The sequence below is a fragment of the Candoia aspera genome, chromosome 2 (genome assembly GCF_035149785.1).
Source record: "Candoia aspera isolate rCanAsp1 chromosome 2, rCanAsp1.hap2, whole genome shotgun sequence".
NCBI lineage: Eukaryota > Metazoa > Chordata > Lepidosauria > Squamata > Boidae > Candoia > Candoia aspera.
Window position 1 is genome coordinate 47,790,403 of NC_086154.1, and position 144,179 is coordinate 47,934,581.

Consider the following 144,179-nt stretch of genomic DNA (forward strand, 5'->3'; position numbering starts at 1 on the left):
CCTCCTCCTTATACTCCATGAATCAGGGAGGCATTTGCCTGAGCTGCTTCTGAATATTATCTTGCTTCCCAGGACTTAAAGAATATTTCAGCCCACCTTGCCTAGGTATTAGTTCCTGCATACAGTATTTCTGTCAAGATCATCTCCCTCCCTTTCTACAAAAACAAGGTGGCATACTTAAAGATTTGACCAACTTGGAATGCTTATAACGCAAAATCCAGATGATTTCATAAGGCTTATATATAAATTATTATTGAAATATGATTCAGAAGCTGAACAAGCCAATGTTTGTATGACTAAATGGATGCAGAATTTAAACAAGACAATTGATATGTAACAATGGGAATTACTAGTGGAAGAAAAGTATTTACTGGTATTGTTTTCCACTGATAGAGTACTCCAGTGTCAATTGTCAAAATGAGTAATACATATGAAAAAACTGCAGGAAAATGTAATAACTAGGTTCAATAATTCATTCTTCATATTTGGTGGCAATGTCCAAAATTCAGCAATTCTGGAAGATGATTCATCATAGGATGAAACAAATTTTAAATAGTGCTTTTCTATTAAATCTAAATTCTATCACCAAGTCCCATAGTATTTTGAACTGACTTTATACACGATGGCCACTGCTAGGCTACTTTATCCTTCCCATTGGAAATCACACTCAATTCCTTCATCAGAGGACTGGCAGATTAACCTTTGAGAACGTGCTTCAGTGTCAAAAATAATTTCATATTTAAAAAATAAATCTGATACCAACTTTAACTTAATTTGGAAACCATTTACGGACTATGTTAAGGATGGACTGCTTTAGATATGTTAGAAATTATTGTAAATTCTTACTGACTTATAATTATTATTCTGGCTGGTTTGTCAATTTCTGATTTGACTAATACTAGTTTTCAAAGTGCCAAACTAACATATGATTATTGGGGTGGTTTGGTTTTGTTTTTGTCCCTTTGAGTCAGTGTTGATTCCTGATGACCACCTGGCCAAGTCCCTGCACTTTTCTTGGCAGCATTTTCAGAAATGTTCGCCACTGCCTTCCTCCTACAGCTGAGGGAGAGTGACTGGCCCAAGGTCACCCAGCTGGCTTTGTGCCTAAAATAGGACAAGAACTCAGTCTCCAGGATTCTGGCTTAGTGCCTTAACCACTACAGGTAGTTCTTGCTTAGTGACAATAGGGACCAGAATTTTGGTCACTAAGTGATGTTATCATTAAACAAGGCACCACATGACCAGACCTGATTTTACACCATTTTTGTGGCAGTCATAGTGAATCAATTGTTTCCAATTGATTTTTCGGGTTGGAAGCTGGCTGAGAAGGTCACAAATTGCAATCATGTGACCACAGGATGCTGCAAATGGTCATAAATGTGAGCTGGTTACCAAGTGCCCATATTGTGATCATGTGACCGCAGGGTGTGTGCATGATAGTCATAACTTTGAGGACAGGTCGTAACTTTTTTTTAGCCCCACTGTATCTCTGAACCGTCATTAAATGAATGGTTAAGTGAGGACCACCTGTACACCAAATGGACTCTCAATCATCATTCTCCCTGTTCCAATTTAATGCTATTTGTAAAAATAATGGAATATTTTCTTTCTTTCAGTATTTTGTAAATTCTTATGTAATTTTTATATTTTGTAAATGTTTAATGTATTTTTCTTTCCTTCTTATTTGTCTTCATTTTTTAAGGTTCTTTGAAATAATTATTTCTTTAAAAATAAAAACAACCCCCCCACTAAGCCATAATGGATATTTCCAGACATTATGTTCAGACTAAAACAACAAACCAGATATAATCCCAAACAAAACCTCTTGATTAATTAACCACTCCACTTCTTTATAATGAAATCAGGCTTTTTATCTTTCTTTCATTCAAAAACCAGCTCTGAGATATACATAGTGTTGGCCGAATAGGTTTTGAATATTGCCATATTTTTGTGACAAATATTTTACAGATTGCAGTCCATGAAAGCTTATGCTTTAAAACTTTCTTATTGCCATAATGATAATTGCGGCACCTAAGAGGATCATCTAAGCATACATGTAGTAAATCCAGAGTGCTGATCTTTTCCTCTGCTGTGTTGCCTAGGCAACTAAAGTACCAACTTTCAATTCTTATTTTCATTAACTTGTAAATCAGAAGTGGGTTTTTTCCCCTGGGGGAACAGAAATGGAAAAGACAGAATTTACTCAGTGGAATAAAGATGTGATGAGTTCTCTGAAACCTAATGAATTCTTTTGAATCAAGAGCTAAATTTTGTGAAATCTTAATCACATTATTTCTTACCAGCCTTATTCGCAGCCGATCCTAGATCCTTCTCTCAATACATTTCCTTCCAACACAAGAATCCCTATTAGTTTAACCAGGTAGTCAATTTTGCAAGTTACTATATAGGAAAACTCATAACAAGTAAAGCTGTGAAGCATCTGTGAAGAACACATATGTAGCACACATGGATGAGCTTTCCATCTTCTCCCATTATTGCACTCAGATTTGTGCAATAATGGGAGTGTTGTGCTTCCTTTTTGTTATTTGCCTTTGGTGTCTCTCTTATTGGTAAAAAAACTGTTCCAGAACCAGCACATATTTATGGTGAATTACTCTGCTATCAAAAAAAGCTTTTCAGAAACAAGAGAAGCTAACCTACTCTTTTGCAGTGTGCACTTTTGTTTTCCTCTCCAATTACTAATTGTGCCATAAGAAATATCTCATTTCATTGTCACTGTAGTGTTCTTTTAACAACTGAAATATAATAGGGATCAGCAGGAATTAAAAAAAAACCCTTTGATGCAGCTACAATGATTTCTGCTTAGTATGCATATTGCTAGTGAAGGAAAAGCTGACCCAAAAAGCTGTGTGCACAACTAGCACTGCCATTTGCTGTTATTTATGGAAAGAGAGAATGGGTTTTATCACATTACCACACCACCCAGAAGCTGAGGTAGATTCAGCCCACCTCATCCAGTTCTAAATCTACTATGGTAATTCATAGGCTGACCATATTTCCTTGAGACAAAAACGGGACATGGGGATGGCAAAATGGGGCAGGGCTGGGTGACAGGCTGGATCGGCAAGCAGGAACTTCTCCAGTTTTCTCGGGCTGGGAATCTTCGGATTCCTTTGTTTGCGAGAGGCAAGGCTGGGCTGGAGAGTCTAGTGAACGGTTGTCCCTGACAAGCCATTCCTCCTCTGGCAGTGCTTTTACGTTCTGTTCTTCCCGCCATTTCAAGGCAGGAGCCAATCGGCCTGCCCTTTGATCACCGCCTATCAGCCGATCCTGTTTTTTTCTTTTTAGGTTTCCCACCGGGTTGAGTTCTGTGGCTTTTTTCCCCCATTTCTGCTGAGCTCCCCCTCCTTCCACTCAAAGTCAGACTGTGTTCTGACAGGTTCACAGGAACTTTCAAATTTTTAAGTAAGGTTTTTTAGAAAACAGGACAAAATGGACATTTATATTAAAATGACAGGATGGTCTGGAAATGTTAAAAAAGGGGACTGTCCAGTTCAAAACGGGACGCATGGTCAGCCTAGTAACTCAGTCATTTTATAGGTGTACAACCTTAAGTCCAAAGCAAATGATGTGTCCCATCTCCAGAACTTATCAGAGTAACTTTTTATACAGAGCACAGCAATTAGATATAAATTTGGAAAATTCATTCACTCAGTTTAATTTTAAATTGAAATGAAGTAATTTTATAATTTTGTCTAATACTTTGGGGAATATTTAGGGGAGTTCATGGCTACCACGGCAGCCATGGGCCTGACTCAGATTATTCAAGACCCGACTCAATACAGTGACCTCACCCCGGACTTAGTTTTCTTGTCAGAGCAGTGGCAATGTGACCTGAGGGGAGAGTTACATCTTTCCCCTTTGTCATGGTCAGATCACGCCCTGGTGACCTTGAGATTCTCCTATGCCGCCCCCTCCGCAGGGAGGTGGGACCTATTCGATCGGTCTGCCCCCAGCAACTGATGGACCTGGTAGGGTTCCAGAGGGAGTTGGGGGTTATACCCAAGGACCTGCTGCTTGCTCCAGCGGCGGCTCTGGCTGCCGCCTGGAATGCAGCAGCGGCCAGGGCCTTGGACAGGATCGCGCCTGTGCAACCTCTCTTGCCTCATCATACTCGATGCTTCCTGTGGTTTACGGAGGAGCTGAGGGTTTTGAAGAGGATTAAGAGATGTCTAGAGCGCCACTGGAAGGAGACAAAGACCGAATCCGACCGAACACTGGATAGAGCCGCTATTAAGGCCTACCTGGTGGCGATAAAAGTGGCAAAGCGTCAATACTTCTCCGCTCTTATCGTGTCTGCAGAATGCTGCCCAATGGCTCTATTTAAAATCACTCAATCCCTTTTGGGGAAGGTGGGTGCAGTGACCCACCTACAGGGCCATGCAAAGGAGTTTTCAGAGCATCTGCAAGACAAAATCGCTCAGATCCGCTCCATGTTAGATTGCAAGCGTGAGGCAGGGTCTGTGGAGATACCAAGGGATCTTACTTACCATGTTATCTGGGAACAGTTTGATCCTGTTGGACCCGAGGAAGTGGACAGGATTCTCCGGACTGTAAATGCCACCACTTGCCAATTAGATCCATGTCCCTCCTGGCTGGTGAAAGCAGCTCGGGAGGTGACATGTGGTTGGGTCCAGGCGATGGTTAATACATCCTTGAGGGAGGGGGTGTTTCCAACTGCCTTTAAGGAGGCGCTGGTACAACCCCTCCTCAAGAAACCATCGCTGGACCCTACTGTACTGGATAATTTTCATCCAGTCTCCCACCTCCTTTTGGGGAAAGTGGTTGAGAAAGTGGTGGCATTACAACTCCAGAGGATTCTGGAGGAAATGGATTATCTAGACCCCTTTCAGTCAGGCCTGGATATGGGACAGAAATAACATTGGTCGCACTTATGGATGATCTCTGGCGGGAGCAGGACGGGGGTAGTGCATCCATCCTCACTCTTCTTGACTTCTCAGCGGCTTTTGATACCATCGACTATGGTATCCTTTTGGGTCGGCTCAGGGAGTTGGGGGTGGGTGGTGTAGTTCTGCGCTGGTTCACCTCCTTCCTTCAGGGCCTGTCCCAACCAGTGGTGATAGGGAATGAGAGATCTGACCCTTGACCCCCTCCTTTGTGGGGTGCCACAGGGTTTGGTTCTCTCTCCTCTCCTATTCAACATCTACATGAAACCGCTGGGCGAGATCATCCGTCACCATGGGATGAGGTATCATCAATATGCTGATGATACTCAATTGTATATCTCCATCCCGGGTGACGTGATGCTGTGACTGCCCTCTCTCAGTGCCTGGGGGCTGTAGGGGTCTGGATGGGGAACAGGCTTCAGCTGAACCCTGGTAAGATGGAGTGGCTGTGGGTTAAGGGTTCCTCTGCATCTCGGACTTTGTCATGTTTAGTTCTGGATGGGGTTGCATTGCCCCAGACAGACCTGGTGCATAAACTGGGGGTCCTCATGGACTCACAGCTCCTGCTCAAAGAGCAGGTGGCAGCCATGGCCAGAAGGGCCTTTGCATAGCTTCGTGTTGTGCACCAGTTATGCCCTTTCCTGGATTGGGAAGCCCTTCGGACAGTCACTCATGCTCGTTATCTCCCATATAGACTACTGCAATGCACTCTACGTGGGGCTACCCTTGAAGAATATCCAGAAGCTTCAGCTGGTCCAGAATGCGGCCGTGCAGGCTATTTTTGGTGCCCCCAGAAGGGCGCACATAACACCTTTGCTACGCAAACTGCATTGGATACCAGTTTGCTTCCAGGTCCAATTCAAGGTGTTGGTTATCATCTTTAAAGCCCTACATGGCATGGGACTGGGTTACCTGATGGACCGCCTCTTCCCCGTATCATCAGCCCGTCCCACCCAATCATGCAGAGAGGGCATGCTACGGACCCCGTCGATAAGAGAATTCCAACTGGTGGGGTCCAGGACGCAGGCCTTCTCTGCAGTAGCGCCCACCCTTTGGAACATCTTGCCCGCGGAGGTGAGATTAGCCCCATCGCTCCTAGCCTTCCGGAAGAAATTGAAGACCTGGCTCTGCCACCGGGCTTGGGGGAGGGAGGAGAATCGCCATACTTGGGGTTGGCTAGTGCCTTGAAGTGCCCCTCCTACATAATGACTGAAGGAGATCACAGCCATCTGGATTTTATTAGATGGGTTAGCTGAGAAATGGTTTTAGAGGGATTTTATTGGAATTTTATTGTATATTTATTGTTTTGTATTGTAAACTGCCCAGAGTCCCTCCGGTCAGAGAAGATGGGCGGTCACAAATTTGAATAAATAAATAAATAATAAATATGGCCAACAGCACACCAAGTGTGGCCCTGAAGCTGTAGAGTCAATTCAATTGCTCAAAAATATTGAGGCACCTGCAAAGTGGAGTATTAATTAGAAATCCAAATAAGCCAAGATGTCCCAGCAATTAAAAAAAGAACTTATTTTATTGAAGTCTGTAACACATACATACTACATACAGATAAGACATTCAAAACGCATGACTATCTGTGGCAATTAACATTATTTCTTTTCAATTGTAAACAGTTTGAAATACAAGTTTCATTTCTCAATTTTTGATCAATTTTCTCATTTCATGAAGTGGCATTGTATATGCTTTCATATATAATGTAAAATTGCATTATACATTATAAAGGTGGAAGCAGCTTCATAGTTCTTTCCCATGCCAAACTGCCCATCTTTCTAAACATTTGATACCAATGCATTATTTTGGGTCAGGAAGCTGGGCTAATAAAAAAACAACTGCAAAGACTAAGTTAAAACATTTTTAAGAACAAAAAACTGATAAGCATAAACTACTTCAATCGCAGCTTGAAAAAAGTAAGCACGAGGGACGAACTTCAACCAAATTGTCCACTGTTAGAACATATATAAGGAAACCTTTCCCTCCTCCTAGTTAAAGACTCAGTTAAATCACCATTTTGCGATCACACTGTGAAAAAAAGACACTATGGCCTAATTTTTTGCATACAACCAGCAAACCCGAACTTCAACGACGACCACACGCTACTTTACCGCCTCCCACGCCCTTCCACGTCCTTTGGGAAAGGGCGAGACCTGCCTCCTCAGATTTATAAGAAGCGCTGAGTGCTGATTGGCTGCGAAAAGAAGTGAGAAGCTCCTCCTCTTTCCTGACGCCCCAGCGCCATGTTATGGTGAAAGCGGGGAGGGAGAGAGCGGGAAGTGGTGGCTGGATAGGTGGAGGGTGGAGGCTCTGGGTTTGCGGACGCCGTGCATGGCGTTGAGGAAGGGGCGTCTCGCTGGGGGTCAATCGCAGGGTAGTGTTTTCCTTGACTGTGTTGGAGAGCTGAATGGCGGATGCCGTAGATATGAGTGGCGGTGAAAAAGCGCCCGAACCCTCTCAACGGGTGGATAGCAGCGGCCTCTTCGGTGGGGAGAACGGAGCTGCAGCAGCCGAAGCGGACGATTGCACACAAAATGGCGGCCGCTCTGAGAGAAGCCGAAATGATGAGGAGTCGCTGCTATGGGCTGCCGCCGTAGAGGACAGGGACTCCCCGCGGAGTGGCCACCGCAAGACTGGGCTCTCCGCGGCCCTCGAGCAGGCACAGCCCCAGCCCCTTAGTGAGGGGCTGGGGGCCTCGCTCCTCAGAGCCCCGGAAGATCTGCCTCTTAAGAAAAACTTTCAGATTCCCAGGAAGAGCAGAGAAAAGAAAGGTTGTTTCCTCGGATCCCCACCCTCACCCCCTTCCTTTTCCTTCCTCCCGCTTTCCCCCTGTCGCTCCGCATACATGGTGGCATCTCTCACCGCTGCATGCAGCTGCTGGCGGGCGTGGAGAAAGCCTCGTCCAGGCAGCCTCGCAGAGGGGCGAGCGAGAGCGATTCGGGCAAATAATTGTACCTCGCAGGCAAGAAAAGAGAGAACGAGAGAGGCTTTTGGAAAACGCAACCCGCTCGGGTTTGAAATGGCTTCGTTAGAACCGGAAGAGTCTGAATGCGATTTGGGGGGCTGGGAAAAGGCTGGATGCCGCCGCTAGTCCGATGCTCGCGGAAGAGATGGCTCTTTAGGAAGCTTGACTTGGTTCCTTCACGCTCTCTGCAATAGAGGGAAGTCCTCCGCTTAGAGGTTAGGCGGGTAACAAAGTTAAACGCGTTCACTTCCGTGAGATGCTCTAGATGAATTTCATTCTCCCTAAAAGGCGCTTTTTCTCCTTGTTTTGCGGGACGGAAGTGGTTCCGCGCCACGTGCCATTCAAAGAAAGCTTAGTTGCTCAATTCTAGCGCTCTTGGTGTCTGATCTTGCCTTGTAAATGTGGCCTTTTGTGGCAACATCTATTTTAAATCTTTTTCTTCAAAAGTGGATTATTTCTTAAATCTCAGTAAAGATAGGGAGGGGAGGGATCATCTGTTCTTAGGAAATTTATAAATACCACTGTCTAATTCTCATTCTTTGAGAAGACTCATCAACTTAAGCAGACTTAGAATAGACTTACTTATATAAGGAGAGAAAGGCAAGGTAGGTTGATTTGACCCCTTCTTGAAGCTGACATCTCTGATTTTACATATCACAGGTGAATCAAATGTTCTATTAGGTTGAGAATCTTCCTTGATTATCATCTTAAAGAATAATGGGCCAAACAGTGCCTTTTTTATTTAGTTTAAAAATCGTGATCTTGGGAATATTAGAGAAAACCAAAAGAGTAATCCAGATTCATACTCTTACACACATCTCAAAGACTTGGTTCTGTTACAAATAATCAGGCTTGAGTTCTGAAATACGGATTGTACTAGTGCCAATCTTTAATCTGTCGCCATTGCGAATTCCTTATGAGGTACAAGGATCTCTGTAGGTTCTGGAAGATACTTTTATCACTGCAACATTTGTTGCTATTTGCATTGGCCAATTCTTGTTAACTAAATGTACTTAACATTGCTTTTTGATTTAATGCTGCAGTTAATTATTTAAACAGCAATTGTCTTTTTTCTCTTAAAGATTATTCTGATTTGATCTGTATTCCAATATTGGGACAATCTTAGCTCTTGAGTTCACATCTTGACTATGGAAAATTACTGTCCCATGGCATAAAGAGATGTGCCAGCCTTCCTTTTAAATGTCTGTACAATTTGTAAATAGCCAAAGATGCTTCATGAAGGATGATCATTCTGTGATGGAATAGTTAGGGAAGATACGAAATTAGATACTTACATTTTTGGATGAAATAGAAAATATAAGCTATGATAATTATTTTTGTTCAAAATTAAGACCCTGAATTTAGAAAAGTCTTTTTAGAAAGTTTCAGATGAAAATTTCATTTCTTTGGCATCACTTACGTGTTTTCGATGGAAAATGATAATCTGGGTCAATTTGCTCTTGGGGATTTTGATGATATTTGAATCCCATATTTCAAGAAAGAAAATTTCTTCATAGATTTACCCTGGTATGGGTTTAGCTTCAGAACTGGAACCATGTAGACTATCTTGGATCTTTTGGAAGCACATTTCTATTGGTGCTACATTTTTTTTAAACACAAGAATACTGTAACATTTACATCTGTTGAACAATGTTATTTAGGATAATTTTAAATTTAGTAAGAAAAATGAACATAAATTGTAGACAAATGCTGGCCATCACCTTACCCTATTTTTTTTTAATAAAGCAATGAAGCCTAATAAACAAGAGGTGGAATATGATATTGTGGGAACCATTCTGTCCTGAGAATTGTAAAAAATGTTTGCCTCAAAAAAGAGCAAAGCAATGAAGAAACTAATAGAGGGATTATGTAATTAGTCTCTTCCCAGAGATTGATTGTGGCAAGTTAGAACTCCTTGGGGATGAATGAGAGGGAAATACAGTTTTTCTTTCAGAGGGATGAACTAGAGAATAATCCGTAAAGAGCTGAAATGTGACTTTGAAAAAAACTTCCAGGGCCAAGAATGTTTGAGACCATTTCATAGAACAGAGTGGTATCAGAAGTATCAGTTCAAACTTTAAGCCACATTAAGCGAAGACCTTCTTTAATTTTGGAGTTTTGCTGATAGTTCTATGCATTCTAATATAAGGAAGACAGTAATTAGTGCATTTTCTAGAAAAATGGTAATATATACAAAGAGCATTCCTATGAACCAGTGTTGCAACTCTGAAATTCTTGTTCTGGATGGAGTAACTTAACTAAATAGAGATTAATAGATACACTTATGAGGAAGCGGTTTGAAGTATCTGTTGAACATGAATGCTTAACATTGATTATATAGAAGGTGGGGAAAAATATTCATCAAGTTTATACCATGGCTCACTTGTTAATAGAATGTAGTATTGTATGCAAAAGCTCTTACATTAAATCTTCATCACCTTGAGATTTCATAGCCGCTTTGCAACATAAAATGCGATATCCATCATTCTGAGATTCTGGCATTCTCAGTCAGATTAGGCAGTGCTGAATTGACAAATAGTTTAGGGGTGTTCATTAGATTTTTTAATGTTCTCAGCATTCAAAAGAAACTGATTATACATAACATTCTTTCATAAAAGCCAAAAAAATAGGAAAGTTCTCATAGAATCTGGAATTTTTAAAATTATTATTCTAATTCTTTAAATTAGGAATCCAGATTACAAATCTGAGCACTCTTGTTCCATTTTGTTCAGATATCTTTTTCATTTTTTTCAGATATCTTTTTCATTTATACTACTTAGGCTGCTTCGTGTTCATTCTTTGATTTAATGAACAAGATCTTATAATTCCCCATCATTAGATTTTGTGAAAGAATTGGCGGCTTTATTGAAGATTGAAAACAATTTAAAAATAATTCTTGATCATGCAAAGACATTCTTTTCTGTGCAGGTTTCTAATATAAATATTACGTATGAAGTAAGTTGAATCAAATTTAATGCTGACCGTTGTTTATTATGCCATTGATAGAATATGTAACGGAGATTCCGTTTTTTTCATAGATACATCTTGTTTTTTCTGCAATAATTAAAACAATTATTACCAAAGACCACATATAACAGTTACAATGATACAATGTATGAATATACAGTATATAGAAAGAGGTGAAGATCTATGAAACAGTGTTTATATGCTGAAGAATAGGCAATCTGCTATCATAGACATTTCCAAACAAATGTTAGTGGCGGCTACATTTGAATCTATACACTTGGGCACAGTAACCTTGGTAGCTGTGTCCGTTGCTACAAAGAATAAATTACTTTGGTTTTTAAAGCTTAAAAGGTTAAATATTATGGAGCTTATCAGGTTTCTTTCTGAAATGCAATTTTTAAACTTGGTCATGGCTCCTTTTTTCCCTCCGCTGTTTCCTGTTCTCTTTCTAAATTGACTTCCATGAATCCCTTGATCTTGAATTTTGTGAATTTTTGAGAACATGGAAAAACAGGGGTGCCTATGCCATTGCACTGAATTGTACTATTCCTGAAAAAGGGTAAACATTCCATTTCACAGCCCACCTGCACTTCACATTGTACATTCTATCTCTTCCATATGCTACCTGTTATATAGAGAGAATTCAGAGAACCGCTGTTTTAAACTTTTAGAAGTAAAAGCCTTGTATAAGGAGATTTCTGTTGCTTCCCTTCCCCACACCTAGTGCACATACCCAGCCCTGCCCTGCCTCAATGTGGTACATGGCAAAAGAGGTGTTTTAGATTACAACTTCATTTCTGATTGTTAACCATGGTGACAGTTGTAATCTAAGATATCTGGAGCTATCACTTTGGGTATGGCTAAGAACATGCTAAGCATTCATATATCTGAAGTTTGAGAAACTGTTTAGCCAAATTACTTCATATAAATCAGTTTGACAGATAAGACAGAAATTAGGAATGAGTATTTTTAAAAATATCATTACTGTTGAGGTGAGCGTAACTCAAAAAACAAGTAATAAAAATAAAAATGGCCAGAGGTTTGAAAATTGCTAATATTTGGACTCCTTTAAGTTAATGTTAAATTTTCCCAGCATACTGAAGTCACATTGTAATTGATTAATGGTTCTAGAATTTTACTATGTAGTTGACCACAGAATGTGAACTACTGATTTTCAGTAAGTAAAATTAAAGATAATGGCTTTAAAACTGGATAAAAAGGAAGGGGGAGGGAATTAGCTAACTCCCCCTTCAATTAGACTGTTTTATAATAATTAGATTTACAATAAATAAAATACAATCAAGTTGGAATTCATACAAGCTAGTCAAATATTAAAATATTTGTTAAGGTGATAGTTAATTTTTATGGTTTGAATATTTATCAGATTTATTACCCACTGCAAGCAAATGAATTAATGGCTTGCAGTATCTTCTAGTTTTTATCTGTTTTGTTTTTATCCATTCAGTTGTGTCTGATTCTGAGAATGCTTGGACAAGTCCCTGCAGTTTTCTTGGCAAGGTTTTTCAGAAGTGGTTTGCCCTTGCCCTCTTCCTAGGGCTGAGAGAAAGTGACTGGCCCAGGGTCACCCAGCTGACTTTGTGCCTAAGGTGGGACTAGAACTCATGGTCTCCTGGTTTCTAGCCTGATGCCTTTACCACTACACCAGACTGGCTCTCATTCTAGTACATTCTAGTACTCTTCTAGTACATCAGATTAAAAAATTATGATATAGTAAAACAAAACTAAAATATATGCATATAACCAAATATGTAACAGGCAAAAACCACTAAAAACAGCAATAAGTAAAACAAATAAATAGATTGTAACAGAAACAAACACTTCTGATAAGTTTATGAAAAGCTATTAAAGTGTAAGCTAATAGTATCTCAAGAGGAAGAGTATTCCACAAAGGAAACACAGCAAGAAGAAAGCAGTGCCTGCAAGCTGCCATTCCTTTCTCATGAAAGTGGGGGAACATTAAAAACGTTTTTCTGGGAAGGATTGAGACTGGTTGGGAATGCATTTGAATATAATATCCAAACCATATTTATTTCTGTGATAAAATGTTTCCTTTTAACTACTCCTGGCTCCTAGAAAACTGCTCAGATATTTATGCAGTATGTATAATAAGCATGATTTGTTTACTTAATTGAGTGTGAGTCAAACATGGTAAATAAAATCACCATTGATTTGAGAGAAGTAGAAAAGTGTTTGGAACATTATCTGGTCCTAGAAAAGTCAATGACATTATTTTGGATTTAATTTTTTTTTTTAAGTTGAATCTGATTAGTTCTTGGATGTAAGAACATCAGAAAATTCAGAGCTATAGAGTAGATGGGGAAGTTGAAAAACATCCTGGAAGAAAGCAATAATGATTGATGCAAGGAATTAAATTTAATCAGCAGGAGTCAAACTCTACTCAAGGGAGTCTCTTTTTTTACAATTTATTCATAGGAATAATTGATTGTATCAGTGTTAATGCTGCAAAATAGTTTTCCAATCCATTTAATAGTTGCTGCATTGGAACTATTCCATACTGCAAAAATATTTGCAATATGTTGGAGTTCTTAACATTAAGAGTTCTTGTTTGTAGCAGTATACCAGGATTGTTGGGTAAGCCTGATTGGTTGGATAGAAGCAGCATGTTTGTGCATTGCTCCACTGTTTTATGAATAAATAACACAATCCAGAAATAGAATGTTTGCTGAACCTAGTATATTGGTTTGATACTCCAAAACAATCCAAAATGTATAAGCCAAGAACAAAGTCTAGTTTTTACTAAGAACTTATTAAGAAGATCCAGAAGGTTCAGTCACACAATGGGAAGAATAAAGGAACAAGTAAACTATTTGCATTAACATGTTATTTTGCAGTAAGCCAGGCTAAACCAACAATTCTGGTTTATTATTTTGAATAATGGTGTAGGAGAAGCAGCTTTTCACCTAAGCACCTCATGCTTTTCTATGCTATTAGGATAATAGATTTCAGATTTACTAACTCACCTTTTAACCCACTCCTTTTATCTTTACCTTAGAGTTTTACAGATAGAATGTTTTATGTTTTAGTTTCTAAAGTTTTATAAGTTTTAATAAGCACCAGGAGTGACCATTTCCTATTGAGGAAATGATAATTTTTCTATCTCTCTAGCTCTTTTTCAGCCCATAACAAAAGAAACTCGTGAATTTGAAGACATTGTGAACATTTTGCATTCATCATACTTAGATATCCTTTCAAAGGACAGATTCACATACAAAAAAGCCAGTTTTGTTCATAGTGAACTGTTGGAAAAGGAGGTGAGTATATATTATCAATGTACATAATTAAGTGCTATGCATGCAGCAACTTCAGATATATCCAGGGAGTACTGGAAAAGCTCCTGCCTGAAACCAGTAGAGCTTAGTTAGATGATTGAAGTTATGATGGTATGCTTTAGTAATGTAAAAGTAAAGCAAACGTTATAAAAATGTATTTCCATTCTGAAACTTTTAGTTTTAGTATTGTATATATTGAAGAGAGCCAGTTTGGTATAGTGGTTAAGGTATCATGCCTTAGGCATGAAGCCATCTGGGTGACTTTGGGCCAGCCACTCTCCCTTAGCCCTAGGAAGGAGGCAATGGCAAACCATTTCTGAAAAAACCTTGCCAAGAAAATTGCAGGGACTAGTCCAGGCAGTTGCCAGGAGTCAACACTGACTCAAAGGCACAAACACATGCATACATATTGAAAGGATACATGAAATGGAAGCTTATTCTTGTCATTGCAATTAAAAAGTAGTCCTAATTTTTTAAAAAATTGTTTTATTATATTGTTACAAGATATACATAATATATTATTTTGATGCAGTGGTATTTATATAGTGTTGACTAGAGGTTATTAACACTCTAATGTTAATAATTTAGACCAATAAAAATTAAAAAAATCAGTATTAACTACAATTTAAAATGTTGATGTTAATAAGCATAGGATTATTTAGCTTTTACATCTGAAGCTGAATATAACATTAATAAGCAGCTGCAGATTATATCGAAATATTTGTTAAACAATAAAAGTTTCAGTTTTAAGTTGATTACTTAATATTAAGGTCTCCACTGTACTGTTACTTAAAAAAATACTCCTAATTTTGTTTTTTGTATATCAATCTTTATTCTTACGGTCACAGACCAGAATTACAAATAAAAAAAATACATTGAAATGCGTTGAAATACATTAAATGAAATGAACAAAGCATGATAATATATGTAATGTATATGTAATATTGTCAAAAATAATAAATTGTAAATTATGTTTATATACATACATGTACATATGTGTGTGTATACTTAAAGTTGATAAGAGCTACATAAATATATATAGGAGCTGGAAATTAAAGTGCTGAAGTTTTATGTGTACAATGCAACTTTTTATATTCTAGTTCTAACATGAATAATACTTTATTCCCCATAGGAGTATGTAAGATGTATATTGTGTAAATATTCAGTTCATACGCACAGTTGTAGATTGTCATTTTAGGTATAGAATTTTGAGTATCGAGTAACAGACTTGCACGTATTTATTTATTTATTTATTTTTCAAATTATTATCACCGCCCATCTCCCCCAAAAGGGGGACTCTGGGCAGTTTACAATAAAATTAACAATTAAAACCATAAAACATAAAATACAGTACAAACAGCCAAATATAAATATAAATAAAATAAGTATAAAATCCAAGTAGCGATGAAATCTGGTTCAGTGGGAAGGGCTCTACAGTGCCAGCCACCCCCAGGGAGAACTATTGCCCTTCCCATGCTGGCGAGGCGGCAGAGCCAGGTCTTCAAATTCTTCCGGAAGACTGGGAGCGAAGGGGCCTGCCTCACCTCTGGGGGCAGAATGTTCCAGAGGGTGGACGCCACTGCAGAGAAGGCCGACCTCCTGGACTCCGCCAAGTGGAATTTCCTTACTGATGGGGTCCTCTCTGCATGACTGGGTGGGATGGGTCGATGTCATGGGGATGAGATGGTCCCTCAGGTAGCCTGGCCCCTGAGTTGCATGAGAATGGCAATTTATTTGCAAAAAAAAGTATTTTGCTTCCCCATGCCTTCCTTTCAGAAGCTTGGAGTACCTCTACATCACAGTTCCACAGCATATGCTGCTTAGGTGAATGTCTGAATGTTACGGGTGGGATGTTGGGGACAGGATGCCCACATTTCGGTAACAAAGAGGACAGATTTTTTTTCATATATTCTGAAATGTTTTCTATCCCACTTTTGCCTCTCAAAAGAGGCTATATATCAAAGAGACTTTATTATAAAGGTAAAACTAGAACATAATAATAGCATATTACAAATGCAAATGATGTACAGCCTTCCATTCAAGCATGCTTTTCAATCTAACTTACCTTCTTTATGTCTGTGTTCATCAGTCCTGAGTTCAGTCTGCTATAGTTAAACAAAGACTCAAATGTTATGTACAATTAAAAAGTAAATTTTGAATAAGCATTTTAGTAACTTTTTCAAGTCCCAAAATATGTGTATCTTTTGTCACTTTCTTTACCTTTCTGCAAGATTTATGGTGGTTTAGTGTAGACTATTAACTTTAAATGTGCTATTTTTTGTTCAATATATTGATATTTTGTCTTTTGAAAGTTCATAGAGAAACGAAAAGAATTGAAACAAGATGGCAGATCAGAAAAAGAGCTTGCTGAGGCGTATGCATTTCTAAAGGTTGATCGTTCATTGGTAAGAATGTGATTTTTGTGAAGTAACTTCAAAAGTATCACTTGTTGGCCTTCTCCCCCAAGTCAACAGAGTTGAATCATAAAAGAAAATAAACGAACTGCGTATCTGGAAGAATGTTGTTAAGCAAATTCTTAATGTTGAGAAGTTAATGTTATATACTTGCCTCTATAAAAGATAAACGTGAGGATGCAGAAGATTGATAGGTAGCAGCCAGGCAAAACCTTATTGCTGCATGATCCTTTCCTTCATTGGAAGGTTTTGTAAGTTTGTGCCTCTGAAATAAAGTATGGAATTAGGCAGAATCTGCTTGTCACTTCAGTTTGGAGCAGGGTGAGAGATTTTTTGAGGCAAAAATGATCCCCTACATCTTTTATCTGTGTGGAGCTTGTGAGGTAGGGGTTAGTATGTTGGCTGTTTGTTTGCTTGTACTTGGAGTGACTACAGAGTACGAGGGCTGTGCAGATTCTTTGAAAGAGATGTTTTAGAGCATGTGGTAATGTAGAATTAAGCCCTTGTTTTTAATTGTTAATGCAGCCACATCTTTCCATGTTCTGGTGGGTGCTCTCTCCATATGCATGTCACTTTACTTCAGCATATAGAAATAGCTGAAGACTGCTTCTGAACAGGTGTGCAAATCTTGAAGAAGATGCTGCTGTTTTCATTATTTGAAAACGAGTGCATTTGTGTGGTCCCACACTTTTTAAAGCACCATTTTGAAGGATTTGCACTGCCTTACTACTAAGCAGGAAGGCAAAGCCAGATATGTCCATCTCCAATATCCAACAAGGAAGATGAAGGGAAGTTTTAATTATCTTGCTTTGCCATTGCAACTACTAAAATACTGGGAGTGCCTAACAAGTGCAAAGACAAGATTTTGTTTCTGTAATATTATGGTGAAAGAGGTTGTCCTCAAACTCTCTTGATCCAAACATTGATGGCTTCTGACATTTTTGTTCTTTGAGCATTTTAAAAGTTATTAAACATTCTGTGCCAATCAGTGCTGGAACTTTAATACAGTAAATCTTGGTTTACCAGACTTGGGATTTAATGGACCGAAATTTGAATTGCAGCTGATGAACAAGAGGAAATGCAAGTCACAGGCATTTGAGTGCCAGTACTTTGATTGAAGGTGACTTTCGCAAACCATAAGAATGATGAATCTTTAGCATTTCGATCTGCTGTGCTTATGGTTGCTGGGGACACCTTCAATTGTGCTGGTGTTTGAATGCCTGCAGCTCTTGCTCCTCAGCCGTGACTTGAATGTCCTACCCCCTTTTTTGGTATGAGTGTGTTTTGGGTCTTAAAAAATCTGCTTCACCATATAATGGACATTAATCTTAAAAGGACAATCCTTTCCCCATTCATCCATTAAATCAAGGGATTACTGTAACTAAAAATGTACTGTGTAAGGTTAACATGCAACTAATTGGAACTGTATGTTTTCTAAAACCATCTGTCCTAATAAAATTATTTCAAAAGATAGTTTGTAGCAAAACAACAACCCCCCCATATTAAAGACTAATATGATTATAGCAATTGGTCAATCATTATGGTTTGACAAAACTGCATGGTTTTGGTACATTAAATAATGTTTAATTTCAGGTGCAAAATATATGTGAAAATGGCTTACTGGTGGGCCATTCCAAGATAACAGTTCTTGGCAGTCCTTCCATGGGTAACTATGTCTTTCTTTGTTGTTAAATATGTGGCAACTAGAAATAATTTCTTTGTTGTTAAATATGTGGCAACTAGAAATAATAAGGCAGATGGCGTATTATTTCTGATTAATACATTTTTAACCATATTTATCTGTCTTTCCATCTTGGATAGTCAACCTTATGGTAAGTTTAGTGTAGGTGCAAAGAACATCAACTTTGTCCAGCTGACCTACCCATAATTTCTGAATTTGTTACCAGCCTGACTTGTTCATTTTCTGCTTTAATCTGAATAACTTCTCTCTTATCATAAAGAGAATTCTTATAGTAATAAAAAAAACTTTGGTGACTCATAATTGGTTTTATCACACATAAATATTAAATGATTTGATTACTTCCAGACTTATTAAGGAAGTGGATGACATATGTATGTGTTTTCTAAATAAGTTTTTTTTTCCTAAATTAAATATGTAACTGTTGCTACTTGTTTGGGTGGAGTTTCAGTAGCTTCGTGGAATGTTTTAGGATAGAATATAGTGTCAGGGTTGTTAATCATCACTTTAGAGTGGATTTTGAAAATGTGTTGAGGAATATGAAGACATTTGTCTGTGCTTTAAGAGGACATCCCCCTTTGTGTCCTCTTAAAACACAGACAGATGTCTTCATATTCTTCAACACACTTTAAAAATCCACTCTAAAGAGATGATTAATAACCCTCCCTCTCCTAGCACACATACTTAGTTTGCTTGGGATGCAGAAAATAGTGCAAATACACCACTATTCTGTCATTGGAAACAGCTTCTGCTATTGGAAACATACGATTGGATTATGTCTGTACTTTATATTGAAAGTACATTATGTGGTAATGGCCATTTTGACATTTCTTATATATTTCAAGAAAATGGTTATGTAAATGTCATTTGTTGACACACTTTTTTTCACATCTTACAGGTGTATATCTTTCCAGGTATGCTGACTTGTTACAGGCTAATCCTCTGGATGCTAGTGCAACTGGTGATATTATTATTTTTAAAGTAATAAAGGTAAGTTTTTGGATTTCACTTAAGTTTGTTAAGGGTTCATCTTATGTCTTAAGGAGAAATAATAACAACTGTTAAAAGCACTGATGATGTTCCCTAGTTGGGTAATTAAACATATGCAAGCAACCAGCTAAGCTCAGAGAGCACCAAGGACTCCACAGTTCAACCCTAAGCTACATTTATCCTCTTCTATTGGAAACATCAGTTATTAAGTGATGTATAACTTAATTCCATACAATTAAAAAGAGCACTGGTGATTTAGACAGTATTAATACCATTTCAGATGAAATCTAGTTGAATCATCTTTGACTTACTGATTAAATGAACTATACTGTTTTATAGTGTTGTGTGTGACTTTATAGGATGGAAAAGATTGTGAGCTTGCATTGTGCCTGGTATAATTTTAATAACCATTTCCTAATATTTTAGGGAAAAATGAAGACGATATATGATAAATATGATAACCAGACAGTAAATGTAATGGACTCAGCTGTTAAAAATGCATTAGATCCTACACCAAAACATGAATGCCATGTTTCAAAAACTGCAAACAAAATTACATCCAGCCGTAATTACAGAGCATATGAACGTACACAGGTAAAAAATAATATTTGAAAATATTTATATGCTTTCTCTAATTTCCTAATTGTTTAATGTAGTAATAGAAAAGTACCTTCTAATTTGTGAGACTTGGGCAACAGTATGTTGGATTGTGTGGTACCCTATAGATTAGAAATCCTGACTTTACAGTATTTATCTTGACTTTATAGCATGTGTTCTTGGAGTAAAACTGGGCTGTGGTTGTACTGGTGGCATATTGGCAAAAATGTGCCACAATAGATTGATACTGTCCTTTCTGTTAGCTGGGACTGTTGCATATATACAGCTAGGTCTCATAATCTAGACTATTTCTCTGTCTTACTAAAAAGTGTTATGTGAAAGCCTCAGTTGACTGAAGAGCCCAACTGATGATGACTATAGCATGTGGAAGGTTGCAGCTTGGAATGCAAGAAGAGTAAAAAGTAAAGTGCAAAAATGAAATGAAAGAAAAATAGATAAGTTATAAATGTGAAACTAAGAAAATGGAAGGATGTAATAGATGTGAAAAAAGTTAGGATGATCTTGTGGGCTGAAGTCGATGAATAAGTGAAGTGAAAGTGGAGGGTTGCTTATGAATGAAAGGGTTGAAATATGTATCAGAAAATATGGATTGGTGTCATATGGTTGTAGATTGTGTGTTATGCTCCAGTGAGGTGATAATGAAAGAGGTGAGTTTGGGGGAAAACTGTTCACCATTCCAAGTAATTGCTGTTCAGGGAAAAATTTGAGACAATTTATTGGGCCATTTGGAGATCTGAGAATGAATGAGGATGGTGACTGGTGAATACCTGCTTAGAAAAGGTTCTGCTTATTCTGAATGCATGATTTAAGCAAGGCTATTCAAGTGTACACATGGAAAAGGAGTAACTCAAAAAGGATGATTTGATTGTTTATTTTAAAAGGTTGAGAGAATCAGTAAAAGATGCAGAGATTGCGAGAGGTTCTAAATGTGCAGCAGACTGTTTTTTGGTAGTATCAAGAGTGGGTTTTGAGAAAATGCAGTCATGAAAGATCAGGAAAGAAGAAAGAAACGAGGCTGATAGAATGACTGGAGGATGAAGAAGTATGAGTCCTGTATGAAAAACTACTAGAAGATAATTTCCCCACAAAATGAATGGAAAATGGATAGATGAAAAGAGATGTGGAAGCTATTTGGGACAGTAATTCCAAGTGAAAAGAATTACGTTACACAAATATGTAGTTACACTTACAGGAACTACTGTATGAAAAAGGATGCTTTGTGCAGCAGTGAAGTGAAAAGGTTGAAAATGAGTAACAGTACATATAAGTGAATGATTGCTACAGAAGATAAAGATGAGAAAAAGAGATCATATATACAGAGAATAAGGAATGGTTAAGAATAAAAGAGGCAGAGAAAATGCTGAGTGATTTTGATGTAAATTTTTAAAATTTGCTTTGGAAATGGGTAAAAGGGGGTAAAAAGGGAGCCTGCAACAGAATGATTGGAATTAAAAATAAATGTGTGAGATTATTAAGATGAAACTGAAGTGCGAAAATGCTGGAAGAAGTATTTTAGACATTTGTATGGGAATGATAGTGATATGTCAAAGAGTGGAATTGAAATTAATTCTGTAAATATTAGTGTCCAAGAAAAGAATGGCGATAGCAGAAGTCAGATGCTGTAATAATGTTGAAAAATGGAAGGCAGCAAGTATAGATAGCGTAACTGAAGAAATGTTGAAATTTGAATGTGGTTGCTTATGGAGCAGCTGTACTACTTGGAATACATTGAACCCTGGGTCTGTGCCTGAGAAATGGAATAAATCCACCTGACATACAACTAATCAATACAGAAAGAAAGGTAAAACGAAAAGAATTTTACGAAAACGGAAAAAAAAATGTGTAAAACCTACAAATTTCACAAATTTTATTTTGTGAAATTGCCTAGGAAGTGTTTGGCAGAGTTATGAAATGGTACAAAGGTGACAGTGGCCAACATTTGGGAAATACACTGTGGCTTTATGCTGGGAAATATGTGTGAAGATCTTTATTCATCAGAAGGTTGTTGAGAAATGTATGAATGTGAGGAAGAAGGAACATGTACAGTGGTGCTTAAAAGTTTGTGAACCCTTTTGAACTTTCTATATTTCTGCATAAATATGATCTAAAACATTATCTGTTCTCCATACATAATAAAACTAAATAAAAAGAACCCAGTTAAACAAATGAGTCAAATAAATATTTATTCATTTAGTTATTGAGGAAAATTATCCAAAGCTACATATTTATGTGTGACAAAAGTATGTGGACCTTTAGAATTATCAATTTATTTGAAGGGGAAATTAGAATCAGGTGTTTCAATCAACACTGCATTCCAGCATAAGAACCTTATCCCACCTATGAAATATGGTGGTGGCAGTATCATGGTTTGGGCCTGCTTTGCTGCCTGGGGACCAGGACAGCTTGCTATCATTGATAGAACTATGAATTCTACCAGCCAATTCTACAGGAAAATGTCAGGCTGTCTGTCCATGAACTGAAGCTCAAGACAAAGTGGGTCATAGAGCAAGACAATGACTCAAAACACAAGTACGACTTCTGTACAATCAAAGAATGGTTAAAGCAGAGGAAAAGTAATGTTTTGGAATGGCCAAGTCAAAGTCCTGACCTTAATCTGTGGAAGGTGGGCAGTTCATGTGAGGGAGCCTACCACCATCCCTGAGTTGAAGTTGTTCTATAAGAAGGAATGGGCTAAAATTCTTCCAAGCCAATGTGCAGGACTGATCAACAGTTATGGGAAACGTTTAGTTGCAGTTATTGCTGCCCAAGTGGGAGGCACACCAGTTACTGAAAGCAAAGGTTCACATACGTTTGCTACACCCAAATATGTAGCTTTGAATAATTTTCCTCAATAAATCAATTGTGTGGAGAACAGATGGTGTTTTAGGTAATATTTATGCAGAAGTATTGAAAATTCAAGAGTTCACAAACATTTAAGTGTATCTTGATTTAAAGAGAGCAGGTAATTAAGTTGAATAGGCTTGAATTATGAAATTGTATGACTATCAAGTTGAAGGTTGGGTGCTGACAGCAGATAGTGGAAGGAAAACATGCTTGAGAATAAATTGAGTGCTCAGTGAATGGTTTTACATTGAACAAGGAATAAAACAATACTCGGTTGTATTTATGGATAAATGCATAAAGAAATCTTACGGTGTCACTAGAATTGTGTTGGTTGGGAATATGAATGTATGTACTTTTTTGTTTGCAAAAACTGCCATGTTACTAGCTGAGAACTCAAATGATTTGGAGCAAATGGATTTTAAGATGCAGTGAGAAGAGTACGGATCTGAAAATTAATGTATCAAAGACCAAAGTGGTTGCATTTAACAGAAAAATGGAATGAAGAATTGCAACTTACATACTAAAAAACTAGCAAGCAGATGAATTGTGTATCTTGGTAAAATGTTTACTAATGATGGGAAAATGGATGAAGAAATTTGATCATATGCAGATGTTGATAGAAAGGTTGTAGAAAGTATGTGGTCTGTTGTGAGGAATAATGTTTGTCTATCAATGAGAAAAATAGTTGTGTATAAGATTGTACTTCTACCCATTTTGTTACTTGGAAATGGGAATTAGGTATGTCAGGAGAAACATAAAAATAAGTTTCATACAATGGAAGTATGTTAATTAAGAGTCTGTGGGAAAATAAGAGACAAGGGCAAGAATTTGAGGTGCTAAATTCAAATACAAAGGTGAATGACCAGTACGAATGAAGAATATTCAGGTGGCTTGGCTGGAAAGAATGAATGATTGAATTGCAAAACAATATATGAAGGAAAAGTTAATTGGTGTAAAGGAATGGAAAAACTAAGAAAGTTATGGTTGGGAATGGACCTGATAGATTCTCAAAAAGAGAAAAATGAGTCGTTCAAAGAACAAAATACAATTTATGAAGTGATATGGTGGAAGCAAGAATCATCTGCATTAATAAAATTATGGAAAGTCTACTAAATGAGTTGGTGCAAATTAGATTTAGGTGTATTTTCTCTTTTCTCATGGCTTTGACTTAACTATTTCCTACTCCTTTTCTGCACTGTGAATAATCTTGCTTACTTTAAAGGTTATAGTGTGATTGCTATGTATGTATATATGATTCCACTGAATTTGTATAATTGAGCATATTTCTAAATTATTTTACAGAGATGTGTTTGGCAAATTGTTTTTTGTTCCCAACATTGCTTTTATTATATCAGCACTGGGGTAAATTTCAGCAAAACTAGAACTATATTTCACCTAATTGCGTTTGAGACCCAGTAAATTTCAGACAAAGTTGTGGATATATGCAAAGTCAAACTTGTTTGTTATGGATTTGTTTCCAGTATTATTTCTATGAATATCACTTTCATGAGATCAGGCAAAGACCAAGACATGTGTGCCCATATGCTGTTGTATCGTTTTTGTACAAGGATGAAAAAATGCAAAAGTACTTGCCTCAAGTAAGGTGAGTGAAGGCTTTACTTATATTTTTAAAAGTATTATTTAATACGATTTATATTTAATCTAACCATTTATATGCTATTCACATCCCTTACACTCTGTTAAAGCAGCAAGTAGTACTTGTGTAAACAAGTAGGTTTTAAATTCTCCCTAAACTGGAGCTTCCTTCGGCTGTAAAAGCAATTTGCTCTACAACATGGAAAGAGCCAAATTCAGGTTTTTGCAGCCATTAGCCTGCAAATCATGCCAATAATATCAGCTGCAACATACATCTGAGAGAGATACTTTTATGCCTAGTACTAAATGAAGACAATGTTGGTCTTTCTATAATTTCTGGGGTATAACATTGTAATAGGCTCAAATATCAGTTTTGGTTTTTTATGGGTAAAATATATGTAAGTTAATTTTTTTTTTTCCCTGAAAAAAATGGTGCTTATTTTCATGTTCCTTAGCTATGCTTAACATCAGCCCACTGGTATTTTAGTGTGTCCCAATCTCTGATCACAGAATACCCTGAAAGGCTCCCTCACAATTCTCAGTTGCTTTCTTTTTCTGCCCCACCCCAGTAATTCAAATCAGTTAAGGTGCTGCTGTTAAATGTATTTCAGGGCTTTGGTTCAGATGGCAATGATCTTCAGATATTGCTTGATTCATATTTACAGTGCCAAAATTAAAACCTTTTGACTACTTGTCATAGAAATTGACGAAGGCATTTTATTTTAAGGGAGAAAGTAATTGTTGGAAACACTGCAAACTTCAAAATCTTCAGCAAAATATTGACAAACTATTTAAGATGTAATAAACAAGTTTATCGGCCAAGAAATAGAAACAGGAGGCCTTCAAAACCCTAACTATAATCCTTAACGTGTCCTGGGAAATGAAGACACTTAAAATTGCAGTAAAATGATAATTTAGCTACCAAATGAGAGATAGCTTCCCATTAATAGAATCCCTGGTGGCCTCAGTTTGGCTTAATGAAGTTCAGGTTATATAAATTTGCTGGATAAGTGGTTGAGATTCTTGGAATATTAGTTTGGAACGTCCCTGTGAAAGAGATAATTCATTTTATTTCATCAACATATTTAATGCTTCATGATTAATTTATTCTGTGTATTAGGGGTGGTACTATCCAGAGGATTTTATGCATGCTCTTGTTGTGTATTCCATAGTTTCCCTTTGGGATTTGTTGCTTTGCTGAAATTCTAAGAAATAATAAGTTGGATATATTTTGATATTAATGAGGGACATTTAGATTTTATTTATTTATTTGCTTAGCCTAGGGGAGGTACTTGTTGCAGCAACCAATTGACCAACAACTGACAAGCCGGATTTAAGAAAAATGAACATTCTTGCTGAGCTTACGAATGGAAGATAAATTATAAATGCAGATGATAACAACAACAACAAGAAGGGAATAAACAAGGGAGAATGAAAGTTTGAGACATCCTCAAGGTTTACAGTTTTGGGGTGGTCTTGTTAATTTGGTTGACCCCTCATTAATCTTTTCTAATAGGCTGGTAGGAAGAAAGCGTTTTGGTTTCAGCTGATGCCTGGCAGAGAAACAAGAAATACTGTCCTTTCCTGCAGGTGACTTGGCTGCGGTGTTAAAAAATGCATAGCTTTAACAAGTAGCTTTAACCAAGAAACCTCCACTACCCCCATATTGTTTTGAAAGATATGGAAGAAGTTGAAGGGCTGTGGATGGTCAGTGAACTATTGAAGTCCTATACAGCTCCGAATATCATTCTTCCTTCCATTCTTCTCTATATGAAAAACTGTTCTATAAATTGCATGCAGTTATGCTGTAAAATCACGATTTTATTACATGCAGTAAAAATGCACTGTCTGCATTTTTAAAATTCTAATTGTATTTATTTTGCTTGTAGATCAAAGACTTCTAATATGGATAAGAATACTGGTAAGAATTGAATTACTAAATAAAGTTGTTGGTATTATCAATTTGTGTATGGGTAGTCCTCTCAGCAACCATTTGAATTTATGACAGCGCTGAAAAAGTAGATTTATGACTGTTCCTTGAACTTAAAGCCATTGCAGTGTCCCCACAGTTACATAAATGTGATTGGTGTGCTTCACAACTGGTGTGCATTTATGATGGTCACAGTGTCCTGTGGTCATGTGATCACCATTTGCGACCTTCACAGCCAGTTTCCAACAGGGAAAGTCAATGGGGAAGCGAGCAGTAAGTAGCAAATTGCGGTCATGTGATATCATGCTTAACCGCAGCAGAACTGATACAAGTCAGGTGCAGTCATGTGATGTTTCACTTAACAACTGCACCGCTTAGCAGTGGAGTTGCTGGTCCCAATTGAGGTTGTTAAGTGAGGACTACCTGTAGGTGTGATGTCCTTTCTACAAAGGAATGGATGCTCTTCTGTTTTATTTTTTTATTTTTATTTTTATTTTTATTTATATATATATATATATATCTTCCATAAAACAATTCTTTTCTAGTTAGAATTAATCTATTAAGAATTTTAAAGATGGGTCTGTATTCTGGGCTACCACAGATAAGGCTTTCTGTTAGAACATTCTTCTGTTGAAAGGTAGGAAAACAGAGTGGGGTTTTGCTGACACATTTCACAGAACTTCTCTGTGTTCACAGAACTGGGGGACTTCAATAAAATAAGGAGTCTTTCATTAATTTGAAAAATACAAATAAAAACAAGTAATAATTACAAGTAGTAATTTGTTATAAGCTGCTCAGAATCGTTTTCGAGATGGTCAGTGGAAAAATATAATAAATAAATACGTACGTACGTACGGAGAGCTGAATTAGGCTTGAAGGCTAAATCTAATTCATTGAACTGACTGAATAAACTGGAGATTGTTGGAGGATAGGGCTTAACAGAGTAACACCAGATTTGTGATGTTATTTATTTTTCTGTGACATCTCTCCTTGCACCTTCTGATTAAGGAAGGTTTCTTTGTTGATACCTTATTCTACCCACAGATGCAGATACAGGTAAAGTAGAGCCTGTTTTTTGCTGGTGCTTTTGCAGAAACAGTAGCAGGTTTGGTTGGTATTCAGCTTCACATGTGCTTTGCTCTTCTTAAGTGAGAAATGTAAAAAGCAGAATTAATCTTATAAATGCCTTGGCAAGGGGATAGTCTGGTTTATTGAACTAGATTAGGTCTGCAGGCCAGAGTTCACTGTGCATGATTTAAATTGTAGAAAGAAATCACTTAATACCAGATAGGAATATTGTATTTCAGAGATACAGTCTCAAACTCCATGGTCACATATGGTCTCCTAAGCCTTTTCCTCTGAGTTCCCTAAAAATTCTCATATGACAGAAGGTGAAAATTATTAAATAGATGACTACACAGTAATATTCACTATATTGTATTTAAGTTTTATTACAATTGATTGCAAATAAAACAATTAGAATGTGAAATTTTGGGAAATGTTAAAACAATGGAAAAGTATTCAATCTTCCCCCATTTACTCTCCCAGAAAAAAAATGGAAAACTTAAGAAAATTTGAAATAAATATTTGAAACCCTCTACAGATATAAAGTCATTTTATTATTTTGAGTTGCATAGTGAGTGGGTGGCCATACAAATTGAAATAAATATTATATATGGTAGGAGTGTATGCAAAACAGAAAAGGTGATTCATTTTGAACACAGTGCAAACTCATTGTGTCCTGGACATTTTACCAAGCGACTCTACTTTGCTTGCAGTTAGCAGAAAGAAAATCCAGAATGTTTTATTCCAGGTTTCTGCTGAAATAAAACCTGCAAGAATCTGGAATGATTTTACAGGGCGATTGCACCAAGGTTGGCACATATCAACTTTGAGATGCTGAACTCTGGAATGTATCATGTTTTATTTTTGCCTGTTTAGGACATAGAGTCAGGCAGAAATGTAAAAAAGTGGAGGAAACTATCAACTTTGTAATAAATTTTAAAAAATATATCAGACAACTATAGAACAGACACATTTTTGGAGAAGAGTTTGGGAACAAGGTTCCAAAATTCTATCTTTTTTTCTTTTAAGAATCATCATATTTCTAAACAGAAACAAATTGAATTATTGCCCTGGCTACAGATTCCTGCTTTTTGGAGTGTGTCTGCTAAGATATAACTTGAAGATTGTGCTTCCTGATTTTACGTCCAGAAGCACTCTTTGGCCATAACTACTTTGAAAGAAACAAAAAATATTTGCATCAAATTTCTTGATTTGCCTGATTATGAAGTTGTTCTTCATTGCAAAATGGCTTAAGGAAAAAAGGCAGGAAAGAGGGTATTTTTACCAAATGGCTTATGTATTAATTGTAACCAACTGAAGAAACTAGCCATCTCTATTATTGCAGTTAGACTTTCCCTATAATTTCTGAGGACCAGGGAGGGAGCCAGAAGCCCCTTGAAATCAAAACACAGCATGCTGCTTCTCTAGGGGCTCAGAAAGAAAAAAAAAGTCAGAAGAGTTCTCTAGAAGGGAACTTCCTCTTTCTGCCCAACCCATTCTTAGATTGGACTTAGTGTTCTAATCAGATCTCTCAAACCTTGACTCTGAGGAAGCAGCAAACTAAAAAGTCTGCTAAAGAGGGGGTAGGAAGTTTTGGCACTTTTTGGTTTCCTCAGAGCTCATGCCTCTCTGTTTGTGTAGGGGAGAGGTCTGTCTCAATTAGCATTTTGATATAAGGAGGCAGAATTGCCAACATTTGCAATAACATCCCCTGTACCAAGGATTTTATGGCCTTTCCTACTGAACATAGAGATGTCCATATTGTCAAGGAACCTAGGTAACATTGAGGCCTTTACAGAATCATCTTCATCACCAAGTTTCCATCAGAGGGAGGCGTAGGAAGCAGGCCCCAAAAACAAGAATTTGGGAGTAGGTTTTGCGTGGGGTTAGTAGCACTCAGTTTTTGATCCTACTGTTCTGGTTTTCTCTAAGAAGAGTAATGAAACTCTGTCCTGCCTTGTCCCTATAAAAATGCCTCTTTGGATTTACTACTATTTTTGCTTTGAAATTCTGTCTTAATCCTGAGATGTAAAGTTGGTGGAATAATTATACATAGGTGGTAGTTTCTCCTTATGTTTTATATGTCCATTGGGAATAAATGCAAGTGAGTCAGAGACTGTGGATCTGTTTCAGTTGACTAGATGTCTTAACACTGTTGAGATGGCTGAGGGTTACTGAGAGAGCTGCCACAACGTGGTGGTTCCTCCAAGGATATCTAAATAGTTGTCTGAGCAATTATCCCATCCATCCCAGAGTTCCTCAGAAGTATCTAGAAAAAGTGCTGAACTTTCCCCTGTTTTCAAAGGTAAAAATAAAATACAGTTCTACCAAACCTTGGGAACTGGAATTAGGTGGGAATGTAAACTGGAAATGGGGTGTTGCTCTTTCCCACTCCAGTGTTCGTTAAAAATCTTTTAATCTTGTTTACTTGAGCAAATGGGAGGAGCAACCCAGTTAATAAATTCTTCATCCACTGTAGACAATGAACCTTCTTTGTAAATTCAGTGTACCAATTGCTCATCTAATTTTGAAGAGTAATATTCTTTATAGAATCAACTGTTTTATATATGATGAAAAGAATGTACAGCTGATGTAAACTTAAATGTAGTTCATGTGTTTGTTCATACTTAGTTTTCAGTAAGTGTTTTCTCAAACAACAATGAAATAGACTCAAGATGGCACTAAGATGTTTTGAATACTTGGCTGGGAAGCCATCCATTTTGAAGTATATTTTGTAATCCATTGTATTCAGTATTTATGCTAATTTATCTAAATTTTTCAATCAGGAAAGAAAGAACATTGTCTGTATTCATTATTTTCTCAGGCATTTTACCAATATATTCTTCAGTGACAAGAAAATAAATGATAGGGCTGCTAATTGGTTTGTGATGAGAAATCGTGCAGTGAATGGTCTGATTCTGAGCCTTGGCTGTATATGTGGTCAAGCAGAATCTGTGGCTGCATTATAAGACATTGAGCATACCATGAATTAGCATTTGGTTTTGTTTTCTTTCAAATCAGAATTATTTGAGCATCTACTGGAAGGCAGATGCATCAGAAACAGGAGCAAAATATCTTACAATACAGATGAATAAGGAATATAAGCAAGAGAAAGAACTGAAGAATGGCATAGCTCTTATGCATGTTACTTTTGTACCTGGAGACATTGAACTGTAGGCCAGGCCTGCACAACTTGTCAAGGGGAAATGGCCACATTGATAAATTAAAAATCCTTGTGCACCGCGACAAAATACCAGAAGCACCGATCACCTGTTCCTTGGCTAGCAGAGCAGCAAAGTGCTGGAGCTGGCAGTGGCAGTGGTGGCTATAAATTTACTACTTTTTAAAAAACATCAGTGTGCTGCACAAGACTGCTTGGTGGGCTGCATGTTGTACAGGCTTGCTCTAAGTATTAGCGTATGCTGAGCACTGTAGCCGTGGAACTAACAAAAACCCTCTCTGGTGGACATACCAGTGCAAGTTCCAAAGTGGATCTGCATAATGGATGCTACTTTGTTTTGTCAGTAATAATTCAGAGACAGTCTAAAAGAAATAAATGTAAAACTAATTGGAGGAGATAATAGTCCAGAATTGTATTCTGGCTGTTTTGTATACTATACTGATAAAAGCCCATAATGTCTAGGTGGTATTGGTGCTTTAATCATTTTGTTCATTCAGGCACCTTGACAGACTAATTATTTTGAATCAGGAATTTGAAGTGTAAAGTAAAAGGGGAGCCGGGGGGATAGTGTTGACAGCCAAACAGTTGTTTGAGTGTGGTTCAGATAGGCCATTTTGACAGCAGCAGTGATAGGCAGCATATGGAGAATACTTTTATGAGATAAGGAAACATCAGTGATGGACACTGTCACTTAACAAAAGCTCTTAAATAGAAGATCCTGTACTGGTTTCTTCCATGGAAAGAGATCCATGTAGGATCTGGATATGACTACCTTCATTCTACTAACACAGAAAGGAAATGTTTACTAAGTGACATTCCATTTACTTAGTGGACAGAGAGTATTGTGTTCATGCCCATCACCATGTTGTCTCATTTTAGATAAAAACCTGGAAGTGGGCAGGGAATGCCCTTGTGTCTACCTATGCTACAGGTTACTGTTAGCAATAATATTAATATCTCATAAAAAGATAAGTTATTTTTCCGCTTAATAGATTGAACACATACAGTAAATATTACTAGTCTTAATTATTTTCATTCAACAGTAAAAGCAAAAATAAGCTTACTGAACAGGTTTCTTCCCTGTCTGTACAAAAACTAAAATTGAGGTTAGGTTTGAAACCTAATGGTAGGTTTGTCTCTCCTATGCTAACTTACCTGTATGTTCCTGGTCATCTGTTATTACCAAGTGAGTTATTTAATTCAAGACTGTCTATTCATACTGTTAGCAGTGATGTTTTAACATTGCATATAATTGCCCTGATAGTTATTAAAATAGTTTTCCTTAGAAATACATCTTAGTATTTTGAATATTTTTGTTCCTTTTTATTGTAGATAAGGCAAGTTACGCTTTATGGAAAGGGCAACTTTTGAACAAAGGAAAGCTTGTCTGCCACGCTGCTTTGATATCTGAAAAACGCCCTACACTTCCCTGCAAACTGTAAGTATTCAAAACCACACCTGAAGTCTGAGTTAGACTAGATTATTTAAAAATTTGAAAGTCTAGAACATTCTAGTTCTGTGCACAACACTAGCAATTTTATTTGCTAGCTTTGCTAGCTTCCCGATGTCTCACTTCTCCTGGGGTTGTATGTAAGATCCAAGAACAGTTTATTAAGACAGGGTTTGCTGAGGAACTTAATACTACAGCAAACATATATACACACTGGTAGATTTCACATCCTGCCCAAAAAATAGCTCCCTGTAGAGAATATACAATACAAGATCAATAAAAATGGAGAAGTTGACACTTAAGTGATGTACACTCAACAATCAGTAATGTACTTGCAAGTCCGGTCAGTGGTGGGCCTGGAAGCTGCACATGTACTGACACAAATCTGATGAGCAACTCCTTCCTTAAGTACAAGTCCCAGTCCTCGTCTATACTGTTCTGTGATGCCTCACCAGGCTGCTTCCCCATAGTCCAGGGGCCACATGTTTGTTTATTTTGTTTTATATCCCACTTCTCCAGGAAAGCAAGGTAGCACCCAGTTTTTCACCACAACAACCCTACGAGATGTATGTAGGGCTGAGAGATTGTGGCTGGCCTGAAGGTCACCCAGTGAGCTTCCATTTCTAAGGGTGGACTTGAAACTGAGTGTTCCCAGTCTAAGTCTCAACACTGTAATCCATTATACCTCACTGGCTACATATGCAGTCTTCTCACTATTCTGGTCTTTGGGGTTGGGGGGACTTCTCAGAATTGTGAATTACTTTCCATGATGCTGGCCTTGCTTACCTTAGACTTTAGTCCAATGATCTATACCAGCCAGTATGCCTTTCCTGAGATCCTGACCTTCCTCTTTGATTCCCAGGCACCCACTGCCAGTTTCCTTGCCTTCTCAGAAAAAGGATTCCCAAATTTACCTGGATCAGTTGGCCTATGTAGTTCTGTCCCCAGTTCATCTGTGGTTATTAGTCTTCTTATCTTGCATGCACAGCCCATAGTCAAGTTGCCTCGTTTTGTCTTGCTGATCACTGATTGTTACTCCCCTCATATTCTCTACCTAAACTTGGCTGTAACTTTTTTCCTAATCTGATCCTTGGTCAACCATTAAGCTTTTTGCACAGTTCCAGGTTTTTAGGATATGAAAGAAAAAAACGCCAAACAGTTTAGAATAAATAAAATAAAAGAGTGATTAAAAGTGTTAAATAAATCTTAATTTTCTTCTTCTTTGACCACTAGTCCTGAAAAACTTGATGTTGAAATGGTAATGAGCTTTGAAAATTTGGCACAGAAATTCTCATCACGAGTATTGGCTAAAGAAACTTATTTGGGAGAAAGGGAAGGTAAGAACTTTTTCTAAGTTAAGGACAGCAATATTTACCCATATAATTATTCTCATTACAAAGATTGGATCAAATGGAGAGTTTAGAGCAGCCTTTCTCAACCTTTTGACCCTGGAGGAACCCTTGAAATATTTTTCAGGCCTCGGGGAATCCCTGCACATTCAGGCTCAAATATAGGCCACAAGTTACAAACTTATATTTGTTTCATGTGTAGGTCTGTATATGTGCGTTAACAGTGTTCTTAAACTAAAAATAAAGAATAAAACGTCTTTAATGTGAAGTTACCCAAATTCGAAATATTTTTTTAAATAAATTGTGATCTCCCAGGGAACCCCTAGTGACCTCTCCCGGAACCCTAGGGTTCCATGGAACCCTGGATGAGAAACCCTGGTTTAGAGTGATTAAGCAGTACAATAATTCTTAGAACACACATGGAGAAAACTCCAATTAAACTTAGAGTATATTGTGCCTTATGTTTTCTTCACAATGTGATTAATGTTGTGTGGTCCAGTAGAATTATTTTAGATAGTGTGGACCCTGCTTGATACAATTTTACAAAAAAACAGAAAATGTGTTACAATGGCCATTGGCTAATATTTGGCCAACCAACAAAATTCTAGTGACACCTTCCCTGGATACAATGTGATGAGCTATAAAAGTAACAGAATGTTACTTTAGTCTGTCTCGTTTTTTGGTAGACAACCTGATTTTTTCTGGATATTTTTACTATAATTTCTTGCTATAATCTGAAACATGAAGAAATTAAGATATTATGATTATTTGATTAAAGATCTCCGTTTTTGGGAAAATAATGGAGGAGTTGGATGTGCAACTAAAACAGTTGTATGATTACTAAGAACCTGTTTAATCTGGATACCCAGATTTGATATTGGTATTGCCTTAAAAATCCAGTGCTCAACTCATTAGACTACCACATGGGAAACCCAGTCTTGCTGGGTTTAGGGGAAAAAACACAATTATTTCATGCTTAATATCTTCATAAAGCTGCTCAGAAAGGTTGGAAAGTTGGCATAAGGTAAAACTGAGCTATATTTTTTCTTGACATCAAATCCAGCAGAATGATAGCAATATTGAACAGGAACCTAGTGCTGTCCATAGCCTGGATGAGAGCTAATAGTAATGAAAATGTTGGAATATAAATTTGAGAAATAAACCAGATTAAATGAATATAATTTTTAAAAGTTCAGTAGATACAGAATATTATCTTGCTCAGTCTGAATTTGTTAGGCTTATTCTTGCAAAGCAAGTTTGCAGCTTGGATGTGCAGTCAGATCTCTGCCTGGAAACCTAAAATGGTATCTGTGCCATGAAACTGTGAAGACTTCAAATATAAAAACGCAGAAAAACAAGGGAAGTTTTCCAAGAGATCTCTGAATTGAGAAGGAGAGTCCAAACTTGAATTGGAAAGCCAGTGGACAGGTAGCAACTGATTCAAAGGAGAACAAAGAAAGATGGGAGGAGTAAACTAAAATTCTGTACAGTAGAGATGTCAAATCCAAAATATCTTAGAAGATACTTCCTATTTACAAGAGCCTCTAGCAGTAGAAGATGAATGCCAGTCGTTGTCAAGTCTACAGGAATTAATGAAATATCCACATAAATTTGGCAAGCAACAGAAGAAAAAGAAATAAAGATATTAGCAAACTTCACCAGCAGATGTAGAGAAGACCCAGTAGCCAGCAGATAGGATGAGGTCAGTCTACATATTAATACCAAAGAAAGACTTAACAGGATGTGCAAACTATTGTACAATATCGTTAATTTCACACACCAGCCAGATAATGCTTAGGATCATCCAATGCAGATCAGAGTCCTACCCTGAAAAGAGAAATGCCAGATGATGAAGGTGGTTTTAGAAAATACCAAGGAATAGCTGAACTATGCTGGATAATTTGAAAAAGCCAAATAATACCCCAAAGAAGTCAGTATATGCTTCAGTGAATATAAAAAGGGCTGTGGAATGTGCTTAAGAATCCCAGAACAACAGCAGTTGTTCTCCTCCTCCTCATGAGAAACCTAGGACAGGAAGTCACAGTCCAGACAGAATATAATGAAACCCACTGGCTCCAGGGCAACAAAGGAGAGGCACAAAGCTGTATGCTCTCTCTCCTTTTTTATTCAGCCTATATGCTGAATAAAGTCTGGGACTTTAAAATTGAGGGAAGAAACATCAATAACTTGCACTTTGTTGATAACACTACTCTGATAGCTGAAAATGCAAATGATTTGGAAACTCCTGGAAATAGTTTGGATAGCCAAGAAGACAAATCAATGGATCATTGAACAAATCAATCCAGAGTTCTCACTCAAGGACAAATGACCAGGCTCAAAATGTATTTTGGACACATGCAAAGATTTAGCTCGCTGGGAAAGGTAAAAGGAAAGAGAAAAAGAGGATGACCAGCAGCAAGGTGGATGGACTTGATTATAGTGCCATTGGGTGCACAGTTGGAAAATCTGAAGGCCAAGTTGGCAGATCGTCCTGGAGAAGGTCTCTCTGTGTGGTCACCAGAAGTTGACACAAACTTGATGCCACATAATTTAAAAAAAATGGCATATAGCATATTTTCACAGTATTAACTGGGATTCCAGCAGCAACGTCTGCAAGAATGTGGAGGTTGCTATATAGCAAGCAATGTTCTCTTAGAACATTTCAGATTATTGATATATGTGGCTGGCTTCTGCTTTGGATTTATATTATGGCAAGTATATATATAAAATTTATTTTATGTTATATGTTATGTTATATATCTATCTATCTTATATAAGATAAATCTTATATATAAGATTTAACTTATGATGGCAAGTATATATATAAAAATAACTGGGACATGAAAGGAGCCCCCTCAGGCATCCCCTGGGCAACGGTGACGTCACTGGCAAATCTTTTCAATACGGAAGCACCTTGGTAGGTGCTTCTGACACGGAAAAAACAAAGATGGCAAGTGGAAGCTAATGACAAATGGGTACTCTGAAAGGCATTGCAAGTTGCAAATGACTACAGAGAGTTAATTACATTTATTAGAATAGTAATACAAACTCAAAAGGCTTTAAAAAGATTAATGCTAGTTATTTATTAAAACATATTAATAGTAATAGTGATATTCTTCTAAATGAAGGAATACATAATGTAGCATTTCAGAATATTAGGAATATCACATACGAATATTTTTCAACATTAAAGAACAGGAACAATGTTTAAAAGGGAAATTACTTGATACATTAAACATTTAGAAAGCATAAAAAGATGCATATATGATAATTTGACATTAATACGAAAAGTCTTTAAAAAAAAGTAATTCAAGAACTTTGAGAAGATGTGAAAAACTTTACTATGGTTCTGCTATTCCTGTAACATGTCAGAAAGAAGTTTTTTTCTGGGACTTGACTGTTATATTAATCAGCGAGAAAAGAGGATTGTGACTGATGAAAACTGAGAAAGCTGAGAGTGGAGAACATATTCATAGTTTGGAAATTAAAGTGTTGTAGAATATAGCTGCCAAATTTACCAAGCATCATGTTAATGTGTTAATTTTGTTCTTTAAAGTTCTAAAGAGCTTGGGACAGTATTTAGTATTTCTACTATTTTATGATGACAGGTCAGCTTTTTGTTCTCTCTTTTTATGGTGTTAATGTATTTATATTGTAACATTTTAATTTTATGTATTTTACGTTGCTTTGTTTTTAAAATACATTAAACAATTAAATAGTTTATAAATAGAGTTAATTTATTGCTGTCTCCCGTTTTTCTGATAAACTTTCTATTTTTGCCTGTTGCTTGTATACGTATAAATGTATACATAGAAATATGTATCAAATAGTGGTTTAAATCGGTCTTTTTGAATTGATAGGCACCTTTGGTATTCTAAAAATATGTTTCTGGACATTTCACAAATAGGCTGCTCTGCAGGGTAGAGCAGTTCTCTATTAAAATGTCTGCCATAGTTGATGTTGTCATTGAAAATGAGTAACAAAAACTGGTAAGGTTGTTCTGTATCATATCACCTAGCCAGTTAAGGTGTTATTTATTTCCTCAGTTTATTTTGTATCTTTTTTCTAGTAAGTGAGCACACTTCAAAACAAAACACTGGCTGAAATACCCTATTATTTGTACTTTCTTAGAATATATTTGGGCCTTTGTGGTGCCTGTATTAAACACTGATACTTGGCACGCAACATCCCAGATTCCTACTTAATATTTTTCATATAAAGATTTAAAAAATCAGTTATTAGGAAGTCTAATAATTTCTGCAAGTGTTTATGAAATAAAAACAACCATATTATTTTAGAATGTCCTAGTTGGAACATACATTTTGAAAGGTTTCCAAGATACTTTTCAGTTACCTCTAGGGCAGGCTACCTGAAGGTTGACCAAGCACAAATAAAGACTTTTGTTTTGCTTTGCTTTGCTTTGCTTTGCTTTGCTTTGCTTTGGTTTTTTTGCAAAATTTCTCTGTTCCTCCTTGCAGATGCCCCTTAGCATCACCTGTCACCTATTTTACTTAGCAGGTTTGATTTTTTCATATTTGGATAGTGGCTGGCTGATAACAACAACAAAAAAAGTGTGCTAATAGTTTCTGCTTGGCTGTTGCTAGAATGAGAACAAAAACAAAAAATAAATTCAGCTTTTCCTCAGCCCTGCCCAGACCCCTCCAGAAAATACAGAGCTCTGCCTGCCTTTATATCTTAAAAAATAAAATTGCTTAGTGCATGCACGTACACAAGCGCAAACATACACAATCTTTAAAAGTTTGATTTCTCAAACTTGTCTTTTAAGCATATGGACCAGGAATTGCCTCAGCAGTTATATAAGAGCATGAACATACAGTACACTGAAGTTCAGCAAACCAGTCCTAAACAACCAGTAGAGTTTTTGTATTTTTAAATGTACTCTGAGGTCTCAACAATCTTCACAAGACTGTACAGAGTGCAGCGTACACCAAAAATTCAGCAAGTCAACCAAACATAACATACTCTGGTTTTTTAAACTGCTCTAGAAAGCTAAAAAGAGCTTCACTTGGTTAGCCAACATAGAAAACTTTCGAAACAAATACTGTATGGACTTAGGTATGAACTGGCACTCTGTGCACATTGCCTGTTGATACTGAGACTCATGAATCTTTGTCTTCAAAGACATTCAGAAGAAACAGAATAAAAAAAGCATTCACGGCATGCATATGAAGTCTTGATCTTAACAAGCCAAACCAACCTTGTACTACTACTATGGATTTACATTTAATGTCAAAAGATGATCAGCATGTGGGAACTGATGCACAGTAGTGTTTTTACATATGTATGCACTTCTGTGATATTTTCAGTGTTTTATCTTCACTCACTTGGTTCCTTTGCAATCTACAGTATATCCAACTACAGTGGTCAGATAAAGTTTGAGAATCTTTAGAACTATTCATAAACCTACAGTATTGTAACCTTCAGTGCCTTCTGTGTTCCCTCTATGTTTAACAGATAAAGAGATACTAGTTAAACAGACAACACACAAAACTGTGTATTGTGTCATGTCTTGAATTCATTGAATGAACATTCAGTCTCTGATGCAAAAAAGTAACTGAAATTTTACATTAGTAAATCGTAGAGTTTCTTTTAGCAGTAGTGACTGCAGCCAAATGTTTTTCTCTTTTGACTAATTTTGCACATTTACTTGGAATGATTTTGACTGATCAGTTGTTTCGTCTCACAGATATTTTTAACTTGTTTTGTATGAACTGTTCACTTCAGGTCATGCCACAACACTTCATTTATGTTAAGATTAGGGCTTTGATTTAGCCATTCCAGAACCTGAAATTTCCTCTGCTTCAGCCATTATGTTGTAGATTTACTTTTATATTTAGGATTGTTGTCATGCTGCCTGACCCATATTTGTTTAAGCTTCAGTTCATGCATAGATACACTGACATTCTCCTGTGCAATTTGCTCCTATAATCTAGAATATATTGCACATACAAAGATGGTGATCCATGCAGGTCCTGAAGCTGCAAAGCAGCCCAAAATTAGGATAATTTGGCCAGTTTGGTCTAGTGGTTAAGGCATCAGGCTAGAAACCAGGAGACTGAGAGTTCTAGTCCTGCCTTAGGCATGAAAGACGGCTGGGTGACCTTGGGCCAGTCACACACTCAGCCCAGCTCACCTCACAGGGTGGTTGTTGTGGGGAAAACAGGAGGAGGAAGGAGTATTAGGTATGTTTGCCACCTTGAGTTATTAATAAAAATAATAAAGGCAGGATAGAAAATAAATAAATATTCTCTCCACCATGCTTCATGTTTGGGATGAGATTCTTTTGTTGGATGCAATCTTTTGTTTTATTGAAACATGGTATTTGTTATTAATGCCAAAAAATTCTACCTTTTCCCTCATCTGTCATGGAGCTTTGTTCCAGTAGCCTGCTGGGTCATGCAGATGGTCTTTTGCAGATCTGAGACAAAAAAGCAATGTGGTTTATGGAGAACAGTGGTTTCTTAGTATCTTTCTATTCATATCACTAAGACTGACATAAGCCAATGCAAGACTGGCTTGCAGATCCTGTGCTGTTACCCTGAAATTCTACACCTTGCTATTGGAGAGATTTTGGATAGATGGCCATACCTGGGAAGAATAACAGTGGTGTTGCATTTTCCCATTTGTACTTTTATTTCCCTGATTGTGGATTGATGGGAGCCACAGTTTTGATCATGGTTTTATAACCATTTCTGGCTTTGTAACAATCTTTTGTATGAGGTCTTCACTCTTGATTGGGACATGATTCTCTTCTACAAATGTTTATTGTGACCATGGCAACTAATGTGATTTTCTTTTATAGAGAGGGCCCCTCAAGCACACATGATTGTCATCTCATTGATTGGAATATCAGACTCAACTTACCTCCTTAAGGGAGCTTATTACCCTGGGGCTTCACTTTTTCTCAAAAGACAGTGAATGTTAGCTCCATATGTTTAATAAAGGCATGATACAATACACTGTTCTGGGTGTTGTTTAACCAGAATCTCTTTATTAATAGGCCATGGATGGACCTCTGATCACACTACTGTATAGGTCAAAGATTCATCACCCTTCCACACTATAAATCCATCCATATGAAATCCAACTTCCCCATAGCAGAGAATCTTAAAACAACATATTATCATGCTATGAGCAGAGCAGGCCTTTTATTCTTCTGTCTGTGTCATAGACTGCAGGATTCAGTATTTCCTTTGTGATGCAATTTGTGTTGTGCTTCATTAGATCTCAGGTATACCCTGTCTGACCCAGTTTGGTCAGTGACTAAGCCTGGAAACATAATTGGCCAGGTGAAAAGTGGTTAGTCTGTCGAAGTCAGACTGATGGAGAGTGGTGGCCCATGAGAAAAATGGTGGATTAATCCCACTGCAACATAGGTTGTGCACAGGTTTAAAAAGTTCCATGTGGAATCTCTGTTGAGTGTGAGCATATTTCAGGTGCTGCTCAGGAACTGGGAAAACATACAAAGCTTGTTGGTGCCTGAGAGATATACTGCTTGGCAACCATTGCCAATTTTGTTCAGAAATTGGCATTGATTGATCAGAATTGGAGAAAATTCATTGACTTGAAGAGTTCTGTATTGCTGGCCAAGCCAACAATTTTTCCTGGCAGTGAAAAGCAGGATGTCTTAAGGATGGGACTGGCATTGTTGGGCCTGCCAAGAAGAATCTCGTGACAGGATTGAGACTCTGGCTGTTGCTGGAGAAAGAAAGTCTTTTGGACCCCCAGGCTACTGCCTCCTGATCACAGCCTAATCTCCATTTTTACCTGGCATTTCCATAACCCAGATACTTCTCTCCAGAAGGGGGGATCACCATAAATGATTTTTCCCTTTTATATTTGAGTCATATAAGCACAAATACTTGGTTTGTTCCCGAAGGCTTTAGTCAGTGTGTGACTCTGGTATAAAGTTGGACTGCTAAGGCTTTACCCAGGATCTTTTCCAAAGAAAAAAGCCAAGCAAAGAATCTGAGCAGATTAAGAAGGTAGTTATAGGAAAAAAAGGCTTTACTACAAAAATTGTGACCCAGTGATGCAGAGAGGGTACTGGCTACCTGCTAAAGAATGTGAATGAGGGGATAATTAGGGGCACCTGGCAAAGGTATGGGATTGGCATCCATCATCATGCCAAAGGAATGATCATCCAAAATCACTAAGGCATCTAAGCTCACTGAGTGACTTTGGGACAGTCTCTCTCTCTTTTTTATCCTGCCTTTATTATTTTTTTTATAAATAACTGAAGGCGAGGAACATACCTAGTACTCCTTCTCCTCCTATTTTCCCCACAACAACCCCGTGAGGTGAGTTGGGCTGAGAGAGAGTGACAGGCCCAAAGCTGGCTTTCATGCCTAAGGTGGGACTAGAACTCAGTCTCCTGGGTTCTAGCCTTAATTACTAGACCAAACTGGCTCTTAACCCAACCGACCTCACACTGTTGCTGTTCTGGGGGGAAAGAGAAGGAGGAAGCCCAGGCTTGTGCTCCCATACAAAGAAAACCGGTTATAAATCAATCACCTCCATGATTGCTCACATGAAGTCTGATGCCTTTCAATTACTGTGCCCTCCTTGCTCCTTGGTCTGCTTAAAAACAGATATCCTGCTGTTGGTTGACAGCACTGGTTGCCCACTTTTGGGAGCACTGAGAAGAATGAATGGATGAATGATACTTGAGCAGGTATTTAAGCATCCTTGAAGTTGAAAGATACTTCCTTCCCCAGATGGTTGCAGATGTGGTGTTTGAAAGTTGAAAATTTGTATCTGTAAACAGATTTTTAGTTTCCTTAGTTAAGAATTTACTTTTTCAGTGTAAAATCATTCTTTGGTGCTAGCAGTAAAATATTAATTACGTAAAAAAAACAAGGAAACTATACAGACCCCAGGTACCTTTGGCATTGTAATTTAGTTTGTTATGACACTGAGGAAGGGAGCAGAAGCCAGGTAATAAAATGTAAAGGTGTTGGGTCATTTTATAATACTCATAATAGTGAAGGAATGTAGATTAGGATTGAAAGTAAGACTTCGGTGCCAGCCTCAAGGTTTGGATTTGGGTGATTATTGCTGACATAGAGTTAGGGGCTTTTCCTGCCTATGCAAATATAATTAATTATTCATGACTGATAATATATTTGACCTATATAATCCTTTGAATCCTCTGTATTCGAAGCTCTTGGTAGTTCAATAATTAAACTTTGTTTTGGATCTCCATTGTTTTGGTTCATGTTACAGTGGATCTTCTTTTTTCCCCACGACATGGGCAAAGTCTTCAAGCTGAAACCTGAAGTGCTCACATTCTATACTCCTTGTGGGCCTGCAGTATGATGGTGATATGTAGTCTGCTGGCTCCTCTGAGCTGCTGTCACCACCACCTGTGGGCTTGGATTAAGGAAGGGGTCGATTTTTCTCCTGATCATTGCCCCCAGTCTCTGAATTGCTAATGGAGGAGAGTGGGCTGATTGGGTGAAGAGTTAGTTGCATCTAATCTATTTGTGCTGGGGGTTTGTGCTTGAGTTTTGAACTCAAACCATTTTTAACGCCATAGTAGTAACTACAGCCCACAACACCAATTACCTAATTCTGACTTAAATTGTAAACAGTTTCAAAAAAAGAGTTTCATGGAAGGGAACTTCCCCATCTCTTGTTCTCTTGTGGGATGTAGAGAAGGGGGAGATTGTTGGAATCATGTGAGGCATCCTGAGCCAATAAAGTAGAACTTGCTCTGGACAGTTCTTTCCAAAAATGGGTAGTTCCCCGTTCCTGAACAGTCCCTTCCAGTCCCATCCTATTCAAGCAAGTCCTCTGTTTGAATAGGATGGGACAGAAAGGCTTATCAAGGGATGAAAGGGGAGGGAAATTCTCTTACCTGATGTTTTTAGGCTCATTGTACTTTGTTCTCTGATGGGGAGGTGGCTTATTGACAGCTCTTTTTTCTTTCTATATTCTCAGTGTTTAAGAATGGAATGTATTGTAGTCTGTATGAAGTTGTGGAAAAGACTAGATCGGGAAGTAATTTGGAAGGTTTACTTCAAAAGCTAGAGACAGACAACCTAGTGAGTATAGATTTCTTCTATAATTTTACTATATGCACATTTGTAGTACAGGAAGTTTCAAGAACAACTTGGCTTGTACTTTTTGAAAGTACAGTATGATCAAAACTTGTTACACTTTAATTCCATTCCTAATTTAAATGTCTTTTTTGTAGGTTATTTTAAAACCACTTGTAGATGGAGGATATCTCTTGCTTCTTTCTCCTTATCAAATGGCTTCCCCATATGGTATGCAAGTGCTATGTCTTTCTTGAACAATTGCTTTTAATGAGTAATTTTGCTACCTTATAACTTTTATTTTCTCTTTTATTCCCCTCCCCCTTTATTTTTTAATTAGATAATCGAACAGGAAGGCCTCGTGTTTTGCAGGCATTGTTTCTATTTCGGAAGCCTAGGAATTTAGTGACTTCAGGTAATTTTTTCAGTATTTAATGTGGAGGTATATCAATTGTTAATTATTGTTGTATTTCTGACACAATAATAGTAATGTGGAGTTGCAGATCCAGCCTTGGGTCATAATGCGGCCAGCCTTAATTTTCATCTTTAAAATAGGCTGGAGTTCTCGGGCCATGGGTGCTAGCCCAGCACTGGGCAGGAAGGAGAAATTTTGGTAGCAGCTGTGTTACCAAAAGGTTACAGCTACAACTGACCTTTCTTGAACCAGTGTGCATTCACAGCATTTGGTACTTTGAACACATGATTGATAAAGCTGATGGTGGTAATGTCTATGGTACTGATAGATTACAGTAAAGAGAGAATATTGATCAAAATATTTTCTTTCTCCTATCCCTATCTGAGACCGGAGAAAAAACAGTTGGTGAAATCTTGAAAGAAACAAACTAACCTAGTTAACTCCTATCTGTGCTTTAAAATGCTATGTTTGCTGTGTTAATTTAGCTGTGTCTAATTAGTTTGCTTATTATAAGCCAATCCCATAATTTCTAAAGCAGTTTTCCTCTTTATAGGATTATGGGTGTAATTTCCTGATTGTGTAATTAAAGTGTTAGTGTGCTTTCCTTAGAATAAATCTGTAGTAAAGTCTTCATCTTGTGAGAAAAGGAAATTACTTCTTAAGGTGGCTAGAATGCAGTGAGTTTTGTGTGGAACACGTGAGGGATCAAATGCTGATGTGTTGTCCTCACAAGCAGGAACCACGCGGAGACAAGGAATAGGTCTCTAGTGTTTTATTACTGCTGCAGTAGACAGAAAATCCTAACCAACTGAAGAAGCGTGAGAAAACCCATACAGATAAACCCCCAAAGTCAAGGCGGGTCTGTTCTGTGTCTTCTTTGAATGACAGCTCAAATTCTCGCTACTCCGCATGTGTTTTCCCCCCTGGATAGGGGCCCCCTCCTGTTCACCATCAGTGCTCATGACATGTGTAAAAAGAAAGGAGAGATCCTGACCCTTTCTCCTAGCTTAGTTAGCAGGGACTGCATGTAATGTACAGTCTTTGTCCTAACAGTTAGGAACCACGCTGAGATGAGGAATAGGTCTCTAGTGTATTATTACTGCTACATTAGACAGAAAATCCTAACAAACTGGAAAACCCAGACAGATAAACCCCAAAAGTCAAGGCGGGTCTGTTCTGTGTCTCTTTGAATGGCTGCTCAACTCCTCACTACTACGCATGCGGTTTCCCCCCTGGATAGGGGCCCCCTCTTGCTCACCATCAGTGCTCATGACAGTCTAGGTTGTCAGTGAAAAGTGAAACAGAATCCAAATGGGTTCAGAAGACTAAAAATGTAAAGAGACTTTTTTGTAGGGGGGTGCCTTTCAGTTATTGTCGACTCCTGGTGACTGCCTGGACTAGTCCCTGCATTTTCCTTGGCAAGATTTGGAAGTGGTTTGCCATTGCCTGCTTCCTAGGGCTGAGAGGGTATGATTGGCCCAAGGTCACCCAGCTGGCTTTGTGCTTACCTAAGGCAGGACTAGAACTCGTGGTCTCCCAGTTTCTAGCCTGGTACCTTAACTGTACCAGTGGCTCTCTGAGTCAAATTTAGTATATTAAAAATGCTTTCTGGAATTAAAGTGATAGGCTAAATAAGGGCTGAGTACTGAGCACACTGTGTATGATAAATTATCATTATAAATAAATAATACCACATTTTCCATACTGCTTTACCATAAATTTGTAAAAAGAAACTTTTGACATACCAGAATTAACTCCCCTAAAATTCTTCATGTATCTAGGACAATCTCTCATAATTGTTACCTCACAATGTATTGAAAAGTAGTCTGTATCTTAGCTTCTGCTTTAGTTAACATAACCACAAATTAAAATGGATGTATTAATTAGTATAAAAGTAATTACATAAAGTCGAAAGCTTCATGAAATAGTGATACATTTCTTTAAGCTAATATTGCTGGCTACACATAATCATAGACTGAATCCAGAGCACCAATGTAGTTAACCTATTAGTAATATCTACTGTATGCAGGGATAATATCACTGAATTTTCAGTATAACCTCCTCCTTGTCAGGTTCATCCATCTGTGGATAGTTTTGTCTGAAGTTTAACTTTTTTTTTTGTATTTGGTATGTTCTGGGCTGACCTACATTGTATTATAGGATACTGCTTAGCTAATTATCTGTGTAACTCAGAAATAGAAAGTGTTTTAGCTGGTAGCTCTTGAGCAGATATTTCTGTATTGATATCTTTAGCGCATCTAGGAATGCTTGTTAAATTATTTTAAGTCTCAGAATAAAATCCATTTAGTTACAGCTATTATACAAGTGATATATTGATTATTTTACTGAAGTGTGTGTGTGTATAAATAAAATAAACATGTATTAATTAGTATGAATTAATACAGGTTGTACATGCATAAGTGAATTGAAAGTACTGAAATTAGAACAGTAAACCAATCAAATTGCATGGTGGTAAATGGTACAACATTTATTAATTAAAAGGTTTTATGTCCCTTCCAAAATTGTTTCCAGAATCAATAAGCAAATTACATTTAATAAAAACTAGAAACAAAACCAGACATTTAAAATTAAGTCTTCCAGTAAAACCAGGAACAAACGCTGGTATAAGGAAATAGCAGTCCACTAAACAATCTATATTGTAAGCAAATTTTTGACATCAAATGAATTTTTAACCTGCTGTCATGCATATAATAAAAGGGTTTGTCAAATTCTTGCTTGAAGTACTAAGTACACCATTGAAAAAGCACTGTCTTCCATGCCTACCACCCTTATTATTATTACTGATGGACATGTGAAAAGTATCTCAGATTTTTATCTTAAAGTACAAGCGGATCAGGAAGAGATGTTTGTTCCAAACAATTACAGTAATCCCAAGATAGATCTGAGTGTGTTATGGTTTCTTCAGCATAATCTTAGTGTGTTACTAAGGTAAAATGATGAGGGAGAAACACATGTGTTGACCCCATTAAGGAAAATTGGACTACGTAAGTTTATTCACGGAAAAGGAGAATGCATTATACTGTTTACTGATCTTTTTTTTTCTCCTTTACTTCTTTTTCTTTCCCGTTCTCAACATAGTGCACAGAAATGATCAGAAAAGTGAGAATACATTGGTATTGGATGAAACCCATGAGGTTATGCCAGAACTTCCAAGATTTATCCAGTCATTGCATTATGCATATGTGCATTCTCGCAAAGATCCCAAATCTGACTTAAATACTTTGGTGGAAAAGTATATAAATGACTATTTTAAACGATACAGTAAATATAAAGAATTTATTTTACATCAATATAAAGGAACCTTGGATGATAAAACATTTCTGTATCCTGGTCCCAAAAATAAATCCCACCTTGAAAGCTGCTTACAGTCCTATATTTTTGGTTCAGAAGCCTACCAGATTCCTATTTCTAAAGTGAAGAAAATAATGGATGGCAATCAAAAACCTCAGCAGTTCAGTCCTGTTTCAGATTATGAAGCCCCAGAAGATGAATCTCATTTTACAAGGAGAAAAGCTGGAAAAAGAAATGGATCAAAATGTGAAACTGCCAAAAGAAAGCCAGTTCACTCTGGAGACCGTGATAGAGGAAATATTGAAGATCTGATTAATTTAATTCATTATACAAAGAAAAACGTAGACAGGGAATCTGACTCAGAAGACAATAGAAATGAAAACAGGCGGAAACGAAAATTGGAAAGTAAGGGAGAGAGTCCACAAAAACAGTTAAAAATGACCAATACTTTAGAAAACTATGAAGGTAAGAACCTCTGTAATAACTGTAGAGTTTAGAAAAATATAGCTAATTTTTTGTAGCACCTTTTTTGCAGTTTGAATCTTGTAATTGCATAATCTTAGTGCAAATAAAAAAACACTCAAGGCTGCATTTTACATTCATAATTCTTATTGCTTCTATATTAATATAGATAGATTTCTGTCTTTTCTGTGTGTATCAAATTCATCAATTGATAATTGAGTAGTAGAAATCTTTTAGCATAATATTTATTTTTCTGTCCATTTCTACCCCTCCCCCAGCTGGATTTCTAGATGACAGAGCACCAGAATCACTTCTTTCGGTAATAGCAGATCTTGGTGGACGTGATACTGATTTGAGACAACAGAATGTTGCTGATCCTGCTATTACTGACCTATCTGGTGTTTTGAAACTACTTTCGGATGTGCTTACTAATGCAGATTTTCAAACGGCAAGATTGATTAAACAGCCTTCACTAGAAAATTATTCAAGGCGAACAGTTGAGTACAATCCCATTCCACCAAAGATCAAGAAAGAACCCGAGCTTCCTAATACTACAAACGAAAATACTCAATTCAAGGATCCCCAAAGTCCAGTCAAGCTAGAAAAGAGTGCACCATGTTTGCCTAATTCTCTTGATGTCTCCACTACTGAAACAGATCCAGATCATATACTACATTTAAAAGTAAGAATGTTTCTGTTTTGAAGAAATTAAATCTGTTGCAATTTAATTGCAAGAGCAATTAAAAACTCTTACACAGGTAACAGAATCGGAGGACAGGTAAGTTTAGTGAAGCTAAAGATAATTGGGTATCATGAAACTTTGCTATACTGAACAATTGTGTTTGTTACACTTGTTATGTCATTTTCAGTAGGAAAATCTAACTTGAATTTGAAGAATAACTTAGTGACATCGCTCTTTTTCTGTATAACTATGTATGTGTATGTGGGCCTTTGAGTCAGTGTTGGCTCCTGGCAACTGCCTGAACGAGTCCCTGCATTTTTCTTGGCAATATTTCAAAAGGGTTTGCCATTGCCTCCTTCCTAGGGCTGAGAGAGAGTGAATGGCCCAAGGTCACCCAGCTGGCTTGGTGAACTAGAACTCATGGTCTCCTGGTTTCTAGCCTGATGCCTTAACCACCACACCAAACTGGCCCTCCATATAATTATATGGCATTGTAGATATTGTACCACTGAATCTCTTGTTACTACTTCAGTCTTGAAACCATAGGTAGATAAAAGACATTTTTGTTCCTTTTAGCGGAGACATCTTTTTCTTTGGCAAAACCAGCTCACCGTAAGTGGCAGTTCCTTATTATTTTTTCTCCCCACCATCCAAGAGGCAGGCAGGAAGGTAAACTAGGAGACTTGACTGCTAAAACAATGTACCTGGAGAATCTTCATTCTGATGGTAAGGGGAGAAGCTGGAGAGTTTCCATTGCAGTTTGGAAAAAGAGCTTTCCAGTGCTCAGAATGGAGGCATTTGTAAGTAAGCTTAGGTAGCCAAGAGAAATCAGACTGATGCAAAAATAGGACAACATTAAGGCAGAATTACTTCCGAGAGAGGAATAGTTAAGTGAATTGAACATAAGTAGGTTTAGGCAGATCTGTGAAAGACTTCTGTCCAAAATCCTGGTGATTCATTGTCAGTCATGTAGATACGTACTAGATGAATCACTAATCTAACTTGGTATAAAGCACTTCCTGTGTTTTTATGACCCTTGGAGCTCCATGTGGCTTGAGTGCTCAGCGTATGAGCATATTTGCATCAGGATTGCCAGGAATAGATTTAAAATAGTAAGCACCTACAGAGAAGGTAACAAAATAGGCACAAGCAAGTTTGACCAGGGCTTGTTCACTATTTTGCTATGTCTGTCATGTAATGGCAGTTTGAGAATTGAAGATGATTTTTTTTTTTACTCTCTTGTACTGTTTGTGGCTAATGTTGATTTGTTGATTGTGCAGTCTGTAATGGGGAGTGGGCATAATCATTGCTTCACTGGAAGAGATCAAGAGATTAAATTGATGTTGGGAGCCTGGGAAGGGCTGCTTTCTGTAGGATACCTTCTTTCCAGCTGAAATAAAGTAATACTTCCAACTGAAATAAACTTTCTTTTACTGCAGCCTTGAAATAACTGTAAAAAAAGTATTGCTGCAACTATCACCAGTCTGCAGTCTAGAGAATTGTTTTTCTTTTCTGTCTGAAAGTGATTTTTGCAATATTGACAAACTGTGAGTAAAGCAGTTACCTCAAGTTGTGGTTATAGTTGTACCTGAATTTCCTGAAAGTAAGAGCCCCAATAAATAGGGTTATTACATTAGTTGTTAATTGGTGATTTAAAATTAATATAGAACAAAAACGTTTAATTTTCTGAATATATTATATTGAAATGATCAAAGTTAACAGTGGTAACATTAATACACACAAGCAGACGTGTGTACATGCACACCAACATACTCTTACTGTATGTTAACATTAATATATATAACACCATATAATTAAAAATTGAAATGCTATGTATTTATTTAGGAAACAAGCACAGGAAGCATAAGCAGCTTTGATGGTTGTGCCAGTCCCTGTCCTAGCACACCTCTTGAACAGAATTATCATAGGCAGCATTCCAATTCAAACAATGCTGAGACAACTGAAATACATTGGAAACTGATTCCCATCACAGGTGAGTAATAGGATAAGTATACAGTTTAAATATTTGTATCTTTCAGATGTCCAGTTGTAAATGCTACAGAGGGATATGGAATGTTTTTAACAGCATATTTTTACCCTCAGGCTATTCAGCTAGTTCATGACAGTTAGAGCAGACTGATCTCCACTTCTGTTAGTGGAGACTGTATTTTGAGTCCTTTGCTTATACTGTTTATATTGTTTTGTACTTTGAGACATATTTTTAAATATACCATTATGCATTTAGCTAGGGTGCTCTGTAATACACAGTTGAGATGGAACATTAGAATCCTATGGCTGAGGAAGAGACTCGGGTTATGAATCTGTCCTTTCATTGTATTAATGCAGCAATAGCTAGCTTCTATGTTGGATGTACTATATTGTCTAGATAGTTTGGGGATTAATAATTGTATTTTGGTGTTTATTTTCTTGCTGTAAGATGATCAGCTGTAGCATAAAGCAGTGTTACATAGTAACAAAAGCCATCCTGAGTGCATGTGCAACTAGGGACATATAGAACTTACAAAAATGAAAAAAAAAGTTTCTAGGGGAGTGGTTGTTTTATTCTGCAGTAAAAAACTGGGTTATGTTGCATGTTAAAGACTAACACAATTAATTATTTAATTAATTATTTTCTTTTCTATCCCGCCTTTATTATTTTTATAAATAACTCAAGGTGGCAAACATACCAAATACTCCTTCCTTCTGTTTTCCCCGCAACAACAACCCTGTGAGGTGGGTTGGGCTGAGAGAGAGTGACCTGCCCAAGGTCACCCAGCCGGCTTTCATGCCTAAGGGGGGGCTAGAACTCCCAGTCTCCTGGTTTCTAGCCCATTGCCTTAAACACTAGACTACTGATGGAACAATTTTTGATAGAATCTTTGAATGTAATAGCTTAATTGGCTGGATTTGGTCTACAGGTTACCAATTAGCCTTTGTGATCTAAATCACTACATATCATACCAGTTGTACTTATTTAAGGTAACAGGAGAGCTTTGCAGAACATTTAGAGAGAAACTCTGTTCCAATAACATTGTAAAGACTATATTGAATTCAGGATTGCCAAAAGAAACTTTTGGCTCTAAAAGTCTTTAAGAATGAGATTTCTCTCATTGACAGTTCGTCTTAAGCTTTATTTTGATTTCCAGACCTATGTAAGATCATGGTTATGCTAGTTCGGTGATGGCGAACTTTTTGGGCTCAGCATGTCAAAAATTTCGGAAAGTGCCTAACTTGACTCCGCTGGCATGTCTCCCCCCCCCCCCCAAACAAAGGAGAAACAGTTCTTTACATATTCATTTATTTTAAAAAAATACAATCCAATTTTGGGCAACCAAAAGGGCAGAGATGGGAGGGAGATAGGATGATGGGGGGAGTTGCAGTGCCTTTTGTTCAGTTTCTTTGGTAACTCAAATAGGGAGAACAATTGTTGTCAGGTGTTGGTGAATGCTAGCGTGTCACCCAAAATATTGTCGCATCTTTGACACGTGTGTCATAGGTTCGCCATCACTGTGCTAGTTTATGGAAAGAAGAGTTATATGAATTCTTCTGAGGCTAATTTCTCAAGGGTTCTTTTTAAAATGCAATTTGTCCAATAGGATGCTTTTTTAAATTTCCGCATCGCATTAACTTATTTGAAGCCCAGTTTTCTTCTAAAATGCTGTATTGCTACTAAGAGATAGAACTTAACAGCATTGTATTATGCTATTTCTGGATCTACTTGCTTTTGGTGGTAATTTCCATATTTACCTTTATGGACTTAATGAAAACATATGATCTCTGTGTCTTTTTCAATGAAGAATGTGAAATTCTTGAAATACAGGTGCGGAAGCAGCAGTAGCATGGTTGGGTAGCTCAAGCCTCTAGTACACCAAAAATGATTAACATGGGAATTTACAGTCTTGCTGGTTCTTGCAGTGTTTATAGATATAATCAATTCTGGAATTAAGAACTTCTCTTGAATGAAAAGACAATTCTGTGAGATCCAAAGATACTCAAAATTAATAACATTATTTTTATATTCTCTAACGTGGGCTAATTATTTAAATTGGTTTATAGAACAAAAAAGTGTGAAAGGATGTACTTTATATATATTGAGAAACTCTAAACTTGCTAACTGCTGCTCTCCCTCAGGAGGGGTAGGAAGAGTTCCTGAGGATCAACTGAGAAAGCATGGAGATAACCAAACAGGTGAGAAGGATGGCCTTTACTGCATATGCCCCTTGCTATCCAGGTAGCTGAAAAAGAAGCCTTTTCTCAGCATTAAATTTTCAGAAGACTGAAAGCCAACTGAACAGTTGTACCCATAACTGGGGAAATTAATCCACTGAAGCAAGTATATTCTGAGCTTGAAACTTGAGAAATGCAGCCCATTTAAAGTTCCCACACTCTTTCTTGCATGTGTGGCATGTCTCTTCACCATAGGAGTTGTAAAGGTCCTGTGTAGAAAAGTATTTGTCACTGCATAGTTTTTGGAGGTCATTTGGGGATTGTAAAGGGTTTTAGTACATAGAGATAGAAATATATTAGGTCTTTTAAATGCTATTCATTATTCTAAAATAAATATTTCATGATTTGTTTTTTTTGTTTTTTTTTAATTTTCCAGAAGAAAATGGGGGAGGCTTTCACATTTCTGTTCTCACCTGTTTAGTTTTGTAGACGTGCTTCTGATGTTTGCATGTTGATAAACTTCTAGAATGGAAACAAATCTGCTTAAGGAAGTACTCTTGCAAGCCCAAGTGGCAGACTGGCCTGTTTCTCACTGCAGTGGTAAATAAATATTTGGCAGTTTGTTGCTGTTGCTTGGAAAACACTTCTATTTGCATAAAATATGTTTTTAGTCATAATATGGGAAGAAATAAAACATAGATATTTCTTGCTTACCTGTTTGCATTTTGAGGAAGAAGCAGTTTTTTATTTCATTTACACAGTGGAAATAACAATACTTTGTCACTGACATTCATAGATTTGTGACATTTGGAAATAACAAGATTACAAATTATTCAGATATGTATACAAAATACTTACATTTTTATTCATCCTCAACACTAGAATTTGGTTATTACTATCTTACACAATTAGGAGGTTATACTAATAATCTAGCATATAATTTAAGAGATCCCTTGAATTAATTCTATTAAAATTTTCAAAACTAGCTGAAGTCTTTCATTTTGCTTTCTATACACTAGATCATACTAATAATAAAATAAAATTGTATAGAAAACATTTTCATGATCTTGGTAAATTATATATATTGTGCTGACAGTTCATGTAAAACTATATATTTAGCAATAACTTTTTTATGGAGTTTTCATATTTCATAGCACATTAGCCTTAAGTCAGTTTGTTTCTATCCAAAGTTAACCCATAAAAGAATGCGATTTGTCTTGGAACTTCAGAAAAAGAAAATCCTCCCTGGATTGGACCAGCGCTTGCTTGCTTGCTTGCTTCTCCCTCCCTCCCTCCCTCCCTTTCTCTTGTCATTCAGTAGCCAGTCAGGTGCATTTAAAAGTCTCACAAGCAAGAAGAGAACAATTGCTTCCTCTCTTGTTCCCCAGCATCTGATATTTAAAGTATGCTGCCAATGCTCCTGGAGATAGCAAGCATCCTTCAAGACTAGTGGCCAATTGATAGCCTTATCCTACATGAGTATGTTCAGTTCCCCTTTACATTGGTGACCATCACCAAATCTGACCGTGAATTGCAGTTCAACTATGGTTTGAATAAAGAAATACTTCCTTTTATCTCTCTGAATTTTGATTTAATGAGTAACAACAAGTTCTAAGTTTATGAGGAAGAGAGAAAATTTTATTTTGTTCCTTATGGATATCTAGGCATATCTTCCTTTTTACTTACTTCTCTATGAAATGCTGTGGTCTTTCTTGTATGAGAACTATTCTCATCTTCAGAACTACCTAATCTTTTTAGTTGACTTTGCACCTTTTTGAGCTCTACAATATCTTTCTTCAGATGTGCTGTTTGAAATTGTACATAATATTCTAAGTATGGTTTCACCATAGACTTACATAGGAGTGTTACTGTATTAAACATTTATTTTCAGTTTGTAATGATTCCAAGCCTGGAGTTGATAGTACCGACACTGTAGAATGACATTTTCTTTAAGTTATCTGCCATTTATGCAACATTACTGCTCAGTCACTGCCAACCCAGATCCATTATGCCATTATTTGTGTATTTGTGAAGTTTGGAATGTTTCTTTGTATGTGTATGCATGTTTGTTTGTGTCAATATACTGTACATCACTTTGCACATGCTTGTCTAACTGCCTTTGTCATGGTGAGGCCTACTTGCTCAGCTTGAAGAGATTCTTTTGGACTTCTTTACATTCCTTTTTAAAATTTTACAATTGATAATGGTTTGGTATCAGCAGATTGACCACTGCTCATTAACTTCAGGTTAATGATGCACAAATTAAAATATATGAGTCCTAACACTTAAACATCTTTGTGATTTGAAAATTGTCTTTTTTTTTTTAAAGTCAGCTACCAATCCATGAGGGCACCTGTCCCTATTCTGTGGCTGCTGAGTTTGCTCAAAGGTTTTTGGTGTGGAACTTGGTTGAAGGCTTTTTTAAAAATGATCCCTGGTTTTGTGCTTGCTGATGCCTTCAGGGAAATCTATGGTTAATACAATTTTGCGTAGTGTTTAAAGGCACCAGCCTAGGAGTGGGAAGACCTGCGTTCTTCCATAGGTACAAAAGCCTTCTCTCCCTCTGCTGTAGTTGGGAAATCAAAACACATTTTAGAAGAAGGTACTGGCACTTCCAAAAATGTTGCCAATAAAACTGCATGGACCTGTCCATACAACAGTAGTATAAGGCTCAGCTGTGCTGAAACCAGGTTGGTTTCTTTTCAGCAGGTTTTTTTAAATCTGTTTTTTACATTTCTCCTTGATCCTTTTTTGACCTCCTTAACTCAATTTATTTTCTTTACTAATCTGCTGACTATTTGTAAGTTTGCCTTTTGAGGTAAAACTTGGTCATGATGCTGGGTGGATAAAAATAAATATTTAAATCATATTTTTAAAATTTAAACCAGATTTAAAATTTTCCTTGAAGTGTTTTGTAAAAAAACAAAAACGATCACAGCTCAAAAACATAATTGTGAACTAATTTCTAATAATATATTACTACGCTTGCTAACATGGAAGTGAGAGATAAATTTATGGTTCTGGTAATTTGATTACTCCAAAAATACAAAGAACTCATAATTATGTTAAAAGAAGATAAGTGGTTAGAGAATTGAGATGATAGGGGAGAACCATTTAAATGCTGGTGATTGTCCTAGAACATCATGCAAAAAGATACATAAATGTCCATAATAATTAATCGAATTGGAGTTGGCTCAACTCCTTTTAAGTTCTTCATAGCTGTGCAGTCTGCATTGTATACAGACTTGGTATACTAAAACCATCATTCCTTTTTGATTGGGAGAGTGATAGTATATTTCCAGTACTAAATTGCTTTGGTTTTAGTATGGACACCACAGTAATTCTGTGGAACTGTTTGTTCCATCCGTGAATTCGAATATGCGAGACAATGCTCTTGTTGACCTCAAGAGCAGCATTGTCTTAAGTATGCCTTGCCCTGTGCTTTGTATAAAGATTGTGTCTTGAGATATCTGCATGCCATTAGTTGTTTCCATTCCATTAGATTTCTGTAAGGTTTGTTATTAGCACTAAACATCCAAACACCTGTTTTTGCTCAAAGCTCCTGGCATTTGCATTCAAGCACTTTCACAGTCTTCCCCTTTGATTTTTCTGTCATATGCTTTTACACTTGTGGCCCTGTGGTATTCTTGATTTAGAAATGGATCTCCATCTATTTCTAGATCCATACTTTCTCCTTTTAAACAATTAGAATAATTGTCACCCTTCTGTTATAAAAATGGTACTTTCTATTGGCTTCTCATCCTGCCAGAATTAATTTAAGTACTTCTTTGCCATCATTTTGATATCAAACATCATCAGTTTGATTCTTTCCTGGTTCAACATTTTGTTGAACTGACTTACCCCAAAAGTATTTCAGTGCCTCATAAATCTTAAGCCCTTCCTTATGACACAGTTTTCTTACCCATATACTGAGATAGTTCATCTCCGCATGTCTAACTGGCTTCACGCATGGAACTGAGAGCATTTTGGAAACTACTTCGGTATCCTATCCTGAGTTTGGCTCCTCAGATGGCATAACAATTTTGCTTCACATAATTGATACCCTTTGCACCATGTCTACTGGCTCCTCTGTGACAATAAGTATTGTACTTGACAATCCAGGTCTATATTAGCAACCCTCATACCAGGTAGGCAAATTCCAATTTGGTCAGCAAATTGTCATTGCGTAGTATTTGTGCCTCTATGAAATCATACTGTACAGGAGCAGCTCACTAGGAGCTAAAGGTACTGTTTGCTGCCCAGAGTCACTTGTTTGAGAAGGGTGGCCATATAAATCAAATAAATAAATGTTTTCCCTTCAAGAATCGGATGTGTTCTAAGAGAAGTTTTCCTCCTTGTAAAGTGACATTGTCCTATACTGAGAGTTAATCCTTTGTTACTGTTAAAGATCCATTACACTTGTAGTGGGATGGCACTGTTTCATCCCCGAAGCCCTCTTTTAGTCCTCCAAGGTGGTTTCCAGAGTTGCTTCATCATTAAAATAAAAATTCCATATAAACCTCCTAAACATCTTTCTCCCCTCCAAAAGATAACACATATTTAATTACTCCTTTCCTACCACTATTCTATACATTTCTGTCTACTAAAATAAACAAATTTAAAAGCACGTAGATTGTCTGCTATTACACTTGATAATACAACAGTTTTAATTATCTTAATAAACCCAAAAAACAAAGACAACTCAAAACAGTAACCTTAAATCAGACCCTTAAAACCATCCAAATAAATGCATTTTTAACCTTAGTAATCTTAATCCAAATCTTTAAAAGCAAATGGCATCAATCAAACCCTTAAAGCAAACCAGATAGACATTCTTTAACCCATATCCCACTTCAAAATAAACCAGAGCATTTACATATCCCCACAACATGCACAGAGCTTTTCTCTTAAAAGAACCAAACAGCCTGACTGCCCCCCTCAAAAATTCCAACTTCTTTTCATGGCATTCCACCAGAAGTCAATTTCACTGTGGCTTGCAGATCTCTCTCTCCCTTAAATTTCTCCAAGTCCGCTATCTGATCTTCATCCAGCATCTCAATAGAAATCCAATCTCACTCTTAGAAGAAACATTTATATCGCTGTTGAATTCCCAAGTTTCATCCACCACATCCCCAACCTGATGGCACATTCTAAATCTCGTATTTGTCATGATGACCTGAATATCTTGCATAAAAGCTTGGTAAAAGTCAGAAAAAATCTGTTTAAAATCCTCCATGTCTCACACAGTAGATTATGGCGCTCCCTAGGAGCTTAACCAGCAAAAGTCAAGGATATGAAAAAGTTCTGAAATGTATTTACGCAAGTGAAAGTGAGATAAGCAGACAGTTTCCAAGGGAAAGTGAAAACAGAAAGCTGAAGGTTCAAATCAGCCGATTCAACGTGTAGGAAAATGTTAATATCTTCAAATTTAATACAAAAATACTAACAGGAAGACAATTGTTTACTCTCAGTCCTCTTTTATATTTGGAAAGAGAACAAAATCCAAAACTTAAAAGAAGTTTTTTTTAAGGAAGTAATCCCAAAAGTAATAATAAGCACTAAGAGAGCCAGTTTCTCCTTGCTGTAGAAAAAGCCTCTGTTGGGGTACCTATACTTTAAAAAAAATACAAATTTGGTGATCTAGAAATGGGATGGCCGGTCTTAGTGTCCCTTTAAGGCTACAGTGCGGCTTGGAAAATGATACCGTCACCACCTCCCAGCTAGCTTACCAGTAGAACGTGAAATGCTGTTTGTGATCTGGCTGCAAGCAGCCGTCCAGAGGACAGATGGGTTGATTCCAGGTGTTTTCCTTTATCTGGAAAACATTTCTGGGCTTCAAGAGAACCTGCCTGAGCCTGAAAAAAGTTACCACGTTGTCAGCTCCACCCGCTAAGCCCGCAGACACAGCCGCTCAGTCCGCCATTCCCCACCAGAAGCACATCTGGATCCCTTTCAGTCTGGATTCAGGCCTGGATATGGGACCAAGGTGGCATTGATCGCACTCTTGGATGACCTCTGGTGGCAGCAGGATAGGGGTAGTGCATCCATCCTTGCTTTTAACCTCTCAGAAACCTTCAGTACTATTGATCATGGAATCCTCCTGGGCTGCTCTGGGAGTTGTGGGTGGGTGGCACTGTGTCATGCTGGTGATTCTCCTTCCTCTGGGATCAGTTCTAGTTGGTATTGATGGGCAGGGAGAAGTCTAGCCCATGGCCCCTATTCTGTGCTGTGCCTCAGTGCTCCCCCCTGTCCCTTCATTCACATGAAGCTGCTGGGTGAGGACGTCTGATGATTTGGGGTGAAATATCATTAATAAACTGATGATACTCAGCTTTATATCTCTACCCATGGCATCTGAGTGATGCTTTGGAAGCTCTGCCCCAGAGCCTGGAGGCTGTGAGGGCCTGGATGGGGTGCAACAGGCTTCAGCTCAATCCGAGCAAGACTGAGTGGCTTTGGGTTTTTGGACCTCATGGTTCTGAGGATATTCCATCTTTGGTTCTAGATGGGGTGGCACTGCCTCACGCAGACCGCGTGTGTAATCTGGGGGTCCTCTTGGAATCAGCTCCTGATCAAAGAGTAGGTAGCAGGGGGGGGGGTTTGCACAGCTTCGGGTTGTGCATCAGTTGTACCTGTTCCTGGACTGGGAGGCCCTGTTCACTGTCACTCATGCCCTTGTGACCTACTGCCTGGATTATTGCAACGCGCTCTGTGTGGGGCTGCCCTTGAAGTGCATTTGGAAGCTCCAGCCGGTGCAGAATTACGGCATGGGCAGTAAATGGCATTGTTTTTTCAATGCATTTGACACCAGTGCTCCATGAGCTGCATTGGCTATCAGTATGTTTTCAGGTGCAATTCAAGATGCTGGTAGTCACCTGGGTGGGTTATTTAAGGGACTGTTTCTCCCTGGTTATTCCTACCCATCTTCTCCAATCCAGCAGGAGGGGCATGCTCTGGGTCCTTTTTGGCTAGAGAGTGTTGATTGCTGGGCCCAGAAGGAGACCTTTTTTGGCTGTGGTGCCTGCCTTCTAGAACATCATCCCTACAGATTTTACATGCCCCCCCCACACCCCCTGGCCTTGTGTAAGGCTTTAGAGACCTGGTTCTGTTTTTGAGCCCTGGGCCCTGGGTATGTAAAGGAGCCTGGTTATGTTAGCTGTTCATGATTTTTCTCAGCAGCTGTGTGTTTCGATTTTTGTATATATATTTGTTTTTATTTAATTTTGATGTTAGCTGCCCAGAGTCATTTATTTGAGTTGGGCGGCCATAGAAATTGATTGAAGAAAGAAAAAAGAAAGAAAGAAATGTGGAAGCTGTAGTTTCTCAGTGTATCAGGAAAGAAGAGGCTCAACAGCCCTGGCTACCTCGGTCCCCAGACCAACCTCCAAGGATGCACTGTTCACTAATACACTTAATTTCTATTCAGGCTTCCATAAGTTTGAAGAGTTCTACACAGTTGCTCCCTTTTCATATCTCTGACTGACTGCTCCAAACCTTGGATGTAGCCAGTTAAATAGCCATGGCTGCTACCTACTCTTTGATCAGGAGCTGTGAGTTTAAAAGTATGAATATGTAAAGTTTAAAACATGTCCAAGAAGGTTAGTGGTATGGTGATTAGAAGTAATTGCAGAAGTAATAGGAACCTGTTGTGTTCCTCTGGAATGTAAGGCTCTGACTTCCTTCAGGCATTCCTTGGAGGATGAGGTTGGTGCCTTTGAGTCAGTCTGACTCCTGGCAACTGCCTGGGCTAGTCCCTGCAGTTTTCTTGGCAAGATTTTTTGGAATAGGTTTGTTGTTGCCTCCTTCCTAGGGCCAAAAGAGAGTGACTGGCCCAAGGTCACTCAGGTGGGACTAGAACTGACAGTCTCCCAGCTTCCAGCCCAGTGCCCTAATCAATACACCAAACTGGCTCTCTTCCCCAGTTTACCTATTTTAAAGCTGCTTTTTCTAAAATTTGAAACTTAAAAGCTGGGTTTTACAAACTAAAACAAGCCTGCTCATAAAGTTAGGCTAGGCTTTATTTAAAATCTTAAGTAGGTTTGAAATCCAAATGTACATTGCTTGTTTTATAAGTAACACTGATCACTGGATAAGTCTGCTTGGTGACTTTTATTCAAAATATATGGATTCTTACCCACTTTCCAAGTTTTGTTCAGAATTAAGTTCTTCCTGCAGTGATTCAAGCTAGAGCAAAGCAGCAAGAGCTGTATATTTCTGCAGGATGTCCTTCCTTCAACTAATCTCCTGAGTTAGGAGTTCCAGGGAGTTATCCTTCTTGGCTTCAGTTAATTTTACTGGTTTAATAAAGAAATATACAAAATGGCATTTGCCTTTTCTTTTGCTTCTGGAGCTGTAATGCTTCCCTGCTGGGCCCTCTCATGTTCTTATCTCTAGATTAGGAAATGTCTGAGTTAGTTGAATGTGTTTTCCTTGCTTCACAGCTATTGTATGATCTGGAAGGAGTTTGAACAGTTGAGATGAGCAAGCAATATGCACATCTTAAGCACATATCCCTAGTCTAATTTTCCTTTTGGGATTACTGCAGAACAGTAAAATGTGAAAGTCCTAGAGTGTTTTGCATTGTATGGAGCTTCTAATAACAATTGAGTCATGTAACATATATCCAACAAAACAGAAGAGAAATGGAGTCCTTGGTGCTCTCTGAGCCTTGTTGTTTCATTGCCAGACTAGGCAGTATCTTCAGTGGTTCGCACTGAAGATGTTGCCTAGTCTGGCATGAAACATCTGCAAGAAAACAACAAGGCTCAGAGAACACCAAGGACTCCACAGTTCAACCCTGAGCTATGAATATTTGCTTCGTGAGAAGAGATAATTTTATTTGCTCTCGTTATTAGTTTTGCTGCCAGTTTACTGATTATAGTAGAGTATTAAAATGTGTTTCCATTTGTCCTTATAAAATAAACACATACTGATTAATGCTAGCTTGAGTAACTTAGTCTGCTTAGGCTGCTGGAAATACATTATGCAGAAGTTTGTCACTGATAATTAAGAACATTTGGATTTGAAATAGATTCTTTTCATGAGCTGTTAAAACTATAAAGTTGAAGGGAAATTTGTTGAAATATGAACAAAATATTTAAATTATGTGGAATCATGGCAAAATTAACTTGATGAAAGCAGCTGGAAGTGTCTTAATGGAAAATTCCATTTGAATGCTTATACAGTATGTATGTCTGTATACTGTATTGTATCAGATTTCATGAAGTTTAATAGTATTTATTTTTCCATGTAAATATATTGCTTATTGCTATTAAGTGCTACTATTGGGATAGGCCACATGCAGTATCCTGAAGTTCAACCTCTGAGAGTTATTGAAAATTGATAATTTTACCCCTGCAGCTCCCAAAGTGCTCTTTGTGGGGAGAGCTACAGAAGCTTCCATTGATGAGTTACTTTTGGGCAGCTTTTGAAGGTCTGATAGTACTTTCTATGGGAAATAATGAGTATGTCTATCTCCTCTTTCCATTCTTGCAAATTAACAGAAAGCTACCCAGAAAGCTACGTAATCAGCTGCTCATATCATTCAAACTCAATTTGTAGACTTGCCTTCTTTTTTTATTCCTCTGTAAAAAAATTTGTTGTTTATTCATTCAGTCGCTTCCGACTCTTCGTGACTTCATGGACCAGCCCACGCCAGAGCTTTCTGTCGGTTGTCAACACCCCCAGCTCCCCCAGGGACGAGTCCATCACCTCTAGAATATCATCCATCCACCTTGCTCTTGGTCGGCCCCTCTTCCTTTTGCCTTCCACTCTCCCTAGCATTAGCATCTTCTCCAGGGTGTCCTGTCTTCTCATTATGTGGCCAAAGTATTTCAGTTTTGCCTTTAATATCATTCCCTCAAGTGAGCAGTCTGGCTTTATTTCCTGGAGGATGGACTGGTTTGATCTCCTTGCAGCCCAAGGCACTCTCAGAATTTTCCTCCAACACCACAGTTCCAAAGCATCGATCTTCCTTCTCTCAGCCTTCCTTATGGTCCAGCTCTCGCAGCCATATGTTACTACGGGGAGCACCATTGCTTTAACAATGCGGACCTTTGTTGTCAGTGTGATATCTCTGCTCTTAACTATTTTATCGAGATTTGTCATTGCTCTTCTCCCAAGGATTAAGCGTCTTCTGATTTCCTGACTGCAGTTAGCATCTGCAGTAATCTTTGCACCTAGAAATACAAAGTCTTTCACTACCTCTACGTTTTCTCCCTCTGTTTGCCAGTTATCAATCAAGCTGGTTGCCATAATCTTGGTTTTTTTGAGGTTTAGCTGCAAGCCAGCGTTTGCACTTCCTTTCACCTTCATCATAAGGCTCCTCAGTTCCTCCTTGCTTTCAGCCATCAAAGTGGTATCATTTGCATATCTGAGATTGTTAATGTTTCTTCCAGAGATTTTAACTCCAGCCTTGGATTCCTCAAGCCCAGCATGTCGCATGATGTGTTCTGCCTACAAGCTGAATAGGTAGGGTGAGAGTATACAGTCCTGCCGTACTCCTCTTCCAATCTTAAACCAGTCGTTGTTCCGTGGTCTGTTCTTACTGTTGCTACTTGGTCGTTATATAGATTCTTCAGGAGGCAGACAAGATGACTTGGTATCCCCATACCACTAAGAACTTGCCACAATTCGTTATGGTCCACCCAGTCAAAGGCTTTAGAATAGTCAATAAAACAGAAATAGATGTTTTTCTGAAACTCCCTGGCTTTTTCCATTATCCAGCGGATATTGGCAATTTGGTCCCTAGTTTCTCTGCCTTTTCTAAACCCAGCTTGTACATCTGGCAATACTTGCTCCATGAATTGCTGGAGTCTGTCTTGCAGGATCTTGAGCATTACCTTACTGGCATGTGAAATGAGTGCCACTGTTCGATAGTTTGAATATTCTTTAGTGTTTCCCTTTTTTGGTATGGGGATGTAAGTTGATTTTTTCCAATCTGATAGCCATTCTTTTGTATTCCAAATTTGCTGGCATATAGCATGCATTACCTTGACAGCATCATCTTGCAAGATTTTGAACAGTTCAGCTGGGATGCCGTCGTCTCTTGCTGCCTTGTTCTTAGCAATGCTTCTTAAGGCCCATTCAACCTCACTCTTCAGGATGTCTGGCTCTAGCTCACTGACCACACTGTCAAAGCTATCCCTGATATTGTTATCCTTCCTATACAGATCTTCCGTATATTCTTGCCACCTTTTCTTGATCTCTTCTTCTTCTGTTAGGTCCTTGCCATCTTTGTTTTTGATCATACCCATTTTGGCCTGGAATTTACCTCCAATGTTTCTGATTTTCTGGAAGAGGTCTCTTGTCCTTCCTATTCTATTGTCTTCTTCCATTTCCGTGCATTGCTTGTTTAAAAATAATTCCTTATCTCTTCTGGCGAACCTCTGGAATTTTGCATTTAATTGGGCATATCTCCCCCTATCACTGTTGCCTTTTGCTTTCCTCCTTTCTTGGGCTACTTCAAGTGTCTCAGAGAGAGCCATTTTGCCTTCTTGGTTTTCTCTTTCTTTGGGATGCATTTTGTTGCCACCTCCTGAACAATGTTGTGAAGTTCTGTCCATAGTTCTTCCGGGACCCTATCTACTAAGTCCAGTCCCTTAAATCTATTGTTCACCTCCACTGCATATTCCTTAGGAATATTAGTGAGCTCATTTCTAGCTGATTTGCGGGTCTTCCCTAATCTCTTTAGTCTGATCCTAAATTGTGCAATAAGAAGTTCGTGATCTGAACTACAGTCAGCCCCAGGTCTTGTTTTTACCGACTGTATAGATGTCTGCCACCTTTGGTTACAAAGGATGTAGTCAATCTGATTCTGGTGTTGTCCATCTGGTGAAGTCCATGTATAAAGCCATCTCTTAGGTTGTTGGAAGAGAGTGTTTGTTATGCAGAGTGAGTTGTCTTGGCAAAATTCTATCAGCCTATGTCCTGCTTCATTTTGTTCTCCCAGGCCATGCTTACCTGTAATTCCAGGTGTCGTTTGACTGCCCACCTTAGCATTCCAGTCTCCCATGATGAAAATAACATCTCTTTTAGGCGTGTTGTCCAGTAGGTGCTGCAGATCCTCATAGAACCGCTCTACTTCAGCTTCTTCAGCATCTGCGGTTGGGGCGTATATTTGGATCACTGTGATATTAGATGGCTTGCCCTGAATTTGAATTGAGATCATTCTATCGTTTTTTGGATTGTTTCCAAGCACTGCTTTAGCCACTTTACTATTAATTATGAAGGCGGCTCCATTTCTTCTGTGGTCCTCTTGTCCACAGTAGTAGATCTGGTGGTCCTTTGATGTGAAGTGGCCCATTCCAGTCCATTTCAGTTCACTGATGCCCAAAATGTCGATCTTTAATCTTGACATCTCACCAATAACCACATCCAATTTGCCCTGGCTCATAGATCTGACATTCCAGGTTCCAATGGCGTGTTGATCCTTAGAACATCGGATTCGCCGTTCACCTCCAGCACCGTCGGCCGCTAGCCGTCCTTTCGGCTCTGAGCTAGCTGCGTCATCAAGTCTGGGGCTAGTTGAACTCATCCTCTGTTCCTCCCCAGTAGCATTTTGACCATCTTCCGACCTGGGGGTCTCATCTTCCGATGGTATACCGACACATCTCTGGTTGTTCTGATCCATTTAGTTTTCACAGCAAGAATACTGGGGTGGGTTGCCATTACCTTCCCCAGGGATCGCATTTAGTCTGACCTCTCTGTCATGACCTTCCCGTCTTGGGTGGCCCTTCACAGTTTAGCTCATGGCATCATTGAGGTGCTCAAGCTCCAGCACCACGACAAGGTAACGACCCTTTGCTGAAGCCCCTGTAAAATAGGTGAAGTAAAATAAATCCTTCATCTCTTTCTCCTCCATGGTGCTGAGAGAATGCAGAGAATCTGGTTGCTTCATTTCTTTAGTGCGTATTTTAAAGAGAATGCAACTATGATCGCCTTGCTATTTGTTTTCTCTTGAAAGTTAGGAATGGAGTCCAGTTTTCCAGTTTCATTCCTTCAGGTTCTAATTTTCTATATATCTCCATTTTTAAAGCCTTTTAGCTTCAAGCCACTATTAGCTTATATTGGAAAAATAGTGTGGACTAATACTAGCTGCTGTTATCTTACGACTGTGTATGTATATATAGGAATTAAAAATAAGAAATGTTTAGCTTCATCTTAGGTTCTGGAGATGAATATTTTCCCTTGTTATTGTCATCTAATAAAGAATGTTGCTTATTAAGTTTTAATTCTTTGATTAAATATATAAAATTACATACAAAATGCAGTATTTCTAAAAATATCTATAATTCAAAATTTATGTTTTAAACATGTATTATATTACAATTGAATTATTTTGATGTAAACCACTTTACAATAGGTTAGATCTGAAACAATGAAAAGCATTTTTGATGTAAATAATTTCTTATATGATGCATATCAATTGTAGCAGAAACCTTATTAAAAATGGCACATTCTGCATGTGAGAAATAGCCTTGTTAAAATGGTACTTGTCCCAGTATGTTGCAAAGGTTAATAATTAAAAACTTTTCTTTTATAATTTGCTGCCCATGCAGTTTAGGGAGTCTTCTGTAATAAAATACATTGCCCAAAAATTACAGATCTCTGTAAAAAAAATATGAAGTGTTACTATGTTACTTTTAATTTAACAGAAATAGAATTCTTTGATTCTCACCCTCCCCTATCCTGAAAACTATTGTAATGATTTTATAACAATTGTTTGAAACTCATTTTCCTTTGATTTGAAGACTCTCTAATCAGAGTGGAGTCTGCTCAGTGACAACTGTGTCTCTATTGTTAAATTCTGTCAAAAATTGTGACAAATAATATAATGTACTCTCCCTTACAGAACCAACCATGCATGACTGAAGAGGTTCTTATCAGTCTGATTTATATTCTTCTTATATATTTGGAAGCTTTTAGCAGTTTCTGTTTTTGTCTAACTTCCTTTTCCAAAAGTCTGTATTCTGCTTCAGTGGTTTCAGCCTTTCATTTATTAACCACTCTATCAAAGAATCTGAATCCAACATGATAGAAAGAAAAAGCTTCTCAAGACCAACATTTATATGCTTTCAGGTTATTTACAATAACTTTTAAAGACTTAAAGTCACACCTAAACTTTAATTATATCCCACTTGTGCTACAGATATCACCGGTTAATACTTCCTGCTCTGTGCTATCTTTAATGATATGTTTGCACATGTCCCATATGGACTAAAAAGATTGGTGGATGGGTGCTTAGGAAATACGTATAATGTGATTATCCAGTAGAGTGGGTCTTAGAACAGCAGGGAGCTCAGCCAACCTTTCTCTTTGCCAGTGGATCAGCATGATCTGCTTGCCAGGAGGTAATAAATGGTTGGTTTCCTGCTGCCATTAGTGACAAGAGACTCAAGCAATCAGGCTGTTACTAGCCAATTGGACAGGGACCAGATTGCTGTTTGCTACTGTTAGTGGCTGTAGGAAACCAGTATTTTATTGTGCCTTGCTGGAAAGGAGAGGGAAGTATGAGAGTGAAGGGGTGCAAGTAGCCTTAAGCAGCAGTTGTGCAAGCACAACTGTTAACTAAACTCTGAATTCCTTATGTTTAAAAATGCAGCAGGAAATATTTTTCAAAAATTTATAAAAGATGACTGCTGTTAACAGGTATGAGTAGCACAGTGTTTGTTCCGCTGGAATCAATAGTCGTAAATAGAAATGCTTGCATAGCTGGGATAACTGGCTAGCATCAAGAAAAATTAATATTTTGAGACTAGGCTAAAGCTGCCATTACCTAAAGATGGACCAGGTATGGAAGCAGAGAGGACAGAAGCCAGGAAACTTATCTGAAAGATCCCTTCAGGGAGGTAGAGGAGTTGGAAGCAAGTCATTAAGGACACAAAGGAAAAATGTCACCTGAACCAGACAAAGGAAGTTGGGCCTGAGCACGTGGAACCCCCCCCCCATCCCATCAACAGCTACCAAACTTGTAAATTGACAAGGCCAGAGTAGCTGCCAGTCTTGTGAATCAACAAAGCAAAGACTTTTGGGGATAAAAGGGGTCCCAAAGCCTGCCCACTCCTTGAGTCATTTTGGATCCAGACTTGGCGGTTTCCGTCCCTCTAGCTAGTGCCTGGCAACCTAGTTGAGATGGACGTCGGTAAGTTGGATGAGCGTGTGTGTGTATTTGTGTGTGTGTGTGTGTGTGTGTGTGTGTGTGTGTGAGAGAGAGAGAGAGAGAGAGAGCAATGTACCTTGTAACCAGTAAAATTTTGCTGTTACTTTAAATTTACTGGGTCTCCATGTATTTCAAAGAACCTGTTGTGCCTTGGTGTTCGGTTGGAAGTTATTTGTGTGTGTCCCTAATTATTTCCTGGCTGTTGACCAGGGCTGTGTGTCTTGTCTGCTCAAGCCGCACCTATCTGAAAAACCAGGTAGAAAGCAAGGGGGACTGACAAGGTCCCTGTGCCTCGACAAGCTGTGAGTGTGTGAGTGATTGACCATAAACCGAACATGGGAACTTGCTTGTATGTGTAACAATATTAAGTTTAAATGCACCATTTTTTATAAAATCGGCAAGCTAATCCAAATGGTATGATTTTGTGCATTGAGAGCTTTGTGTTTTTCATGTATCTTTTTCTTGGTTTTTTTTTTCATGTTTGGGTTTTTAAAAGTAATTTGTGCTAACCTAGCTGATGAATGATAAAAATCAAATGGCTACAATGATTCTGTCTTGGGCCATAGAACTAGCACTCCCTGCCTAATATAAAAGCCTTGCTAATAAAATCATAGGTGTAAGTAAGGTTGGCTACTTGATCATTAGCCATTAGAAGGAATTGCATTGGGTTAGTACATACTTTTCACTGTTGAAACTACTATGGCAGCAGGAACTATGAAATTGTAGTGGCACTAAGATGTTGACTAAGCAGTTATGTTAGGGCATGAGATGTGTCCTAAATTAGCTAGGACACATCTGTTAGGACTAATTTATTGTTATTAATGTGCAGGTTTGTAAGACAAGACTATAATACTGAAAGAGTAGCTGCTATCTAGCTTGAGAAAAAATTAATGCTGAGTACATTTGCTGAGTAAGCAAATATGCAAAGCTCAGAAAAGGAGTATGAAATAGCTGAAGAAATTAAAGGCATGATATAATAAAAAGAAAAGGAAAGTAGCTAAAACACCAACACCATTCACTCACCTATGTCTTTCTTTCCTTGCAAACCATTCTTGCTTCCACCCTGTCTGTACATTTTACTTGTCTGTTTAATTTAGAGGTCACCTGACTCTAAATGATTCTGGATGGCTTACATTTTAAAAGAAATAAAAGTAGAGGAATAGATCAAGCACTTCCAGAAGAGAAAAGCAGATATAACAGCAAAAGAAAAAACTATAGGGGCTCAACAGCCAGGCTATCCTTAAGGCCAGGGAGATCAGCTATGTATTTAGGGACTTTCAGAACATCAGCACTGGAGCCATACAGATTTTTTTGGGGGGGGGATGCTATTCTAGAGGGTAGGTGCCATCACAGAGAAGACACATTTCTAGTTCCTGATAGATGACATTGTTTCATCAAGGGGACCTGGAGTGCAGGTCTATATATTGTCTTTTGTTCCCTAGAAACTTAAAAACCTTATCTTTCTGTTTCTAAATCAACTTTTTCAGACATGATTATTTTTCCCTTCCTCTTCACTCACTCACTCCATCATACTTTGTTTTGCAATTTGATCCTCTTGCTTTCTTTTTTTAAGAGTAAATCTCAACATACTTTTTTCAAACTGGTCACTTACCAGTTTGAAAAACACTTACGTATTCAACACTTACGTATTCAATCCACATTTATTCAGCCTTCATTCATATACCTTCGCTGCCCTGTATGCATTCATCAGCTTTGCTCTGCAAGATCAGACTATATTCATTCAGACCTATTGCATCCTTCTTTTTAAGTTTCACAGGCACACAGCAGCATTATTTTTCTTTATTTTATTTGTTCATTCTTCACCATTTCCTCTTTGTGTTCCAATTTGCAATCTTCTGTATATGCCATTATTGTTGCCATATAGGCTTCTAGATACTGACCTTTGCTGCCCGTCATGCCTTTCATCAATAAAGGCTTTCATGTAACACTTTTTAGTAGAGAGAGCATAGACTGGGATACCAGTCTTGGATGTACCTATGCCGCATGCAGAGTCCTTAGTGGCACCAATAGCACTTAACAGTTTTGCTGATTTGGCCGGTGAGCCAAAAGCATAAATAAATCCAGTTTTATCTCAAGCATGTGTGCTCTATTCTATGCAAGGTAGGATCTGTAATCCAGAGACTACTTTGCAAGCCAACATGCTGTTGCCTACATCCCACCAACAAAGTTATGTATAGTATATTGACATATGCTCATAATGCTGGATGGTTTTTTAATAATATCAGTTGAAGTGACAATCAGAATACATTATTGTTGACAATGTACCTATGTAATGCATATTTCAGTATCTTTAGAGGTAATTTACCAACTTTTCTTGTTTAGGCTTGAAATCTCAAGATGAATTGTTGGCTTATTCAGCACCAAAGGATGCTTCTGAACATGACCCCCGCGTTATAAACAGGCAAAGATGTTCTGATTATCAATTTGCATACTCTGCCTTTTCAGACATACAGAAAAGAAGAATAGAAGATAAAATACATGCAGGTCAAGAGGTGAAACCTGAAGAACAGTGTGAACATGAAACAAATAATTCTGTGTCAAGTAAACATTCAATAAGTGGAATAATAGAAACAGCTATATTAGAAGAGTATAATATCTTTACCAACAAGATTCAGGAAATTTTGCAGCAGAAGAATATTATGTATGTCAGTGGAATATCAAGACCTGTCTTTTCAGCCCAGGAAAGGGTTATGAGACTTTCTGAGTTCATATGTTTACAAGCATCAGATATTGCTGTCCATGAATATGTAGAAAGACTAAGTGAAAAGCTCAACAGTGTTGCTTCGTCATCTTCATATGGTGTGCAGAATGTGTCCTTTACTGGAAGCACTGGACCAGCAGATAACTCTGTTACAAGCAGTGGACTGAATTTGCCCCCGGAGGAGCCTGTGTCTTCCTCAGATGATTTTGAAGAACAGTTTCCAGAGCTACCATGCAGCAACGTAGAGGGAGATGCAATCATTAATGAACAGAATCACTTAGTGGTTTTGGATATAGAAAAAGAACAGAAGCTGGTAAATACCAACATAGAGGGAAAGTTAACAGCTGAGCCAAATGGGTCTCCTGCTGATTGTTTGCCACAATCAGAGAAGACACCAAAGCCTATAGACAAGTCAGATGTTACAACCCAGCCTGCTCTGGCTGGTTTTATTAGCCAATTAAGACCTGAAGTGTTTGACAGCATTTTCAAAATTATTGAAGATGTACGAAAAAACACTCTGAAATTCTACATTCATGAAGAACAAGAGAGTACGCTTTGCAAAGAAATAAAGGTAAGCTTTCTACATGAGTGTAAGTCAGTTACGTGCATCTTTTCAGAAAATGGCAGGAATTGTGGTAAGTGGGTAAGCCAGATCTGTGTTTGTATGTGTGTGTGTTGTTTTGGTGAGGTGATTCTTGTAACTGATCATAGCTATTTTTTTTCTTTCTATATATTCTACAAATTGACAGGAAATCACACCAGCGAATTGATGGTTTGCTGGGGTGAGGGGAGCACAAGGGAAACAAAAATAGCATTGGCCACATAAACTTTACAGTTCCCATTCTTTCAGTAAAATAGGTACAGTTGCTTAAAACAAAAGAAAGTTTAAAGAATCTTTCTTTCTGTACAGATGTTTTAAAGAATGGAAGGGGTTTTGTTGTTGATGCACTATATATCTGGCATATTTTAAAAATTTATTTGTTAGATTTTTATTCCACCTTTCTTCAAGAGCTCAAGGTTCTCCTTTTTATTCTCACAGTAGCAACCCTGTGAGGTAGGGTGAGCTAAGAGTGAGTAATTGGCCTAAACTCACTCAGTGAGTTTCCATGACTGAGGGTAGAATTATAAAACTGGCCTCCCCAGTCTTAGTCTAACATTTGAACTGCTTCACAGCAGTAGCTTTCATGCTACAAAGCATGTAGTAGGCTGGAAAATTAATTAGTTTAAAATATGCTGTTGGAGAGAGGGTAGTGTAATTAAAGCAGGCTTTTCAAAAAGTGTGGAAGTAAGCAAGACCAGTGAAAAAATACTGTATTTCTACTTACCTATTTGTGTAGTTTCCTTTCTGTATGTTTATCTCCTTTTGTAATTGTTCAGTTTAGGTTTAATATTAATTGTATTATTTTAACATTTTCTGCACTTGGTTTAGGAATATCTTACTAAATTAGGTAACACAGAGTGCCATCCTGAGCAATTCTTAAGAAGAAGAGCCGAGCTGGATAAATTGCTTGTAATTATTCAAAATGAAGATATTGCTAATCTAATTCATACGGTAAATGAAATGTATTTATGCACACTACAGTGGCTTTTATAATGTGCAAAACATATCATGCTTGAATGTTCTATGTATGGAACAGCTGGTTTTAGGAGATTTGTGCCCAAACTGAAACATGTGATTTGGACATGTTGATCTACATATGGACTGAAACTGTGTGTTTTTCCCCAGACACAGAACAAAATGTAATTGTTCTGTGACAAGAGCAGGATATGGCACATGTGGTTGAATCAGCAGCATCTGAGTGGGTAGGGAAGATACTGGGATTATTAGGCAGGCAAGCTGACCAAGGAACATGCCACAATAAATATCAATGGTGATGGCTGAGAGGAGGGAGGGAAGGAGAGGGGCTGGGAGGAATATACAGGTCATGCAGAAGAAAAGTGGGGAGAGAGGCTGATGTATAACATCCTTACTATACTTCCCTCATAAAATCACTCTGATGCATTCCGCGTTTTGTTTCGGCTGACCCTTGGAACAACCAAAATGTTAAGGGTTTGAGGTTTTAATTTTTTTTCTGTTTTATGCATACTCTATTTGTTATTTTCTGTATCTCCCTATGTTTTTGAGCCATAAACTTATCAATGCAAAATATTAATACCAATAGGGAATGCCATTGTCAATAGAGTGTCTAATTTTAACTAATTTATTTTACTGTACTTGTATCTAATTCTGTGTACTTTCTTTAAACAGATTCCATGTTTAGTATCTTTGAAGAGACTCTCATGCGTCAGTTTTGCTGGTGTTGAGAGTTTGGATGATGTGAAAAATCGCACTTACAATGACTTGTTTGTTTCTGGTGGCTTCATTGTATCTGATGAATCTGTTCTCAACCCAGAATCTGTCACTGTTGGTAAGGCTTATGTTGACTAAAGCTTAGGGCAGAGTCTACAAATTATTTTACATTTCTAATAGATCATTAATTTCTAATGGCTTATATAGTCAAACATGAGTTTGTGATTGGGGTTCTATTTTTTGCTTCATTTGAATCCTTCAAGAATTTTATTATAAAATAATGCTGTAAAATTCTGTTCTTTAGGGCAAATATTCCTTGAATTATTTTTAAAAAAACCCTGACTAGTAGAGAAAATATGGTACTGTTCAGCCATTAAAGTTTCTGTAAAACAATTCATATAGAAGTGCTGTCCAGAAGTAAAGAAGAAAACTGCCTCAATCCACAGGCATAGCTTTCCACTTTTATTTTTTTATTGCTGCTCAGGTGAAATGTCCGATTCCTTGAGCCCACCATTTTACTTATTCCTATGACTTTAATTAACTGCATTGTCTTGTTCTTAAATGTAGATCAGTAATAACTGTATAACATTGACTAGATTTTCACATGCCCAGATTAATCCATTCATCACATACTGATTGATATTAATCATGGTTTTGCATTAGTGCGAACATTGGTAATACTACATCATTATTAAAATTTAACATGGTAGGTGAATACTTTGCAGGGGAAAGAAGAAATCAAATAATCTGGGAATGTTATTAATCATTTTATTTACACTACAGTATCTATAGTATCTTCTAGAAAGCAGTAAAATGTTAACATAGAACTGCCATTTCAAAAGACTGACTAGTTTTTAAATGATTGCTATTATTCTAATAAAATATTTTTACAGGAGAAATGTAGTATGCATACAAATCCAATAAAAAATTTGGTTATAAATTTTAATAGTTACTTCATTTGCTTTTGAAAATTTTCTGTAAAATTAGCTTACTGACACAGTAAACTACTGTGACACAACTAAAATTAACATAATAATGGGAAGTATCATAAATTTAATTGATTTTTAAAGCTTAAGATTAACCTTTCCAAATGAAAGCTAGCCATCTTTCCTAGCATGATTCTTATTTGAAGTCAGTAATTTTCTCCTGGAATTGTTCCCAGCAACATGCTACTAATGAAAGCTGTGCTCAAGCATTGTGCTATAGCTTGTACAAATTTATCTAATTCCTGTTTTAAATAATATAAGTGAGGGTTTATGTTCTCTTTTCAAAATTAGATAAACTTAATGAGTTTCTGAAGTTCCTTGGAGAGTTGAGTACTCCAGGTGGAAAGTGGCAATGGAAAATTCATTGTAAAATACAGAAAAAATTGAAAGAACTTGTAAGGTATGTATTAGGTATGCAAGCATTAGTATATTTCAAAAAAGATAACTTGAAATAGCTCTGGTAGTAGCTGCATCATTTATTCTTTATCTTTTTTTTACCTACCATTTTCCAATTATTGTGAGTATATTGGTTTCTATTTTCATTTTTAAAATCCTTAAGGTAAAAATGCAAAACCCTTTTTATTGTTAATATAATTCAAAACCATGCTAAAAATCATTTAAAGGCCTCCATTTTTTTATTATATAACTGCAGATCCTATATTGTCTTTCTTCCAATAGAACAAATAAAAATGCCATGAACTTGCTAGCACTTCTGAGTGCTTATCAAAAGAAAGACATGGTTGAGATTATGGCATACCATAGCTGTGATTCTCAAACACGAAGTCCTCCAGAATTAGAGTGTCTCATAAGACTTCAAGCTCAGAATATGCAGCAGAGGCATGTGGTCTTTCTGACAGGTAGAAAATAATTATCATTTTGATAAATTTTTATATTTATCTACAAAAATATGTTACTTTTCATACTGAACATTTTTTGTTCCCTCCTTGCTTAGAAAAGAATGTGTCAACATTTGCAAGTTATGCTGATAATGGAATAGTGGTTACTACTGTCGGTTACTTTATGCACAACTTCAAAAGTCTAGTTGGCTACCATAACTCAGTCACTGAAGAAAGCTGCCTCCATCCTCCTGCTGATTATGAAAAACAAACAGGTAATAATATACTTGTTTAATTTCTTTCACTTATAGCTAGCTAGATATTTGAAGCGGGGAATCTAGTGTGTATATGCTTCAGTATAACTAAAGAATTTAATATTTCTAAACTGAGAACACAGCATAAAAATAGAAAAGAGAGATGTAGTGTTGTACATCATCTTAATATAAAATTGGTCTGATAGGGTGTTCAAGAAACTCCACGAAATGTAGAGGGGCTAGGAAAAGGATGGCAGAGCTGAGGTGTGGCAAACAAGCAGTGAGTGAGGGTGTCAGTAATTGTGATGGGTAATTTTCATATCAAATTCTGACCTACTGTATAACTTTAGATGCTGTTTTGACATTAAATCCTTTGGAGCTGGAAGTTGGGGTTTCCCAACAGTAAGCATGAACACATTTCGCAGAAGCTTTTAGCATCGGAATATCCGGACGTTCACACAGAGGGTTATATGTGTGTTGAGTAAGTGAACAAAAATGACAGAAGACCAGCCTTAAATGATATGCGACTTTGAGACCTGAAGCCTAAAACTGTGTGAGTAGTGCATAGTATTTTTAGATAAACTTTCTATTTCAATAGAGTAGGATTTTTCTCTTCTTAATGTAGTTCTTATAGAAAACGATGAAAAGGATGAGGAGGACATGTCTCTGGATTCAGGGGATGAAGCATCACAAATAGAAGTTTGCAATGATGCCTCAAAATATGATTCCCATTTGGAAGATTTTCAGACAGAGACCAAAGGACCACATGGAACAGACTCTAAGCAAAACTCTCAAAATGATGCACTGCTGTCTTCTGAAGAACAACACTTCTCTCTGACAGAAAAGACTTCTAAAATTGTCATGCAAGATATACAGCCAGTTACTCCTGTTTCAACTACACGCTCTGCTGAAGGGGAGAGAACTAATTCAGCTGAACAAGTTCCTCTCAGTTTTCAGATGTTCAATAGACAGTTAAGTGTGCCCCATCAGTTCAGTCATTTTAACGTTCTCACTCATCAGACGTTTTTGGGAACAACATACCCTATGTCTACCAGTCAAAAACAGGAAAGTGGAAATTACTTTCTGACAGCCTATAGTCAGAACATGGATATGGACCAGTCTTCATCTTCATCAAATAATTGGGATATCAGTTGTGATTCTTCGAGGCCATTTCCCAAACAGAATTAATCAAAGCAGAAATGTTTTTTTTTTAATATTTGTTGCGGACTTTAAAAAAAGTGAATTAACCATTTCTATTCTCTGATCTAAACATTTCTTGTCTCTTATCTCAGATGTTTTCATGTTTATTTAAATCATGAATGGTCTGTACCAGGTGAAGCACCTGAAGTTTGAAATAAATATATATATTTTTAACATATATTGTACTTGAATGAACTTGTTTGTTGGCACTTCTAAGTTTTACATTTTGTAGTTCATGTGTAATTAAGACTCCAACTTGAAGTCTAGCTTAATGTAATTTGAATGTTTGCCTGAAACATATGTGAAAGGGGAAGGGTTCATTTTTAATGCAAAATGTAAAAGGACATTCAAACCACTTTTTCTTTATAATAGCTGTTATGTACATATGTGAATGTTTTGTATAAAATCTTTCTATAGCTTTAAAGCCAACTCTAGTTACTTCGTCAAATATCCTGGATTTTTGGTTACATACCTTAGTTAGAATAAACAATAGGTACAGTTCATTTTGAAATGAATAAAAGAAGTTGTCCAGAGAGGACTTAGTAGCAAGTTGCATTCTGTTGTGTCATCTGTTTCCATGAAATAGATGCAGCCAAGAGGGTTATTTATCATTATCGCTATAAATCAAGTTACCTTCTCTTATCATCAAGTTCTGCAATTACCAAAAGTACATAATACTCTGATTAGTATTCCAAGTTCAAAGCTCTTTTTTATCAGCATAGTAATACTAAATCGGGGTATTTCTGATAGAAAACTTAAAATTCTATATAAACATAGGTGCACTGGCTTCATTGACATCAAGGAAGTTAAGAATAGCTTTGCACTGAGTTACTGTCATACATACTGTTGTATCCCTGAATTTGGAATTCTTTATTAAAACATTTCATAATGGAATAGAATGCTGCCATTGTATTTTACAGACTTTATGAATATGAACTGTAAGGGCTTTGCACTGTTAACTACATATAAAATCCCTCAAGGAATCGGCAGCATTCTGTGATCTGTTATAATGTAGAACCATGCAATTAATGCATAACATGGAAGAATTTGTTCAGTGTTGATTATACTGTCTGCCATAAGTGGCACCTAAAAGTCATGTATAATAGAAAATAAAAGGGGCTAAAATATTATATATTTCTGTTATAAATTTGATTGGAAAGCAGGAATAGATGCAGAGAGCATAAATAATGTAAAGCTTTAAAGTAGGCGTTCCCAAACGTTTTAAATGGTGAGCACGTTTGAAATTTTTTAGAGTGTATTGTATTCAATCACAAAATGATTACCACGATGGGGTTTGCTTATTCATGAAAAGTTGCAGTGATGGACATGACTGGTCATCACACACATCCTTTAGCAGGAGGCAAACTGGTTAGGGTATACTTGCCCTATTCCCCAAATTACCTTTCTTTTGTTTGGCAAGTAAGAACACTTCCAAGCAAAAAGCTCTTGAGTTGCAGCCTTTAACCATTTTCTTTTTCTAAAAATGCTTATTTCGGTTATATAGTATACAGAGCATTTGGGCCATAAAGATAACGCTGTAACTAATGGTGTTCTGCAGCATGTAAACTATTATTTCTATTTTATTTTAGGGTGGGGCTTATTTGCCAGGGGACTCAAGCCTTAAAGGGAGGAGCAAACCAACAATAATAGTGGTTGAAAATGTGGTTTGGATACAAGATAAGGAAGTAAGGAAGTTGAATTATCTGTAAAGGAATACTGGAAAAAGTAGTGGGCAAGCTAAAGTGACTAGCAGCCTGAATTTTTAACAACGGAAATAAGAAATTTAAGGAGAAGAACAAAGAATGTGCTAATGTTGGACATGTAAGCTGTAATATGTATTTAGAGGAACAGGGACAGGGTTTTAAATTGACATACCTAGTGAGGGGCTGGTTGCAGAAGAGAATGTCTAGAGAATACTTATGTAAGTCTGTGGTAGAAGTCATAAAATGACCAGAGATGTCAACAAGATATATAGAATCTGCTTTTTTTGAAGAATCAAAATACAGGTAGTCCTTATTTAACAACCACAATTGGGACCAACAATTCAGTTGTTAAGCAAAGCAGTTGCTAAATGAAACTGTCGCTGTGCTTATGACCTTACTTCAGCTTTCCTTTGCTTTACAGACCTGTGAAGGTCGTAAATGTGAGCATTGGTCAGAAAGTTACTTTTTCATCATTGTAACTGCAACAGCTGTCCAAGGCAGTTGCTAAACAAGGACTATTTGTGTAACAGAATCTGCGCTGTGTGAACAAGAGAAGTTACAAATGTATGATTTCATTGTATTATTGTAAACAGCTAACTACAGCAGTGAAGCGAAGTTTGTGACTCCTTTAAAAATCTCCAAATCCTGCAGGACCTGACCAATAATTAGACTTGTCTAATTAATAGATATGAAGATACTGATTACACAGCACCACAGTAAGACTGTGTTATGGCTTTATGGAACACGCTAAGTAACCATTCACTTTCTTTGCTGGAAAAGGTGTGTGAAGCTTTCAGTTTAGTAAGTGGCAGCACATCTGTTAGCACTAAAGAGTTACTGTATGGTTAGGATCATTGTGCTTCATGACTCGCATTCATTTAAGTTTCAGTAAATAGATGGATACCCTGATATTACCATTTGGTGGTACAATGCAGGATCTGTTGTATCACTCAGTGATTGTAAGTTGTCTGGGCCCTGAGGCTGCAAAGCAGCCCCAAACAATGATATTCTCACCACCATGCTTCGTGCTTGGGATGAATCGTTGGATGCAGTGTTTCATTTTCTCCCAAAGTAACATTTCTTACAAATACCAGGAAGTTTGTCTCATCTGTCCTTAGAACATTGATCCAGTAGCCTGCTGGGTCATCCAAGTAGTCTTTGCTTAGGCAGCAGTGTCAAGAGTGCCCTGCAGCTTATGTTCCATTTCTTTGTGGCGCTTCATGACTTCTTGGAGTATTGTATGCATTTCTTTGGGACTGATTTTTGTGAGATGAACATTTCTTGGGAGGGTGCAGTGATGTTGCTTTTTTTTTTTTTTTTTGCCATTTGTACACTATCTCTGACTGAATTGATGGAGGCCAAGGCTTTGGCAATGCTTTTACAGCCTTTTCCAACTTCATGAGCATTGACAACCCTTTTTCTGAGGTCCACAGAGATCTCTTGATTGGGACATGATTCCATTACACCAGCCTGTGTCACCAAGAGCAAACTCTGGTGATGCCAACTAATGTGTGTGTTGTTTTATAGAAAAGGGCCTCTCAAACTCACAGCAGATTATTATCTAATTGATTGGAATGTCTGGCTGAACCTACCTCAAGATAATTAATTATCCTGGGGTTTCACATTTTCCAACAAATATGGTGAATGCTGGCTCCAAGTGTTCAATAATGGCATAACAATAAGATTTAAAAAAATAATGATGTAACAATAACGTAACAATGACTTCCGTGTGTTAAGAATCTATTCATCTGTTAGCAGGACTTAGGTGAAGCTCTTACCATGTTGTAAGTCACAGAACAGAGTGATTCTGGATAATCAATGGGTTCACAATTTTTGTAATTGCTGCATACAGATGTAGCCTCTTGGAGCATATAAGAATCTGTCTCAAACAGGGACAGAAAGTTTTTAAACAGGATAAAATCAGTGTGATAGTGATTAGAAAATTGGACTGGGATTAGGAAACCTAATAAAGTTTTTTGATTTTATGTTTTATGATTTTATAGTTGTTGGATTTTATTATTGTGAGCCACCCAGAATTGTGTTTAAGATGAGTGGCCATACAAATTGTTTAAATAAAATAAAAGAAACCCAGTTTTAAATCATGCTGAATATGTAACTCACAGATGACCTCATAAATACAATGTTAAAAGACTTGTCAGAGAGGGAGAAGACAAACTATATGCCACTTCGATCTCTTTAGAGGAAGCATGTTTAGTATTAGGCTGTAAATGACTACAATATACAGGTATAGGTAACCAGACTGTTGCAAATAAACATCTGCAATATTGGTTTACAAGGATGTACAAAATCATTTTAAAAATTGCAGATCTGAGGAGACCCTTGGTCATATTCCCTCATGAATACTAGTGGATAGTTGCTACCATAAATATTTAAGTACTTTTATTGATTTTCCTTATTACTCCTTAGCCTGATTCAATTGTTTAAATTATATGTATACCTTCAGTATATATTGCAGAAAACTTGGCGTCAATTTTGTTTCCCTCTTTTTAGCCACTGTTAACAAGTCCATGCTAAGATGAGTTAAATGTATATTTGTGGTTGCTAGGAGTCAATGCTGACTTGATGGCACGTGATCAATCAAAGATGGGCTGGGTAAAATCTGGTTTCTAAAGAAGGAACATATACATGCAATAGTGTTTGGAAACATGCTGAAATACCAGTAGCTTCTGAACATCAGATTTTTCATCATCTGTCTATTGGCTATAGTTAAACTGAAGTATTCTCTATTAAAACTCCATCCAAATCACTGATTTGTAAATTTGTATTTAGCATCTGAGTCCCAACCTGGATATATGTAGTCCCACCTGAAAATGCAAGTTTGTAAAGTATAATAGACCAGTTCTATGGAATCCTTGAACATAAGCTGCAAGTTCATTAAATAGCCATCTGAAGAAAATCTTGTCGAAAACCTGTTTTCTCAGTTTCCGAACCAAGAGTGTGTTGCAGGCAGTCCTAAGGCCTTGTCAGTGTACTCCATTATGTCCTATTTTTTTCCCCCAATCCCTCTTGTTGCTTGCTTGGTCTTTTTGGTTTTTTTTTAGCTGTTTGGGGATGATGGAAGGTCAGTGAAAACTTAGGACCCCATGGATCTTCAGTGCTGCCTAACCTACCCCTCTTGTGACTTTCCAAGGTTGTAAAAGACTGTTTGAGGTCGGTAAGATGAAAGCAGTGTTGGCTTTCTCCTTCCATGTAAGATGCTGCCTTGGAGAGGGAAATCTGACATGTATCTTGAGAGATTAAGAGGCTATAGAATTGAGCTTTTAGGTTTTCATGTGTGTGCTGTTTACTGTAAACTTAATTAGTGTGTCAGACAGTATTACTTTGAGGTTTGATTCAGGTTAAATTCTAAGCCATGATTTTGATTGGGGATTAGTGCTTAAAATAATAAATGATTGGAAGCAACTTGCTATGAATTTTACTCTTCTACAAGAAATATTCAGTGCAAAAAAGAGAGAATACACATTATTTGTGCTCAGGTAAAGAAGCTACTAATTGGTTGAACGCTATTGCATTGTTACATTCTCCTTAAATTATCTAACTTTATTGCCAGGTGGGAAGGGAACCATGTTAAAATGAGGGATATTCTCCAACTCATTAGATGTAACTATATTAATTTCCAATTAGAAATATCTAAACCTTTCCAGACATAATACTCACTATAAGAACCTGTCTCTTCGGATCAAGATGGAAGACCCAAATAAATTAGTATGTATAATTCAGGAAAAGGGAGATAACTGCGTAATATATTTTGGAAGAGCTAACTATAATTGTTCTGAATTTTAGCAGGTTCAGTTTAACCATAACGGCTATTAATGTTTCAGCTGTGTACCATATTCACTCATTGGTGCATTCTTTTTATGCAGAGGGCTAACAAGTGCCTTAATAAGGAAAATAATTTTTGTCCCTTTTTAAAATGAGGCAGTTCCATCACAATTAAAATGAATGCTGTTTGGCAAATAGCTGAAATAACCAAATTAGAAAATCTCATCTTTTCAGTGCCTCAAAAAATGAAATTAAATATCTAGTATTACAGTGGAAGATAGAATTATCTTCTAAATCTTGCAAATACTCAGCTGCATGTTCTAATACTTTGCATTATTGGACATGTTTTCTAACTTCTGAGACTACTTTGGTACAGCCTGTTTCAGTTAAAAGTTCTGACTCTTCAGTTCTGTTTGTGGAATCAAACTGATGATTCATAACTTACTTTAAAAATGTGTAAAGCATGGATACATTATCCAATGTTTTTATAAAGCAGTCTTTAACATTTTAATATAAAATGATTACTTCACCAACATTCATCATTATGGTTCTGTACATATAGGTCGCAATGTGGAGTTCTTTATGCTCCTGCTCATTATCTCCATAGAGATACAAAACTGCTGTATGTTTGAAATGATTTAATTAAGATTTTTCTGGGAACAGCTTTTAAACATGGGTTGATGTATCTGAACCATTGCTTATATGACAAAATGCAACACTAGTAGCCAGGGATATTCAAAATTCAAGTATTTTATTTCTCATGCTAAATACTCACATAGAATTTAAATTAGTTATACAAATATTGTGTAAACAAAGTCACATCATACAGTATTATGTGAAATAAAATTCTTCCTCCATTACTGGAAGTTTACCCTAAATACACCAAAGTCCATATTCTACAAACTTGGTTCATAATTACAGTAGTATAAAGTGCCAACACAGCAAAACATCCATTCATCATAGCTGAAATTCTTAAAGCGGTAAAATAAAGTTTTCTTCTTGACTCAAAACACTCGGAATAAGGCATGTCTCCAGTTCTTTCTGCTTCTGAAGGAGGCCCTGGAACGATAAATGAAAATGCTTTTACAAAACACAGAACAGTTTTAAACAGCAATCATCAATCTACACAGGACTGTAGATAACTATAATGGTGCCCTAGAAAACAGTTATTAATTATATTGTTTCTGCTATAACAGACTTTTAAAATATTTGCTTTGTAATTCTTCAGTCATGGAGACAGTGGTGTGAAGGCAAGCCTAATGGCAATGAAATGTAAAGATCAGATGCTTTTACTGGAAGATACAATTACACCTATATTTAGTTACCTCTTGATATCCTTAAAATATTTGATTCAAAGTAGATTGCATAAGCAGAAAACCATATTTCTACACAAAGTTTAATGTAACAAAGCAACAACATTTGATCAATATGCCTTCTCATGGCAAGTTTAATTACAGAGCCTGAATGAAAGGAAGGGAATTGCCCTCTCCGAGATGTGATCATTTGGATTTCAGGTGGAATAGCTATTGTCATTCAGGGTACTGATAGCATCTAGGGCACTGTCCTGCAGATAACTTGTTAAGTTGGGCTCTAGACACAAGTTGGGACTGCTGCACTACAACAGCCTCTCTACCTGGTCTGCTCAAGCTTATTGCTTGACTTCATCACTGGGCTGGTGGTAGAATTCCTCAGACTTAAAGTGCTGGAGGATTTCAATTTGCCTGCCTTGGTGGAAAGGGGTCAGAGGCTGCTCAAGAGGTCATGGCCACCATGACAACCATGGACATGCATCATATCATTGTGGGCTTGACACATGGAGGGCCAGACACCTGACATTTTTCATTTGAGGGCAGATGTGACATGATCTAAGACTGGAGGGTATTAACATCTGTCCTCATAGCTGGATCATGCTCTGATTACTTTGAAACTGACTGGTGCTACCAACTTCCACAAGGAGAACCCAGCTGATCAGTGACCTCAAGACATTTGAAGGAATCACTTGATTTCCAAGGAGTGATTGAGGATCTTCCCAAAGCTCTAATGGGCAGTTCTTCTAAGAATTCAGTTGCCCAATGGAAAAAAGGGGGGCATCTGTGGCCTTTGACAAGACTGCACTATGTGGCCTCTACTAGCTCTCCAATACAAGGGAACTCCTTGATGAACTGAGCAGCTCTGGGAGATGAAGCAGCTGAGGAGACACCCCAAATGATGCTGGCAGAAAAATGAGTCACACCAAACCCAAGGGAGAGCTCAGGGTTGAACTATCTGTATTGGTGAACTATCTGTATTTAGTTACTATATCTGCAGAATCCTACCCAGTGGCCCTTTTAGAATGACCCAGATCCTGTTGGGGGAAGATAGCTAGGAAGAACAGGAAGCTATGAGAAATTTTCTAGGCATCTGGAAGATAAAATCACTTAGATCTACCCAGAATTTGATCCCAGCTGGCAAATCCTATAGACAGGTGCCTGGGACATATCTTCCAAGGTTATCTGGGAAGAGTTTGAGCAGGTGACTTCTAAGGAAATGGACAGGATTCTATGCAAAATTAGTATGACTATGTACAGTCTGGATTCCCATCTTCTCTGGTTGGTAAGATCTTCCAATAAGATGACACAAATATAAGTCTAGAAATTGGTCACCAACCTTTTTTTCTCCAAGACTAATTGCATTGTTCCATCTTTTCCTGACACAGTTTTTGCCATGGATATGATCTAGGAACTTCAACAATGATGTGGTTAATTATACAATCAGAGACTAGGATGGGACCATGGCTTGATGTGTTGTGTGAATACAGGTGTTACAAATTTAGATGTTTCAAAGTCAGACTATTGCTAAGCTTTAAAACACATAAACTAGACATTTCCAAAGAAGCAGGAAATATGACACTGGATCCAATAATAAAGCTTAGTTAGGCAGAATGATACGGTCACTTCAAGTGGCAGGTGGTGGATAACAGTGGCAGTGATGACTGGGTACAACTGGTGCAACAGTGTTCTTTACTCTGCTTTCCTCAGATGCAATGGAGGTGACTGTCCTATTATCCACGTTGAAGTAAAATTTAACTCTTAATTTGGTCAGCTTTCCTAAGTTGAATAGGAATATAGGAAAAATGTCTTGGCTTAATTGGTTAATTTCATGCTCAGTCAGCATGAACACCTTTCTTAGTTTGGCGACTTATCACCATCTTACAAAAATGTCTGTAGAACTGGCTGCACTGGAATCTTGTACTGACCTATACTGAAAGGATTGTAATGTCAGAGTAAGGTTTTCTTTCCAAAATAGCAAAACAAATGCTGATATGGACAGATCTGCTTCAGCATAGATGTGTGTCTAAGCTATTTACTGAATTGAGGTATTCCTGATTCTCTTACAAGGTATCCAGCCTTTATAAAATAATAAACCTGAATAGTGTGATAACCAAAAGCAATGTAAGAGAACTTCTCTGGCTGTTTCATCCATATTCTTTTAGAACCAATATCTCACCCATTCTATTTTTCTGTATAAAAGCCTAGGCAAGTTTAGTATGATGAAGGAAAAGTATCCATTAAAAGTTTCTATATGTACTCAGAAATCCAAGTACTATATATACTCATGGATATAAGCACAGATAAGCCGACCATTGATACTTTTGTATGATTACTATGGAGGAGTCGAACACAAGTTTTTGGTGTATTTTGGAGCCTAAAATCCTCAGCTTATCCACAAGTATATACGGTAAATGGATTTGAAGTTGGCAATGCACTAGAGAGCATCTGGGTTTAAGAAAAGGAGAAGAGTCCCCCTCTTGGGGGGAGATGGGTGGTAGTAGAAATGCGAAAAATAAATAAATAAAAATAAAAGCGATATTTGATGATAATGTCTATTGCCTGCCCAAAGAAAAGTTAATAGACAATACCTAAAAGCAAATGCTAGATATTTCCAAAAGGAATAACAATAGGGGACATAATTACTCCAATGTCTGATATACAACAACCTGTCTCCAGAATTTTTTGACTAGTCCAGGAAAATTGCAGGAATGCTGGATGAAAGTGGCCATTTAATGGCAAAGTTCTTGATTTTAAGAGAAAATAAAGCAAAGTAACATAAATTGTGTATTTTGAATTTCAAGAAAGTAGATTTTAATAAACTCAGACCGATGATAAATAGGATCCTGTAGAAGCTTTTGGGAAAAGTGTTCAAGATTGGTATGAGTTCTTAAAAAAGATTCTAAAAACCCAAGTACGAGTAAATCCAATGAAGAAAAAAATGCAGGCCAAACTAGGTTAACAAAAAGGTTTGTGAAGATCTGAAAACAAAAAAGGGCACATGTAGACAGTGGAAAGAGAATGGGGGTCACCAAAGAAGAAGCTCATCACTCAGAATTATAGAGATGGTATAAGACTAAGGCTAATGAGTTCAGGTTGGCAAATGCTAAGTACAACAAAAAGAGATTCTTCAGATATGTTCAAAACAAAAGGAAGAGAAAGATATCAGGGTATTAGTTGCTCCATGAAAACACAGCCAGATTGAAAATATCACATGCTCAAAGAATGTGCAGCTTACTCAAAAATCACTCAGAGTAATAATCAGTGGTTTGTCATCAACTCAGAGAAGGGGTTGAATAGAGCACAATATTAAGCCCTCAGTCATGTTCTAGTCAACATTTTTATTTAATGAATTGCATGAAGAGGTAGAGGGAATACTTATCCAATTTCCAGATGTGTAAAAAGAGTGGGGAGGGGAGAATGAAATTATAGAAATCTCTGAAAAACTATTTACTTTGGAAATGTGAATAACTTTGCCAAGTTATAAAAACCTGGAATTTTCCTGCCTTGGCACTAGGATTTCTGCAAACGAACTTAGAATCGTTAACTGATTCCAAACTGAATGAGAATCATTAGTGTAATATGGTTGCAACAAAGGCAAATGTCATTTTAGTTGGGGCCAACAAAAACACAACTTCCAAATTGCAGACTGGTTCAGAGGAGGACATTGAAGATAATCATTGTTGAAACTAAATCCTATGATTGAAAGAGCTGGGTATGTTAAACCTTGAGGTGGGATATGGTAGCACTCTTCAGAAACCTGAAAGGATGCCACCCAGAAGAAGGTCAAGCCTGGTCTCCATCATCCCACACGCAGCACAGAATTATGGATTAAAGTTCCCAGTGAATGTTAGAAAAAAAAACTAATGGCCAACTACAGTAGGGGAACCAACTACAAGGTGGTACATTCCTCTTTTACCGGATGTGCTCAAGCAGAGACTGGACCATCATCTGTCAGGAATGCTTTATTTTCCTGCACTGAGAAAAGGGATAGACTCAATGGATACTATTATCTTTTACAGCTGCAGAACATTTCTGTTAGACACATTTGGAACTTGTCTTTCTCAGATGCACTTTTGCTTTCTGGATGAACAATTGTAACGCAAATTACTGAAGACAGAATCATAAGTCTATTTACTGATAAGAAATAACTAGAATTTTTATGCTGCTAAATAGTATGGACAAAAATATCACAGGATTAGGAGTATTAAAAAGGATATGAAGGTAACTCCATTGATCGATACATACATACACACATATTCATCACCATACTCCCTTTTGAGGTAAGCAATGCGAAATACAGAAGGGCATATAAAAACAGTTAACGCAAATTAAAGACATTAGATAAGAAAAAGTGGATATAGCTAAATTTAGTTCATACCAACTCTATTTGCTATACCTCTCCGTATCTTGCAAAGCATCCTTGTTTCCACATCTGTACACGCTTCATGTTAACTTCTGCTCTTAATTTTAAAAACAAATTTTTTTTTTGGAGAATCTCATCAACTCAATCCACCTGTGCCTTTTTTTGTTCTCCCCTCTCCATTCGCTCTCTTGTATTTCTTTTACAGTTCAATCCTCATCCATTCTCCCTGAATGGCCACATCACTTCAATGTTCTCTTGTACTGATCATTTTAATCAACATACAATCCACTCATCATTCATTCATTCATTCACCCCATCTCTTCTTGTTTTACCACACACATTTCTTAAGTAGCCAATTCCCAATGCATTGAGTCTACTTTTATGCATCCTGGGTCTATGTATATCAGTGCACTATAGCAGTACACTCTTAAGTTTGTGGGGTGTAGGCAATGGAAGGTTAAGTTGCAAAGCAGTCTCTACATTAGAGATCCCAGGTTGCACAGAAGAGCGTAAGCATGCTTTGGGTAAAACCTGGCTTTGGTTGTAGGTATGGCACACTGGCCTAAATGTGGGCAGACTGACCAATGCATGTGGCATTGATATAACTAAGGCAGGTAACCTCATCTATACTTTTCTACACTGCATGGAAGTAAGGTCATTTACTAATATGGGGCAGAAACAATAGAAATATGAATAGATGATGGAAACTTGGACATAAATCTGTGGTTTGTTTCTTCAAACTTCTTTTCAGCATGAAAGCCTGAGCAGCTTTAATGAATGGATGCCATCAAAACAGCTAGAACAGAACAGCTAGATGGTATAGTCTCTGTAACATCACCTAAGCCTATTTCTGCCATACTTCATAGTCAATCTACTGTGTACAGAAAACTAAAGTGGGAACACATGAAATAATAAATGATCCACACAATTTCTGGAAAGTCTGTGCAGCAAAAGCAGCTTCAGATGTATTTAGCTCTGGAATTATCTTATGATGGCAAGTGGAAGCTAATGACAAATGGGTACTTTGAAAGGTATTGCAAGTTGCAGATGACTACAGAGAGTCACTTAAATTTATTGGAAGGGTAATGCAAACTAATTTTAAAAGGTTTTTAAAATAGATTAATGCTAGTTGTTTATTAAAACATATTAATAATAGTAACAGTGATATTCTCCTAAATGAAGGAATACATAATGTAGCATTTCAGAATATTAGGAATATCACATTATTATGCAAATATTTTTCAACATTAAAGAGTAGAAACAATGTTTAAAAGGGGAATTACTTGATATATTAAACATTTAGAAAGCATAAAAAGATACATACAGTATATATTGGTATATTGATATTGATAATTTGACATTAATATGAAGACTCTTAAAAAAAGTAATACAAGAATTTTCAGAAGACGTGGAAGACTCTACTATGGTTCTGCTATTCCTGCAACATGTCAGAAAGACAATTTTTTTTCTGGGACTTGACTATTATATTAATCAGCGAGAAAAGCAAGAGGATTGTGACTGATGAAAACTGGGAGAGCTAAAAGTGGAGAACATATTTATAGTTTCTTTTTTATTCAAGAAGAGTAACTCATAACAAGTATAAGATGGAAAGAAAATTTGTGACACAAATTTCTACCAGTTTTTTGGATAAGGAGACTGTGCAGTTTTAGCATCATATAAAATCACTCTTTATAAGTAAAACAGAAGCGTTTTGTTCAACAAATGGGAGATTCAACTCTTAAATATTCAACTCTATTAATCCTATAAGAATTGTTGTAAACATAGTGTCTATGGCTGTATGATCACTATCTCCTCGTAAATATGCTATGGAATTCAGAGTCTCCTCTCAGCTATGAATAATTTCTCCAATCTAAGACGTAGAAACATAATTATAAATAAAAAACAGAACATAGTTTTGTTATGTCCATAGTTTGAAGCAATCTTCCCCTTAATTTGCATGGCTCTAATTGTTTCATAAATTGTTTATTTTATGAAAGCTTTGGAAAAGTTCATCAGAAGCAGAATATATGAGAATTATGTAGAAGTACATCACTCATGTAAATAACACTCTAACAGTTAAATAGCCCACTTATCCTATGCTGAATTGAGAAAGAAATATATTTATTTTTCCTTTCACTATTAGATCTTACAACCATTTAATCAAACTTTTTCTTACAGAATGGAAGCAGACTGCAAACAGAATGTGATATTAGAATGAAACAATTCCCAAGTAAACAATGCAGTATCAGTGGGCTTCATGAAAATTTAGTATCAAATGACTGTGGTGTACTGTGAAGTCAACTAATAGTACCTGTCGCAGCTCTGAAAGTCCTTTGAGTATGGCTTGCTGCCTGTCTCTCACCATGTTAGGATTAAAAAGAGGATCCCTTATGTGATCGGAGCTAAAAATCTGCCGTGGTTTATGGTAAGCATCTAAAGGTAAATATACAGTAGATACAATTAATTGTACTGTAAACAATCAGTGTTATTTTTAATATTGTGCAAGAGTGAATTATGATTTGTCTTAACTTGAAATGTGTGTGGAAGGAAGACAGTGCATATACAGCATTCTGAAGAGTTTAGTTTACCTTCAGCAAATCCAAAAATATAATTTCATAGAAGTGGTATTCTAAATTCACTGATACAACATGAGATCTATGTGGTTACTCTTAGCAACCCCATGGATAGATTTTCTCCATGAAACATCAGATTACAACTAGAATATATTTATGTTTAGGCTGATAGGTTTAAAATTAATGATTTTTTGTTAAACCAATATTTCATTTTGTTTAGTCCTGCATTAAAACAGCACTTTAGAACAAGCAGTAAATAATGCAGGATAATAGTAGAATATTCATTAACCACAAGTATTTCTTGAATGCTCTACTGCAGTACCATTCAGCTGCTGGTATTGTGGCTCATGCGTGGAGGGCCTAGTCAAGGGTGCATCTGGATCAAGGTAATAGACTTCATTTGTTCGCACATAAGGAACAAAGTGAGATGAAGGAGGCCTTTCAGCTTCAGCACTTGGAAGAGGCCTTTCACTCCGATGCTGATCTGTAGAAATACTCTTCTGGCTTCCATTTTTGCTATTATGAACTGGGGAATCAGAAGTCTTTATTTGCTGATGTAATCTGTTTTTAACTGCTGGAACAGGTGGGGAGTCAGATCTGTTTAAAACAAACAATTCAGCTGCAGAAACTAATCTTAAGCAGAGAGCTTTCTTCATTTTATCTATCTACCATTAATTTCTGTCTATATTTAAATGCAATCTTGAAAATGCAGATCTCCTTCCACATGAACAGTCTTTATTCTGTTGATGGGTAATTCACTGGGAGTTATATAGAAAGTGAAGTTGAAGTAGATGGGGCCAAGGCAAAAATGGGCGGTGACATATTCTGTACCTCTGACTCTTTTTTGGGGGGGTTCATTTTTGCTGTCACTTTCTGGCACCCTCTTTCCAAAAGAACTGGCTGCAGAGAAGACTAGATAGCTTGACAGTTGCATGAAATTAGTTTGAGAGCTAGAGAGTGCGATTCCTGCATTATAGCATGTGTGGTTCTGGAACTACAATCTGCACATATCCCTACATACACTCTAGTCACCATCCCATCATCACCTACATGCAAACTCTAATGCCTACTACAACCTCAATCCCCCCATATATCCCAAGGCTGATTCCCTCCCTCTGCTAGAAAATTTGGTCACTGAGAAGCAGCCCTTAATGTTTGTACTCCCTCTCATAACCACTGCTTCAGGTTGCCCAAAAGAACAGAGAAAATCATTAATCTTCCTTTCTCCTCCAAAATATCACTCTAAAAAGAATGAACTTTCTTCATCCCTGGCTTTTCAATGTGAAAGCAGGCCTATTAGAAGAAGGGTTCCCAGCAATGCGGTTTGCCCATCACTGGGGGAAGCTGAGGGAAGCTGGTGGTTTTTGCTATTTCACCTCCTCCAACAATCCTGAGGTCCCAACAGTCCACAGCAACCCAACAGTGGGTTTTGGCTGCCAAGAGGCCAGTAGACCAGCTGTCTGGTAAAAGCATCCTTGTTACAGCTAAGCCCATAGATTCTTCATTTACATACTAGAAGAAGAATTTTGCTGGAGGCAGGATCAAGAAGTGATAATAATTATCTTGTGTTGCAATGATGCCCACATAAATAGTTCATTTCTTGTGATATGATCCAGAATGTTCTGTAAAAAACTAGTGCAACAGAGCTATGGACCAAAATGGATGAATCTTGGAAACCAATTCACGTTCAGTTCACACTGATATCAACAGGTTCAGAAAACTACTTGATACTTGACTCTCTCTCTTTGTGTGTGTGTGTGTGTGGTTTTGAGTCAGTCTTGACTCCTAACAATTGCCTGGACTGGCCCCTTCAGTTTTCTTGGCAAGATTTTTCAGAAGTCATTTGTCAACTCCTTCTTCCTAGGGCTGAGAGAAAGTGACTTGCCTAAAATCACCCCGCTGGCTTCATGTCTAAGGCGGGACTAGAACTCACAGTCTCCCAGTTTCTAGCCCAGTGCCTTAACCACTACACCAAACTGACTTTTTGACGCTTGACTACTTGATAAAATTAAAAACTCAACTCCATCACAGTATTGTTAAAACTCAGTAACACAGGTTAAATCAGATCCATGGTATCTGCTAGCAACTTGGCTCAAAATCTTCTTTGCTCTTATTCCAACTGAAATGAAGCTTAGATTGTATAACTGTGTTCACCCTGTTCATGCTGCTTCCCCATCTATTTCTAAAATAAAATTGCGCACTCTTTAAGGAATTGTCTTTTGTTCACATCCAAAACTGCAGGGGCAAGTGCATAAAGCTAACACTGTTTATTTAAATATTAAGAACAACTATACAAATTAGTAATATTACTTAATAATAACAAATATTAAGAACAAGATTTAAATATTAAGGGTATCCTATAGCCACTATCTTAGAAGGAAATCCCATCAACTTACCTTTTACAGCCTGTGCTGTAGGATGTTGTTTGATATTTGCTATAATAACAAACTCATACAAATGTACATTTGATTTCTCAGTACAATTTTTTTCTCTAACAGGAATCATTAAAGCATTAGAATTTACAGTAATTCTATTTTTAAATATAATTCATAAAATCTGAGAGCTCTATACATGTACACACACAGACAAAATCACTGAATACAATAGAGAAAGAAATACTAATACCTACCTTTGTTCAAATAAATTATTTTTTGGAGATTGTTCTCCCTAAAATAAGACCAAAATAAATAAACAAGTTATTTTCACCACACTGTATTCTGTAATGAGCTCTTTCTTATTTTACCCTCTGAAATTCAGTGTTCTTGACCTAGCTGTTGTATCTGTATCTTATCCTTATTTTTTAGTTACCCAAAAAAGCGGCTGTGCTGGAGGGGTTAGGATGGATAAATTTACATTTATTTATTTATTTAAAATGTACTCCTGGGAGCCTGGGAGAATAGCCAGGTCAGAATAGAGTAGATTTTATTTGAATGGATATAAATCAATGGTTGGAATTATCATTTGAGTCTTTGGGGCAAGATTAATGTAATTAAAATGAATATTACAGTACCTCTAGACTGATGCAGAGTTTTAGAGGGATTCCACTATTAATTCAATTTATACAAATAAATTAGGAAGAAAATTCTAATGGCAAATCAAGGCTCTCAAATTTCTTTAGCTAAATTGTCCTATAATGCTGATTCTTTTAATTGCCAGACTTTCCACTTTACTGCTAGACTTTTAGTTTAAAATCTATATTGCTATGAAATGATAACTTTTTTTTCAGTATTACCCACTCTGGGCTTGATTAGAAGGAAATGTGTCACCCCTTTGAAATCCCAAGTTTTAGGACAACTTAAACAGAGATTGTCTTTTCCAGCTTTGAAAGCTGCCAGATATATTTGGTCATTAATAGGTAAGTGGCTAAGTTTTAATCCAGAATCACATGAGAAACTGGTGCAGAATAATCCTAATTTTAAGATAGAAGGTAAACTATTTTATTGGAAGTCCTGGGCCAAGCAAGAGATAAATACCTTAAATCAATTAATGGATAGTGCTCATTTTAAGGATTTTGAGAGACTGCTGAGTATGACTTAACTAAATCATCTGTTTGGCAGGATATATAATGAAAACATGTATTGACCAAACAATATAGTCTAGATGTTTCAGCAGTTTCAGAGATACCTGGAATTCTAGAATCAGTAAAAGATACTATTTGTCATGAGTAAGGATGGCGAGCAGGGGGCTCCCATCCAGGCTGTAAAGCGCATGCGTAGCACTGAGGAATTAGGTAGCCATTCCAAGAGACACAGATCAGGCCCGCCTTGACCTTTGGGGTTCATATGTCTGGGTTTTTCCCACGCTTCTTCAGTTTGTTAGGATTTTCCTGTTATGTAGCAGCAATAAAATACTAGAGACCTGTTCCTTATCTCAGTGTGGCTCCTGGCTGTTAGGACACTATTTGAAGTGAAATCAATAATATAATTTTATTTAAAACTAAAAAATAAGATGAAAATAAATAAGATGAAAGTAAACATTGGTAATATATATGAAATGAGGAATGAGGAACTGGAATATCCAATTTTGGAAAATCAATGGGCCCAAATTTTAAGACATGTAAAATATATATCTTATGACTTAATGAATTAAATTCATCAGAAAATATTGTGTTTATTAAAAACCCTGGCTCTACTGATCACAGATGTGGGGAAAAAATTCTATTCCCGATATTAAAGAATACTTCAAGATGTATCCCTTATCAATTTTTGAAATGTATATTGTAAAAATAAGAAGACACAACAAATGTTTCTATATGGTTTGGATTTAATAAATTTAAGGACTGAATTAATTTTATATTACTATTCTTTTTTTTCTTCTTTTATTTGAGGAGGAGGAGGAGGGGCAGCAGCAGTAGTAGTAATAGTTAGCACTGCACAACAGCCTACATCATTCTCAGAAATACTTTTGAGGCTGATTTGGAGGAATTTGCATTTATTTTTCCTCCTCAGTCTGTTCTGAAAAGTGTAATTCAAATATTTAAAGATGATTCTGTGCTATTTTCAGTTACAGCCCATTTCTCTGTGTGTGATGTTCAATTCACCACTATTGCAAGCACTTAGACAGTGCTTTATGACTAGGTCATCGTCACGTTTTGAAGGCACTTACCTTACTTTGGACCTCATCTTCTTCCTGGCGAGGTGAGAGGGTTCTATCTGGAGAAACACCTTTTTTCTTGCAAAGATTGCCAGGGCTGTTTCTTTCAACCAAGTGAAGCAGTGCCATTTGTCGCTGTGCTTTCTTTTCTTCCCGTTGCTTTTGCTGGAGTCTAGGATATTTCTCGGAGGCTGGAATATATCTTTTGCAAGGTTTGTTTATGTTCCAGTCCAGCCTTTTCCCATTTTTCCCCACTGCCTTGGGATGTTTCTGTTTTTGGGAGCATTGTTCATAGCAACTGCAACAGCTGATAATATTCTCTTTTTCTGAAATCTTTTTATCTAGATATTGTGCTTCTTTCTTACTTCTTTTATTGCTGATGTCCATTTTATATTCTACAGCAACATCTGGAGATGCACAGTCCATTTGTCCTTCCCAAACTGGCGTAGGAGAAACTTCAGAATCAGTGTGGAAATCAGTGACTGCAACCTCTAGCAAATAATACACAGACACAGACACAGACACTCACACATTTAAATAGTTCCGTCAATAGATCTGTTTATTCAAACATCACTTATAATTATAACAACTAACACTACTCTAAACATTTTACTTTGAATACCAACCAAGATGAGGGAAAAAAAAACATTCAGCATTAATGAACAAATTTAAAACTGCAGGGATAACGTTTACCTCAAACTCTTCTTAAAGTGATCTGTTCCAAGGTGAGTGAGTATATGACCATTAAATCCAATGGAAATCATCTCCAGTATATGATATTGCAATGCAAGTTACATTATTACGGTAATTAAAATAATGTATTTCAACAAAGTTTATTTTATTGAACTGGCAAAGCAACATTCATTTCCTTCTAGGAAAAACAATCTATATACTTCTAAACCTCTCGTGTCTGTTTGTAACCTTCAATTGGGTGAAACGGTGCATCACAGGGCAACAATTTTTGAAGCAAGGTACCTTAAACAGACTAACTTAAAGAATGGGTCCAAAATCCAGGACCCATTACTTCCATGTGATTGAAATTTGGCAAAGTTGTGGCCGCTTCAGGGCTGCTGCGCCTTCTGACTATACTTCCCAGAAATCCATAGGTTGCCATAGAAGATGGGAGGGGCATATCTCTGACCTCTTTCCTGCCTCCCTCTGCCCCCTGCACCCAATCGGCTTGTGGCAAGGCTGGATGGGGGAATGGTGATTGGCTGCTTTGGAACTGAGGCTGAAATTTGAAATCTCTTAACGGCGGTGGGCAGCGAGGGAAGGATGAGGAAGTGACTCAGATGCCTGCTGGCACAGTAGGGCTGGCTGGGGGCCCTGGTGGTTGACAGGTGAGCCCTCTTCCTCCCTGGAGGGAGGGGGCCCTTGGGGACACACCAGGATGGGGAGTGGGGGTGCAGTTTTCCTCGTGGTCTGCAGCTCCCTTTGTTCCCCCTCCCCCCAGCAAAGTGGCAAGTTGTTAGGCAGGTCAGCCAACAAGGAGGAGGCTGATTTCCAATGCTCTCTGCCAGCTTCCCATAAGCCAAGTCAGTGGGGAAGCCAGCAGGAAGTCGGAAGTTGCTCATGCACCAGTTTTTTGCCCACCTATGGTCATTCTGTTTCTCTGTTTAGGTAAGGAAATATCTCTGAATGGATGACTCAGCAGGTCACGGGTTGTCTAGTTTGCATTTGCTATGTGGTTGGTTTTTATGTTGTATTTTGTGATGTATTTTTAATTTTCTGTACATCACTCTGGGTCATTCTATTGTGACGGTTTATAAATTGAAATAAATAAATAAAGACTGATCTGGCTAATGCCTAGGTATGAATTCAGGCTGAAAAGGGTACAGGTTTTCTCTAGGAGCTATTGTCATTGAAGAGAAGGATGGGAAGAAGATTGAGTGGAAGTTCTCCAATGCGGCTGGCTTGAGAGATGGCTCCTTCAGGAGGGGATCCACCACTGCTTCTTGCAAGGCAGGTAGCACTGCCCCCACTTAAAAAGGCATTTATCACAAGCCAATTTCAGCCACCATCCCTTGTCCAGCTGCCCAGAGGAGACAGATGGCATGAATCCAATCCACAGGAAGCAGAGCTTATGCCCAGGGTATCCTATCTATTTCCTCAGTTTCTACAAACTCAGAGGTATTCCATATGATCTCTCAAGACACTGCTCAAGTCATCTCAACAGACTGTCCAACTTGTGTCTAACTCTGAACAAATGCAAATTTTGTTCAGAGTTGGACATATTTTGTTCAGAAATTTTGTCAGCTACAAAATCTGCAAAAGTGTCACAGTAGCCTGTGGGAAGGTCTGCTACCACTTAGCAAAAGGGTATGGGTAACCCCAAAGAGGATTGCTGGACACAAGTCTGCCAACATAATATAGTGTGGAGAAATACGTAAAGTGGAAGTTGTCTAATGAGCTAGTGTACCTGTCTGCACAGCTGTGTCTTTCCGAGGAGAGAAATTAGTTTTGTCTCTCTCGTTTACTTCGCTGCTATTCTCTGCAGAACAGTGCTTGTGATGATCATGGGTCTCTAAAACCCCATTCAAGTCGGTGTAATTATTCTCTTTTGGCACATCACCTAAACAGAAGGAAAGTCATTCATTCAAAGAATGCTCCAACTCTGTGCTTATCATCAGTTTAATGCTGAATTCAAACCTCTGCTTTTGTCAATAATTTTAGCATAAACACCAGTGAGAAAGGTGGGGGGGAGTAGGGAGAAGGAAGTTACATATACAGTATGCATGTGCATTAACTAACATGCATACATGTGAAAATATCACCCCAATGTCTGCCAATAAATGGGTCTCTTCAAACTAAGAAGATGGCCCCACCCAGGTGCACGAAGTATCAGCATTTTCCTCTTTTACTTTTAAAAACAGTGTATGTGTAAAATAAAAGAACTCCACAAAAATATACAGAAATACATTCTAAAGGGGAAAAAAAATTGAGGAGGAAAGGTGAGGTAGTGGTAGATTGAAAAAAGGTTAATATTCTAGTTACATGTCCTCAGGTTTAGTTACAGTACAGCATAGCTAACTAATTAACTGGACTCAAAATGGTTTCCAAAACATTTTCCAAAAACTGCTGTTTGGAAATATTTTAGCATCAGGTGTTTTAAAGGAACACAGAAACGTATTTTAATTCAGCTCTGTATTATTCTTATTAAGCGTGATACTTACCGCCACCAAGATTCTTCTGCAGTTTTGATGTATCATGTCCTTTCTGAGCCAACTCTTTAATTCGCTGCTCCTGCTTTAACCTTTGAGCTAATTCTTGAGCTCTCTGCATTGTTTGATACAACTCATTTGTTTTAAGGGTCATGATTTCCTAATAGGATTAAAAAAAGTATAGATACTCAGCAAAAGAGTACTGTAAAAATAAATACTGAATCTGTTTAAAACACTACCTGTTTCTGTTTGCATATTATAGGATTTTCAAAGGAGAAAAGTGTATGAGTACGTGCTAGAGATAAAGTATTTTTCAAGACTCTTCTAATGTGATACTGCCAAGGGAGGGAGGGGGTAAATAGCAACTAGAAGTGAAAAAGGGGCAAGCAGACAGAACTGAGGAACTAACTGAGAGAAAGATGTCAGAACGTCATCCCAGGCATGGCAATAAATCTCTATGGATGTACATACACATCATGTACTTAACAACAGAAGACTCAACAGAAAGGCTCAGACAGGTAAGTGTTTTTTTAATTACAGATGCAAAAGATGATTTTATAACACAAAGATCACCTACTGCAGAATCTAGAAATCTAGTCATATTTATCAGTCAGTTTCAGGGTTTAAATCCTGCATCTCTTTCTAAGCCTTGAATGGTGAGAGCATCTGCATAGTGTCTTGTTTGGCTTCAGCCCTCATTGAAGAAACAGATGAGGACAAAAGCATAAATCAAGAATTCAGGAATATCTTGTTGCTTGAGCAAGGCTTAAGTGGAAGAAAATCCTGACATCCAGTCCAGGATGATCCAGTAGATAGCTTTGGATTGGTCAGTCCAAGACTTAGGGAAACTACCTGCTACCCAAACTGCAGAAAATGTGGTTGAGGTTATGATTTTTAAAACATTTTTGAAGCTTTAAAATAAATTCCCTTAAGAAAAACTTGGGCACTGCTATCACCTAATTAAAGATCTATTCAGATTAGATTTTAAACAGCTGATGGAAACTGAGGCCAGGGAAGCCACAGTCCTGCTTTGGCTAGTACCTTTGGCTGCCTCACCGGGACCAAGATGCCCTGGTGCTGGCAACTCATATCTTGATTACCAGCCAGCCGGACTACTGCAATGGGCGTACACGGGGCTGCTTTTGGAGACAGCATGGAAGCTACAGCTTCAGCTACAGGTCCACCCCATCAAATGGGAGTAACACCTATTCTGAACTCACAATGTTGGTTGCCAAAAGGTTTCCAGGCCCAATTCCAGGCCAAAAGGTTTCCAGGCCCAATTCAAAGTGCTGTAATCGCCCTTAAAGCTTTGTGCAGTGCAGCCATACAAAAGATTGGGCAAAGCCTTGCCAAAACAAAATCTGCCCATCCAATCCAGTAATTTAGAGAGGGCCTGTTGCAGGTCCCCTTCCTTGCAAGGTTCATGAAGCATGGGCCAGGCAACAAGCCTTCACAGTGGTGACTCCCACTTGATGGAGTGCTCTGCCCCTGGAAGTACAGATGGACCGTACTCTATGGGTATGTCAAAGAGAGACCAAAGCAGCACTGTTTGAGCACATATTTGGCCCTCAAGTTAAGTGGATGGCTTCTTTTGTCCATTTTCTTAAAACTGTTGATTTTTATTATTTACATCTGTTTTTAATGTATTTTTGGACTCTGCTGTATCCCACCTAGAGTCTATTAGGATTGAGCAGGCTATTAACAGTGTAAAACAGACAAAGAAGTAAATTGTTGTCAGGAAGACCACCCTACCACCTCCACTGAGAGAACACCGATCTTTTCAATTTCAGCTAATCTTTAAAATATTTCTTTCAACTAGCACATCTCCCAACCAGAGAGTAAACAAGTCCAGCTTAAATAGAAACCTGGCAGACAGGCACAAATAATATTTCATCCCATTGCTATGAGGATTTCTTAAGATTTTTTTTTAAAAAAACTCTCCTTGGCCAATTTTCTGTGAATTTTGACATTCCTTTTCCTCCAGGCCCAAGTGCAACAAAGCAACTATGTTATTCTGAACTGCTATCTCTTAACTGCATAACAACATAAGAACGGCAAAAGCATGTACAGAATGCACATACCAACCAAAGTTCAGCAAACCAGCCCGAACCAACATAGAATCTTTGCACAAAGCTCAACATCAACAAAACACGAGAATGAGTGTACCTACCCCAAAGGTTAGCAAACCAACAATGTACAAGTACTATTTACATTTACCCAACTGCAGCAGTATTAACAAAAGCTGTGCAAACACACATTCCTTTGCATTAGCTGTATGTTACAAAGTGCAACACACATTCAACCCACTGAACTAGTCATGTGAACTCTTAACTTTTCCAAAGCAAAGAGTTCTAAAAGAAAAAATCCATAGCAACAACTTATCTGGCAAACATGCAGTTGTGAGCAGACAGTTTCAGTCCGGCCATCTGCTGAGTTCCTATTTTCCTTGTCACCTTCCACTCCCGTATCACCCCAGCCAGTCTATGCCAGCAGCAACAGAGACATGATGGACCCTTCCTGCTTACTAACTAGGCCAGGAAATTTTTGAAAAAAAAAGCCAGCCAGTGCTCAGAAAAGTCAGAAATTATGCAACTTGGGGTGGGGATGGGGATTGTTATGTTCTGAACAGCACATTTTATTTTAAGTTCAAAGCAGAACTCTTAATGCACCTGTTTTATTTCATGCTCAGAACACTCAAACTGACCAAGTCTAAGTTTAAACTTTAAAAGAGCAAAATGTTTTTTGTTCATCTCTACATCTGAGTTTTGTGAAAAGAGCCAAAAAGGGCAGTGTGATTGTGGCTTGTGCCGAGGAGTAAAACTTAGCCACGGTGGCTGTTAAGCCTGGTATCCTTGTATGGTACTCCGTTCAAAGAGCAGGGCTTCCCCACATTCAGCACTTGCACCTAAGGAATTCATGCACAACCTGAGGGCATCCTGATATCTCGGAACAAAAATAGCAAAGATTTGAGGCATCTATAGCCATGTGTCCTAACTTTCACGGTTATATACAGCAAGAGCCTATTTGTTTGTTCTAATTTGTTGCAAACTTTATTTAAACTCTTTTGAAAACTGATGCTTGCTAGTAGGGAAGATGAGCTATACCAAGCTTGAAAGATCTTTCCAAAACACTGATACTCTTACTTACTTACTTACTTACTTATTTGATTTCTATAGCCACCCATCTCAGCGAGTGACTCTGGGCAGCTTACAACAATAAAACCATAAAACAATTAAAACAGTTAAAATATAAAATAAATACAGAATAAATATACATGGCTGCCAAGCGAGCAATGCATGAACGTTAATACAGCTAAGAGACGGGACCATCCACATGTTTGAGGGCCCGGGCACAAAGCCAGGCCTTCACGGCCTTACAAAGGTCCAGCAGGGTCGGGGACATCCTAATTTCTGGAGGGAGGATGTTCCAGAGGGCAGGCGCAGCAGAAGAGAAGGCACGCCTTCTAGTTCCCACCAACTGACACTCCCTGGCTGACGGGACCCACAACATACCCATCCTACTAGATCAAATTGGGCGGGCAGAAACAACTGGGAGAAGGCGGTCCCTCAGGTAACCTGGCCCTAAGCCATGAAGGGCTTTAAAGGTGACAACCAGCACCTTGAATCGCACCCGGAAGCACACCGGCAACCAATGCAGCTCCCGTAGCAGTGGTGTTACATGTGTTGAATACCTGACACCATTTACTATCCATGCAGCTGCATTCTGCACCAGTTGAAGCTTCCGAATGCTCTTCAAGGGCAGCCCCATGTAGAGCGCATTACATTAGTCCAGACGGGAGGTTACGAGGGCATGAGTGACTGTGAGCAAAGCCTCTCGGTCTAGGAATGGGCGCAGCTGGTGCATAACCCGAAGGTGTGCAAAGGCCCTCCTAGCCACAGTTGCCACCTGCTCTTCGAGCAGGAGCCGTGAGTCTACGAGGACCCCAGATTGCACACTGGGTCTGTCTGGGGCAGTGCAACCCCATCCAAGACCAAAGGTGGAAAAACCTTAGCACCGAGAGGCCCACAAACCCAAAGCCAGTCAGTCTTGCTTGGGATGAGTCAAAGCCCATTGCACCCCATCCAGGCCCTTACAGCCTCCAGGCACTGGGTCAGGACATCCACGGCATCACTCAGACGGTCTGGGGTAGAGATATAAAGCTGAGTATCATCAGCATATTGATGGTATCTTACCCCAAACCGTCGGATCACCTCCCCCAACAGTCTCATATAGATGTTAAATAGGAGAGGGGAGAGAACCGAGCTCTGATGCACCCCACAGAGTAGGGGACGTGGGCTGGACCCTTCCCCCCCTATCAACACTGACTGGAACCGACCCCGGAGGGAGGAGGAGAACCAGCACAACACTGTGCTGCCCACCCCCAACTCCTGAAGCTGGTCCAGAAGGATACCATGATCGATGGTATTGAAGGCCACTGAGAGGTCAAGAAGAGCAAGGATGGTCGCACTGCCCCCATCCTGCTCCCGCCAGAGGTCATCTAAGAGTGCAATCGATGCTGTCTCAGTCCCATAACCTGGCCTGAACCCTGACTGAAAAGGGTCCAGATAATCCACTTCATCCAGGGTCCTCTGCAGCTGCCACACGACCACTCTCTCCACAACCTTCCCCAAAAAGGGGAGGTTGGAGACTGGACAAAAACTGTTCAGGCTGGTTGGGTCGAGTGATGGCCCCTTGAGGAGAGGACGCACCACCACCTCCTCAAGAGCCGGCGAGAGCACCCCCCTCTCAAAGAGGAATTACCCACCGCCCAGACCCAATCACGTGCCTCCTCCGGGGCACCCTTGACAACCAAGAAGGGCACGGATCTAATACAGAAGTGGCCGAACTAGTAGCTGACTTATGTGAAGAAGACTTACGTGGTCTTCCATCTCTCTGGTCTCCGCAATTTCACCAGGCTTTATTGAACAGTATCTTCACAGCTACAGAGTAGTTGAAACAGAACCCTTCCCCTCACTATGCTTCTTAATAAACAGAAATTCTCAGCTGCATCAAATACCACTATCTGGGGCTGACACAGATTGGTAGTTTATTGCCATGGACTACTGTGAATGTTTACCTCTTTTTGTTTCTGCTTCAGCAGATCTTCTTCAAACTGTTTCTTCATCAATTCCTGTTCTCTAGCAAGCCGGCACTCTTCTTCTTGTTCTTCCAGTCTTCTTTGTTCCTCTTCCACCTGTTTCTTTTTTTGCTTTTCTTCTACTTGCGCCATTATGGCTTTCTAGAAAACCCAAATTTATAACAACGTTTTCACCTTATGCTAAAAGCTTCCAAATTCATACCTTCTAATTTTGTTTTGTTTGGGTTTTTTCCCTCCCAACCATTAAAACTTTATCTAGGTCTTAAGTATAATTGTTTTAAAATATACGAAGAGGAAGATTTCTCAGAGAGGAAGTCAAAAGCAGTAGCTAGGAGATTATGCTTTCTGCTACTGACAAAATTTACCATAGGTTTGTTTAGGACAATTTCTGCCTAAATGGATGTATGAGAAAGGGGTCATGTGGCAAATAAAATGTAAGTGAACAAAGGTGGTTCACAAACGAACAACAAAAGGGCTGAGTGATGAAGCCAGAGGTTTCAAAATGTACCTCCATTCTAAAATGATAAAACTCTGATACCATCTGGCTCACTTAAAACTTCGAAGAAGGAAAAATAATACAGATAAGCCTCTATTACTGAGAGGTAGGAAGTATATGTCATAAATAAACTTATTTAAAAATAATTAGGTTTAAGTTGAGAGAAGCTGTGTCATGGTCCTAATCACATTCTAAGCTTCATTCTATTGCCATAGTTCATTTTACTTGCTCCATTTGTTTTTTTTCAATCCAGTGCTAATGCTTTCTCCACTTATGGAAGAACATAAATCAGTAAACCAGAAAGGCAACATTACAGTGATTTTACCTGATGCTCTAATTGTTTTTGTCGTCGCCTCCCTCGTTCCTCGATCTGAGCAGGATCCAGAAGAGCAGTCATTGAACGAAGGAAACTATCAGCAGAGGAGAATTTGGAAAGATATGTAATTAAACAGACTGTAGCTCTTTGTCACAAAAGACCACATATTTTCCTAGAATCTCCATCTTCCCACCCCCTCACCGTTTTCCAGGGTCACTTGTCCACCTTTAACTAGGCCAGCAGCCTTCACACCTGAGTCCGAAGATGTCTGGGTGTAGCTGCTGTCCCAGGTCCACTGCCATCTAGCTTCTGTGGAAGCTGGGTGATGCAGAACAGGTGCTTACCCTTCTGCTTGGCTAGGCCTTTAAGCTTATTGCTCCAGTTGCTAAACAGGGTGATTAGTCCCAAGCAATTTTGGATTACGTAATGCTACTACAAACCTGACATTGGAGTAACCATGTCATTTTAATAAATCCAACAAACAAAGTGGGTACTTGGGGAATAAGAGAGCTGAACTGAGTTATAGGACGCCTAGATCTACACAGAAGAGTTAGGAATTAACAGACAAACAAACAGAGACAAAGAAAATGTGAGCAAAAATAAAACCACCTTAAGTAAAACAGTGCTGAAAAAAACTGGAGCTTCTGCCTATAACTTTCTCTGACAAATTTACCCTTCCGTTTCCAGGTTTCCTAGGGCTTTTGGGCAGAGGACTACATATCTATCCCAATCAAGAAATTCAACAGTCCTTGTTACCCTAATGCATTGCAGCCAGCTCTGAGTGGGGAAAAATAAACTTCTGGCTTCCTCTCCCAGTCTGAATGCTCCCCTACCCTTAATGGAGAAGCAAAATACAGTAAATACTTGGATTCATCAGCTACCTGCAGCCCACTTAATCCACTTCACAAACATATAAAAGTGTTGTAAAAAGGCCCTCTGACATTTCAGGAGACCAGACACTATATTCAAAATAATTTTGCACAAGTAGCTTTATTCCCCAAGAAGTATTTTTAGTTAAATGAGATAAATCTTAAGAAAAAAATATTCTGTAGGAATGAACATAAATACAGAATACAAACTGCAACTAAAACTAATGTATTGAAATAAGAGTTTTATAAATTATGCTGGTTAAAGCTTGGCTGCAACTGGGAAGGAAAACGTTGGGCAACCACCTGGCTTTTTGACTTGGCTCTGAAATATGGGTTCCAATGGCTTTTCCTGGAATTTCCATCTCTAGAGGTGTGTGATGAGACAAAGCTGCAGATGTACAAGCTGCCTGGTCAGGGGAGTCCTGGGAGGGCTGTGCAGTCTCAGGAGTCTTTTGATATGTGGTATTTAAAGGATATTGTACAAATGAATTCATATGATTCTTAAAAGAATCAAAATGTATTGTCCACCTGTCATGCTCTTCACCCTAAAGAAATACCAAGAAAAAGATATTTAAGTAAATGTCCAAATTTTCTGTTCTAAAGCTCCAAACAAAAGAGTTAGCTACACAACAGAAGCATAGAACAGGGTGCTTAGCTGTTTTTAGACTGAATTGCTTCTAGAGGGTTTGTGGCTTTATAAGAACAAAGCTTTCCCCCATACAGGTAGTCCTTGACCTACGACCATTCATTTGGTGACCATTCAGAGTTACGACGGCGCTGAACAAATGTGGTTACAACTGGTCCTCGGAGTGATGGCTGTCCCAGCAGCCCCGTGGTCACATGATCTCGATCTGGGTGCCTGGCAACCCGTTCACACTTACAACCAGCTGTCAAGCACCCTGTGATCACGTGATCGCCATTTGCAACCTTCCTTGCCAGTTTCTCCAGAAAGTCAATGGGGAAGCCAGCAGGGAAGGTCGCAAGTTGCTGGGGTTAGTCTCCTCCACCCGCGCACCCTCCCCAGCTGTATGGTAACTGGAATCTTTATTTCACTAGGACATTTGAACAGGCAACTTTGTAGCTTCAGTTAGAATAAATGGAATGGAATGGAATGGAATAGCTGTAATTCTATTTTCTAAGGAAACAACTGGATAAACATTTTTATTAGACATTCTACTTTTTAAATTGCTTCCTTATTTTAAGTGGCCTTTATAACCATGGCTACCTTGGAAAAATTACATTTTTCTTCCATTTTTCGCAGCTTGTCAGCTTCCTTTTGCTTATCAAGCTCTTCAAGCCATTTTTTCTGTTGTTCACGTTTCACAGCACTAAAAGGGTGCTCTACTGGTGTTGCTTCCTAAAAGAAGAACACTGGTTATTTTCATTACCCCTTTACTTTTGTCAGTAGGTAGACATACATATATATGTACATAATAAAAAGACTGAAGCTGAATAAATTCAGTTTATCCAGCTTGATTTTAATCTTTAGCCTTTGCACTACAACATGGAAACTCATATTGTGGGTACTATGTCGGTCACAATATATTTCTGACTGCAATTTAAGGTATTGATTCTGATGCCTCTTGTCTTTGAACTTGCTACCTCCTCAAGATGGTTCCTTTAAAATCCTTGCTGATCCATCATATATTTGGAGCTTGAGGTATCTGTTGTATCGGGGCATTTTAATTTTAAACTTTAGTTTTAATCATATAGCTTTTGACGCACATTCCTAGGTATCCGAATAATCTTCACAAATACAGGAACTTTGCTGTTTATGATGTAAAATAAAGAGTCCAAAACACTGTACAAATCAGGTCACTGTGGAGCAGCTATTCGATGAACATCATATATGGTTTGAAAAGTTGCATTCATTTTGTAAATTACATTTTCATCATTCATAATGAAAGCAAGTTAAAAATTGTTTTCAGCAAGCATAGTGCCTTGGATTTCAATGAATGAAATCAACCTGAAACAAGTAAAAGTTTGCTTATCTAATAGGACTTTTTCTTCTTTTTCTTATAGTCTGTACCACTCCCAAAGCTGTCTCTCAATCCCCTGAAACAGAATTGGAAGATGCAGTTTGGATGTACAAGGAATTGGCCCATCACCTTCCACTGGTAGGAGCAGTTTTGGGAGCAGTTAAGTGCATTTTTCATTTTCTGCATTTCCTTTAACTACAACTAAATTAGAACCTATGAGCCTCACGTGGCGCAGAGTTGTTGGTGGCAGCATTGCAACCGAAACTCTCCCCGCGACCCGGGTTCGATCCCAGTGGAAGCTGGGTGGCCGGCTCAGGTCGACTCAGCCTTCCCTCCTTCCAAGGTCGATAAAATGAGCACCCAGCTTGCTGGGGAAGGTAACGACTGGGGAAGGCAACGGCAAACCACCCCGCTATAGTCTGCCAAGAAAACATCATGAAAGTGGCATCCCCCCAAAGGGTCAGACTCGGTGCTTGCACAGGGGACCTTTCACCTTTCACAAATTAAAACTTATGCAAAGTGTGGTCCTAAGTGGATTCATTCTATTTGCCTTAAAAGTATACCAAGGCAACTCCAAATGATGTTCCATAAGCCAATCTCTTAGAAACTGCCAGAGAAGGGCACTCCATGAGTAGGAAGTCTTATAATAGAGAACATTGCATAGAAATCCATTCTTACCCCTAACACAAATGCTGTTCGAATAGCAGCTGGCAAATCAGGAGAACTGAAACTAGAGAACTGTTCAGTTCGACCACTGGACACACTAGGAGAAGTTTCACTAGACTCAGTGGCTGAAGATCTCTGAATATGGGCATCTTCTGCTGCCGCAAAATCATCTGAAAGTGTTATCTATAAACAAAGCATCTTGGTGAATTCAAGCATTACACTTTAAGAGGAATGTAAAAAACGAAGGCTACATTACAAGCAATCATACATTATGTAATTAATTTTATCCACAAAATAATACCAACCACCTCCTGTATTATGCATCGTAACGAATTCTAGGAGTGTTTGGGAGACAACTTCCCCAAGCTGTGATAATGTCTTGTGGTCCAACAGCAAAAAATAAATGTAAATTAAATTACAACATCCAGGAGTTGCCTGGAGGTTCAGAGCAGGAGTGGACAGTTTGGAGATGTTTAAACAGACTGCGCACTAGTTTGGCCAGAACTAAAGATTATATGGAAAAATGGGGGGTTCTCCCCGAGGGCGAGGATATTTGCTGCGAATGCGGCAATATCCAAACAACTACCCATCTTTTACAGTGCCCTTTGGGACCGACACGCACACAAAGTGACTTATTGATCGGAAACACCACTGCCATCAATGTGGCCCAGCGTTGGGCCAGAGTTATATAAATTTTATATTTTTATTAAATGTTTTTAACTTTTGAAATTTTAATTAATACTTTCCCCCTTTCTATTTCGTGCACTTCTGACACAAAACGAGACAAGCAAAAAATAAATAAATGCAAGTTAAATGGAAGCACCTATTTTATTCAACAGCATAGGTGGAGGCAGAAGTAAAATTATATGTAAGCATTTTTCTTACAAGCAATGGATACAGTAAACATGTTCTATTTTTTACCTTTACTTGATGAGCGTTTTGTCCTTTTTCTAAGCAGCTCTTCACTGTATCAATTGCCTGCCGCTGGTGGAATCTGGACTCTGTTTCCAAAGTTTCTTTTAGTTTCTTCTTCAAAGCTACTTGTTCATCTTTAAAGACAGAAATAATCACTGCAATCACTCATCAACTACATTCATACATCACAATAAATAATGGTTGATCACGATGGAAATGAGACTAGATGTGTCCTTGGCCGTGCACATTATCCTTCTTCCATGTCTTTTCCAGCATCAGCACAAAAGGACTCGGAGCTGCCTCTTAACATTTGTTTATTAAGATCACATCCAATTCAGGCCACACTCAAATCCTAAACTCTAATTACGTTAGCTATCATTTGTTGTGAAATAAGTCTGTTTCTTATGCCACAATTTTAAATGGCTTATTTCATCCAACAGTAGCTAGAAGTAACACATTTGATGATAGGAGTTTCAGTTAATAATAAATGGAAACATTTTTTGCAGGTGCACTAGGGATGGAGAGGGACATACCTATCAGATAAACTGAAGTTTATTATGATTCAAACATGAAATATAATATTAAATGCCTCATGCAACAGAAAAACCATCATGTAATTTAAGGATACATTTTAATCTGAATTTTATTTTATTTTTTGTTTTTGTTCGTAAATTCACTGGGAAGATCTTTACTTTCTCTCCCAGTTTTACAGATGGAGCATTTTTAATTCGCCGACAGAGATCACTCAATTAAGTTAAAGTCTAAACAAAGGCACTGTCATTCTTTCTTCTAGTTATGTGAATACATAACAATCACACTACTCTCTTTCAGGGTAAGCCACCACATGCAAAACATAAAACAGGAGCAAGGAATAGTAAGCCAAATGAATTAAAGCAGGAGATAAGGAAATACAGCTAAAGCTAGTATTCACTATCACCATTCACTATCTCTCTCCATTCCTTTCTATCCTTGCATATCATCTTTGCTTCTCTCACATCCATACACCACTTCCTTCAATCCTGAGTGTGGGTCAGTTTACTGCATGTAGCTCCTAGTTAGTGGATGAGGGGAAAGTAACCTCTATATTACAGATTTTTAATAACTTTTTTTACTATTTCAGTCAAAACTGATTATAAGAACGGCATAGCCAACAATATACTTTAATAATAATAATAGAAATTACAATAATCTCAACCAACAGTAGCATTCATGGTGCTGCATCTCATTCAGACAACACTACTTACAGAAGGTCTTCTGGAATAACCACGTTTTAACAAGTGTCTTTCTGCCATGCTTCGCTGGTCATCTTACCCCAAAGCTTTAACTGTTTTCCATCTCTCTGACTTCTCAGTGAAAAAAACACTGGTATCTAGTTTATCAATCTGCTGCCATTTTTCTTTCACCTCTTGCTGCCTTACAAGCTGGGGTCCAAAAGGTAGTATTTATTTATTTATTTTCTATCCCACCTTTATTATTTTTATAAATAACTCAAGGCAGGAAGCATACCTAATACTCCTTCCTCCTATTTTCCCCACAACAGCAACCCTGTGAGGTGAGTTGGGCTGAGTGACTGGCCCAAGGTCACCCAGCCGGCTTTCATGCCTAAGGCGGGACTAGAACTCATAGCCTCCTGGTTTCTAGCCTGGTGCTTTAACCACTAGACCATACTGGCTCTCCATTAATAGTATCCATTGATACAAGCACCATCAAGGGCACCACTGGTCAATTCAGCTCCTACGGTGTTTCAGCTCCACAGACACTCCTCACTATTCCTTTAGTCCTCTACAGTACCGTTGGGGCAGCAAAACAGGGCTCATGGCCAGCACTTCCTTATCTTCCAGTTTGCCTTCATTCTTTTCATTCCAATAGTCCTTCAGCACACAGCTCAAAGCCTCACAAACCTTAAGCTCTGGCAACCAGCAATACTCAACACCAGTACTAGTACGCAAACCCTTTCTAAAATCTAAGGATTCTCTGGCAATAAAATCTGCAAACAATTCTGAACTAATAAACCTAGCTGGCACTCTTCCTTCTAATCTAGAAACACACGCACTAGTGCCATTTTGTTTCTCTCATTGGCACAGAATAGGGTGGGCATGCTTGGGGTTTGGTCACACTTGCAACACACTGAGCAAAATGTGCCAGAACTGACTGGTACCATCTTTACCATTAGCAAGGGATGCCACATGCAGCATGGATATAAATAAGGCCAGAAACTAGTCTACATCTTTTCTATCTTATTAAAAAGCAGTATATGAAAAAGACTTGTAAATGAAGCACGTATTTTAGATAACTGTTATTTGAAAAGTAATGAAACATATTTAAATATCAAAGCATTTAAATACTGATCAACGAAATTCGTACTACTGTAAAAAAAGAATACAAATGCGATCAAAACCAGAACTACCCACCTGTTCCTTCAGAAACAAAATATGTCAGGTTAGATGCTAATTAATGATCAATTGCACAATACAGAAATACAGCAAATTACACAGTACCTAGTTCTTTCTTCCACTGAGATTTCTTAGCATCTAACAGGGTTTTATCCCACTCTCGTTCTCCCAGAGTACTAAACATGTCAGCTGGTTTCCATGAATTCCTGGTGAAGAAAATTAAAGACTTTTACAATTCAACCATTAGTGTTAAAATAAGCATTACTTAGAAATCCAAACATTATATTATAGTATTAGGACCAGAAGGAAATCCAATTTTACCAAACTACCTTCCCATTTTGTGCAAGGAAGAAAAGTCCTCTTCACTATTTTTGCATTCTACAGGTTTTCCCTAAATAAATAAATAAATTGAACTTTGATTGAAAAATTAAAATTGACAAATTAAAGCAATGTTTTTGTTTGCACTGGATAATCTGAGCATATGAAGTAGTCTGGGGTTCACTGCATACTAAGCATATTTATGCATTATAATTTAGTACAACATACACACACAGAAACCCATCCAGCTTCCTCCTGAGACTCTGCATGTTCTCCGTCTCTTTTCCTTTTCCTTTGGAAGGATATGGAAGCTTTTGCACTTACTTAGCTATGCTTGAATGAAACAGTAATTATCACTATTGATAGTGTCTCAAACAAGCCATTTACACATTGTGAATCCTGAACCTGGCTTATTGCAACTAAGCAGATGGGACACTCTAGTTGGTTAGAAGAAGAAAGAAGTATTTAACTAAAGCTGATATGAGAGGATGGGGATAGTGCAAGCTGCCCCCTTCCCTGCAAAGGCTAGACTTGTTCCTAGATTGCTGAATTGAAACTGATCTTACTGTGATATATAAACACAGCTGCAGCGGTCTGGCTAACACACAGTGGTCACAATATGCTTATTTGTTTATGGCGTAGTGTTTTGCTTGAACCATTATGTACACATTAGACTAGGCTGGCTTGTTCAAACTATGGTCAACTCCTGGCTCAGCATTATGTGTGAATCAGGCCAGTCTCTGATTTTTCATGCACATGTCCTGTGTAATTCTGTAAAGATGTATACTATATAGTTTAAAAAAAAAAAATTGGTGCCTTTGAGTCAGTCTTGACTTCTGGCGACTGCCTGTCTGGACAAGTCCCTGCAGTTTTCTTGGCAAGGTTTTCAGAAGTGGCTTGCCATTGCCACCTGCTTCCTAGGACTGGCCCAAGGTCACTCAGCTGGCTTTGTGCCCAAGGTGGGACTAGAACTCATGGTCTCCCAGTTTCTAGCCTGGCACCTTAACCACTACATCAAACTAGCTCTCTATACTATATAGTGCAGATAGGCAAAGTGAAGCCCACAATATCAAGGGGCACATGTATCTTTCCTTTGGTGCCTATCAAGTTTCTCATTTTATTTACCTTTAAAATGTTCTTATGATGAAAAATAAACAAAAAGTTGTCGTGCTATGAAATAAAATGCTACCCACTAGTATCATCTTTATTTCCAACAAAATTCCTGGGGACCTCCCAGGCATTCTTAAAAAAATTACCTCAGGAAGAAATTGCAACTTGGTGTCCTGTCTGAAATGTGACTGTCTGCCCAGGAAAAGAGAGAGAGAAAAAATCTCATGATGTCCCACATGGCAGCCATTTTCTGAGAGCACCCACAATGTGCTTTCAAAATGTCCAATGTACCCACTGGATAGAAGAGAAAGGTACCTACTCTGATACACAATGCACAGGGGCCTCTCTTCCATTTATCATGATACTAATGAAATTCTTTCAAGAGCATCCCAAATAACTAATCTGAATTTTTGACTGATAAGATCTACGTACGTAATTATTTTCTGTTCAGCATGTCTAGAGATTCCTTGTTTTTTGTTTGAATAAAAACTACTTTCACTTGGAACAGATGGAACATCACCAACTTTCTGAAGTAATCCCATTACATTTTCTTCTGAAGTCTGATCAGCAGAAGTTTTAGTGTCTGAATAGTTTGGCACTAGAAAACAAAAAGGATTTAATATTAGTTCAGCAGCAGCAGTAGACTCTTCCTTGTTTTTGCTGCAATAAAGTAATAACAGAAGCTTTTAAAATTACACCATTTTTTGTTTTAGTTTTCCTAACAGATTATATGTTTAAAATCAAAACTGTCACCAATTTGTGAACGAAATGTGAATAAACATTTCCAAAATACTCAGAAGGGCTATGCAGCACTTCAGATTGGAAGAAATCAAGATGCTTCAGAGCGCCCAGGAATGCAAATGCAGTCCCCGTCTGCCATTCCTTAAACCAAACCCAGATTTTCCCAGGATAGTACAGCAACTGTGGAGGGCACCCTTGGCTGCTTTAATTAACTGCAGCATTCACAACCCCACAAACTCTAAAATGCTTCTCACATTTGTGTTCAAGGTGTTGCATAGCCCTCTTATTCTACCTACCAATAACTGTGGATTATTTCACACATTTTAAAATCTAAATGACACAATTTATGTATATTAATTCTACATTAATTTACACATTTGTCAAAATATTAATGCAAACCTAGTTTCTCCTACTGCTAATTCATTCATTTATAGTGTAGGGGAGTGTGTGTGTGTGTATCATGAGTGTATGTGTGCATGCACACATAAAACCATTTATAATTCTATAAAGTATGGATCTATGCTTCAGAACAGAAATCTGGTATAATTTTCATCACAATTATAGGTAGTCCTCACATAACAATCATTCGTTCAGCAACTGTTTGAAGTTATGACTGGTCCTTGAAGTTATAGCCAATGCAGTGTGCCCACTGTTACATGATCAAAATTTGGGTGCTTAGCAATCATCCTGCATTTTTGACTACAGCATGGGCTTCAACTCCCCCACCTGCCTATCTTCCCCCATTTCTGCCTTCTTGGTTGCCCAAAGGGTGGCGGTGCAGGTGCTAGCTCCCCAGGTGAAGGTGGCGGCTGTTGGTGCTAACAACTCCCACAGCCACTCAGGGAGCTGCCACCCGCACCCGCTGCCCTGCCTCCTCCACCAGCTCCATCCCACTGCCTCCTCCCTGGCCAGGCCTGGTGAGCTCCCTTCAGCAGATGAGGCTCTGCCGCCCTGCCACACTTGTCCCACAACAGTGCCCTTGCCCAGTGCCTGGATTCCAGGTCAGTAGTGGAAGAAGATGGCGGTCAGCTGGGGGCAGCAGGGGTTGGTGATGGCAGAGCGCAGGGCAAAGATGGGGCAAAGATGGGGGGAGATAGGCTGGTGGAGGGAGTTGAAGTGGAGGCAAGCATGGCAGGGTGGCAGAGCCTCGTCTGCCAAAGGGACCTCACTATGGCTAGCCGGAGAGGAGGCAGCGGGATGGAGCCGGCAGGGCAGGAGAAGCAGGAGATCCTTGCCTAACAATGGCTCACTCATTGCCTAATGACTGCAACCGGGACTACTGGAACTGCCATTGCGAAGCAGCATGGTCATGTGATGTTTCGCCTAAAGACCACTTCGCTTAGCGATAGAAATTCCAGTCCCAATTAGGGTCATTAAGTTTGGGCTACCTATATACAGTATCCTGCATATGAAACAGGCTAAACCTTCGGGTGACTCTTTTTATTTTGATATCATTTTACCTATTTTTCATTATGAAGTCACCCAGAGTTCTGGAGTCAGACAGTCTAGTTATTTGATTAATGAATTTAATCCTGCTTCCAGGATACAGTGGCCTGCAAATCACTAGCTGTAGCAATTATTGATCAGTAAAACTGGGGGCAGCACCTACTTGGCTGATCTCAAAAAACTAAGGATTAGTCCAGATTAGTGTTTAAACAGGAGATCACCAAGAGATACCAGGAAGATAAGCTAGACTGGAAAGTTGAAATAAACATTCTAAAAAGTCACAAGTCAAATCCATGTAACTGCCAAGAAAATAATGTAGATGTACCCATGTTGTCACCAGGAGCTGAACTTGGCTTGAAGACTTTACTTCTACAAACAATTCCACTTAGTTTATCATGGTTTTGCAACTGACGTAATGTCTGAATTAAGCTAGACGCAGCTGAATTGTAATTGTCCTTTTCCCCTAAACTGGAATAGAGACCCTAGCCATTGTTGAACACTCTTTTCCAAAAACATATTTGAATATTATGATTTCCTTCCGTATACACAAAGTTATTTTAATTTTTATTGTGTAATATTTAGTCTACTTATAAAAAAGCATCTTGAATCAGTTGACAAAATGCACACATTAAATACAATATAAAAAGCATATAGAATAAAATGTTACAGCTGTTTGGCGACTGGAACTTTCTTGTTAAACTAGAGGACAACTGTACTGGGCCTTCTGCCCTGACACCTTTGTGTGGTGCCTATCGCCTCCAGGGACTGTACTGCTAACATTCAGCAGCAAAACGGCAATTTGGGGCAGTGCAATTTAATGATTTCAGCCTTACAATAGGCATATCAAGCCTCTAGTTTCGTGAACCTGCACAATCTACTTTTGGGCGCCCCAACCCAAAATTCACCAAAATGAAAAAAAAGCCAAAATGCTTCACAGTCATGCGACATAATTATTTTTTAAAATGTGGGTCCTTGCAGAGAAATAGTGCCTAACCCGTGATAAACAAAAGAACAAGGAGGAACTAATTATAGCTATGTAAAAACTGTATCACTGGCAAAAACATGCTGGCAATTTGATCTTCCAGCTCAACAGAACTTGCCCTAATTAATTAATTCAGCAAGTGTCACTAGAAGATATTTGAAAGAAATTAATTTACCATGCAAATTTATAAGCAACTCTTTCTTTCTCTGTGTCTCTCCTGACTTCTGCTAGCAGTGCTAAGGTGTAGGCATGAATGTGCCTTCCCAGTTTTCCTCTCCCCAGGGAGAAAGCCTGTGTACTGGGTGAAGAAAAAAAATACCTTACTTGTTCCTGCCTTCTTTTCATCCAGAAGCTGCGGGGCTCCGTGGGTTCCTTCTTTTACTGCCATTAAAATCTGCTCCAGCTGCTGTTGTGTTAAGCATACCAAATTGTCCCTTAGATCCTCAACAGAAACAGAATGCTTCTTAAATTTCTTGTTGGATGCCAAAGGCTTCTTAGCTGAGATTTTGATATTATTTGGCTTTGCAGTTGTATTGTCTTTTTGAATTATAAAAGCATCATCTTTATTACAGGGTTCTTTTGATGAATCCTTGGTAAACATCACAGTTTCAGGATGTTTACTACCTTTGGTCACTGAAAGTCTTGATCCAGTCTTCTGTTTTGTTAAACATTCATTCTTCTCACAGGATGTTTGCACTGATTTCAGAATATGCCCATTTGGTTTTGATCTTGATGTGTATTTTAAGATCTTGTTTTTATTACATATCTGTGGAATAGAGACAGTTTGCTTACCGCATAGCCCTTAAAACTGTAATATTACTTTTATTACTATTATTATTTCCTCCAAAAATTGATTTCTTAAGCTGTACAAATGCTTTAGTTTCCCGGCTAAAGAAATAGGACATTGTTTGCAGAATATATTGAATGCAAATAGTAGTTCCCTACTTCAACCTCTACAAAAAAATTCTACAACAAAATAATGCATATTGGACATCAGATTTCATTCCAATCTTGTTTAGATTCAATTTAAACCAATTCAGAGGATAACTACTTTGCTTAAACTCGGGGTTTTACATTCTCTCATTAAATGCCATTGGAAAACAGCTTGTGGGAGAGGGAAAACTACCTTGCCCTGAGCAGTCCCAGAGGAGCAACAGAGTTCTTGATGGTTGCATGCTTAATCCTCTCTGTACCCTGTGCAATTTTCTGGGAATTACCACATCTTTATGCTTTGCCTAGGGCAGAGGAAAAAGTACACAGTATGCCCTCCCCAGAGAGCTACCTTACTGATTTGCAGAAGGAGAAGATAAAGCTAGCATACCCCTGAAAACAGAATGATCAGAGGATATACTGAGGCAGTTGCCAAAACCACAACACACTAGGGCAGTGTTTCTCAACCTTGACAACTTGAAGATGTGTGGACTTCAACTCCCAGAATTCCCCAGCCAGCCTTCCTCAAATAAAAAACACATCATGATGCATATTTCTTTACCCCCCTGCCCTACCCCCCACCCCCTGTGGATGTTTAATATACATTTCAAAAGCAAAAGCTGAATATGTAAGGTATTTATACTCTGTTCTTCAGGGCGTAACCTCATAAACTTTTTTTTTTTTTTTTTTTACAAAAATCTTACACCTTTAAATGAAAGGAAATGAAAAAGAAATTGTTGGGCAGAAGGTTCCTAGAGCCATCACTATGTCCTACAGCTTTCCTGGAAGATCCAAAGAATCAAGGAAGATAGCAGCCAGTTGCATTTTTATAAGAAAATACAGACCTTAAGAAAGCATGGGCTTTTAGGGCTTTAAGGGCAAAAATGAGATTTAACATATTGCTGATCACTTTTTCCTAAATTAGAGAAGTTCCTAGTAAACTGAAATATCAACAAAAGTAGGTAAAATTATTTTGTAACCAAAGCATTAAAATGAAATATCACACCTTTAATATAGTGAGCAGGATTTAAGACTTACCCTTATGCCTGGTTTCGACTTACTTACTATGAAAGGGGAAAAAAAAAACATTAGAATAAAGTCTAGGACAATTTTAACTTTCATTCTCAACTTGGCTGGCAAAATCCCAGTGGCACTAAGAAGGCTAGAAATTTAACACTCAGTGAATATGGAGCATATTATGTATCCATCCATTTATGAATACACTGCATCTATCAAATATCCTATTACTCTACTACTGGTTACCCTATCAGTTTATTCTTAAAACAATTTCACTAAATTGGAAACATGCTCAAGTTAACAGCTACTTAAAATCAAAGGGGGGAGGGAGACCCAAATTTTTTAAAATAAAAGGATTTACATCTTAACCCCAATCATACATGAGTAGATTTGAATATGGAGTGACTATTAAGTTTCTATCCCTAAATTTCTGTAAATCAGACAGTTCTTAAAGCTATAGGAGATAAAACAATTTGAAAAGCTAATATTCCTAGTTCTGTATTGCTTACAGAGCAATTCAGAGACATTTCTAGTAATAGAATAGAACTATTCATAATTTAATTCAAAATCAAACCACATTTGAGGCTTAAAAGCATATCAACACATGCATCAGAACATATGTATGTACACGCATATACACACACTCTTTTCTCTACAACCATATCCCCAGCACACACATTCAGAGAGACAGATAAAACAACCCACTCCAGGTGCCCACATACAGACATAGTGAGTACATATGGAAGGATTACAGTTTTAATGTCTTTGGGCTATTCTTGTAATCCAGATTTATATATCAGTTACATCATCCCTTCTATCCAAAAGTTCTCATATCATCATCAATACCTTATAATTGGAAAACTAGCCACAATCCAACACTGAGAGAAATCAATGATATTATTCTTGCTTAATTCAATATTGTACACAGGAAGCTGTCTTATAACAGGGAAGCCTTTCTGTCCATCTAAGCCAGAGATGAATAATTTGGGGCTGACCAAGCACCTAACATGTTGGAGGGTAAGGGCTATAAGTGGACCCTATTGTACATCTGGAGCAGAGTTGGTTTTTTGAGGATTCATAATTTGTTAAAATATTCCTATTTTAGGGGCTTATATTACAGTTTTCCCATATATTCTATGTCTGAACTATACTGTCAATTTTCAGCAAAGCTATGAGTTGGGGGGTGTTGGGAACCAAAGGCTGAAAACACTGTTTCAGGGTCATGGTTTGCCTACCTTTGATACAAGTAATTATTATTTATTAAATGATAGTTTAATTCTACTAAATCTACAAACAGATATTTACAGATGATGGTGACTGAAGCTTGTCATGTTTCATAGAAAGTTTATGTTTTATTATATCTGTTGGGTCATGGCCACTCTCTTCAACATAGCCCCGTATCAGTCTTTTCCAACCTAGATATATTCCAAGTTCATGGACTTCAGCTCTCAGAATTCATAGCCAGTACGGCGATTGTTAGGAATTTTGGGAGTTGAAGTCCACATATCTGTAGAGGAACTAGATTGGGGAAAATTGCTGTTATCTGATGTAATCAGAGTAAAATAATCCAAACAACTAGAACATATCTCACTAAGGTGTTTAAAAATTGAAGGTTTACTGGTGGTAATCATTAATACAGACTGATTTTATATATAAGAGTAATCATACCACAAGGAGCCACTATCAATCTAGGTTTTCCATCCAGTATTTCAGTTTCAAGCTTTAAACCATCCCTGTAATAAAAAACAGTGAACTGTTTCTATAATTGAAATCTGGAACATAATTTTTTAAAAAAACAATAAAGCCTACTTCTATGTTTTTACAAAATAATGAAGATCTAAATGAAACAGCGATTACAGTGTGGCATCTGACATATTCTAGCTTTCTTTTCTCCTTTCCACTTTCAGAGTTTCCTCTCCTCCCTTAAAATCATACAAAACAATAATAGATTATATGGAATAGGAAATAATCCAGCTTTGTGGAAAAACCAGCTATCACTATATGCAAGTCAAGCTGCCTGGAGTAAGATTTCACCATTTTTAAAAAGTTAGAGATAACAGGAGTAAAATGTCATTTTGGGGACAATATAAATAAATAAACCTTAAACTCAATCCCTAAAAGAGAAAGATAAGCTGTTTATTACTCTCAGATGCTTACAGAGAAATGGTGATTTCTTTTTTAATGCAGAACACAACACTGACTCATTAAATTTCTTTGCATTGTCCCACAAACCTAAGTTTGCAAGCTTTAACTTGTTTTTGAAATCTAATGCTGTTGCCTTACTGGGGGAAAGGCTTTGAGCATATATATGGTAAAGGGCATGCATACACACAGAGATCACTGTAACAGAGGAAGGCACAAGCGCTCCCATATTCCTGAAAATGTATACATTCATAATCTCAAATGAAGCAGCAATCTTTATGAAATGCTGGGTCAGATCAAGATTTAGCATGTATAACTTGACTAGCAGGAATTGACTTCCCTAGCTGTGATACAGAAAGAATCTTTTAAAATTAGGTGGAAATATCTTCTTCTGCTTTTGGTGATTGCATATATTTAAAACTGGATCTAAACTTCAATATGCATAATGCAGTATATAAATTATTATAACCAAAATGTCTACAAGACAGGTTACTAAAATAACCAAGAGTGAACCTTGATTATCAAATAAAAGTTGTTACAAAATTTCTGCTATCAGAAAACATGTAGACCACTAACTGCAGAATACTGCACTGGAGACCACACAGTTGATGATTTAGTCTTAAAAGCTCATGGAAGCTATAAAAGAACCAGGCTTTCCAAAGATCACTTCACTGAGGTGAGTGAAAATGGCATGAACATCTAATCCCTAAGCTTAGGTGTTTCTAGCCCTCATGAGAACTAGAAGTATTGTCACTCATGCTGTATGTACATGTCTACTTCTGGAATGCACCACCGGGCCTGTTTTTTTCCCCATTCTTCCACCTAGGGCTTGGGGAAGGAAAGAGATCATAAGTTCTGAAATGCCTCTATTTAGCACTGATTTCAGAGCTTTAAAGCTGATTGACTGGTTTAGAAAAGCAGCAACCATTAAGCTCTCATTAAGATATCTAATCACATTTAGTCTCTATGGCACACTGTGGAATTTGTAGCTAGGTTCACACATTGTACTAAAACATAGTTTTGTTTAACAAAGCATAGCTAAAACTTCCTAGCTTAGCATGATGTGTAAACAAAGCCTTTTCTTATCTTTCCTTTCCCAGAATAAAACCTCTGGATGTAATTCTAAATCTGAACAGTAGGAGAAAGAAGGTGTCTGTCATCATTATTGCAGAACCCCATAGCTATTTCAGCTCTCTCATGCAGAGAAGCACATAGAGAAATTAATTGCTAATAGTGGCTATGAATAATAGATTGGGCAACAACAGTCCATTTTTACACATTTTATTTGATGAGGCCCAAAAGGATCACAGTTAAACATGACCTGAACTGTGCCTGGAAATCTAAAGCAATCTACAGCCAAACACTACCTGCCCCCCGGCCCCCGTTTCCTCTTTCTTTCTACCAATGTACTATCATCATCATCATCATCATCATCATCATCATCATCATCATCATCATAATTCATTCCAATTTGATTGTTGTATTTTAGTAGTTTTTATTTTGTAATCCAGTTAAAGATGATTACATGGTAAGCAATATAAAAACATATCAAATACACAATCCCAAGTTCATATCATAGGTTAGATAAGCAGAGTTTTGGGGATGTTTTTTAGAATACAGCAATTATTTTCCATGGAATGTGATTTGCCTTTGAGTGTTTTTTTAATAAAAAGAATGACAACATAAATTTATCTGGCTGATAATAAAATGAAATTCATGAATTCTAGCTTTTATGACTCTTGTCAGTAGGCAGTAAGATTTACTTCCAAATATCTGGGGTAGTCAAAAATGCTGTGCTCCACTCTTGTGGCTTGAATGCAACAAACAGAAGCCAGCAGATGAAGCTGTCCGGCCACTAGCGCGGGTTGGACAGCCGGCACTGCTACCTAGTACAGCCTCAGCCTAGCATCAACAGGACCAGCAAGGTCTTGTTTGCAAGGTATGATCCAGACTGTACAATAAACCGAGAAGAGCATCTGCCACGAGGGATGGACGGGCCCCCAGGCGCGCACAGCTGGCTTGCAACGGGCAGGCAGGAGCAGCTCTCGCAACCCTTGGAGAAGCCACATCCAGGCTTCAGCGGGGATGGTTTCGCCTCCTGCCAGCTTTCACTCGGAAAGGAAACCTCTGGCGAAAACTAGAGGGAGCCCCGAGGACCACCCAAGTACAACTAGCCGCCCCGGGCAAGACAGACTGCCGTTCCGCAGGACTCCGCTTCCTTACCCCAGATTCATGGCTGCTTCTCTGCTCCGCGGACGAGCGCAGGAGCCCGTCAGGCAGGTCGGGCGGGTGGGCAGCGACGGCGGCAAGAGGTGCACGAACAGCCCCCTGGGCGGCTCTCGACTTAATGTGTGTACGTCGGTTGCTGCCACCGCACAATGAAAGACAAGCTAATAGGCCTGCGGCTGACCCGGTCCTTTCACCAATGAGCTCCGCTCTCACTTACCGGGTAGCGCTCCCTGCCTGCGAAGCTTTGTGGGAGTTGGAGTCCAGACTAATCTCACTTTTCCCGCCCCGCCCCTAGGAGGAGGGGCCGGCGAGATGGGGGAGGGGCGAGCGGAACAGCCGTTAGAAGCGCTTTCCAGGCTTTTCCGAAGTGGCGGCAGAGAAGCGCTGAACTTTTCTGTTCTAATTTTCTAAGGGTCCTTTATGCAGCAGGATTGCTTTAGAACCATGTTTCTGAATCCCATCAACTTTAAGATGTGTAGACTTCAACTCCCAGAATTCCACATGGTTGGCTGGGGAATTCCGGGAGTTGAAGTCCACACGTCTTAAAGTTGATGAGATTGAGAAACACTGCTTTAGAAGGCTACTGCCACTCTCTCTCAGCCATATCACACGCCGTATCTTTATTTAAATCAGGGAGTCTGCACGTGGACAACTTCCAGATGTGTGTTTCTGAACACCTAGAATTCAGTGACTTTGCTGGCTGGGGAATTCTGGAATTGAAGAAGAGCACCCAGGTTGGGAAAGGCTAATTTGGACAATCTGGAGCAATTTAATTTCTTTTGATTTGGCTTTGGGGCATGGAGGAACTACAACATGAGTAAAAACAAACAAACAAAAAAGCCAGGCCTGACTGATAGTTGTTGAAACGGGTACAGAAAGGATGCACAGCACAGATTCTGGAATTCTTTCCGATCTCTCAATGATAGTTCTATGCTTGGTCATGTGACTGGGAAGGAGGCAGTGCAGCCTTAGAATGAAGAAACCAGCAACATTCCAAGCTGTTGGCCAAGTGCCTTTCCAGTAGGAGCATTGGGGGTATTGTTTTAGGAATGTTTTTTCTTTGCTGGCTCTGACTGGATTGGGCCCATTTTCCCACCTGAACTTTATTTTGCTGGCTTCTCCCCAACACCAATTTTGGTCCCGTTCTGTTCAGTTTTCCAAGAGTTATGCTTCCTAAAGACAGACATACAGAATCCCAAGCCCCTTTATCTAAGTTCTTCCCCTCACTCCAGTGGGTGGGAAAGAATGAAAACAGCAAACCTTGAAGAATTAATATGTTTCCATGTTTAAATTGTAAATTGATTAAAGCAGTTTATCTGATAAAAACGGCATCTTAACCAATGTTTGGGTTTTGTTCCTCACTTTAAAATGCTCTATGATTGAAAATGTGGTTTAACTAGTGTGACTGTGCTGCTTATGACTGATCTTAGCTGACCTGAAAAAACCTACGCTGGATAGACTATGGTTAGGGCTTGGATGGGAGACAAGCAGGAAATGGCAAGAAAACTACATGGAAGTCTCCATGTAGTCTCTAACAGTTGAGCTCAATTCCAAGGATGCTTTATGAAAGGTATTCTGCTTCTAGCCCACATTACAAAAATAAAATGTAAAATCCACAGACACTGATTGATTGACTTAGTTACTTATTAGATTTATCTTCCACATTTCTTCCAGGGACTCAGGCTCAGTGTGACTTATATAGGAATCCCCCATAATTTTTATTCCCACAACAACTACCTGTGAGATTAATTGAACTAGGGTCAGCCAGTGAGTTTCCATGTACAAATTTATGGCTCTCCCATTCTAGTCCAGCACCTTGATTACAGCACCCCACTAGTTCTCTTTATAAAGAAGAGAATATTAATATCTAAAATATACTTGAAAATAATGTTAGTTCAAGAACGAACTTTATTTTTATTTGCATAATAGTAGGATACTGGTTTCTTATAAACTTGATTTCAATCAGCAGGTGGCAGAATATTCAAGCTATAGCCCCTGATAACCAGCCAGCAAATAAGGGGAAATTCTTAAAATATAGAAAGTAATACTATCCTAAAATATACTGTATCTATATGAGTGATTGTGTGTGTGTGTGTGTGAAGTGGCATTTGTGAAAGAAGTGAGTTTGTGTCCTTCCTCTCCAGCCAAAGGGAAGATATATACTGTATTCCATTTGGGGGCTGGCATACTTCCCAGCTCTGTGTCACCTAAGAGCAGTGAGAAGATGTAGCATATTATAGATTTCCAGTGGTTGTGACACATCTTCACGGCCCAGCCTTTAGCCCCTCTGCCACTAAAGTACTACCAGTAGGGCAGGCATAGTGGTGGAGACTCTGCCATTGATTTGGAAGAATCTCAAAAGGCAGCCCGTAACCTCTATTTCCCTCGAGCAGCCTTAAGAATATGCGATTGTTTCCTAAAGAAACACTTTTATGATTCCAGAGGTAGAGAATAACCATCAAGATCAGTTGTCATTTATAGCTCAATCATCCATGGATGTGGCCAGTTCCTTTTTCAATCCATCGAACTATGGCAGATTCCACAGTTTAGCTATATATACCATGGAAAGGAATACTTCCTCGTACTGATCCTAAATTTCCCTCCATTTACTTTGGATAGATGTCCTGAGGGCTCGTGAAAAAGGAGAAAAACTATCCACATTTCTCATACTATGCATGATAGGCCTGTGCGTAGTTATGTTGATTCACTAATAAAACAATCCGGAGTGTAGGGTTAACATGATTCATTCTGCCAAAGAAAAGAGGCCACTGAATTTGACTTCAATTAGTTTATTGATTAGTTGTTTGACAATATCAAACAACTATAAAAACAATACAAAGAAAAAAGACATATTCATAATACAGGTAGTCCTCACTTACCGACTGCCTTATTTAGTGACCATTCGAAATTATGACGGCGCTGAAAAAGTAGATTTATGACTGATCCTTGAACTTGTAGCTGTCTCAGCGCCCCTGTAGTCACGTGATCGCCATTTGTGACCTTCACAGCTGGCTCCAACAAGCAAAGTCAATGTGGAAGCCAGCACGAAGTTGCAAGTCATGGTCACATGATGTCATGCTTAACAGCCTGCGGTGAATCTCTTAACAACCACAGCAGAACTGATATTGTAAGTCTGGCATGGTCATGTGACATTTCACTTAACAACCGTGTCACTTAGTGATGGATTTGCCAGTCCCAATTATGATTGGTAAATGAGGAGTACCTGTATACTGTCACCCCTGCAGTCAACTTCAGTCTGTTCTAAGTGGTCCATCCTCTTCTGGATGGTCTTTGATATCAAGGATATGGTCCTCCTAATAATATGCAAGTCTGTCTCTGCAAAAAGTAGGGGTAGTCCTTGCTTATTGACCATTCATTCAGCACTATTTGAAGTTAGGACGGTGCTGAAAAAATAACTTTATGGCCCACTTACAACCATCGCAGTGTCCCTCAGTCACATGCTTGCCATTATAGTCAGTACGTGTTGTCCTGTGGTTGACCTGTGGTTTTTTGTTTTTCCCCCCCTTGCAGAGAAGAGAGATTGTGTCCTGCTCAGACTATGAGGTGGCCAGACAGAAGTATTAAATTTATTTATTTACAGTAATAAAGTCCTGGTGAATAATAAGGCAAAGCAATTCCAATCAAGACCACCCAGGCAATGGTGGATGAACAGGCAAGGCTGCAGGATTAGGCTGTGGCAGAACAGCAGGGCAGAATTCAGCAAACTGTCCTGAAGCTGTCAGGCTTGGTGAAGCTAGAGTGCGAGGCAAGGCAGAAGCTGGAGGCAACGAACTGTGAGCTGGCACACAGATAGAACCGGACTGACACGTGGAGGCTAGGCGAGACTGGACTGGAACCTCTGGGCAAGGCTTGGCTCTGGAGGTTAAGCTGGGCTGAACTGGATATTCTAGGCAAGGCTGAGAACTGGAAGCAAGGCTGAACTGGACTGGAGACTCGAGGTAAGGCTGCGGGCTTGAAGCAAGACTGGACTGGACTGGAAACCCTAGGCAAGGCTGAGAGCTTGAAGCACGACTGGACTGGAGTTCCTAGGCAAGGCTGAGGGCTTGAGGCACGACTAGACTAGACTGGAGATCCTGGACAAGGCTGAGAGCTTGAAGCATGACTGGATTGGACTAGAGATTCTAGGCAAGGTTGTGGGCTTGGAGCAAGACTGGACTGGACTGAAGATCCTAGGCAAGGCTGCGGCTTGGAAGCAAGACTGGACTGGTTTGGAAATCCTAGGCAAGGCTGGGAGCTAGGAGCAAGGCAGGGTGCACACTGGGATTGTGCTGGAACACGGTGATGAAGTCCAGAGCTAGAAGCGAGGCTGTGCTCGGCAGGGACGGCAAGAGGAGGATCCTCTGGAGCAGCTTGTGCAGAAGGTAATTCTACGGAGATAGAAGACACTGGTGCTGATTCCACTCTGGCTACAGTCAAGGCATCCGATGCAGGTAAGGACTCTTCCGCGATGGCCGTGAGCTCGAAGGATCGGTTGTCTCTGGCAACTTGTTCTTTGTGCGTCTGCCTTTTATGCCGATCCCTTCTGTGCCTTTTCTCTCCAGCAGTCAATTGGGCTGCTTTCTGATTCGCTCGCTTCTCAGCTCTCCTGTCTCGTGCACTGGAGAGTTCAAATCCCCCACTGGAGCTTGTCCAATCCCCATTTGCCATTTCTCCCGCTCTGCTGAGTCACTTCCTGGTTCTGCTTTTTCAAACCTCTCCTGATCAGTTTCAGTTTCCCCTTCTGACTCCAGATAAATTTCGTTTTTGGAGTCAGACGCAGGCTGAAACCTCACAGACTGGAGAGAAAGGGATTGTAAGAAAGAAAGCTGTTTGCTTTTCTACACATCAAAGGCAATGCAATCTCACCGGCAGCCTGGGGCTGGGAGCTGCGGGTGTGCTACACAAATAGCTTACAGTACTCTCTTGAAATCCCTTCTCCAATCATTCTGCTCTGCAAGCTGCGGGGAAGGGTCTGGCAAAGGAGAGATTGCCTACAGAAATCGCTTGCTTTTTTTTCTTCCCCCCCCCCCCCCCGGCAGAGCAGAAAGATTGGAGATGGATTTCAACAGAACAAGCTGTTTGCTCTTCTACGCACTGAAAACAATGTGATTGAGCCAGCAGCCCAGGGCTGGGAACCGCAGGCATGCTGTGCAAACAGCTTACTGTACTCTCTTCCTCTCCAATCTCTCTGCAAGAGGGGGCAAATGTTCCCTGTTAGAGAGCCTTGCATGCCTATACATATCCTTAAACAAGAGTTTAATTATAAAACCCTGGTTAGATAGAGAAGTGTAGGTTCCATGTTTAGGGCCACAAAGTGGTCCTGTAAGCGAGGACTACCTGTACTTTTTGCGGAGAAAAGACTTGCATATTATTAGGAGAACCTAATAATACTTGCTTTCAGAGTATGTCTCTGTTTATTGAATCAAAGGCTATGCTAAGGTCTATGAAAGTTGTAAACAATTGACTCCCTTAGCTGTATTTTTCTATACGATAACATAAAATTAAACAGTTATCAATAGTAGAGTGGTGAGGTCTAAAACAGGATTGCTCTTCTGGTAACAAACCCTTTCCAATTGCCTAGTCCTCAATCTTATACAAAAGGTATATGACGTCAGTTAGGCTAATTGGTCTGTAATTAGATGGATCACCCTTATTGTCTTTTTTTGTAAATATGGACCCCAACAGAGAGCTCCTAACCTGCAGAATGTGGCAGGAGTTATTTATACGAGTAAATAAACCTGCCAATAAAGGGACCCACCAACCAGCATGGCATTTGAATAGTTCAGGAGACAGAAGATCTTCACCAGGAGCCTTATTAACCTTCAGTGTCTGAATAAGCCCTTTAATCTCCCATTCACAGGGAGGCAAAACTGGGCAGCTGCTACAAGCCAGCCATAATTCAATATGAAAATCTTCCTAACCCGTATAGCTGGAGTCTGTGAAAAGCTGTCTATAGAAGTTGTCTCATTAAGAGGTAGGTATAGGGATTATCAAAGGAGAACCAACATTCCCTTAATATTCCAGCAACTGAATGCCAAAAAAATGTCTGGGTTCGGATTTTTTTTGTTGCTAAATCTAGGTCCAACCTAAGAGAAGATAAATGGCAAGATGTCTTGCATGTGATTAGTTTATTAGCCTGATGGCACAGTTGTTATCTGATGACTGATTGCTTGCAGGGGCATAACAGACTTTAGTCTCTTACTCAAGAAACGATAAATATTCTGTGTCAAACCAATGAAGTCCTACTAACTGCAACCTATTGGGGGGCACCTTTTCAGTTCAAATGTTCTTATCAAATCTTGCTCCCAAATTTTCATAGACTGTAAGAACAGAATTAACATCTTTCTCAGGTGCAGTAGCTGTGTCTACCAACTGTGCCTCCTGTATTCATGTATTTAAATAGGGCCTTGGTGACCACTCTGGCCCATTTAATCCTTCTGTCCTGGTATCCTTTTGAATGAAGTAAAACCCACCAATCATTTGAGTTATGGGATCTAAGGTCTGACTCCCATAAAAAGTTACAGCAACCGGTTGATGGTCACTATCCTCTCTTACATAGACATAGATATCAGAGAAAAGAAAGGCTTTGTTATCAAGACACAAATACTTGTTTGTTTGTTTATTTAATTTTTATCCCACCTTTATTATTTTTATAAATAACTCAAGGCGGTGAACATATCCGATACTCCTTCCTCCTCCAATTTTCCCCACAACAACCACCCTGTGAGGTGAGGTGAGCTGAGAGAGAGTGACTGGCCCAAAGTCACCCAGCTGGCTTTTGTGCCTAAGGTGGGACTAGAACTCACAGCCTCCTGATTTCTAGCCCAGCACCTTAACCACTAGAGCAATATAATGTAGGTATGTTTGTTTTACCCTTCTGATAGGTAAAACAAGCATACCTTACATTACTTTGGTCCTAGCCTCCTGATTTCTAGCCCAGCACCTTAACCACTAGAGCAATATAATGTAGGTATGTTTGTTTTACCCTTCTGATAGGTAAAACAAGCATACCTTACATTACTTTGGTCCTAGCCCCCTTAAATTTGCAAATTTTCTTTTTGGTCCCTAAACAACCATGAAGGTAATACAGCAAAGAGTTACTCTGGTATATTGGTGGTATTAATATGATCTTGTATGGATGGTCCCATCCTAGCGTTAAAATCACCTGAGATGATAATTGCCTTAGGAATTGTCAGAATGTTCTCAGTCAGGATTTTTCACCCATATATCAGGAGAGTAATCAATAGACATTTTTGTAGGGATGTAAATATTCAACATCACGATCTCAGAGGTTTTTTACTGAAATTTAACAGCTAAGAAAACAGGTGAGCAAACATTTAGATTCAATTCTGTGCCCTTCTGGCCTAGTTCTTCCTTGATCGATATGCCCATTGTCTAGCCTTTCTCTTTTCTTTTCCGTGCTGCGGTAGCCCAAGACCAGAAACCAGGTACCAAAACCTATTCTTCTCCGGTTACAAGCCAAGGCTCCTATAATGGAATTAATCCAGAGTTGGACAGAAATCCAAGCAGGTCTTTGTCACATAATTTGTTTTTCTGGCTGGTAGAGAGAGTAAGAGAAATGACTTTGACAGAAATACACAAGAACCGTCACACAGCCTAAGAGTTCTGAAACATTCTTTAAGTCCAGTGAAGCAAGATAATATTCAGAAGCAGCTCAGGCAAACACCTCCCTGATTCACTGGGGTATAAGAAGAAGGGGAAGCAAAGGACAATCAGACGTGCAAGATCCTGTGATCATAACCCATCTCAATAGAGTGTAGTTCAAGCCTTCTTGTGGAGTTGATTTTTCTGGTCTGGTCTAGTGAATGGTGGGGCTGACAGCTGTCTAGATTCCATATTAATGTAGGAATAGCTCTAAGTTTAGTCATACCAATAGGAAGATAAGAGCGGAAACTGGGCAAAGGTGGATTGTGTCATACCCCATTCAGTTACCCATCTACAGATATGAGTTCTAGGGATCCTGAGGTATTAAAATATATACACTGATTGGCTGTTTGAACTTTCCTTAAATTCGCCCCCTCCTTACATCTTCCTCTAGTGTGCTAAGCACGTGCTGATCATTAATAGCTGGTTGCTCCTCGAATTCCAAGGCCGAATTGTTGGTGGGAGAGACATGAGGTTCTTCTAGATTAACGTCCATCAGATTTAGAGTCCATCAGACTCTAAATAAAGATTCAGGAGATTCCATCAAATATGATGTTGCCTCTTCCAGCTCTTCTGCCAATGATTTTGCTGGCTTGACTGCATGCTGAGGTAAGGCTGACATATGTAAATCAATCGAAGAGAATATGTAAATCAGTTTTACAGTGGATTCAAGACAGTGTTGGAACTGAGTACTGTCTCTTGGACATTATTTCTGGTAGAAAGTTCTTGGTGGGCAAAGCATCTGATTTATTACCTACCTTCGCTGTATGTCTCATATCAGTTAGAGTGTGTCGTTACTTACAATTACCGGTATGACAGAGGATGAATTGCATAATGCCTGTCTCATAGCAGGTTTGTCTCTTGCATATGGTGAATCATGCACTTGCAAGGAGGTCACTTCCTTTATTCCTTTATTCCAAGTTAAACTACTGTTCCTTCAAGGGAACAGCTTTAACCCCCAGCTACTCCAATATCCTTCCTCCAGTGTGGTGACCAGAATAGTATGTTGGTATGTGGTGTTTTCTGCCAGGAAACTTGGCTGCAGAGGAATTAAGTTACTATGGTAACAAATCACTTTGGCAGGGTGAGAAGGTCAGATTTAATTGTCCTCAAGTTGGGGTGTGGAAAAGGATGACCAAATAAGCAAAAGCTGCTGATTGCCTGTGGGAACTTGCCTGGAGTTGCCACCAGAGGGTTTCAGTTTCTGTTTTGTAGCCTCTCTTCCAGCAGAGCAGCTCATTCTGCTCAGAGCACGTGTGCGTATGAGCTTGCAAAACATGTTTATGTAAGAAGCTTTTGTGCCTATCCAGGGCTCTGGATATGGAAACTGTTTATGTTTTATGCTTTCTTTAAATACATTTATTTTTATATAAATGCCTGGTATGTTTTTTCTGATCTCTCAGGCCAAACACTTTCCAGCACTCTGCAACATAGTATTCAACTGCCGACTCATCATAAATTAACTTTATGAATCTTTGTGCATTCTGCCTTTTTGACAGCATCCTCACCCTGGATCAATTTTTTTATTGAACTAATAAACTAATGACTAATGGCTTCTCTAATAGATCTGATAGGTGAGAGAACTAATAGATTTCTCACCTAATCAGTCATTGCCAGTGCACATTCCATTAATGTATATGGCATTTTTGTGTTAATGTACATCGGTTTAGAGAGCCAGTCTGGTGTAGTGGTTAAGGCACCAGGCTAGAGTCTGGGAGACCATGACTTGGCATGAAGCCAGCTGGGTGACCTTGGGCCTGTTACTTTCTCTCAGCCCTAGGAAGAAGGCAATGGCAAGCCACTTCTGAAAAAACTTGACCACTACACCACACTGTCTCTTGCGCTGTCATTTACTTCCTTATAATGGTTCTCGCATTTCTCCATCAAAGTTATCTTCTTACTCTTCTTCGACAATATATCATGTCTTCTTCACCAGAGATAGGCCTTACCTTACTTTCCATGGTTTCAAATTGGAAACAGTTTTCATTTATTTGAAATGCAACAAAATTGGAACCCATGTATATTCATGCATAAATCAAAATCAATGGAGGTACTCACTATATGAGTTCAGATCCACATTGTACATTTTATCCTGCAACATCTGTTTCCTTTATACTGATTGCAAATTGGTTGCAAGTATTTAGCTAAATTGCAAATATCTCATTAAAAGAGGAAGTTTTGTTGTTGTTGTTTTTGCTTCCCAAAAGTGCTCATTATTTGCAAAACCAGGCAGACTGAACATTTCCCACATTTAGCGCTTTTCCTGCTCCTAACGACTAACTTTTTAAATGGCCATGTATTTTCGTTATATATTATATAAGAAGGAAGAAACAACTATTTCTTCTAGAATGTATATTGAGCATTTTTGTTATTTTTAATAAGTGACATAGCACCACAGAGCCAATCTGGAACGAATTAGAAAAGTTCTCAATATGATTTGTTTAATTTTTAAATTGGCTTTTGAGGAGGAATTGCCCTCTCAAAAATGGTTGTTTGCAAGATGCAGAGTAATAACCAGCCAAAATACTTTCTAAATTTATGAGCGGTCTCACACGTGTTAGAATTTTTGGGGAAAAGATCTCTCACACTTGCAGCACCTGCCCTGTGGAACAGCCTCTCCGCAGAGATCCAGATAGCCCCCCCTTTTCGGGGGGAGAAATCTCTAAAAACCAAGTTTTTGAGTCTGTGATTGAAAATCATGTGTGAAAATCATGGTAACTCAGGTTTTATTATTTTACATTTCTTATACTTGTTTGCACTTATATTTTATCATTCTATATTGTGAGCCACCCCGAGTTATCTGCTGAAGTAGGAGGCCATTAATTTTCTTAAATAAATAAATAGTCTGCTAAGCCACTGATTTAATGACATTTTAAGGTCCAAAGTGCAAACCCCTGACTGTTCAGGGACAGCAGAATCAGAGAACTGGAAAGAGCCGTTTAGGCTATTGAGTCTAATCCCTGTTCTGTACACAAAAAATAAAGCATCCAATACAGATGGCCATCTGTCTTCTGCTAGTGAAGGGGAGCTTACCAGCTCCCTGAATAAATGGTTCCACTGCCAAACTGTGCTTACCATTACAAGTTCTTCCTTCAGGTCAGTGGAAATCTTTCTTCCTTCAACCTGAATTCAGTATTCCAAGACTTGCTACCTGAGATTATGGAAAATAGATCAGAGCTTTCTTTTGTGTGGTACCATTTCAGATATTTGAAGAGTGCTATAAAAATCCCACTCAGTCACCTCCTCTCAAGGCTAAACTAAACAATCTCTTACTATAGGACTTAATTTCATCCCTGCTTTCCTTTTTATGAGAATCCTTCCGAAACTGCAGGCCTAGAAGTGGACATAGTTCTTGTGTGGGGTCTCTGACCAGTGCAGAATAAAATGGAGCTTTGACTTCTTGTGATTTAGAAATTATACTCGCCTTTTTTGTCATCACGTTATATTGCTGACTGGAAAAACATGGCCTTGAGTATATGTCCTTTTGTTGTCAGCGTGATGCTTCTGCACTTTAATATTTTCATCTAGGTTTGTCATAGTCTGTCTCCCACGTAGCAAACATCCCGTTAGTTCATGACCATAGTCACCATCCCTGTGAACCTTTGAGCCTAGGAAGGTAAAGTCTGTTATTATTTTATTAGTCACAACACAATATAATAAAAAAAAAATCAGCAGAAAAATTCAATACCTTTGGAAACAATATGTTTGTCATTGCATAAAAAAAATGGCAATGTACTTCATTTCTGCAAATGTGTCCACCATGCTGTCGATGTTAAGTCTTCTCGCGCACCTGCTTTCAGTATTCAGTGCAGCACATTCGGATAGCTATTCTTGTGATAACGTGTTCCTTACATGTTGGTTTGTTGTTATGTTTTGAGAAATTCTTGTCCATACTTGATATTGTCACTGGAATAGATAAAGCAGCAGCACGGGTATGCACATAACCAAGAGAGTAGTTGATTGAGCATTATTTTCTAATAACAGGAAGCAGGCAAAGTCCTTCACCATTGTTGATGTACATATTTTCTCATGAAGTACAGAACAGAAGCTTAGCAGTTGCCTAAGAAAATACCAATAATAGGTGTTCCTGGTACTTTTGCTGCGGGTCTGATTCAGCCTTGAATCAACGGTCATTGGGTGCAGAGGAAAACATTGTAGGTTAATGTACGGAAAACTACTGAATAAGAGTATTAATTCCACTAAACATATGAGGAAGCTGACCTGTAACAGTGCCCAAACATATGCAAAACACAGTGACTTCGAAGCTGTTTTCAAGGTTCCCCAGTTCTTCATCTGTGCAGAGTTCATCAAAATGATGTTTGACTTTTCAACATTTTATATTAAATTACATTTAATGTCACCCTGCTGTTTGTTTTGTTTTCCCCAAATGGTGCTGATAACTGAAAAGGGCCTGTACAACATTTCCTATTAGCTGTGATGTCTTAGACAGGTCCAAAGTTGCCGATTGCAGCATCTTTGAAATGGTATTGATATTCTCCAGGATTTTTGTTTAAAGAATCCCAGAAGAACAAACTGGAAAGATTTAACTTTTTTATAGGCCATCTTGCCTACTCTTTTTCTTGGATTTTGAGGAAGGTAGAATTATATTAGATAACATTTTCATAATGAGGGCAAAATGCAAATGCCAAGCAATCAAGAAGTCATAGTGGGATGCCCAGTGTGTAGCGCTTGGTTGTTTAAGTGGGAGGGAAAAATAAATGAAAATGATGACAGAAAAGACCTTCAGCAAATGCTTCCATTAAAAAAGGTGAACGTGTCTGTACCACTTCAAAATACAAAACAAGACAAAAACAAAACTGGAAAGTTCTGGTCTATCAGCTATCCTATCCTACAGCCCCATGTATGTACAAGGAACATACAGAGCTCTCTCCTTTTTGCTTGAGATTTGGCCTGCATTTCAGAATATACTCTGTTCCAGTGTTTCTCAACCCTTGGCAACTTCAACTGCCAGCATGCTAGCTGGGGAATTTTGGGAGTTGAAGTCCACACAGCTTAAAGTGATCAAGGTTGAGAATCACTGCTCTGTTCATTGCTGCAGCACCATCATACCCCTGACCATGACATTGAGTTACCTCCAGGCCTTTGTTCTCAGTGCAGGCAAAAATATCATTCTCCAGTGCTGTCATCATCAACAATTGCACAAAAACCTAGGAATTTTTATCCCAGTTTTATCTTTTATCACATCTTCACATTAGTTGCCCCCTTCTTTTGGTCCTTTATCTTGGCAACAGATCTAAAGATCTGACTACTCTTTGGATATGTCCTGCATGGAGTGCACTATCTCAGTGTAAAGCTGTGCTTTCTTAATTTCCACAGCAAATTCTTTCTGGACTTGTTTGGCAAGGATGGCAATTGTTTTATTTTGGATTCCTTGGATAAAGTATTTGATAGAACCCTAAGGAGACTGAGAGTTCTAGTCCCGCCTTAGGCATGAAAGCCAGCTGGGTGACCTTGGGCTGGTCACTCTCTCTCAGCCCAACTCACCTCACAGGGTGGTTGTTGTGGGGAAAAGAGGAGGAGGAAGGAGTATTAGATATGTTCGCCGCCTTGAGTTATTTATAAAAATAATACAGGCAGGATATAAAATAAATTAAATAAAAAAAATAAAAATAAGGTAACGGGAGCAGTCCTTTCAGAACAGGCTTATAAAAAGTTGACATCTTCCAAATGCACTGGTGAGCTAGAAAAGATAAATCAACCACTGCCGTAGTAAAGATTACATTAACCGTTTTTAACTTGCCTAATTCGTTTTTCACTGACTTCATCAATTCCACTGGTCATAGACGACGCATGATTCAGTATGACCCTGTCAGCATTCACATGCCTGCACTTTTACTGTCATGCTTTTTCCATTTCTGAATCTCTTTAACCTAAGCAGTCTTAGATCTTTGTTTCTTAGGGTTCCCAAATAACCAGCACAGCTTACACTATGCTACAAACAGTTTAGAAAATAATAAATAATAGAACCATTGAATTGGCAACTGCAGTCCATTTTTTGCTACCCATTAGTAATGTAACACCAAGAAACACCTTCTTTGATAGCCTTGATGTCTAGGAAAGGAACCTGGTGCTCTCCATGGGCCATAGGCAAATGTACATCTTTTCACATTGACATCTGTTTATACTGACAAGGTTATTAGGCCTATCACTTACATCTGTTCCAGCAAGGATGCTCCTGTCTGTGGTCCAGCTGATAACTTTGCTGCTTCCTGATCCATCAACAGCTTCTGTTTCCATTTAGCAAGGACACCAGCAGCAGTTTCTGATTCCTTTTATACCCCAGCAATGGCTTCTGTTTCAGCTGCACTGGCTGCTGTGCTGTCCCTGTAACCAACATGTGTTTCCACTTCCCTGGCTCTAGCATGAACATCAGCAATAGCGTCTGCTTTAGCTTCAGTGGCTATCTTCTTTCCCTTTTCCTTTTAGGTTTCTGAGTACCCGTCCAATGATGGTAGTGTGACACAGGGATGTAATGCTTTCAACACACCTACCTGACTAATGTTTGGCATAAGTGGTATAATTGTAGAAGCCATAGGCATCCAAGGGGGTGAGGCCAGTAGTGAAATATTAGTTGTAGTTGGGATGCAAACTGCACCACTTATGCAATTGTCACAATGTCCTGATGTCAGCACAGAACGGTGGAGCTTCTCTTGTGATGTTACAATGTACGGCATTACCATGGGTAGCTGCAGACGTTTGTGGCAGGAGCAGACCTACCAATGTGCCAAGATCAGGGCTTGGTTTATGCAAGGCATCACTTTTATTTTTTAAAAAATCTGTAAACTGTTAGCTGACTATTAAAAATGCCTCCACAGGGGTTTTGGCTAGCCATTCCCCTTCCCCTTTATTGTCTGTTTCTTCCTTCTTTTCCTTATTAATATGGAGAAATGTTTCCTCTTTTGAAGACACAGTGGCTTTGTTTGTCCAATATATAGTACAGAACAGTAAAAGCCCAGTTACACCTTTGATTGCACTTAGTTTAATTTGCCTTAAAATTCAGAACTCCAGTATTTTATGATCATTTCCCCCCAATATTCCTGCTATCTCTACTTCCATACTCTATAATATCTAATCAAGGATGACTTATCCTCTAGTGTCTTCTTCCATTCTTTGAAGAAGAAAGTTGTCAGCAAGACAAGTTATGAATTCCCTGTAAGGACCATGCTTGGCAGAGTTTGTTTTCAAGCAGATGTCTGGGTAATTAAAATCTCCCATCTCTATGACCTCATGCCTCTTTGAAAGATCTGCAGTTTGCTTTTCAAAGGCATCAGCCCCATTGTCTCCTTGAATTGGCAGGCAATAACAAACACCAACAGCATCGTAATTGCTTTTAGTTTTTCTACTTTGGATTTTTTTAAAATCACAAATGGATTGTTTTAACATACAGTGCAATTCCTCCCTCATTTTTATTACTTCAGTTCCTTCTGAACATACTGTGATTGTCAACTGCTATTTTGCAGTTATAGGACACATCCCACCTATTACACCTATTAAATCTTACTGTATTTGCCTTCCTGTGCTAAGAGTTCAAGCTGATTGTTTTTCCATAAAATAATATCTCTTTCAGTCAAGCTTGCCAGTTGATGACTTCCTGGATATGTCCATTTAGTTTTATTGGTGGCAATGTGAACGTGGTTTGCTGTGGCCTTATTCCAGGATGTTTTTCAACAGTGTATAGACAATGAAAGCCATAAACTTTATGAGCCAGTGTATATTCTGTTTTTTCATCATTGCAGCAACAGGCCTACTTTGTTCTATAGTCCACATCTTTAGCTGAGGTCTTTACTTCTGAGCATTCATCACCAAACCCCAGAGGATTCATCTTAAAGCCCTCCTGATAAAATTCAGCAGGGTATGGCCAAAACATTTTTACCAATCCTGTGAGGTAGAATGAAACTCACCCCAACAATTCAGGCCACGATTCTAGGAACCACGTCTCTCCCACCAACACCATTTCCAGAAGCCAACTAAGATATAGGTAGAACCATGAGACACAGTCCCCAGAGTCAGCACAATTCTGCTATTATTGAAATTATTTCTAACTTTGTTTGAATATTCTGCTCTCAGCTCACATTAAAAGTCCAGGATTATAAATGCCCATTTCTAATCTGACTCCATTACTGCACAGCTAGATTGCATGTCTCTCACGTAGCCTCAGGGCATGACTTGTATTTCCCTATTCTCTTTGTACTCACTCCCCCGCCCTGATAGAACTGCTGAATAAAAGGAGGTGGGGGCGTGGCACCAGGAGGCAGTACCAGCAACCTCCTGAGATGTAGCGTCACTCACCACCACAAAAGAATCCTGTGCCTACCGTTGTTTTTTCGACCTCACCCTTGCGAGGGAATCGTTGGCTCATTCCCCCCCAGGGAATCCCATAGACCGAAGGGCGAAGGACTGGTCGCGTGACGCGACAACTGGGGGCTCGTCCGGGATCCCTTCGGTCTCACGGTGTGATCTCTGTCTAGAGGTGCACTGCCTTCACTCTCGTTACTACGCACCTGGAAAAGGCTCTGCAATCGTAAGTAATGGGCTCCCCACTCTCCAAAGTTTCGTCAGTTCATAGGGACGAACTTTATGATTTAGTGAAGAAGGCTAACTCTTGTCAAAAGGCTAACGGTACGACCATCTTTCCCATTTCAAAAAAATCGGTGACTCAACTCCTACTGTACATGGACAGACACTGCCCTGTCTATCCTTCAGAGGGGTCGCTCAAAGCATCCACTTGGGAAAGGATAGGAAAATATTTTCATGATACCCCACGAGCACCCGTGCCTATTCTGACTGCCTGGAAGGCTGTTATGGCGGCCATCAACACTCTTTACCCTCCCCCGTCTTCCCCGGAAACTTGCCCTTCTCCTCCCGGCCCAAAAACCCCACCCCCTCTTGCCGCCCATCTCGATGCTGCCTCACCACCACCCCCTCCATACCCAGCCGTTCCTCCTCCCCCTTCAGCTCCAACCCCCGGATCCCCTCAACACCACCCCCTAGGAGGCGCCATCACTGAACTCCTCTCCTCCCCCCTCTCATTGGAAATGGAGAGTCCCTCTGCCTTTCCCATGACCATCGGCCTAGGGGCGGCGGGAGGAAATTTGTATAACAATATTGAACTTAAGGTTTTGAAACAAATCAAAGATGCTGTAACCACCTACGGCTTGCACTCTCCTTTTACTAGGGGAGTTTTAGACTCTTTAGTTACTGCTAACACTGTTATGTTATTGTATGATTGGAAAATGCTTTTTTCTATGCTTATGACCCCGGCGCAATACGTTGTGTGGCAATCTGAATACGACAAAGGGGTGGAAGTAGAAATTAGAAGAGGTCTTCCCGCAGGGGTGACCGCAAATCAATTATTAGGAAAGGGACAATTCGCAACCTTAGTCCAGCAACAGAACTCCCCCCGTCGTTGTTTTGCTATTATTCACATGTGCGCCATGAATGCTCTCAAAAGAGTGGATGATTCCGACTCTCAATCCACCCAAACGTTTTTGAAAATAATGCAAGAACCAAATGAACCATATGCTTCCTTCATAAGTCGCCTTCAGATTGCTTTAGACCGACAAATTGATAATGCCACGGCTAAACATGAGCTGCTAATGAAACTTGCTTTCTCTAACGCTAATCATGACTGCCAGACCATTCTGCAACCCGCAGTCAATCAACCGGGTGTAAAGCTTGCAGACTTCCTGCAACTCTGCAGAATCGTTGGTACCACCTCTCACAAAGTGAGCGCTCTCGCTGCCGCCATTACCACCTCGCTGCCTTCTACTAACCCCTCCCCTCAGCTCCATTCCCCGGAAGCCCTCGCAATCACTCGTCATGGAAATTGCTTCAATTGTGGGAAGCCGGGCCACTTTAAGAATCAATGCCGTGCACCCGGGGGAGGTGGGGCTCCCCCTTCCACTCAAAGGGGGCCGCCCCCCCCCTCCAAACCTAAAACTCCTTGTCCCAGGTGCCGCAAAGGCTTTCATTGGGCCTCGCAATGTCGCAATAACTCCTCCCCTCACCAGCCTTCGGAAAACTAGATCGGGGGTTGTCAGCTAACCCCGCCCCAAAGGCTGAATTACCCATCACCAGCTTCCCTGTGGAGTTGGCAGAGGATCTTTTGTATGACGATCCGGGGGCTGTCCTTTCCCTTCCTCTTGTTGTCACGCTGCATAAACCCCTCCCTCCTCTTACCCCTGCTTTGCTTATTCCCAACTCCTCGCTTACGCTTGAGGGGATGGTTGCTGCTCCCTATTTGTATGATTCGTCAGATTTGACACAAATTGCTCTGGCAGGAGTGGGAGATAGGTGCTTTTCCTTAAATAAAGGAACAATTGTCGCCACGCTCATACTTCTCCCTTCTCCTGATATGCCATCATTGTTTGCCTTGCAGCAACCAGTCCAAACCTCTAAACCCACCCTCCTTGTCACACTAAATGGTCGCTCTTTCGAAGGCTTGATTGACACCGGCGCCGACGTCTCTGTCATTCGTTCCGCTGAATGGCCCTCCTCCTGGCCTATCGCTGAAGCCTCCTCGGTGCAAGGAGTAGGCGGAGCACAGGCCGCTAAGGTCAGCTCTCATTGGCTTTCTGCTGTGACTGCTCATTCTCATATTACAGCGTATCTAAAGCCTTATATCTTGCCTTTGCACTGTAACCTATGGGGCCGTGACTTGCTTTCACAGTTCCACGCTTTTATTCAACTTCCCTAATGGCTTTACAGGACCCTTCAGGGTCTCTCTCTCTCTCTCTCAAAACCTCTGTGCCGGTATGGGTTGATCAATGGCCACTCACCAAAGAGAAACTGGACGCCTTACATATCTTGGTCCAACAGCAGTTAATTGAAGGCCATATCGAAACCTCCACCAGCCCATACAATACTCCGGTATTTGTCATCAAAAAGAAGTCTGGCAAATGGCGCCTCCTACAGGATCTTAGGGCTATCAACACCATCCTTCAGCCCATGGGACCTTTGCAGTGTGGACTTCCCAACCCCAACTTGGTTCCGGAAGGGTACGACCTCATTATAATAGACCTTAAGGATTGTTTTTTTTCCATACCTTTGGCACAAAAGGACAGAATTATTTTTGCATTTACGGTACCGGAGCTCAACAATTCAAAGCCTACTGCTCGGTACCAGTGGAAGGTCCTCCCACAAGGCATGTTGAACTCACCCACAATGTGCCAATTTTTTGTCGATAAAGCATTGCAACCCTATAGATCCCAATTTCCGCATTTTCTTGTGTATCATTATATGGATGACATTTTAGTCGCTGCTGAGGGCCCGAAAGGGACAGTTCAAAAAACTTTTCCTATTCTTTTAGCCACCCTAGCAACGGCAGGGTTGCACGTTGCACCAGAAAAGGTCCAGTCTCGTTATCCAATGCAATATCTAGGCCACAAAGTTTTAGCCTCCACTGCTGCCCCACTTCTACCTATGCTCACGCTTCCCCAGCCGACCACCTTGGTCCAATTACAACAATGTCTGGGGGTCATTAACTGGGCCCGCGCATACCTTGCTTTAACTACACCCATGTTATCACCTTTATTCCAAGCGCTAGTGGGTTTGACAAACCCAGCTGACAAGGTATACCTTACAGAACAACAATTGCACGCCCTACAACAGGTCAATGCCGTCCTTACGACCCAATGGGTGGACCGTGCGCTCACTGACAAACCACCCTCTCTTGCCATTCTTTCAACACATCAATTATTAACTGCCATCATCGTCCAAACGTCTGATAACAAACATCTACATATTTTAGAATGGCTACACTTGCCACACACACCTAAGACATCCATCATCACCAGAGCAGCACAAATGGCCTCTCTTGTTGAGAAAGGCCGGAAGAGGATTAGAGCCCTAATGGGACTGGATGTTTCCACCCTGTACATTCCCCTTAAGGTTACTCAATGGGAACCCCTCCTACAAAACTCCACTGCACTGCAGGATGCCTTGGAGGACTGGTGTGGCCAGGTGTCATGCCATCTTCCCCCTGATCCTCGATTGCAACTGTTGCGAACAGTACCCTTCACACTAACCTCGCCGTTCGTTCAGCAGCCACTCAAGGAAGCCCTCACTGTTTTTACAGACGGCTCCAAAACCATAGGGGCTTGTACATGGCAAAATAATTGCAAATGGCATAAACGCCTAACAGGCCCACAAGCATCTGCCCAACAGGCTGAGTTAGCCGCCTTTTTGCTAGCCTTGTCTCTTTTCCCAGAACAGCCTTTGAATGTTATATTAGATAGTATGTATGTCACTCAAATGGCTGTGGCCATGTTTGATGCATATATTTCCCCTGTTACCCCCCCCTCTCTCATGACGCTTTTTTTGCAGCTTCAAACTCTCCTGAAGGACAGAACATCCCCTTTGTTTGTAGCGCATATTAGAAGCCACCAACAGCTACCCGGTTTCCTGTCCGAAGGCAACCACATGGCAGATGAGGCTTGCAAAATTATGGCCTCTTCCCCTCTTCCTCCGCCGCTTTCAGCAGGGGACAGCCATGCTTATTTCCATCAAAATAAAAAAGCCTTGGTGCGCCAATTTGGCATTACATATCAAGAAGCTACCGCCATTCTTCAACAATGTCCAACCTGCAGTTTGCAGGCAAAGTGCATCCCTGAGGGAGTTAATCCCAGGGGTGTCCATGCTTGTGACACATGGCAGATGGATGTCACTCATTATCCCTCTTTTGCACCTTGGAAGTATATCCATGTATCTGTGGATACCTATTCGGGATTCATCCTGGCAACTTTGCAAAGAGGAGAAGCCACGAAAAACGTAATCAATCATTGTATTCGCACTTTCGTCACATCGGGATGTCCCAAAACTTTGAAAACTGACAATGGCCCCGCTTACGTCAGCACTCCCTTTGCTGAGTTTTGCCGTAAGTGGTCCATTACCCACAGATTCGGTATACCATTCAACAGCCAAGGTCAGGCTATTGTGGAAAGGGCTAACCAGACCCTAAAGAATGCCCTTGATCGGCAAACGGGGAAAAAGGCCTTAGGCCCCCCAAGCCTCCCGATGTTACAAAACATCCTTAATCTCACCTTGTTTACCTTGAATTTCCTTAATCTTACCGGTACCCCCCCTGCTACGGCTGCATCTCGACACTCTTCCAAGCCAGTAGTTCCCTCTTCCCGTCCCCTTGTTTATTTTAGGCAACTGCCCAGCCCTGAGTGGAAAGGCCCTGCGCAACTCGTCACCTGGGGAAAAGGCTACGCTGCTGTGCAACTTCCTGATCGAGTGCTCTGGGTTCCTGCTCGCTGCATCCGGCCATATCATGGGCAGTCTCCTGACAAGCACCTTCTTGACCCTCCTTCTCTGTTATCTCTCTTCCATCTCTGCTCCCCTCACAACGAACCCTAAAACAACCTCTCTCATTCGAACCCATCGTTTACGCTACCCTGCCACCATTGGCCGCAGCTCAGCATCCAACGCCATGGAATGTCTTCAACGCTCTCCCATCAAAAGAAAAGGCACCTTCTGGCGCTGGTTTCGCAACAACACTCTTCTCCAAGATGGCGATTCCTACTCCATCACTTATCACTTTCGCCAAACTACCCTTGCTATCACCAACGTACAGTTGACCGATCTAGGACAATATCACTGTGAAATAACAAAATTAATTAAGGGGTTCGCCACCTCATCTCGCCTTACGCTCACCTTATTTTTACTCTCCCTTCCTGAGCCCGCCCGTTGGCAGGGACGACGCCTACTGGCATTTGACGCCCAGGGATCGCATCGCCCTTACAATATCACCTGGACAATCCGCGATGCCTTGGGACAGATCCTGAATACCTCCTTTTGTTATAGCCCAATTATATCTTGTTTCCCTAACCTGTATTTTGACTTTTCAGAAATGCTCTTAGGAGTGACAGCCTACAGGAGGCTGGACGGCTTCCCAGAGCCCAGCCACTCCACCGTTAAAAGGTATCCCCTGTATGTGTGCCCAGGACATGACACCAGCCCTGATCACGTGCACGACTGCGGAGGCATAGCAGATTACTTTTGCAAATCTTGGTCCTGCGTTTCCACTGGCTACATCTACTGGACCCCTCCATATAAGACTGATTACATCACCCTCACTCGGTTGAGAAAGGACATTAGATGCACCGCAACCAAAAAGAATGCGGCAGGACAGGGGGGTTGGAATAGATGTAATCCGGTTATTGTACAATTCACTGCTGCAGGAAAAGCTCAGGGGAATGCCTGGGACTCAGGTGTAAAATGGGGAGGTCGTATGTATGCCAGATGGCCCGGGTTTCATTATGGCAACATGTTCTACATTCAACGACAGGTCACTCTCCCTCAGTCCCCACCTGTTGGGCCCAATGCCGACGACATTCACTCCACCTTTCTTAAACCCCTCACCAAACAAAAAAACCCCCTTGTCTCTCTTCTTAACTCCTCCTTTTCCCTTGTTCACACCGCTTCTAACACATCTCGATGTTGGCTTTGTTTGTCTTCCTCTCCACCATTCTATGAAGCAGTCGGTTCTCCTGACCCTATCCGAAACTCTACCTCAGCCTCCTCCTGCCGCTGGCAAAACACCACGTTGACTATCACCTCTATAATAGGGCAGGGCTGCTGCCTTGGCCGTGTTCCTGCTAACTATATTCAATATTGCCTTAATTCTTCTCATGATCACTGTGCCCTCTATCTTCCAAAAAATCGCTTGAACATCAACGGTCACACCGGCCATGGTGGCTACGGTGTACTCTACACTACCTCTGGTAATATCTCTGCCCGATTGACAGGGCAATACTTTATCCCTGGGAACAACTCTGTTTGGGCATGTTCTTCTGGCCTCACCGCATGTGTATATGGTGATACCTTGTTACAAACTAACGCCTTTTGTATTCAGGTGCTCCTACTCCCCAAGATTTCTATCTATTCCCCTGACGAACTTCTCTCCATTTTAGAGCCCCCTCATTATCCCCTCAAGGCTAAGCGCGAAGTAGTGACTGCTGTAACTTTATCAGTCCTACTGGGCTTAGGTGCGGCTGGAGCCGCCACTGGTGTGTCAGCCCTTGTTGTCAATGATCAGAACCTGCGTCACCTTAGCGTTATCATTGACACTGACCTTCGCGCCATCGAACAATCTATTGTGGCGCTACAAGATTCCCTTACCTCTCTATCCGAAGTGGTTTTGCAAAATCGTAGGGGTCTCGACCTTCTGTTCCTCAAACAAGGGGGTCTGTGTGTTGCTCTAAAGGAAGACTGCTGTTTTTATGCCGACAACTCAGGAGTAGTATTGGACTCTATGAAAGAGCTCAATTCCCGTTTAAAAACAAGGGAATTGGAGCGCCAACAATCCATGTCATGGTATCAAAATATGTTTAGCATTTCTCCATGGCTAACCACACTGTTGTCCGCTCTGTTGGGGCCCCTCCTGTTATTGATTCTCGTATGCACCATAGGCCCCTGTGTGCTGGGTCGCGTTCTCCGCTTCTTAAAGCAGAGACTTCATACATTGGACTCAGAGGTATCCGAGACAAAGCTTG

The 144,179-nt window shown here is 38.9% G+C and overlaps 2 protein-coding genes across 8 annotated transcripts; one reads left to right on the forward strand and one right to left on the reverse strand.

Annotated features, from left to right (window-relative positions):
* The first annotated feature begins 7,255 nt into the window (after window positions 1-7,255).
* TASOR (transcription activation suppressor) lies at window positions 7,256-89,339 on the forward strand. 7 transcript variants are annotated; one of them, XR_010067088.1, is made up of 25 exons: window positions 7,256-7,708; window positions 14,017-14,162; window positions 16,493-16,585; window positions 18,188-18,260; window positions 19,192-19,283; window positions 19,710-19,877; window positions 24,227-24,348; window positions 26,231-26,262; window positions 31,850-31,955; window positions 33,201-33,304; window positions 43,280-43,383; window positions 43,536-43,608; window positions 43,718-43,792; window positions 46,892-47,569; window positions 47,845-48,248; window positions 50,094-50,241; window positions 52,380-52,436; window positions 69,919-70,868; window positions 71,727-71,849; window positions 72,546-72,705; window positions 73,865-73,973; window positions 74,252-74,430; window positions 74,526-74,684; window positions 75,014-75,216; window positions 89,201-89,339. XR_010067088.1 is itself a non-coding variant. In XM_063291772.1 (24 exons), the coding sequence occupies exons 1-24, from the start codon at window positions 7,345-7,347 to the stop codon at window positions 89,227-89,229; spliced, it is 4,548 nt and encodes a 1,515-aa protein (XP_063147842.1). In that variant the 5' UTR covers window positions 7,256-7,344; the 3' UTR covers window positions 89,230-89,339. The 7 variants fall into 7 exon arrangements, 6 of the variants coding, with proteins under 6 accessions (XP_063147842.1, XP_063147837.1, XP_063147839.1 ...); XM_063291772.1 differs by lacking the exon at window positions 75,014-75,216; XM_063291767.1 differs by lacking the exons at window positions 75,014-75,216; window positions 89,201-89,339 and adding an exon at window positions 75,289-76,287.
* Window positions 81,973-121,124, reverse strand: CCDC66 (coiled-coil domain containing 66). Its single transcript, XM_063291773.1, has 19 exons — window positions 120,991-121,124; window positions 118,294-118,358; window positions 116,647-116,672; window positions 115,003-115,444; window positions 111,942-112,107; window positions 110,187-110,287; window positions 107,695-107,822; window positions 106,786-106,956; window positions 105,354-105,485; window positions 104,432-104,673; window positions 103,269-103,353; window positions 102,427-102,588; window positions 97,362-97,509; window positions 96,608-96,760; window positions 94,201-94,679; window positions 92,225-92,262; window positions 89,918-90,192; window positions 89,334-89,455; window positions 81,973-82,408 (listed from the first exon to the last, which is right to left on the reverse strand). The coding sequence occupies exons 1-19, from the start codon at window positions 120,999-121,001 to the stop codon at window positions 82,322-82,324; spliced, it is 3,033 nt and encodes a 1,010-aa protein (XP_063147843.1). The 5' UTR covers window positions 121,002-121,124; the 3' UTR covers window positions 81,973-82,321.
* Window positions 121,125-144,179: the final 23,055 nt, after the last annotated feature.

What these genes read in the sequence shown, in the direction of transcription:
- TASOR (XM_063291767.1), top strand. Translation starts at nt 7,345, where the DNA reads ATGGCGGATGCCGTAGATATGAGTGGCGGTGAAAAAGCGCCCGAACCC. An exon ending in TTATTTGGGAGAAAGGGAAG is followed by an intron (nt 33,305 to 43,279) that starts GTAAGAACTTTT and finishes CTATATTCTCAG; the next exon opens with TGTTTAAGAATGGAATGTAT. An exon ending in ATCATATACTACATTTAAAA is followed by an intron (nt 48,249 to 50,093) that starts GTAAGAATGTTT and finishes GTATTTATTTAG; the next exon opens with GAAACAAGCACAGGAAGCAT.
- CCDC66 (XM_063291773.1), bottom strand. An exon ending in AAAACGCTCATCAAGTAAAG is followed by an intron (nt 106,957 to 107,694) that starts GTAAAAAATAGA and finishes CTTTGTTTATAG; the next exon opens with ATAACACTTTCAGATGATTT. An exon ending in TGAAGCAGAAACAAAAAGAG is followed by an intron (nt 97,510 to 102,426) that starts GTAAACATTCAC and finishes TAATCCTATTAG; the next exon opens with GAAATCATGACCCTTAAAAC.